The following is a 144,179-nucleotide window of genomic DNA, read 5'->3' on the forward strand; positions in this document are numbered from 1 at the left end:
ATCTTGTTAACACCGAAACTATGAATGTTTCAACAAAAACTCGGAAAAGTCTCAAGCATGCAAATGATTACTGAAAATCCTATAAATAGATTTTGTTTCTTCATTTGCGAGGTGCACTCTCAAATGATCTCTTTAGTTTTTAAATTACAATTTTTGAGGTGATCACTGACTTGAAATTTGGAAGGTTTCTTTCGAGCATCCCGACGTATATTTATTGATTCATGAGGGCATCCACAGTGGGAGCTTTTTAAAGCTTCCACTTTTCCCATGTGGCACAATCGCATCTTTCATTAAAAAAAAGATTGACTCCGAAGGGGACCCCATTCTACATGAGTCGGAGGCTCATTGGCTCATGCAAAGGTTAAACCGAGGGATGTGCACGAGCGACAGGGACCTGAAGGAGGAAGAAACATGGTCAACCCCCAGAGCATACCCCCATAATATTTCATCAGGGAATATGCTCCGCATGAGGATCGAACCCGCAACGTTGGGAAATCTTTTTCCACGTCACTTCAGGCCTTACCAACTGGCCTATGTTCCTGTGGGCACAATCGCATCTATCATGACCTAGCAAAAGGACGCTCTTGATTTCAAAAGTGTCATTTACCTTTTATTTTATTATTATTATTATTATTATTATTATTATTATTATTATTATTATTATTATTATTATTAAATATGATGTATTTTATCATTTGGAAATTTTTATTTTAATTTTTTTTAATTATTAAATATTATGTATGTTAGTTTGTTAGACCATTTCAATTTTTGTTTTTCTTTTTTTTTTTATTTTATAACTGTTAATTTTTTTAAAAATATATATTTCAAATAATAAAAGTTATATTTATTCTTTTTATTAAATATAATTAACGAATATTAAAAATACATCTATGATAAATTAAGTATACATAAATATATGAAATGTAAGAGTTGATAGTGTGAGTTAATAGTGTGTCTCATTAAATAATATTTTGGATATCTCTTCCATATTATTATGTTTGAGTCATAGATAGTAACTATTTTTGGTAGATTATTTCATATGATTTTTTGTCTCCAAAATACTCTTACCCATAACTACCATAATTCTTTTTAAATTAAATAAATAATAAAAAATTAATAACAAAAAAACATAATATTAAATATAAATTACTCAATTCTTATTATATTTTATTTACAAGTTTGTTATACAGAACACAAATTTAATTTATGTGCATGCATCGTGTGCATATATTTACTAATTTGAATAAAGTGTGAGGTTCATAAAAAAAATTGTTTAGGGTTTCTGTTATAGCGAAAATTTGAATTAGTTTTTTTTTGTTTTTGATGTGACGTGGAGTGGGAATCACAAAAGAGCGATTATATTTTGTGAGTTTTGCCACTGTGGATGGCCTAAGTGACAACCCCCAAAACTCACTTGTTGATTGTCCACCTGAATTGACTGATCACTCAAATCCACTTATTTCAAATAAAATTATTTGTTTACCACATGATTCATTTTAAAATTATAATTTAAGTCCATATTCAATATTTCCTATATCAAATATATTTTTATATCACAAAAACTCATGTGAGACGGTTCACAAGTTAATTTTGTGAAACATATTTTTTATTTGGGTCAACCATAAAAAATATTATTTTTTATACAAAAAATATTGTTTTTTATTGTAAATATGGACAAAATTAACCCGACTCACAATCCGTGACGTCGTCTCAAAATATTATACTCTTTGGTTGCGTTTACTTAATGAGATGAGATTACAATTGTTCAGGATATGTTATACGTCATGTAATTAAGGATGAGATATCTCATGAAATATGAATTGAATGACGGGCCTTGAGATTTAAGGAAAATAATTTTTTAAAAGTAAACAATAGATGAGATTTGATTAACAAGGTCATCCTATGATTATCAAGTCAACCAAACACACTCTTTGTTTTTTAAAGTGACCAAACCATATGCCACGTGTGTCTAAAAGGGTAGATGAGATCCTAGCATATGAGTAATACCCAAATCATGCATCCAACGGTTTGTATTTGTACACATAAGTGTAATTAATTATGTATTTTTGACGTGACAAATCGTAAGACATTAGATCTATCATTGTGATATTACTCATATGCTAGATTGAAATCTGCAAAAAAGAGAGGGGAACGTCAGCCGCAAATATACAGTTTGTTTCTATCAAATAAATAATAAATAAATAATAGAAAAAAGGCTTTCTGTGTATGATTGCTTGATTTGCTGTATCAACGAGGTCTCTTCTCCTCCGGCCGCAAACGTCGTCGTTTCACAGCCCCCTGTACAATCTCCATCGCCGACTAGCTCAGACTTCAATCAGGTATCTTCTCGATCTCGAATTTTCAATCTGCCGACCAGTTTTTATCGTAATTGTTGATTGGATTATTGAGAGAATCAATTCATCTGTTGCCACTTGCATGGATCATTTAGTTGATTGTGATGCTTATTTAAGCTGATTTTGTGGATCGTTTATCATCTCTGAATATATTTTAGCCCCAATTTACGAGCTCAGTCTATCAGAGACGGGTCAAACGGGGCGGGAAGTTGGTTTTCAGCTGAAAACACTTGCCGGTTTCATTATTATTAATTTATTTGGATATGGGAAATATTTTCATGACCTGGAGTCCTAGACAAAGTTTTAGGTTCCGTTCCTGTTAATTAGAAAGAGATACGACGATATATTTATTGCAACCGTTTTGTTTATTTATCTTTTTTTTATATATATACTGATTGTTCATACAACAGTTTTTTTCTTTCACAAATTTGTTTCAATCTCTATAAGATTGATTTTTTTGGTTGGAGTAAGGTATATTGTAGTTAATTCAGAGGGGGATTAAAAGGCCTGAGGATGGCATATTTTTAACATGGTGAGACAGAGAGTCACGTGGTTTATCATTTATGTTAAATTGGGTGGTCGTTGTCATTCCAAGTTTTCTGGATTGTTAAATTGAATCTAAACACCTAGCCAAATCATGAGTGTCTAGATTCGTCTGAGGTCTCAATGCTTTGGGGAATTAAATTATCAAGCCTATGAAGTTTAGTTCCTCCTATGATGTGCTTTGTTGGAATCTTTTCATGCTGCAATGTTTGGACTAAATTTTCCATAGCTATTCTAAGATTGTCGATCCTCAAAGTTCAGTCACCAAATCCATTTTCTGTTCTTCTATTTCGCAGTTGTGGGAACTCTAAGGTGATGGCAGACCTTAAAGAACGCCTACTCCTACCAAAACCTGCTTCTGCTTTTAATCTCAGAGATTCATCGTGTAGGCCGGCTGCCTCTGGCTGGCTAGGGGTGGAAGTGTCTGGCCTCAAAAAGCGAGGGCAAGGCCTTAGATCATGGATACGAGTAGATGCCAATGGGAATTCCCAAGTGATAGAGGTTGACAAGTTCACTATGATGCGTCGTTGTGATCTTCCTGCACGTGATCTAAGATTATTGGATCCGTTGTTTGTTTACCCCTCAACCATCCTCGGTCGAGAGAAGGCAATTGTTGTGAATCTTGAGCAGATTCGATGTATCATCACTGCAGATGAGGTTTTGTTGTTAAATTCTCTTGATAGCTATGTACTACAGTATGTGGTGGAGCTGCAGCGACGTCTACAAGCGGCGGATGTTGGTGAAGTTTGGCAGTCTGAAGGTCCAGAGTTAAGCAGAAGGAGAGGAAGTAGAAATTTTGACATTATGTTAGCGAACGCATCTCCTGATTACTTGCCCTTTGAATTCAGAGCTCTTGAAGTTGCCTTGGAGACCGCCTGTACTTTTTTGGACACTCAGGTATTCAATAAGAGCCTAGTTTCTCGATCATTTCCCTTACCTACATCTGTTTCCATATCTTTTCAGACATAAATAGTGCATCACAAATGGAATGATAAACATAACATTTCCTAATACTGAGAAACGCAAAAATTTCGGTTGTTGATGCTGTTAATGGCACTCTTGATGTACTCAGACATAATCATTTGATTCATTTCCTGTTGAAAGCACCATATAATAGTGGTCATTTTTCATCTGTGAATGTACATAATCTGTGAGTGTACTTACCTATATCTGTTTCCATATCATTTGAGACATAGATAGTCCTCTTTAGTACAGACATGAATCTGTTCTCCATTAAGTATAATGTCAAATGGCAAATCATTCATGAAGTCGTGTTTTTATGTTGACCATGTGGATAGTCTGCGAGATTCTGGTTTTTTACGAATATGACCAATAACTATACTCGGATTTGCAAAATCTTTAAAATGAAGGCAGCAGAACTAGAAATTGAGGCATATCCACTGTTGGATGAACTGACATCAAAGATCAGCACACTGAATCTGGAACGAGTTCGCCGATTAAAGAGCAGACTTGTTGCATTAACTCGGAGGGTTCAAAAGGTCTGAAATCGATCTGAAGGGCTCTCCGTCTTTCATGTCCCCTGGTGATTTGTATCTGATATATGCTTCCTACATATTTTTAATGTTATTTTCTAGGTTAGGGATGAGATAGAGCAGCTCATGGATGATGATGGAGACATGGCTGAAATGTATCTTACTGAGAAGAAAAGACGCATGGAATCATCTTTTTATGGGGATCAATCTTTGATGGGAGCCCGATCAGTTGACGTGTTGCTGTCTGTTTCTGCTCCCATTTCTCCTGTTTCTTCACCCCCTTGTGGCAGAAAGCTTGAAAAAAGCCTGAGTATTGCAAGGAGCAGACAGGAGAGTGTGAGGAGCTCAGAAAGTGTTAATAGAATAGAAGAGCTAGAAATGTTGTTGGAGGCATACTTTGTTGTCATTGATAGCACGCTCAACAAATTGACTTCGGTATCATCTACCACCATGTACGTGCATATGCTTATGTTTTTTCTCTCAAGTTGTAACCATTTCTTGTCTAATTTCAGCTGAAGGAGTATATTGATGATACTGAAGACTTCATCAACATTCAGCTGGTACCGTGTGACGCCCTTTTACCTACTCACTTCTTTCTTTATTCCTGAAGCAATGCATGTCTTCTGTTAAAAGCATGAGATGTGTTTCAAGTGGTGTGCACTATTTCTAAATGAGCTGTGGATTAAATGGTTAAAAATATTCTTTCATTACATGGACCCTTTTAACAATCTTGACCTGATAAACTAACTGTGAATGAAATTGTGTCTCTACCTGCTAAAAGGTTGGAATTCTTAACCGCTATAAAAAAGAACTGTGCGCGTTAATATAGAAATTTCCATCTGGACTGATTTACTAATCCGAGATTCAAGATAATGGGAGGTGCAATTATAAGTCCTGATGAACCTTAGAAGTCATACTTCTAATCTATTAAACCCTTCCAAAATCATTTTAAAAAGATAATGTTGAGATACCCTCAAGGTTCAGAGAACCTGTTGTGATAGTCTATGTTTTCTGCATTTCTTTCAACGTGCTTTGAATTTTTTGTTGCATGCTTTAGTTATCATAGTCAATTATCTGACGGAATTTCTAGATTATGGTGTCAAATTAAAGGAATTCAATCATAATTTTTATGCAGGATAATGTTCGAAACCAGCTTATACAGTTTGAGTTATTACTCACTACTGCAACTTTCGTTGTTGCCATATTTGGGGTTGTAGCCGGTATATTTGGAATGAACTTTCCTATTCCCTTGTTTGATGACCCGGATGCATTCAAATGGGTTATGATAATCACTGGAGTTTCTGGACTCATTATGTTTTGCCTATTTTTATGGTTTTACAAGTATAGAAGATTGATGCCGCTATAGAAAATGGATAAATCAGAAGAATCTCTGCTCTAGTAATTAAGGTGTTCACGATCTAGACTCGAGGTCGATGCTCTCGCTCATGTAATTTCACCTGCACTTCTCATTTCCGCGAATGAGGGAAAGGGATATGAGACCATGATACACTCTTCTCTTGGTCTTTGCCAATTGCCAGTGTTGCCATTCTCCCGACTGTCCGAGCAGTGTGCTGATTGTCCCTTGCTGCGGTTTTTCTTTTCTTGTCTATTTCCAGCAAGGAATGGAGCTGCGATCTACTTACCAAATTTATTGTCCGTGGACTGACATTTTGGGTTTCAGGTTCGTAATAATGTTCCAATGGGCTGTGCGCTATATATCCCTAGTGAATTGCGCATATTTATTCACGAGTCTAGATGAAAAAATGGAATAAAAAGATGGAATTTTAACATGCTAAGTACTAATTCTTACTAATAATTCACCTGTATAAATGAAAGTAGTCTATGGAAATATCAGTAAATATGGAATAAGAGTACTTGTCATTCAACGAGAGTCATCTATCAAAATTTTTGTGGCCGGTGGTGTTATGGCTCGTAACTCGTGTGATTGAGTTTGTTCAAGTATTTGTTCGGTAAACATAATTTTAATTTGCATATTTATTAGAAATAGTTGTCTGATTAAACAAATTAATAATTTTGATATAAATAAAGTTGTAGATAATAAAGTTTGAAATAAATGAGTTGGTGGTGATATAAAAAAGTGTATTTATTTTAATGTAGAGTCTGCCTATTGATTAGCAGAATTGGACTGAGATATATACATTTATGCTCGGTTTGGTTTGAATTATTTTTTTAAGTTGCGTTTAATGCATGGTTTTGGTCGGTTATGCGTTTTTATTAAAAATAAATAAATAAACAAATAAAAAAAATATGGAGCAATGAATTCAATTATTGAACATAAAAAAATAATATAGATGAATAGTAAATACGATACATGTTAGTTTTATCAAAAAATAATAGCATAAATGAAATAGTTAAAATGTCTATGATATAAGAAAATATATTAACATACTGCAATTTTAAAAAATATAAAAGGTGTGTAGCAGCACATGCTTGTGCGAGCATAGAAAACCCAATATCGTATTTTAGCCGAGTGAATTAATTCTACTTATATTTATAATAATAAGTAATATTTTTGACATAAAATGTAATACTTTTTAATTGATAACACATATAAAAAAACCCGTCTCAAAAAAATAATCTTTGAAATCGTCTCATAGAAGTTTTTATATTTTTTAATTTTTTTTAAAAAACACGGAACAGTATTTTTAGGTCCATACCCAACACACCTTCATGCGAGGTATCAGTCATATATGTCTACACACACACATACACACACATATATATATATATATATATATATATATATATATAAAACTAGCTATTGACATACACACAATACACGTGCAACATGATAAATAAAAATTATATAAATAAAAAATCGAGGAAGATACAGAATAAAGAAATATATTGATCAGTGTAAAGAGGTTAAAGCGGTTCTTTTAAATTTTACGTTGAAAATGATAATGGATTCTATAAAATAGAGAGAATGTGCAATTTTGATATTGATATATTGGTCCTTCACAAATATAAATGAACGAAGTATTAAATTCTTACTCACATTTCATGTTAATATATAACGATGAAATAAATGATATTTATCTTTGCTTAATGGAGTTAATATCCTAAATATATTTTGGAAAACATGAGAAGATTTGAGAATTTGAGAGTACGTAAGAAATGATGACCACCAAAAGAATTAGAAATAAGGTGAAAATGAGTTTGTTTTGCTAAGTCTTTTTAAACAATAGTAACTTAGATTTAGATTAAATATAAAATGAAATTATGTTACGTATATAAATGTGACTTTTGGTTCGGTTTAGTTCGATCGGTTAGAACGATTTTCGAGACAATTTGATCACCCTTACCTCTGCGACAGCTTGAACTCAACTTATAGATAGTGGTCATGAGTTGTCAAAATTTATGGATGATGCATATAGATAAACTTTGGACCAATAATGTGAAAAGATAGATAAAGATTTCACCCCTTTTAATTCATCATCTTTAATTGCTTAAAGTTAGTCGGAATCGCTTTCTTCAAAAGTCAATTATTATCTATAATGAAATGGATCGGTATGGTTCCTATACAGAATTTGAATTTTTTGGGTATTGTCCTTATGTTAGTATGAACTCAATCGTTATTTTGATGATATATATTATTAAGCCATATGCATAAAATAAGATATTGAAAATAAATAAATAAAAAAGCGAGATTAGTAAATGTATTGGAAAATTATGTACTTGGATCTGCTAGCAGCTAGCTCATGCGTGAATCACTAAAATAATATATAAATAATATTATATATTGTTTGCCCTCAATAAAAAATGATTTTTTGAATTTTTTTTAAAAATCAAATTTATCTATTTATTAAACCCAGATTTTGCATTAAATTATTTGAAATCTAAAAATAGGTTGAACATTGATATGTTTCTGCAATTTTGTTGGAAAATAACATTGGGTGTATCATATTTTGTATCGAATGTCCTACTTTACCAAATTCGATTATTTTATTCAAAATTTAACCAATTATTCAATAGTAGTAGTATGTATACACAAATTTTTTTTTTTAAAAAAGACCGTTATAATATACCATATATTAATTAATTAATGAAGATGAGTCACGAAGTACAAATTTTGAAATCCCAGAAGGTAGAACAAAGTTTACTCATTCGATACATAACGAAACAGAAATGACATGACAAGCTAGTAAATGTACAACTTCATTCTTCGAACGACTCATATGTGTCAACGATAAACAACATGGAGTATTGCATATCTAATAGTTATTCTTATCTTCATATATATTATTATTTATTGAACTTACACGTCTAGTTATTTTCAATATAAAATAATTAATTTACTTTATGCATAATAATGATATGTAACTAAAGTGGAATCGTGCTTGCGAACATTAAAAAAAAATGTAAAAGACTAAAAGGGTAAACTGCAAAGAGGAAAATATATCAAAGAAAAAACCAAAGTGGTCAAATAAAGCAGCCACGCCACTCACATTCCACGTGTAATGCACCATGCAAATTTAACTTTATGATGATCTGATTACTATTTAAATATTTTTTAATACAATTTTTTAGTTAATTATAAAAAAAAACCATTTCTAAACTTTGTAATTTTAATATCTCCAGATTTTTGTAAAAAATATTTCAATTTTCTCATTAAAAAACTAATTTATACCTGACATAAAAGATTAAACATACGGGCACGATTATTACATTATAAGTAATTTTAATCATTTAGATCAGTTCAAAAATATATTGGTTGTAGACATTTAGACACCGTTTGGTGTGAAGTATAACACATTGATTGATTAATAATCATTGTTTTGTTCATTGTTTGGCTCAAGTTCTTCCAAGGATTAGTGACATGCACCATTGTCTAATCCAAATATATTGATTTAAAATCCTTATATATTATTAATACATCATCATCCAATCCATGAACCAAACAATGTCTTAATGAAAAGAAATTTACCAGTTCCATTTACATAGATGTTTAATTTATTTATCTTTACTATTTAATAATGTCTAAGTCCTTTATAATAACTGTTGTGAACTTGTGATCAATTTAATATCTAGATTAATTTACTGTTCCTTAAATATTATAATTACATGCAGTTGTCATTTTTTATTTGAAAACACACGCCCTTAATTTCAATCCAAAACCACGGCTCACTTCAACAACTGAATCCCACATTTTTATCTTCCTCTCATTCTCATTTTTCAGATTTGGTTCTTCTCGTAACTTCTTTCCAAATTATTACAGGTAATACTCTCAATTTTTATTTTTGAATATATTGTCATTGTGTAGTTTTTGGCTACTTGACATTGTTATGTATGTGAATTATTTGACTTCATTGAACAACGTAACAAAAAAATAAGTATTTATATTTATGTAGTATATTACACACATAGCGTGTATGTGTTTCGGAGCTAGTATATGATTATGATGTGGATGCAATTATAATTAAAATTATAATTTATTAAATAATATGTTCAATTAGTTATAAATTTTTCCAGTTTACAAACTATTGAATAGTTATAGAAGATAAAAGTTATGTCCGTTAGTAATTCGAGCGAATTATTATTAATATCTATTGACACAACTAGAAATTTTTACGTTGATTATCAAATTTCAGTTATCTTTATTTTAATTACAATTAATATTTTTTAAACGGTGCAACTCAAATACTTTTAAATAATTTTAACTTTAAGTTTTGATTTAGTAAGCATGTCAATTATTGCAGTCTCATAATATTTATCTCAATAATTACACTCCTTACCATTAATGAAAATCAAATTATGATATTGGTTTTGATACCAATTATAAGTCCGGTCACATACTTAACAAAGACAATTATTATATTCCAACAACGAGACTAACTTGAAGTTGATGTTTGTGCTACATTGACACTCTTAGATAAAAAAAAAAAAAGACTAAAGCTATATATAAAAAAATTTAGAAGTACAATCATGAGTATAAACGAATCGAATTGTAGTAAAATATTTCGGCTTTGTGCTACATTGACACTCTTAGATAAAAAAAGACTAAAGCTATATACAAAAAAATTTAGAAGTACAAACATGAGTGTAAACGAATCAAATTGTAGTAAAATATTTCGGCTTGAATTAAGAATATTCGAGTTTGAGATAGTTCAAAGCTCGAAAATTATAATTTTGTTTTGGTTCTAACTCGATTCGAAATGAAGTTCGAATTCGAATATGTTTGAACCTATTTTTGAGCTATTTGAACTATTGCTGGAGCATTAATGTCAATAATGAAGCTTCCGAAGTTCAAAATGTATATATGTTTAATATATAATAATTATTAGCCATTGTGGCACACGCTTTTGCATGTATAAAGAAATGTATGTATGTATGTATATATATATATATATATATATATCATGTGCTCCATACGTATGTTTAATTTTTATTTTAAAATAATTTTTTAAAATAAATAAAATATATTAAATGAATGAGACATGAAATTTTTAAAAAATATGAAACAGACATATATAACAATATACTTAAAAACATGTTGGGGTAATTAAGTCTTAACACATAAAAGACCAAAACAGTTAGTCTAAGGGATTGAGCTATTATAATATAAAAAGATATTATATTAATATGCTACCTAAGCTCGCGAACTATCAAACAAAATAATTTTGGCTTGAGTTTGTGTTGGAATATCATAGGTTCGGTGTTGACAAACTATCCTTATGAGAACTAAACTTGTCCACGACTAAAACTGAAGCTCAACCGAACAAAAAGATGACTGAATTAGTTCACAAGCTTACTGAAACCACGACTGGACTAGTAAAGCATGCTCGACTGAATATATCAAGTAAACTAAATAAAAGCTCGACTGGAAGTAACACAATACGTTCAGTCAGTGGCTGAGCCACACATATTGCCACCCCGGCTTTAGCCTGGGTGGCAAATTTTTTTTTAAAATTTTTAATATATTAATTTTTAATAATTTTGGATTAATTTGATATTACCCCGGATAGCTCGATTCAAAAAATTAAAGTATTGAAGGGCTTAAAATTCTAGCTCGGGTAGATTGATATTTCTGGCTCCGACATTGCGTTCAGTCGATGAACTTCTCAGAAACCATCAGTCAAAGCCAATAATCTTTGAATAAAGTTTTTCGTACAAAAGAGCATATGAGTAGAATGCACATAACAAAGTACGGATGTTAGAAGCTAAAAGACAAAGCAACGACTATTTGTTTAAACGGATTTAATTCAAATGTGATTGTTGCAATTCAAATTTATAAATAGCATATGAAGATCAGTTTAGATATAGAATAAGTCTGGAACTCTCACACTACATATATTCTCGTATTATCAAAGCATTCATGCAGTTAACCAAAGATCTTCAAGAATAATTGAAGCAAATTGATCAAGCACACGTCTCAAGATATAGTTGATCAAGTATAAAATCAATTGTGCTAAGTCTATCGAATTGTAGTACTCTGTATAAAGATAAGTAAGTGTTGTACACACACATTCAATTATGAGTGATTTCAGTCGAGGACTGAACTTGTGTTAAGTTCAGGAGTTCTAAGATAGACAGTTGGGTGTAAGTCTTAGTCTTGGATTATGTTGTTGCAAAGTGATTGTAATAGTTAAAGTTTTATAGAGTGAATATTTTCGAGATGAAGAAGGGGTGACGTAGAAGTTTCAGTCTTCGAACATCATAAAACAAAAAAAATTCTTTGTCACTCTATTTTTCAATCAAGCACTCTCATGCACATATTCAGTCAAGCCATTTGACACTTGTTCAATTTGTTAGTTGATATCTTTTCGCACATAATCAATATGTTGATCAACTAATATCGATACATGAAAAACACTATAGTCAAGCTGCTAATCACAACTGAACTCACAATCGAATTACAGATCAGTCGACTAGTGACCGACCGAGGATCCATAGAGGTTCAATCGATCCTATCAGTTTGATTCGAAAAAGAGTTTATACATGTTAGAGACTCGAGTTCCACAATTTCAAATATAATTAAATATTTATCGAGTCAAATCAAAAAATGGGTAATTTTTTTAAACCTTGGTAAACTTTGTTTTTTTTTTTTTTTTAAATGACTCCCTGATGCAATTCATATCACTTGGGGAGGTCAATTTTTTTTAAAAAAATGTTGACCAAGGTCAATTCCCCAAATATCCCCTCAAAAAATGTAATCGATTAGTTTGCAACACTTGCACAAATTAAACTAAAATATTAAAATTTCCAATATATAAAACATGATTTTTCTCTTTCTTTTATGATAATTGATTTCACACTATCTTCTCTCGCCACCTTTCCGCATGTATAAAACTAACCCATCTCGCCACATGTAGTTCTTGGAGAATCGAGCTTCAGTACTAACAGAGCTATGGAGTTGGTGAAATACTTGTGCCCTGATTCTCCATATGTATGCCCACATTGTCGTCTTCTTCTATTTTCTGTGATTTGCAGGAAATTTTATTCACATGTGTAATTTTGGGGTTTCAAGTATTTATGCCAACAGGCATCCAGGATTACGTAAACCACTGAATTGTACGCTTGTCGATTGAATCTTGAAAAATTAATTTGGACCGGGATTAATCACTGAATGTGTGTCATCACCGAAACAATCAGTGAATGCCTGTAATTTGTAAATGAACTGCAGAATGCGTTCTTGTGCAATCATAAGAAAGTATTGGTCAAAAAGTTTTGGACTTTCTTTATTTTCGTGTGATTCCAAATGGAGCTCTTGATTTTACTTGCGTCGAGCAGGCATGTAATCAAAGTGCAGAAATTCTTCAGTGCGTGTCGTTGTGTATCAGAAAACAATGCATTTTGTATCCCAAATGAGGAATTTTATTTTACACGCGTTTGATTTTTGTATTTTGAACTATTTTTTTAGCTCAGTTACACTCTCTGTTTGGTAGTATTTTCCTTGAAATAGGCCAAAAATAATATAGAGATGTTAATTTATGACATTCTATTTGGTTTTGGTCTTTGTGAGATTACATAACGTATTCCATGGTGTGAAAAGTATTTATTCATTTTACTTTTGCAATATCAATAGGTTTGTAGAGTTGTACTCCTTTTGGCGGTTACGTTTTCCTCAGCACAACTGGTTTTGTTGTAAATTTTGTATGTCAACAATACTGACGGTCAGTGGCAGAGTATGAGAGGTGGACTGTGACGGACGAATCATTTTATTTCCTATTTTTATTTTTTAGTATACACATATATTTTATGTATTATATTTTCAGAAAAATATGATTTTGCCCCTCCCTCTACGATCTTTTGAGCTCGAGCTCTACTCTCCCCTGTACGAAAATCCTGGCTCCATCATTGGTTATGGTTTATTCAACTGGTAAATTTCTGGAATCTTGAAAGGTATAGGCTATTTAGCATTGTTTAATTATTGAATGTTCATAAAGGTTCAGAATAAAGTTGTGTGTTTTTCGGAGGAATGTGAAAGGAAGAGAATTTATCCCACGTAAAAGGTTTATTGCAGCATGTGGTTTATGATTCTTGTTCATGATACAATGCTATCAGGAAATAATTTCTTTTGTTGATTTTCTGGTGATTCTAACTTGAATCTTGATTTTACTTTTTGTTGATCAGGTGTGGAATAAAAATGGGATTTCTGAGTGTTTTAACAACTTATATCCTTTGATTTTTTTTTTTGATGCCATATTTAATCATATGACAAATAAGCTACACTCCATGTACGTATCCATTGTTTTTTCTTAGCAATATTCACAGTGTTAGGTTTTGGAGCAAATGTGGCTACTACTCTTATGGTTGCTGGGCTTGGAATTGCTAATAAACAGCAAAAAGATAGGAGAAGGGTATGCAATAAACTTTTATTGTTCAATTTTCCTTGAAATTTTATACGTGTAATTGAGCTACATATAGATAAGGAAAATTTAATGGGGTGATCCAGAAGAAGTTACAGAAGACTTTGTCCTATTCTTGAACTAATCTCGAGTTATGCCTCATATTATTGACTTGCTAACATTTTCGCATATCTGCAGTGATTACCGACATGCTCTGTTGATTTTGTATAAAAACCTTTTGCAGAAGACGCATTCATTTTCTGATTTTGTTTACCTGTTTGATACTCTCTATGAGCTTTTTGAAATTTTTCTGGTATGACGTCAAATTATGCAGATACATCTTTCAGCAAGAATTTTACTGTACATTCTAGCTGCTTTTGGAGCATGTGTTACAACTTTTGACATGGTTGTGCTTGTGAAGACGCGCACCCAATCCACTCCATACCATGAATGGCTATTTAGATGCTCACGATTCTCAGTCTGGGTAAATCCAAATTTATTTAATCCATAGAAAATCCAGGAGGGCAGCGTTCATGTTGTTTTCTTGAACTATTATTTGCTTTTTCGTGAATCTCAGGTGATCATTCTACTTGTATCAAGGTGTGGAAGTTGGTTGGATGTCTTATCCAATGGAATGTTGTGTTTTTGGTGGATGGCAAAACTTGCTTTCTTGATCCCTCAACTGCAAATTGTTCTTTCTTCACCTGGGGTAATCATCACATAAATTACATAATTATACCTTTTATCTCAGATATTATGAACTGTTCATCTTTTCATAAGCACTTGCCTTGTTGAATGAAAAACAACAAAAGTTTGATTTAAGTTATCTCTATTATATTTCACTTAGTTTCTGGTAATCATTTGAAATTCAAGATTGCCAATAATAACAAGAATAGATCACATGACTGCAGTAACAATGTGGAGAAATTTTTTTTAAAAAAATAATTAATTTAAAGCTTGAAATGCTGAACGACGTGTCATGGTGCGTAACTATGGAATCAGAGAACAATGTTACCTGATGCAATCGTTTAAGAAATGTTGCAGGCTTTTTATGCCTTCTATGTGCCATTACCTATTCCTTCAGTTATTCTCAAGTGCCTGTTCTTTTCTGCTTCACCTCATTTTGTACATGTTCTAAGAATTGTTAATTGATTAAAAGATAGGAATGGAGATTCAAGTATTTGCACAGAAAGTTCTAATAAAATTTCATTGTCCAAAATCTTATCTTGTCCTCTGTGTGATGCTTGATTGAAAAGATACATATTTAAGGATATAATGAACTCAAAAAGTTGACATATTAGTGTTTTGTACATCTTCGGTCACAGGTTGTGAAATGGACCATGGAAATCTGTGGGGCTGTCACAGACATCTTTTTTGGGATTTTGATAAACATAATCAGAGTGAAAGCCAGAACTCATGAAAGCAGGTAGCTCTAGTCTCATAAAGGTTTCAGGTTTAGCTTTTCAAATTCTTGGAAAATTATTTTAAAAATGTTTGGTGTGCCTGTTTATTGGCATCAAAATAATTAACGAAAATAATGGTTGACATCTAGTGTGTTAGATGTTGCATTGTTGCATTGTTGAATTACATGAAATTCGTGCTATCTTTGTGAACTACCTTTCTAAAAAGTATGTAACATGGTGAAGAAGTAAGGAAGTCGAAATGCTTGATATTTTTTCCTAGATGGCCCTGCCACCTTATCATGTAGTAAACTATATAAACCTTTGAATTTAATGTTGATATTGAAGGTGCAATCATCATAATTTAATATTAAAGGCTTTGAAAGAAATAAGGACTGTATTTCATCTCTTGGAATCAATGCTTTATTTTTCTGAAGTTTTTGTGAGCCCTGCTCTATTTATGAGGCACCAACATGGTTTTGTTTTCCTTCAAAATATGAAGAGGCCCACTTTTAGTTTGTCCAATGCTGCTTCATATTGTCTGAACAGAAAAAAATTATCACTACTCTTCTCCCGGTAGAGTTTCTTTTAGGATGTAAATTACTTTTGATATATATATGTGCAAATTCATGTGAGTATGTTTATATACTGATGTGGTATATCTGTCATGGGTTACCTTCAGTTTAATCGTGGAACCTCTCCTTCCTTACCAAAGGGCAATTGAAGAAGATACTTTCAGGGACTTGGTACGAATATTCTCCATCATCGTTCTATGCTTTTTGGATCTCCGATGTGGCATTAATGATGTACACAAGAGCTAATGGAGACCCTTTTTAACATCAATGTATCTGATAAATTAATTAATTTCTTTACTTGTTATTGCTAAATTCAATTGTCCATTGGATTTTCCCTGCTCTCAAAAGTTGTCATGCATCACAAATTTCTCTCTCCTTTGTTGCAACTTCATCAACTAAAAAATGTGATACGAATCAGCTGTACCATGATAATATGTCCTTTTCCTAGTAAAGTTTGAACAATTAGTTTCAACACCTTATCCAAGCTAAGAAACTTATGGTTTTTACTTTTGCAATAAACTTATTGTATTTCTTCAAAATGGAGCATTCAAAATTGAAGATTTTAAATTTATAATTGAATCCGTAAATCTTTACACACCATTACAATCTCTGTGCATGGTTGAAACAATAAAATAACTGTTTTAACGAGATTTAAGGTATTAACTGTGAACCGGATTTCAGTTATGCACCATGAACCAGATTTTGATTATGCACTCTTTTATGTTATTGTTGAAGGGAATCCTTCGTAAAGTTTGGCATTTCATGACATTCAAATCGGTTAATCCAGTAATGCAACATGGTGCAAATAGGCAGCTTGATTTTGAAGATTTACTGAAGCTACCAGTTGATATGGATCCATCGTTTTGCCATAATACGATACTGAGATTTTGGGAAGCTCAACTGAAAAGCAACTTTAGTCACCCCTCTTTGTTCAAGACAATTTGCTCGGCTTATGGATGGCCCTACATTTGCATAGGTCTGGTAAAGGTAATACATTGTATTCTACGTATCTCTTTAATTACTGCTGTTACTTGACTTGTAGTGTTATTCAAACTTTGAAATGAATTTGTGTTTATCACCTCATCTGAAGATATATTGAGAAATTTAATGTCTCTCACATTATCAAAGATTTGCTTCTTGGAATTATCACAAGACTCGCAACTCATTTTAATTATATTGCTTGTGTTCATGTTTTTCAAACTAGAAAGTTCTGGAGTTTCTCACTATTTCATAGGGAAACAAATGATTGGCAAGTTGTTGCTTATTATGTTTTCAAAAAGACAAAGTTGCTTTATGAATTTTGTGCGTCATGTTGTCTACAACTTGCATAAAGCTACAATCAAGGAGAATCATATATTAGGAAATAGACTAATCAAATCCCTACACTCTTGTTAAATTACAGCGTATATTGAGAAAGAATACATATCACTTGTATATTATTCATCTATCTCATACACATATATATATACAGAGTATCAGCCTATATTAGGAAATAGACTAATCAAATCCCTACAATCAAGGAGAATCATGTCATATAATTCCTACATATATATACAATCTGTAACACTCCCCCTCAAGCTGGAGCATAGATATTGATCATGCCCAGCTTGTTACAAAGGTAATTAACCCGAACTCCAGTTAAAGCTTTTGTGAAGATATCTCCCAGTTGTTCTCCCGTCTTTACATATCCTGTAGTGATCAAACCTAGTTGGATCTTTTCACGTACAAAATGACAATCAATTTCAATATGCTTAGTTCGCTCATGAAAGACAGGATTGGAAGCAATATGTAGAGCCGCTTGATTATCACACCACAATTTGGCTGGCATTGAGATTTTAAGGCCTACTTCAGACAAAAACTGATATATCCACATTATCTCACACATAGCCTTTGCCATGGCTCTATATTCTGATTCTGCACTCGATCGTGAGACGACATTTTGCTTCTTGCTTTTCCATGAAACTAGATTCCCTCCAACGAAGACACAATAACCAGATGTCGACTTTCGATCATCTTTGGATCCCGCCCAATCAGCATCTGAAAAACATTCAACCTTAGTATGACCATGGTTGCTGTACAGGATACCTCGTCCAGGAGCTTGTTTCAAATAGCACAAAATTTGTTCAACAGCTGCCCAATGATCAACGGTTGGAGAAGCCATATATTGACTTACAAAACTGACTGGATATGCAATATCTGGACGAGTTAAAGTGAGATAATTTAACTTTCCAACCAATCTTCTATACCTCTCAGGATTCTCAAATAATTCACCATCTTTTGTGAGCTGCTGATTAGGAATCATTGGAGTGCTACATGGTTTAGCCTCCAGTTTTCCTGTTTCAGTCAATAAATCAAGTACATATTTCCTTTGGGATAAGAAGATTCCTTTCTTACTTCTTGTTACCTCAACACTCAAGAAGTATTTTAAAACCCCTAAATCCTTTGTATGAAACTGGTTGTGAAGAAATGATTTAAGAGCAGAAATACCTTCAATGTCATCTCCAGTAATGACAATATCATCCACGTATACAACCAACAAAATGATGCCCACCACAGATTGTTTATAAAACACAGAATGATCAGACTTACTTTTCTTCATTCCAAACTTCTCAGTTGCCTCGCTAAATTTTCCAAACCAGGCTCGAGGGCTTTGTTTCAAACCATATAAGGCTTTTCGAAGGTGACAAACTTTCCCATACTCCCTCTGAGCAACAAAGCCAGGTGGTTGCTCCATATAAACTTCCTCTTGAAGGTCACCATGAAGAAAAGCGTTTTTGATGTCTAACTGATATAACGGCCAGTCATGAGTGGCTGCCATGGAAACAAATAATCTGACAGAAGTAAGTTTAGCAACAGGAGAAAAAGTATCAAAATAATCCACGCCATAAGTTTGGGCATAGCCTTTAGCTACAAGTCGGGCTTTTAGTCGAGCAACAGATCCATCTGGATGGACTTTAACGGTAAACACCCATTTGCATCCAATTACCTTTTTACCTGCAGGTAGATTGACTAAAGACCAAGTATGATTATCATCCAGTGCGTTCATCTCGTCAATCATAGCACTACGCCATCCAGAATGTGACAGAGCTTCATGAACAGTCTTAGGAACAGAAATAGCATCGAGAGAAGCAATAAAGGAGCATGAGGATGATGATAAGTGATTATAAGATACAAAAGATGACACTGGATAAGTACATTGACGTTTACCTTTACGAAGAGCAATTGGTATATCAACACTGGAAATTGGATCTACCGACGAAGAGGCTGGTGCAGGACATGGAGTAGGATGAAGACGTCTACGAGAATAAACCTGTTGTATGGGAGGCTTGATGGGGACAGATTCAGTAGGGTCAGAAATAGAAGATGTGACAGTATAGATTAACAGATCATCATCTTCTACCTGACCAGGACTGTCCACAGATGGAAAGAAAGGTGTATTTTCCAGAAAAGTGACATTAGACGACACCAAGTACTTGTTAAGATGAGGACAGTAACACCTGTATCCTTTCTGAACCCGAGAGTACCCAAGAAAAACACACTTCAAAGATTTTGGATCAAGTTTTGTAACATGAGGACGAATATCCCGAACAAAAAAAGTACAACCAAACGTTCGAGGGTCCATGGGAAACAGGGTCTTAGTCGGAAAGAGGACGTGGTAAGGAGACTCACCATGAAGGATGGATGATGGCATACGATTAATTAGAAAACAAGCTGTGGAAACTGCATCAGCCCAAAAACGTTTCGGAACATGCATTTGAAACAACAAAGCTCTAGCAGTTTCAAGAAGATGTCTATTTTTTCTCTCCGCAACCCCGTTTTGAGATGGTGTGTCGACACAAGAGGTCTGATGGAGAATGCCATGTTTAGTCATGTAAGTTCGAAAAGTTTTTGATAGGTATTCCTTAGCATTATCACTTCGCAATGTTTGAATAGGAACATTAAATTGAGTGTTAATCTCAGCAAAAAAGGCAGAGAAATGAGAAAATAATTCAGAACGACTTTTCATCAAATATAACCATGTCACACGAGAATAATCATCAACAAAAGTAACAAAATATTTGAAACCAGTTTGAGACAAAACAGGACAGGGTCCCCAAACATCTGAATGAACTAATTCAAAGGGAGCACTGGCTCGTTTATTGACTCTTGGACTTGAGCTAAGACGATGGTGTTTAGCAAACTGACATGACTCACAATCTAATGAGGATAGGTTATGAAATTGTGGACAAAGTTTCTTCAGAGCTGGTAGAGAAGGATGACCCAATTGACAATGAGCTTTGAAAGGGGCTGTTATTCCAGAGCATGCAATGGACTTCGGTAATTGCGTATCAAGAATGTAGAGGCCTCCTGACTCATGTCCTTTACCAATAATCTTCTTCGTCGTAAGATCCTGAAATAGACAGTAATTTGGAAAGAATGAGACAGAGCAGTTGAGGGTACGAGTAAGTTTGCTGACAGAAATTAGATTAAAAGTCAATTGGGGTAAGCTTAAGACAGAATGCAAAGAAATCGAAGGAGTGGGAGTGATTTTGCCAGATCCTAAAACATGAGAGGTTGATCCATCTGCTAAAGTAACTGTAGAATTGGAGCTATGTGACTAAAATGCAGAGAATAACTGAGAATTACCTGTCATATGATCTGTGGCACCAGAATCAATGACCCACTTCGTGGATGAAGAAACAAGACATGCATTTGGTTTACCTGACTCAGCAATGGCGGTAATTGGGGTGGATGAGGACTTTAATGACTCTTGGTACTGAGAGAATTTGACATATTCATGAGCAGGAACCGTGAAAAATTGCTCAGAAGTGCCATTTGTGGAAGCGATGTAGGCTGACTGTGGTTTCTTATTCTGCAATTTCCCGCAATCACGTTTCATATGTCCCGGCTTATGACAATAATGACAAACAATACCACGAAATTCCTGTCCTCGAGTGTCAAAATGTTTGTCATAGTTGCTTGACCCTACTCCTTTACCACCATTCTTGTGTTGATATCTTCCAGATTCAGATATGTTATTTCGACAAACAAGAGCACTATTAAGTCCAACAGGTGGAGAGTTCTCTGTGCGCAACACCCTACTAAAAGTATCCTGCAGAGATGAAATCTCAGAGCTGGAGAGAATCTGAGATTTAGCTGTCTCAAACTCATGTGGAAGCCCGGCCAAAAAACTCATTACGGCCATCTTCTCACGTTGATTTTGCTGTTCTTTTACATCAGCGCTGAATGGTAATAACATGTTGAGTTCTTCATAAGTTCTTTTAAAATCCATGAAATAGGTTGTAAGAGACCTATCTTGTTTTTCCGCACGATAAAAGGTTTTGCACACCTTATAAATACGAGAAATATTCCCTTTTCTAGAGTACAAGAAATCCAGATATTCCATTAGTTCCTTCACAAATTCACAGTGATTAATTAGACCAATTACCTCACTGTCGATGGAGTTTCGTATCTGTAAAAATAATCGAGCATCCTCTTTCAACCATGTCTGTTTTGACTCATTTGTAGGTGGGTTATCAACCATATGCTTATCCATATCAATGCTGCGCAGATAAAGACGAACTGTCTTACTCCAATCAAGATAATTAGAGCCATTTAGTTTATGTTCCGTGATTTTTGAGAACACAGGAACAACATCAGACACAACTACAGATTTCTTCTCAGCCATATATCCGAAAGGTAGCAAGAGTCAAAGGAAACTTTGAACCTTCTGCGTAAAAGGTCCCACACCTGAACTGATGCTGACCAAACCGAAAAGATTTCTGACAGCAGACGCACCGGTCTCGAATCTCTCAATCACGATTCACACGCAGGGATTCCGATGGCCGGAATCTAAGAACTGGCAGATCGGCAAGTGACTCTTCCTACAATTTGTATTAGTTCTCTGATACCATGTTAAATTACAGCGTATATTGAGAAAGAATACATATCACTTGTATATTATTCATCTATCTCATACACATATATATATACAGAGTATCAGCCTATATTAGGAAATAGACTAATCAAATCCCTACAATCAATCCCTACAATCAAGGAGAATCATATCATATAATTCCTACATATATATACAATCTGTAACACTTACTATGTTTTCAAAAAAACAAAGTTGCTTTATGAATTTTGTGCGTCATGTTGTCTACAACTTGCATAAAGCTATGTCAGAGAAATAATTACATAATGTATATTGTAGTCCGGATAATTTACCTCTTAAACAGTATGTGAAGCCATTTGGTCTTACATGATAGACTTTTTTGTCAAGTTGAAGTATTTAGATAATTTAGTTCATTTTCTCATTTCATTCATTGTTTTTTGCCGTGTCAATTGCCTGCTTTTTAGGTGCTTAATGACTGCATTGGCTTTGCTGGACCACTACTTCTCAATAAGCTAATCCGATTCCTTCAACAAGGTTTACATCCTTAAATAATTTTCCCTCTGTAGGTTTCTAAGTCTCGTTGTTGTTTGTTTGCTTTTTTTTCTTTTGTTGAAAACAGAAAATGATATTCAGAATTCATATTTGATATATCCATAAAGATTTAACTTTGAAATATTTTATTGTTATTTAATTAGAGAACGTAGGCTTTCAAGCTATGTTTTGTCTTACTATTATAATATTATTTCACTTTTCAATGTGGTAACTGAGTCATCCGTAACACACACACACACACACACACACACACACACACATATATATATATATATATATCTCAAATGATGCACACACAAAAAAAAAGCAGAAAGAAAGAAAGAAAAAAAATACAAGAAGGAACAATGTTGTCCTGGTTATTGTTCACAGTTCATACCTAGTCCTTGTTCTAGAACAATTTTTATGCTTTTGGCTATCTCATTTAATCTTATTGTTTGGTTGATCTTTGCTTTTCTACCCTCTAGTGGCTGAATCACATAATTTTGTGTTTTGTTGCTTTCTATTTGGACCCATCTTCCTACCGCTTCATATATATTTTATAAACGAGTAGATACGAAAGCACAAGAATCACCTCTATGGCCTGTATATTATTTTGAATAAACAAAATAGTGTTTATTAAAATTTTAATCAGGACCATGGATCCATCTATGGTCAAGCTTGGTGTTTATAGTGATATCCTATGACGCCTATATAGGCAAATTTAAGGATTTTTTTCTTGAATTAGAGTGCAACTCATTCCCTAGGCTAATTATAACATAGACTGGATTATGTGTTCTCCTAATCTTTGCTCCAGTCAACACCTCATAATATTCACTCACAATTAACTCACTATTTATTCAGCTATTGCAACTTGTTTTGTCAAGTGATATTGATTTGTTGTTCATTCAACAGGTTCCAAAAATGTTGATGGTTATGTCCTTGCAATATCATTGGGCTTAGTATCTGTTTTAAAGTAATCTTTCTTCGTTTCTCATAATTATATGATTTTTCTTACAATTTTTAGGGATACTCTTTCTTAAATATATTTATTTATTTGTGTAGATCATTCCTTGACACACAATATTCTTTTCATCTTTCACAACTGAGGCTGAAGTTAAGATCTAGCATTATGACTCTCATTTATCGGAAGGTAAATCTTTATAATAGCCCTGAACCTTTATTTTCTCAAAATGCAAATGTATTCTCTCATCGGTTTTTTCCTGTACAGGATGCATAATTATATCTTGCTGACTGTCCGCATATCTTCTCTCAGTGTCTTTGTGTTAGCTTAGCAGAGAGATCAAAATTTTCTGAAGGAGAAATTCAAACATTTATGTCTGTTGATGCTGACAGAATTGTAAACCTGTGCAACAGTGTGCATGATATGTGGAGGTTATAATTCTACTCTAAAACTATAGACATGTTTCCTCAGATTTTATTTTCAAGATATTACATATATTATGCTTTTTAGTGTTATTTACCTCACCCAACTGATCAATGAAGTTATATAATTCTCTTTCTGAAACATTATTTGTGTTGGCAAAACCAGATAAATGTGCCAAAGATACATCAACAAATTCTGTAACTATACTTTAACCCGTGCATGTTTTGTAATTGCATCAGCTTGCCTTTGCAAATTGGGATTGCTCTCTATCTTTTATATAAACAAGTCAACTTTGCCTTCTTGTCCGGGCTAGCGATTACTATTTTGCTAATTCCAGGTATCTCAACAAACTGATTTGTTTATCAAGTTGTTCACATCCAAATGACAATTGATTTGGACTATCCTTTGGCCATCAAGCTACAGTTACTTATTTCTTAATTGCTTTGAGTTGTTTTTTTTTTCCAAATCCTATGCTTTAGTAAGAGTTGAATTATATCCTATTTGTTCACAATTTAATTCACAGTTAACAAGTGGATTGCTAATTTGATTGCGAATGCCACCAAAAATATGATGGAGGAAAAGGATGAAAGGTATATACTTTCTTGAGACTCCGTGATAACCTAGAAAAACATGCCTCTGTCTATACCATTGTCTCATCTTCCCAAACATATCTTGTTAGTGTAACGCTGAGACAGGTTTAGGTGTTGGCTTTAGGACAGGTATAGAATCCATAAGGGATGACATGTTAGAATCTTTGTTCCCGTAAACAATTAAGAGAACAAAAAAAAAAAACAAGATGTTATTTGGAACCTTCATGGCAGCTGAATGGGGCTGTGAATAAATGGAATAAATATTCCTCTTGACTACTAATTTGAGATGGCGATGGTCTGTACAACATTGATATTTCATACAATGTAGAAACTCTGATACAAAAATGCCATTGAGCAGGATCCGAAAAACAGCTGAACTATTAACTTACATCCGCACTTTAAAAATGTGTGGTTGGGAACTTCTTTTTGCTGGCTGGTTAATGAAGACAAGGTCCTCCGAAGTTCGATATCTATCGGTAAGAAGATTTTTGTGAAGACATGCTTAGAATCAGTTGAATTTGTAATCATTCTGCATGTCAGGAAGTTGCTAAACTCTTGAGCTTATGTACTTCTCTTCTCTATGTCAGACAAGAAAATATTTGGATGCCTGGTGTGTGTTCTTTTGGGCAACAACTCCGACCCTATTTTCTCTTTTCACATTTGGACTATATACTCTAATGGGCCACAAGCTTGATGCTGCGACGGTATCGTCACTAATTCTTTACATACTATGCGAATACCAGATATTACTGAAGACGATCTCTTTTAACTTTGGTATCAATGAAGTCTTGTTACTTTCACTGGAATTGAGTTTCAGGTTTTCACTTGCCTTGCTCTATTTAACAATCTGATCTCTCCTCTGAACTCATTCCCATGGGTCATCAATGGGTTGATTGATGTGAGTTTTCATATTCTTCAGTTCCCGAAATATCTGACTGCAAAGATGACGGGATCAGAATAATAAGATCTATTATTACAGGCAGCTATATCAACTAGGCGATTGAGAAGGTACCTCTCTTGTTATGAAGGTGAGGATAGGGTTGAAACTACCTTCGACTGTGATAAGCATTTTAATGGTAAAGAAACTGCTGTTGCTGCCCATGACGCATCTTGTACATGGTCAAGCAACAACGAAAAGGAATTTGACTTGGTCTTGGAGCATGTTAATCTTTTTGTGCCCAAGGGTTCTATGGTAGCAGTGATTGGAGAGGTAAATATTCTTTGCATGATAAATATTCCATTATAGAGGGAAGTTTTTTTTTTATCTGTAATATTTCTAAACTTCTTATGGTGAATTTATTTATCATGAATGCGCAGTACTAACTTCCCCATGATTAAGAGTTTAGAAGTTCATTCTGTAACGAATATTGATTGTTTAGGTCCATCCAAGTGTAATGCTCACAGTATCTGTAATCTAAATTGAAGTAGGTGATGGACCAGTTACAAGTATTCAAGCAATATACCTTATTATTCTTAAAATTGTAAATTATTAAAAAAAGTTAGAACATTAGTTGAACTAGTGTCCTTGAGTTATTGGAGCTAAGAAGAATCAGACAGTGAACTTTCAAAAATAGATTAGAATAATTTGGATAATGTAATGGTAAAAAAAAATCTGAGTTCACACACATTTCCAAAAATGCTTCATAGATATATTTGGATATCTTAGCTCTGGTAAAGTATGTCAGCTCTGTATCTCCTCTAAAAATTCCAATTTTATCCTGAGTTTATGCAGACAGTACCTGATTTGCGTTCTTGCTTTCACTGAAACAAGCTCTTTTATTGAATTGATGGTATTGAGCTTTTCATAGTTCTAATCCTTCTTGTTTTCACAGCAAAACAGGTTTCCTCTTGAAGTAATATCCTTGATTTAAGATCGAGCTTTTCTTACGCTATGAAATCTAAAAAATTATTCTCGAATAAATCGCAAAATGCATGAGTCAAGTTATAACATAATGTATGAGTACGAGTATCGTTCACAAAGAGTCAGAGAATGTGTCCACAATTTCTATTCTTCGTAGAAAAACTCTTCAGCAAATTTAACAAAAGTGAGATTTAATTAATTCAATTGCCACAAAATAAAATTTCAAAGAAAGTGCAATTCACTGGCAGAAGAACAAATATAAAATAAATTTGGAAATCAAGTGTTTGATGAATTTGTTGGAATTTCAGTTCACCTACCCGTTGGTTAATTTAAATAATTAACTTCAACAATTAATTCATTCTTTTGTCGATACTCCCTGGTTTATTACCATCCTCTTTCAAGTAACGTTAAACTAAGGTGACACTATGAAATAATTAATTGTCTTCAGTTATTTACCATAGGTGATTGCATTAACGTTCCTTGGAATCCCTTAGCTTTCGACCTATTGTACTATCACTATCAACATGTGTCCAATTCCATATCTCTATGCAAAATGTAGATCTACGGATTATGTTACGCGTTCCTATTGTGAATTCTTCTTTCGATATCAATCATAATATAAAATAACAAAGAAGTTAGTTATGCTTCAACGATGCAAAGAAAATTAATAGCACAATCAAGCACATGTCAAAGTTGAAGAAGAATTATCTGAATTCCAAGTTTGGGTAGGATCCCCTAAATCCCAACAAAATGTGTTTAGCACTCATATAATCCATAATCTAATCACAAGTTTGATATCGAATAAGAATCAGATAAAAGATGACAAAAGTTCAAGAATAAACGCAGCACGCGTGGTTCCACGGTTGCGTGCTCTCATTTGCCTTTCATCCTCCCTCCAATAACGGTTGCTGAAAAAATCCTTTCCAAACCCTAGTCTTGAGTTATTCAAAAACCAGGCCAAAAAAACACTTTTTTTTAGTGCTTTTTTAAAAGCCAAAAATTGTAGCTTTTAAAAGCACTTATTTTAAAAAATCTCTACAAAATCCAAACGGGCTCTAAGAGTCCAACATACCTATATTTCCTTTTCCTTTCTGCACCAAAAGTTTCTTTTTTTACTTTGCGTGTCACGCCTGGACCACAGTTTTTTCCCACCTAGGCGCATGGTCTTTTGTTTTTTTCAAAGTGCTGGAATCTTGCCATGGCGGAAATTTCTATCTGCCTGAGTGGAATGCCTTCATCAATAAACTCATATATTCTCCCGCCAAGGTGGGATAATCTATCTGCTAGGGCACAAAACCTACTGTCGGCCCTTGATAAATCATTCTTCCGAGCTCTGATTTCGCCTTTTTTTTTCCTATAGTAATTTAGAACTAGTTGAGTAAGGACCATAATTCTCAAAAACTTGAATTTTAGACAAAAATATGGAAGACTAAAAAAAACTCACGCGCTTACTAGACTAAATTAGCTAGTTTAGTATGCAAATTTGCTCCTATCAACCCCCCATACAAACTTTTTGCTTGCCCTCAAGCGAAATAGGTTATAAACAGAAGAATGAAATAACTAAGACGAATATTTTTTTCTCGAGGGCCTCAGGGACTCAATAACGAGCTTCCCTTGAATCAAGACACATCATAGCATTACTTAAAATTTTCCACAGTATGCCCTTGAAAAGAAAGTAAACGTGTGTGTGTCATATTGTTTCTAGCGTCATGTGTTTCATACAATTTCAGTCGTTCTAGATGACTCAATAATACGTCGATACAAGTGTAGTTTTCACACACATCTTCTCCACAACTAGGACTTATTAAGCTTGTACATGGCTGGAGTGTGGGCTATCAAGAAATGGTAGTTGTATCACAAAGAAGAGAGCATATTTGAAACTCGGTTACTGAGAAAACATGAGCTTTTTCTTTCTTTTTTTTTTTCCGGCTTCACCACTTTCTCTTAAGCCTTACCCTTTGTTGGTTATTATTTAATCACAAGGTATTTCTGCCTTCTCTTTCGACTTTCCCAAGCTCATACTTCATGATAATTTCTTTCATGCATCGATTGCGATCCAATATGCTCTCTTTGACGAGACTCCCTGGTTTATTAACATTCTTTTTCAACTAATGCTAAACTAATTCGACACTACGAAATAATTAAAAGTCTTTAGTTATTTACTATAGGTGAATTCATTAACCTTCCTAGTTCCTTGGAATCCCCTAGGTTTCAACCTACTGGACTATCACTATCAACATGTATTCAATTCCATATTTCTATAAAACTATAGTTCCACGGATTATGTTACTCGTTCCTACCGTGAACTCTTCTTTCGATATCAATCACAATATAAAATAACGAAGAAGTTAGTTACGCTTCAACGATTCAAAGAAAATTAATAACACAATCAAGCACTTGTCAAAAGTTGAAGAAAAATTATCTTAGTTCAAAGTTTGGGGTAGGATCCCCTAAATCCCAACAAAATGAGTTTAGCTACGCACATAATCCATAACCTAATCACAAGTTTGATATTAAATTAGAAGAATCAAATAAAAGATGACAAAAGTTCAAGAATAAACACTGCACGTGTGGTTCCTCGGTTGCTTGCTCTCCTTCGCCTTGTTTTCGTCCTCCCTCCAATAGCGGCTGCTGAAAAAAATCTTTTCCAAACTAGTCTCTAGTTATTTATATCATCTAAAAGTCCAACCTTCCTATCTTTCGTTTTTCATTCCGCACCAAATGTATCCTTTTTTACTTCACGTGTTGCGCATGGGCCACAACCTTTTCCCGCCTAGGTGCGTGGTTTTCTGTTTTTGTTTCTTTCAAAGTGCTGTCATTGCGCCATGGCGGAAATTTCTGTGCTCCTGGGAGAAATACTTTCATCAATAAACTATATTCTCCCTCCCAGGTGGGATAATTTATCTGATAGGGCGCAAAGCCTACCGTCCGCCCTTGATAAATCGTCCTCCCCGAACTTCGATTTCGCTTTTTTTTTTTCCTACAGTAATTCATGATTATGCGAGTAAAGGCCATAATGCTCAAAAACTTGAATTTTAGAGAAAAATATGGAGGACTCGAAAAACTCACGCACTTACGGAACTAAAATGAGCTAGTGTAGCATGCGATTTTTTGACTCCTATCAATTTAAATAAATATTTTGAAGTTCTAATATGTGCTACAGGTTGGATCAGGTAAATCGTCCCTTTTAAATATGATTCTACGTGAAGCGAGACTCGTCAATGGATCAGTACATTTGAGTGGAACAAAAGCATATGTACCACAGGTTAATTAACTCTTCCTATCGTGATTTGCCTGCTTTCAAACTCAAATTTTCATTCACTTCTGCTTTAGGTTCCCTGGATGATGTCTGGAACTATCCGTGAAAATATTTTGCTAGGGAAGGACTACGATGGGAAAAGGTATTGTATTCCATGCACCTTTATGAATGACAACAAGTAATGGTTCTTTTTCCTGATATGTTCAATCAGGCGAGGGCCTTCAATTCTTAAATGGGACAGTGTTCTACGCTACTGGAGTCAATCTTTTCTCAGAAAATAATATTTCTAAAAAAAAGATCTCAAAATATAAAATTTCTAAGAAAATTTTCTTTTATCCTGTTACTTGAGCAGATATTTGGAAATATTAAGGGCATGTGCTTTGGATCTTGATGTTTCACTAATGTTAGGAGGTGATAGTGCTTGTGTTGGTGAGAAAGGAGTCAATTTATCTGGGGGACAGAAAGCTCGTCTTGCGCTTGCCAGGTGATAATCCACTGACAACGTCAAATTCGAATTGTTGCGCAATGGATCAATTATTTTCTCTTAAGTCCTTTTTGTTTTATCATGGCAATGAACAGAGCTCTTTACCATGAACCCGATGTATACCTGCTCGATGATGTTTTGAGTGCTGTGGATGCGCATGTAGCATTCTCAATTTTACAAAATGCATTTCTTAGCCATCTTATGAACCAGAAGACTCGCATTCTTTGTACTCATAACATCCAGGTTTTTTCTTATGGATAACATTCAGGTTTTAATATTATACGTTTCTCTAATCCATTTTTCTTTACTTAAACTGACAATAACTATTGAACAAGTATAAAACCATCAAATTGTAGTGATTCTTTTCTGGTATAAAACTTAATTCATACTAAGGCCACCTTCTGTCTAATTATAAGATGCTTGTGTCCTTGCATTGCAATATATTTTTTTGATCAGAAATGATAATATTATATAAATAAAGGGTGTGATAATTACAGGGGTCCATGCCAATAATCTAGAAGAAAAGCCACCAAGTAAGTTAACCCAAGACTAATCTCCACTCCCTATACAAATCTGAAACTTAATTAGATTGAAAATCTGTAATCTTATCCACGCCAAATATTGCATTGCAATATTACACACTTCTAGACATGTTTTTGATTTCCTATTGTGCATCTTGTGGGTAGCATAGACAATCATGTGAAAACTATACTCGATAAACAAATGATGTAAGAAACAAAAATATGTCCCTTGTCAATGTGCATATTAAGCAATTTAAGAAGTGGAAACAAGCTACTATAGCGATTTGCCTAATTTTGGAAATTAGTCAACATTTTTGTGATTAACTCTGCAACTTGAACCATACACACAGTATAGTTAAATGTTTGGATACAGAGATTTATGTAACTATATGAAGAACCTTTTACTTTAGCACTTGTATGGATGGAATTCTGGAACCATTAATGGAATTCTACAGGCAATACACGTGGCCGACATTGTTGTTGTGATGGATAAAGGACATATGAAGTGTGTGGGAAATCCAGCCGACTCATATGTTGCTTCCTATGTTTCATTAATATCATTAAATGATTACGACACATTTCCCAAAATAGGAAATAAAGGGAAAAAATGGAATAGTTTGACTGAATCCATTGAGAATACTCAAGAAGTTGAGTGCGCCAACACTTCAATTGAAGTTCAAGACATCATTGAAGTTGAAACAAGGAAGGAGGGAAGAGTAGAATTAAAAGTTTATCAGTGAGTTTTCACTTTGTCAATTGATATTCTGCCGAAACAACAGATTTAAATGACCTAGCTATTTTTAAATTCAATTTTAGCATCTAGTTTCATCTTCCACAGAACTTATGCTGCATTCTCTGGTTGGTTCATTGCTATTATCACATGCCTCTCAGCAATCTTAATGCAAGCTTCTCGTAATGGCAATGATCTGTGGCTGTCATTTTGGGTCGACACTACAGGAAGCGGCCAAAGAGAGTATTCCACCACCTTTTATCTGGTAAGCAATTTTTTTTTATTGAAAGTATGAATGATATCCTACGAGAAATTGCTTACCGGTTGTATATCCGTAAGGCCTAAGTTGACGATGTAATTTAAAATAAAATTTATTTTAGACCAATAAAAATGGTCTAATAAAATAATATGAACATTAAAAGAAATAAACAAGTTCTAGGTCTTAAATAGATGTAATTAGGCCCCCAACAAAAATTACAAAATAAGTAAATACATCCCGTAACTAAATTACATAATTTTGGACTTGAATTAAGCTGACCCTAAACTAATTTGAATTTTAAAAAATAACCTCAATCTATATCTATCTATATACCGTGGATGATAGTAAAGTTTTCTAATTGTGAACGGACATAAATACCCTTCATATGTTTACTTCTTCTAATTATCAAGTGACAAATGTGGTACCCTTCATTTTGAAATTTTGTGAAGAAAAAGCTGAGAAGTGCTTCCTAGAAGCTCTTCCAAACACTACCTAAATTAAATAAGTGAATATATTAAACAAGCACACGAGTAAATGCATTGATGAGGATAATCATAATTGATTTAATCTTATAATTGAGTTGTAAAGAAAATTATAGTTAATCAAAACTTTTAAAATTTCTTTCGTTAGTTTACTAATTTCTGAAAAATTCAATTGTGAATTTACATATTATTAATAAAAAAATTGCTAAATTTGAATCACAAGAGACCTATAAAAGTGGATGAAATGAACCCTTCATCCACATACATTATATGATAACTTCCATTTTAATTGAGTCTCTCCATACTTATATATTACCAAACAATATTTAATTAGAATAGGTCGATTACCATGAATGTCAAATTAAAAGCTAAAATTAATCACGATTTAAATTCTATAACAATTATTTCTCCCTTTAATTTCTTTGAATAGTCACAACTGCTCCACCTTATTGCAATTGTTGTTTGGTGTATTCGTTAATTGCTAATGGCTTAAAATTTAAAATTTTGAAATTTTCTGGAAAATTGCATTTGGGTTCATAGTTTTGGCCTTCAGTTTCCCTCAAAGAATTGCACATGGGTAAGTGCAAAACGAAGAGAGATTAGTTCTTTAATTTACTTGTTCGGTTGTCACTGTATCATCCATTTTTTTTTTCTTATTGTACTTACTATTTACTTCTAGGATATATATTTAGCAAGATGTTGCAATGATAGTAGACGCTTGGAGTCAAACTATAAATTTGAATTTACATCTGTTGTATTACACACACACACATTGCATGTCATTTCATCTCCATCTAAATTGATGAATTATTTTGGTTACTTTCCCTAATGTATGGTGTGTGGATGGGTAAACATTTTTTTGAGTTTGTTTCAATCAATATTGTTTTATATATGCTACGTTTATTATCATTTGCTAATAATATGTAAGTTTTAGAGATTACATTTTTAACTTTCTATATATATATTTTTTTAATTCATATTATATATAATTAGTGCCAACGTGCATTGCACGTATTCCATGCTAGTTTATTAAAATAGCATCGTGCAATGGGTTAATCATGTGTTTGTCGTAAAAGAAGATCTTTTTTTAAAAGAAAAATAAAAAAAAAGATGTGGAGGGAATGTCATAAACTTAAATATATGTAGAGGGGAGGTTACAGATCATTAGTTTGTGCATTTCATAATATCTTCACAAAGATATAAAGAACTTACTGTTTACTTGGAGTGAACTTTCAAAAAATATCTCCAGACCCACACGCATACGGATATCTATATATATATATATAATATCTATTCACCTATGAACTCAAGGTCAACCATTCTCCCAGCTTGGCTTGTTAAATGAACAATTCCAAGAATTCAAGCTCAAACTCTTTCTTTTTACGTAACGTAACATGTAGACGTGGAAGCTCTGGAAAACAACCAGAAAATCGGGTATTGCATAAAAGAGTTTTGTTTATAGTCTAGAGACAAATAAAGCAATCAGTAATGAAAGATATGATTCACACTCAAAACATTTCAAAAATTAAGTTATACTCTTTGCCTCTCTTGCTCCTTGATTTCAAAGTCGAACCAAATGAAGAGCATAGTTGACTTACGCCATTTGTAAAACCTGTTTAACATAACTGCTTAATTGATTTTTCAGGTCATACTCAGTGTATTCTGTTTGATTAATTCGTCTTTGACATTAGTGAGAGCATTTTTGTTCGCATTTGGTGGTTTACGGGCTGCTATTAGAGTACATGATCAGTTGCTGCGTAAACTTGTCGATGCACCAATCAGTTTCTTCGATCAGAACCCAAGTGGAAGAATATTAAACAGGTAGCATGGCATCCCACTAAAAATACTTTGTAGTTTGTCATATTCTTCCACTTCAGTACTAACTAAATGTATAGATTGTCTTCAGATCTTTATACCATTGATGATTCCCTTCCATTTATTCTCAACATTCTTTTGGCTAATTTTGTGGGCCTATTGGGAATTGCTATAGTGTTGTCATTTGTCCAGGTAATAGCCGGCCTTAGCAGTTCAGTTTATTAAATTTCTTTTATTGATTCCTTAAAAAACATGTAATATGACAAGTTTGTGTGTAATAGCTTAATGGGATTAACTTTGTTTGTGCAGGTCATGTTTTTGCTTCTGTTATTGCCCTTTTGGTTCGTGTACAGAAAATTGCAGGTTTGCATCATATCTTTTAGTAATATATACCAATATAGGGACAGCATTCCAATTACAGGTTTGCATCTTTCTGTATTTTTTTATTTTTTTGGACTACATACCAATATAGAGGCATTCCTTTAGAAAAATAAAGTGGACCAGGATAAATTAGAGCTAATATTGGCTAGTCATGATATAACAGCTTTCATATGGCATAATTATTAATTAACTAGGATTCTTGCTAGGAACTCCTTCACTCTATTTACACTCGATGGTTGATAAAACGAAATGTTCAGTCGTTTGCACTGGTTTAATCATTTTATTGCTCCCACCCTTTATATTTTGTAGGAAATGTCCTTGACTAATTTATTGTTATTGTAATAAGCTATGGAACTAACAATGGCTTGAAGAATTTAAATAGCAGATTTACTCATTTGACAACTTGCAGTTCTACTACAGATCAACCTCGCGGGAATTGAGAAGACTGGACAGTGTTTCTCGTTCGCCTATTTATACTTCATTTACCGAAACATTAGATGGTTCCTCAACAATTAGAGCTTTAAAATCTGTGGTAAGTTTATAACTCTTCAACCGCAGTTTTTATGCATATCTGAATCATCATTATTTTATACTGTTAACTGTTGAGAGAACATAACCAACTATCCTACTACAATGTCATCCTCTGGTTTATGGAAGTTCTAATTTTTTATTGGTCTCTGCTGCGACCAATATGGTAGCCATAAGTCGTGAATGAGCAGGTCTCACGGATTGTAAGTCATGAACATTTAATAAAATAGGATATTCATTTTGTATTTAGTTTACTGAAGCCTGTATTGATCTTCCTAGGGGAATTGTTCCTTGGTATCGAGTTTCTTTTCATTGAAAATCTTAGAAGCTTCATTTTCCTTTTTATTTCATTGATTGCTTCGAACAAAAAAACTGTCAAAATGGAGCATCACCCCTTTTATCGTGGGCCTGGTAGAATTAATACTCTGAAAACAAACTATTTTATTTAGAGTCTTTTGCGAAGCATGCACATTTTTATCATTCCTTATTTAATCAACAGATGCGCTACTTTACTGCGGTTTAATTCTTCTAGGCTGTGCTTTTGATGTTTTTGCGTTCAACTTCCATGTGATTTCTCAGAGAAGCCAATTAGTTAAACTTGTGTGCAGGATTTTTTCTTGTTCAGATTCTTACAGCATGTGCAGTTATATCAGCAGACTTCGTACACAGAGGTAGTCGCAAGTTTGTGGCTCTCTCTTCGTCTTCAGGTATGCCTCCAAAAGTTCTTCTTGATCATATTTGATTCTCTATAAGCCTGAAATTTAATAGTTCTCATACTTATGATGTTAAGTTCCATACTGTTACAAGTCATGATGGATGAATTTGTTTCTAGTTGGTGGCCGCTATTATTGTCTCATTTGTTGCTGTGATGGCTATAATTGGAACTCATGGATATCTCCCTGTCAGTTTGGGTACTCCAGGACTGGTAAATATTATTATTATATTTCTGAAAGCTTGTGCTATTGCTTTCTTAATTCGAACATCATCTATGAGTGAGGGAGCCTAATTGTTACAGGACAAAGTTGGTTTCTTGATCATTGAGTTCAAGGTCCCCTAAAGGGTGACCCCACACAGAGTTTATCGTTTATGGTTTTGTGCTATTCCCGAGTTGTCATCTGAAGGATAATGATAATAAAATAATCTTTCTATGCATAGGTTGGGCTGGCTCTTTCTTATGCTTCCCCTATAGTATCATTGTTGGGAAGTTTTTTGACAAGCTTCACTGAGACAGAGAAGGAGATGGTTTCAATTGAGAGAGTTCTTCAGGTGAGTTAGTTGAAGATTTTATGCACTTGATATGTTGAGATACATTTGTTTTTACTTTTTTAGTACATGGACATCCCTCAAGAAGAATTGAGTGGAAGAGGCCATTCATTAGATCCTACTTGGCCGTCTCAAGGGGAGATAGAGTTTCGAAATGTGATCCTCAGATACATGCCGTCCTTGCCCCCTGCATTATCTGATGTTTCTTTTATCATCTCTGGAGGAACATCGGTCAGTTGATTTTACTCCAATAGAGCAATCGAAATCTCTTATACTTAATTACTCATTAACTGAAAGGCTGGCGGCATTACATTGAATCAGGTGGGAATTGTGGGAAGGACAGGCGCCGGAAAATCAAGCATCTTGAATGTTTTATTCCGTCTCAACCCTATTTGTGGTGGATGCATTCTTTTGGATGGCATAGATATCGTCGGTATCCCAGTTAGAGATCTTCGGTCTAAATTAGCTATCGTTCCCCAGAGTTCCTTTCTGTTTGAAGGGTCCTTGAGGTAATAAGTTATGGTCAGAAAGTTCCATATCCGTAAAGAAAATACTTAGATTATGGTGGTCCACCTGAATTTTCAGGGTCAACCTCGATCCGTTCCAGACCAGCAGCGATGAGAAGATATGGGAAATACTTGAAAAATGCTGTCTGAAAGATGAAATTGAAGCAGCAGGAGGACTAGACATTCAGGTAAAAGAGTCGGGAACAACGTTCTCTGTTGGCCAACAACAGCTTCTTTGCCTTGCACGTAGTCTTCTCAAGCCTTCTAAGGTACAAAAACCGATGGAGTAACGAAGTTGCACTAGGAGTCGTGATTCTCGCTGTGAAGATCATGTCCAACTAAATATGATTTCAGGTACTCTGCTTGGATGAGTGCACGGCAAATGTGGATACTCAAACGGCTTCTAAGCTGCAAAAGGCTATCGCAAGTGAATGTAAAAGCAGGACCATTGTAACGATTGCTCATCGCATTTCCACTGTTGTGACCATGGACCACATCCTCGTCTTCGATCAAGGATTACTGGTAATTTCACACGAGATTTGATCTTAATTTTTTTGGCGCAAAAAGGTCATTCCTTCTTGTATTTTTCACAGGTCGAACAGGGAAATCCGCAGGTACTTCTTCTGGATGAATCATCTAGATTCTCCAGCTTTGCCAGAGCATCAGCCATGTAAAATTAAATTATATGCAGGTTTCTGTTCTTGTCACTACTATGGTCATTTATCGTAGTTTTCAAGATGCTGGTCAATCTGTTTCTTGTGTAATCTTGTAGGCTGGTAGTATGGTACATTAGTGGTAAACTAATTTTCATATGCAATTAGGAAAATTTTTCAATGTCAAGTATTGTATGCTTAGAAATTGTTGAGTAACCATTCGGTCATGTATTTCATTAGGAAATTTAATAATGGTGTTTGAAATGCAAGAAAAAAAAAATTTATGTATAAATGAAATATCATAGAAAAGAAACTCGAAGTAAGCTTCTTAAATTGAGTGGATTGAGACGAACTTTCGGGTTTGATCTCTAATTGTAATGAACCACTCCTTGATTGAAAATGTAAAACGCGCCGATTGAAGTTATACACTTATACTCACGCTGCCTTCTAATGAGTTCTATTTCTTGTCTTCTAAAATTGATCAAATTAGTATACAAGTATATACACATATTCGATTAGCAAATGCATCAAACGCCACTTGCTAGTAGGAGCGAAGTAAAGGGAGTAACTGTCATGGAACTTAAATCCTGATTATTTGATTTTGATTTGGCAATTAATGTCATAAATCTATGAATAAAAGTATAAATTAGAAAATTAAAATCATTATTAATAATAAACCAAAATTTATTTAAATATAATATATCTCAAACAATTAATTGTGGAAGAGAAGAAAAATTGGGAGTTATAGGAGTGAAAATGACAATTAATATTTTAAATTTATTGTTAGGATCGGTGAGTGCGTGTAGAGAGAATGATGATTTTCTTCAAGAATACAGCTTAGATTCAATCGTTTGGACAACTGGACCACTGATTACCTTCTTGATTGTCGATATCAATTGATCAACAAATAACTTATGCGAAAATAGTATCAAAAGACGTCCGTCAGTTTCTGTAGTCCGAAAGGGGCTTTGAACACCACAAGATCCTTAAAGAACGACCAAAGATAAGATAAGATTTCTAAAAGCCACAAAGTCATAAGATTCGACATTTAAAAATTTTCAATACCCAAAACACGTCCTTAAATTGAAAATCCCCAATTTGTAAACCCTAATTTTTTAATTACACTATATAGCTTATCACTAAACTCAATGCCGCCACCTCCTCCGATCGAATTGGTGGTCGCCGACTGCAGCCCATGGACCGTCGACCACCACCGCCCCTTCACCATGACCCACCGCCTATGAATGGCCGGAAACGATTGATAATTGGGAAGAATGGAGTTGAAGCGTACATACGAAAAGCGCGATTATCTAGCCAATCTGCCGCCTTCTTTCTCCGGCCAACGACGAAAGTAGGTCGCCCTGATATGGGTTCTTAGCCAGTGGTGTCAATTTCCAGAGATGGCGTCCGTACGGTGGCCAATTTGGTTGATTCCAAAGTTAGGGTTTTTTTATGAAGAATTCGAAAATTACATAAAAATATTTTAAGAAATTTTAAAAAAATTAATATCAATTCGGAGGTAAAACCTCTCTGATACCAACTGTAAGAATTAATTTAATCATGCATAACATAATTGCATGAAACCAAATGCGGAAAAATGAATGGGAATACCTCCATCCATTGAATCCTTTTGAAGAATTCTTTTGAATGCGAAGAATACCTTGATTCAACACTTCAATGCTTCAGAGTCTTCTAAGTACTCCAAACCTCACTCTAGATGATATGGTGCAACTTTTAGGTGTGTGTACTTAGGGACCCCAAATGTTACTATTTATAGGTAACTCGTAACCATAATCGAGTCAGTTTGAATTCATTGTGGCTTATCACGATCAGATATTTTGTTGTTCAAAAAGTGATAAACTTATCAAGATATTATTATGCACATCGAAATCTCTACAAATCAATGGCCAATAGATAAAGTTAGATTTGCGCATAAATAAATCTTAATAATTATCATGAGTCACTTTACAAGATAAAAATATTTGATATTATATATATTCGAATATTTCCAACAGTCTCTCACTTGGCTCATATAAATCTCATCATCCACTAAACGAGTAAACAAAATACATGAATCATGACGACCAGTCCCCTAAAGATGAGTATTATCTTCCATGTATCACGATGTATCATGCTTTTTGAAACTTAATGAATAAACCCTAAGCTTATTTAAGGTCTAACTTTAGTAATGTTTCTCAAATGAATGTGTACACAAATAACAAAATATGAGAAAATATCATAATAGAGTTCATTAATAACTAAATTTGCTCTTACAACAAAAATTACATAGAAGAACCAAGTGCCATAATTTCTTCATGATCCTTAAATTTTTGTGGTGGCATGCCTTTAGTTAAAGGATCAGCAATCATCAAGTGAAAATGTGTTCAATAACCACTGTCTTATCTTTAACACGGTCTCTTATGGCTAAATACTTGATGTTGATATGTGTGCTTCGACTCCCACTCTAATTGTTCTTAACCATAAAAAAACAGTTGAATTGTCACAAAACATCCTCAATGGCCTAGAAATGGAATCCACAACTCTAAGCCCTGAGATCAAACTCTTCATCCATACACCATGTGAGGTGGCCTAAAAAAAAGAGACGAAGTTAGCTTCCATAGTGGAAGTAGCAGTCACATATTGCTTTGCACTTTTCCAAGATACAGCTCCACCAGCTAGCAAGAAAATATATCCAGAAGTGGATTTTTTGAATTTGGATCCAGCGTAGTCTGAATCAGAGTAGCCAATCACTTCCAAATTTTCAGTTCGTCTAAACATAAGCATGTAGTCTTTGGTACCTTGAAGCTACCTCAGCACTTTCTTCACAACTTTTTAGTGGCTTAAACCTAGATTACTCTGATATCTCCCCAACATTCCAACTATATATGCAATGTCAAGTCTAGTGCAAACCTGAGCATAAACAACAGAAGCATAAGGAATGTGTTTCCTTTGCTCTCTTTCAAAGTTATTTTTAGGTAGAGCTATCAGACGGACCGACCCGTCCCGCCTCGGCATGACCCGTGGCCCGTTTAGGCCCGCCTTCAAACAGGCCATAAAAACCCCAACCCGCCCGCCCCACCGCGGGTTGCGGGCTAGGAGGGCTGACCCGCCAAAATTTTTAAAAAAATTAAAAAATATATTAAAAATTCAAAAAATAAAACTAGTATTTGAGATTGAAAAAAATATAACAATGTTAAACAATAACAAATAATAAATTTACAATCAAACAAATCATATAAAATTTTGATGTTAACTATTTTTGATAAAAAAAAAACGCATTTCCAAATAATATGAATAAAATAAATTGATATTTAAGCATAAAAAATAATGATGTAATATATTAAAAATATTTCAAATACTAGTTTTAAAATTTTAAAATTACATTATTTAAAAATAAGTATTTTTATACCCATAATTTAAAAAAACTATAAATTTTATTTTTTTCTAAAACTGGCGAGTCGGCTCGCCCCGCCCTGCCCCGCCTCGACCGCGGCCCATTTGGGTTGGCCGATTTATGCCCTCCTCTAAACGGACCAATAAAACCCCAATCCAAACCGCCAAATTTTCATGGCAAGGCAGGCTGGTCCGACAGCCCCGATCCGTTTTGAAGGCTCTATTTTTAGGACACTGATCCAAATTGAATTTGTCACCCTTCACAACAGGAGCCACACTAAGTGAACAATCCTTCATCCAAAATCTGTCTAAAACTTTGTTGATATAGGTTTCTTGAGATAATCCTAAAATCCTTCGAGATATATCTCTATGTATCTTAATGTCAATGACATAAGATGTGTCACCCATATCTTTCGTATCAAAGTTTGTAGACAGAAATTGTTTCACCTCATATAGAAAACCCTTATCATTAGTTGCAAATAAAATATCATCCACATATAGAATGAGGAAGCATATTTTGCTCCCACTAACCTTCTGGTATATACATTGGTCCATGATGTTCTCTACGAAACCAAATGAAGAGATGACGTCATGAAATTTCAAATATCATTGACGGAGAGCTTGTTTCAATCCATATATGGATTTCTTAAGCTTGCAAACCAAGTGCTCATCATCACTAGAGAAAAATCCTTCTGGTTGTTTCATATAAACCTATTTCTCTGGATCACCATTGATAAAACACAGTTTTCGCATCCATTTGTTGCAATTCTAAGTCAAAATGTGCAACTAATGCCATAAAATTTTTCGAAGAGAATCTTTCTTAAATACAAGAGAAAAGATCTCCTTGTAGTCGATTCCTTCCCTTTGAGCGAATCATTTAGCAACGAGTTTTGCTTTATATCTTTCAATGTTGCCTAATGAGTCTTTCTTGGTTTTTAAGATCCACTTACGTCCAATGTTTTTTCAACATCAGGCAACTGAACAAGATCCCATTCCTCATTTAATGCCATTGAATTCATGTCTTCATTCATAACATCATACCATAATTTTGATTCACTACAACTTATGGCTTGTGAAAATATTTCAGGATCATTTTCGACTCCAACATTAAAGTCCGATTCTTGAAGATACACAATATACTCACTAGATATTGCTGGTTTTCTAAGTATAGTAGATCGTCTTAAGTTTTCATCTCGAGGAACATGTTGTTCAGTCTCTTGATCAACATTTCTTCTTGTTCCTCATTAGCAGTTTGATCATCTAGATTTTCAACAGCAGATTGTGGATTTTCAATAGTTGGTTGTCCAACACCCATGGGGACTTGAGGGGTGTAAACGACAGCCAACGGATCACTTGGATAATATGGTATATCATTAATGTGATATTTCTCAAGAATTACTTCTTTTGAATTATCGCTCCCACTAACCAAGTGATCTTTAAGAAACTTTGCATTTTTTGATTCCACAATTCTACTGCTATGATATGGACAATAAAAACTGTACCCTTTGGATGTTTCAGTATACCCAATGAAATATCCACTTATGGTTCGTGGGTACAGTTTCTTTTCTTGTGGATTATAAAATATTATTTCATATGGGCATCCCCAAATGTGTATATGTTGTAAACTCGGTTTCCAACTTTTCCATAATTCAAATGGTGTCTTTGGGACAGCCTTGGTTGGAACTCGATTCAAGATATACACTGTCATTTTAAGAGCATCAGTTCACAAGGACTTAGGAAGTTTGGAGTTGCTCCGCATACTCCTAACCATATCCATTAAATTTCGGTTTCTTCTTTCAGTCACATTTTGGTCCGGAGAACAAGGCATGGTATATTGGAAAACAATCTCATTTTCTTGAAAAAACTTCGCAAATGACCCAAGTGCTTGTCCATTTTAAGTGTAACTACCATAGTATTCACCTCCTCTATCATTCCTCACGATCTTAATTTTTTTGTCACATTGTTTTTCTACTTCAGATTTAAAAATCTTAAAGGCATCCAAAGCTTCGTTCTTATTATGAAGCAAGTAGATATATATGTATCGTGAGTAATCATTAATGAAGGAGATGAAATATTTCGAATCATGCATATCCATTTTTGGACAACATATATCTGAATGTATGATCTCTAATAGTTTAGTACTCCTCTTGGCACCCTTTTAAGATTTGTTGGTCTTCTTCCCCTTAATGTAGTCCACACAAGTCTTAGAGTTGGTAAAATCTAAAGTTCTAATTACTCCATCTTTTACTAATCTCTTAATCTTTTCTATGAAGATGTGTCCCAATATCCGATGCCACAAAATAGAGGAATCCTCATTTATAACACATCTTTTAATACCCGCTTGAACATGCATAATGTTATTGTATCATTTTGTAAAGAATTTTAAAAAATATCATCAATCATTGTACTGTTCCCAACAATATTGGATTTATAAAATAAATTTAAATATTGATCCAAAAATTGAAACGAAAATCCAAAAGGTACAAGACTTGAAACGGAAATTAAATTTCTAGAAAAACTCGAAACATAAAATATTTTCTCCAGCTTTAAAATAAAACCACTATTCAAATTCAAAATGCAAGTCTCAATATCCTCCACATGCAAACACATCTTATTTCCCGAATAGATGCTCCACTCACTTTTCATTGGCTTTCTTAGCTTTTGCATACCCTGCAAGGTATTTGTGACATGGATTGTAGAACAGAGTCAATCCACCAAGTTTTATAAATCTTATTAACCATATTAGATTCATAAAAAAAACAAATGAAATAGGAATACCTTTTTTGTTAAGTCAATCCTTGAATTTTGTGCAATCCTTCTCAATGTGCCCCTTCTTTTTACAGAAGAAACACTTGGATTCTTTCTTAATGTCGGGTTGAGGTGGAATTTTTCCTTTTCCTTTTCCTTTTCCATTGAACTTGGCTGTTTTTGGAGAATTCCTTGTGCAGTTAGTGGGACATTCTTACTAAATTCCATCAGCAACCTTCCTTTCTCTTGAACACAGATGGTCAACAATTCATTGATTGACCACTTATCTTTATGTGTATTGTAGAAAATTTGGAAGGGCACATATTTATTTGGAACAGTGCACAGAATGAAATGCACGAGAAAGTTATCAAATATTTATACTTCAAGTTTTTTCAGTCGAGCCATTATATCTTTCATCTTCATGATGTGCTCTCGCACACCTTACACAGTCGTGAGCCTTAATAATGAGAACTCCATTATTAGGGTGCTAGCAAGGGCTTTATCCGAAGTCGCAAATTGTTCATCAATTGCCTTAAGTAGGTCTTCGACCCCTTCATGCATCTCAATCGAACCACGAATTTCAGATAGAATTTTGGTCTTTATGAACATAACGTAGTGGCGATTAGATCACTCCCACTTTTCATAAAGTTCCACCTCATCAGGTTCACTGGATTCCGTGATGGCAGGTGGTTCGTCTTTCCTTATGGCATAGTCAATATCCATGCATCCTAATTGAAGGAAAATTGTTTCCTTCCATACTTTGTAATTATCACCCTTGAGTTTGTGGATATCAAAATACATATCAGAGAAATTAACAGGTTGTACTTCATAAGATTAAATAAACATGTTTATAACTTAAATATTTTGAGAAAATATCATGTTTTACCAATGTAAATCATGTTATTAAAATATATCGACATAAAAATTTCATGTTGGATAAAGTTTTAATTCAATTAGATTTTATTTAACGTTATAATAAGACTATCAAAAATATTTCTCCTAACTCTTGTGGGTAAATTAAGAAAAATATAATTTTGAAATTTTATTCTAATTAATCATATAAATAAAATAAAGATCCCTCTGTGGTAAAATTTATTGTATTTATGAAATTAATTACAATTTATGTCCATTATATGAACTAAATCCACTTAATGTATAATTTTGCATAATTAAGGGTGTTGTGGCTAGACCTTAATTATTTAAAATTATACGGTACATTAGAAAATATTTTGGATTTACGTAATTTTTTATATGATAATTATTTATGAACATAATCAACATTTTCCAAGTGTGCTCCCAGGTGATAGGTAGGGCTAAGGCCTCTTTAAAAACCCATCTCCTAGACAAAACAACGTTCTCCAGAGAGACCAGTCGCTACAAGGCAATTTAAACTGGTCTTGTAAAGAACTCCCTCAATCATGATTTCATATGCCACATCATAATTATTATTTTATGGGATCGGTTTGGTTGTGGAAGAACTGCTTTCTTGATATCACTGTAGCATTTGACCCTTGAAACTTCAAGATTGTGTTCAGTTGAGGTTGGTCAACTGAACTGTTTTCTTCTCGCATGTCGATGATAATTGACAAACAAATATTATGTGCGGAATGATGTCAACTAACAGATTAGAACTTGTGATTAAATCCTTTTATCGGAGCTGTGAGTGAGTGAGTGAGAGTGCTCGACTGAAAGTAAGATAACTCAAATGTTTGTTTCTGGATGTTCGGAGATTTTAATACTCCTACGTCACCCCTTCTTCCACCTCGGAAGGATTCACTCTAAAAGACTTTGACTATTACAACACTTTACAACAACACACTCCAAGACTAGGACTTACACACAATCGCCTATACCAGAACTCCTAGGCTCAAGAACTCAGCCCTCGACTGATTCTTGTTACAACGAGGTTTGCAGTACCTCAACTGATAAATAAACTACAGTGCTTGTATTACAACTCAACACTTAAGCATGATTTGATCCTACTGATCTGATATGTTGATATGCTCGCTTGTGTTCTTCGGCTCTTGATTTCTTCTTTAAAATGAACTTTGAGTTTCTCGGCTTGAACGTTTGTGGGTAAACTAAAGGTGTTCAATTTACTTCTGATAAATTGAATATATGCGCGAGTATTTTTCTAAGGATTCGGATTCCTTTTCAAGCATCCCTTGATATGTATTTATACTTGGCGTGCGACAGATCTTTCAAATTCAAATAGTGGTCGTTAGCTTTTCTTTTCCTCGTACATTCTCTGACATGATAATACATTATTATGCTCGGCTTTTGCGACGTCAGATTTGTACAGATGATCTTATCCATAAGAGTTAAACTGATGTAGCGATCACACTTTCTTACGGATGGTTCAGTTTACTGGAGCAATTTAGCTTATGTAAAACTGATTCAGTTTAGTTCCCTAAACTGAATGCAGTTTACCTTATTTCTTCAGTTGAGCTTTAGTCAAAAGTCAATTTAGTTTAATCTTCAGTTTAACTCATAAACTTGTCCATTTTTCTTCTTTGGTTCTGCTCGTTGAGCGCGTGCAATTTACTTCTGGTTTATGTTTGTTTAGTTTCGTAAATATCACAAATATGTAATCTTCCAACATTATTCAACTTTAATTATCCATTTTATGGACCTTTATAAGCCAAAATATAATTTAACTTAATATGCTCATAATAATTATGGAGGCAAGATAACAATTTAATTATGAACAAATAATCTTAATTTGCATGTAGATAAAATCATGCAAAATATTAAATTGCATGCAAATAAATCATAATATTTAACATATCTTATCCATGCAACAAATTCATAATTTGGGAAGATAAGATATATAAAAGTCAAAAAGTCATAAAATTAAAAATTTTAAAAAAATTTAACAGCCAAAACATGCCCTTAAATTGAAAATCCCCAATTTGTAAACTCTAATTTTCAAATTACACTATAGCCCATGGACCGCTGATCACCACCGCCCCTTCGCTATGACCCGCCGCCTTCTGAATGTCCGGAAACGATCGAAAATTGGCGAGAATGGAGGAGAAGAACGCAGACCACGAGCGTGTTTATCCAGCCAATCTGCTTCCTTCTTTCTCCGACCAACGACGAAAACAGGTTGCCCCGATATGGGTTCTTGGCCGGCGGTGTCAATTGTCGGAGATGGCTTCCGTACGGCAGTTGATTTGGTTGATTTCAAAGTTAGTGTTTTTTTATGAAGAATTCAAAAATTACATAAAAAGATTTTTAGGATTTTCAAAAAAAAAATTAATATCAAGGCGGAGGTAAAACCGCTCTTATACCAACAGTCAGAATTAATTTAATCATGCGTAACATAATTGCATGAGACCGAATGCGAAAAAATGAATCGGAATACCTCCAGCCATTGAATCCTTTTGAATGCGAAAAACACCTTGAATCAACACTCCAATGCTTCAGAGTCTTCTAAGTACTCCAAACCTCGTTTTAGTTGATATGGTAAAACTTTTAGGTGTATGTACTTAGGTACACCCAATTGCCACTATTTACAGAAAACTCGTAACCATCATCAAGTCAGCTTAAATTGATTGTGACTTATCACGGTGAGATATTTTATTGTTCAAAAGGTGATAAACTTATCAAGATATTATTATGCGAATCAAAATCTCTAAAAAAAATCTATGGCCAGTAGATATATAAAAGTAGAGTTTCGCATAAATAAATCTTAATAATTATCGTATGAGCCAACTTACAAGATAAAAAATATATGATATTATTCAAATATTTCCAACGTAATATAATCTTCGGGAAGAATTCGGGGCATTTGCACTCGAAGGTTTCTGGATTAATAGCCTTAGTTCCCTACTAGACAGGACTCTAAACGTTGTTGCCCTAGATTTTTCATAGCCACTGGAATAACTACTTGACTACTGGTACTGGCCTGTTCGAATGGATCAGTTTGATGTTGCTCACTCGCCGAGCGATTTCCTGACTGCAGAAATCAAGAAGAACAAACGTATACTAAGATAGGAGGTAATTAAACCTAGAACAGAGTAGGAGAGACAAGTTATATATCCATGAATGTCCTTATCTTAACCTTAATTCACCATATTAATTCATTTGACCCAAATTGAGCTAGCTCCCCATAAGATATATCATTTTTTTTATTTAAATGGCCCCTTGCTAGTTTCTTTGCAGGAGGGGGAGTGTGCACGTAAAAGACGTGCAGAGTAACTTGCATTTTGGGTCTGTTTGGTGATGTTTAGGATTGGAAGTCAACGGGTGGTGGTATCTATCTATAATTAATACTTAATCAGAATGTAGGGAAATTAAATGGATCAAAGTAGTAGTAGTTTGGAGATATGGGCATGTATTGGAGTGTTGTTCCCCTTCCCATTTTACTTGTTTTTATGGGCCAAACCGCAGATATGGGTGGATCTGTGTGGAAGCTGGCGGCGCGACCCATGTAGAATCTTGGCGTTGGTGTCGCACTTTCTCAAGTTGATCCAGTTCGCCACGCTTTTTTCGGTCTCCACTTTTTCTTGGCCGCCGCCTCTCCAATTTTGGCTCTTTTTCATTTGTGGTCTGCTTGCCAACTTCAGGTATAATATTAATATATCCTGCTTTTCTTTCTATACCTCTAATATTGAATGAGGCATTCATTCAAACATATATACATAAAAACAGGTTCTATCTGCAACTGGGAGAATCTGGAATGTATTACGGCGAGCGGTTTGGGAAGCTCATTCCGTTGGCTACTGAAGCCCCATCCAGACTCGCAGTCCTTCGGAACGGTGCGATCTTTTTTATTCTTGCTGCTTTACTCTCTTGGGATCCATCCCCATACGTTGTCCTGTGGATTATAGGGATCGTATGTATGCGCCATTTGGAAGTATTGGAGGATCCAAAAACTCGAGCCAAGCCGCCAATCTCGAGTTAGGATCAAATATATATACCATTTATTCTTTTGGAAGCATTTCTGTTTATGCAGATTTTCTGAGTTCTTTCAAGTTTTTATATAAGTGATCATCTCTTCGGCCGTGGCCATGTATGTTATCAACTTCTATGTAAGTTTAAATTTGATTTGCAGGCCATGTAATTAAACTTTGTTGCTTTTATCATATGGCATTTAATTTAATGGTCATTCAACATTTAGCTGGATCAGTTCTACGCTATTACAGTTATAAATCATTATATCATATTTGTTTGATTTAATTATCATCTCCATATCTTATATATATCATTCGTTGTCACGTCACGTGAGCCAAATAGTATTTGATATAACTAAATAAATTGTTACTTGAATTAAGAAAATTCATGTGGGAATGTTGTTGGATCTTGGGGTGTAGACGTCGTTCTCGCGGACCTTAAGGAAAAAGTAGTGGATTATTAATTATAGGCTTCACAAACAGGATATTAGATACATCGAGGAATAATATCCAACGAAAATCCTACAACGCTACGTCTAATGAGAGTAAAAAAAAAAACTTTTTTAAAGTTAAAGAAACGGTAAATGAATGAAAAATCCCCAACTCCCGTCTGAAATTTAAGATCAGTCCATAGCTCAAAATATATTTGTTTTCACATCCTGACAATATGATTTTATATGTTTTAACTCCCTAGTTTATACCTAAATACTCAATTGCCCTTATTTTTAATTTAAATTCATTAATATTTACTTGTACAATTATTTTATTCTTTTAAAATCTTCATTATATTGTGTTCAAAAAAATCTTCATTATATTAGGGCAAAATGAGAAATTACTTTCTAAAATTATTTTATCAAACATTTTCTTAATATGTGTGAAATCACACACTTGCCTATTGATATGGGACGGAAGGAGTACAAACTTATCATTTTATCTCTATTTAATATATTCAAAAAATAGTTGTGCAATTTTTAAGATGTAGTTAATAAGGATATATCTATCTATCTATCTATTCTATCTATCTATATCTATATCTATCTTCTATCTACATATAAATATGTGAGTTTGATTTGTGAATGGTCTAAATTGTTCTTGTCTTAATTATTGTTTCATTTGTATGTGCCCTTAAAAGTCAAAGGGTAGTTTAAGTCATTTTCAAAATATTTAATAAAGCTAATTTAATTCTTCATTGTTGCATTGATTATGGTCTTAATATTACTATTATTACTAAAAATTACACATGTTTAAACCATATTATCGAATTAGATTGGATTAATAATAATCATTACTATTATTTAAAATATTATTATTCAAATAGGTCAAATTGTTCTTTTAAAATTGTTTAATATTTATAATTAATTATGTAGGAAGAAACATGATTTGCATATATGATTTCTAGAATGAATATGAAATCATATCAATACCGGATTTATTTGAAATTTAACTCATTTGATAACATGTTAATTTTAATTTTAATTTTAATTTTAACATATATAAATATGTGAGATTGATTTGTGAATGGTCTAAATTGTCCTTGTCTTAATTATTGTTTCATTTGTATGTGATGTGAAAAGTCAAGGGGTAGTTTAAGTCATTTTCAAAATATTTAATAAAGATAATTTAATTCTTCATTGTTACATTGATTATGATCTTAATATTACTATTATTACTAAAAATTACACGTGTATAAACCATATTATCAAATTAGATTGGATTAATAATAACCATTACTATTATTTAAAATATTATTATTCAAATATGTCAAATTGTTATTTTAAAATTGTTTAATATTTATAATTAATTATGTAGGAAGAAACATGATTTGCATAAATGATTTCTAGAATGAATATGAAATCATATCAATACCGAATTTATTTGAAATTTAACTCATTTGATAACATGTTAATTTTAATTAAATTAATGTTCATTAACAAATATTAATATAACCTAAATTTTAAAATTTTATTTTATTTTGTTTTTTACATTTTATTCAAACCCCTAAATTTATAATCTAATTTAGAATGGAATAATTCGAATGTCTTATAAATTGTCTTTTAAATGCAACAACATTTATTAAAAATTAGTCACACTATCTTATTTTGTAATATATTTTTTCCCGAAACTTCTTTGATAAAATTTTATCTCTTCTCTATATACAAATATGTGAGTTTGATTTGTGAATAGTCTAAATTATCCTTGTCTTAATTATTGTTTCATTTGTATGTGATGTGAAAAGTTAAGAGGTAGTTTAACTAATTTTAACATATATAAATATGTGAGTTTGATTTGTGAATGGTCTAAATTGTCCTTGTCTTAATTATTGTTTCATTTGTATGTGATATGAAAAGTCAAGGGGTAGTTTAAGTCATTTTCAAAATATTTAATAAAGATAATTTAATTCTTTATTGTTGCATTGATTATGGTCTTAATATTACTATTATTACTAAAAATTACACATGTATAAACCATATTATCAAATTAGATTGGATTAATAATAACCATTACTATTATTTAAAATATTATTATTCAAATATGTCAAATTGTTGTTTTAAAATTGTTTAATATTTATAATTAATTATGTAGGAAGAAACATGATTTGCATAAATGATTTCTAGAATGAATATGAAATCATATCAATTAATACCGAATTTATTTGAACTTTAACTCATTTGATAACATTTTAATTTTAATTAAATTAATGTTCATTAACAAATATTAATATAACCTAAATTTTAAAATTTTATTTTATTTTATTTTTTACGTTTTATTCAAACCCCTAAATTTATAATCTAATTTAGAATGGAATAATTCGGAATGTCTTATAAATTGTCTTTTAAATGCAACAACATTTATTAAAAATTAGTCACACTATCTTATTTTGTATTATATTTTTCCACGAAACTTCTTTGATAAAATTTTATCTCTTCTCTATATATAAATATGTGAGTTTGATTTGTGAATAGTCTAAATTATCGTTGTCTTAATTATTGTTTCATTTGTATGTGATGTGAAAAGTTAAGAGGTGGTTTAACTAATTTTAACATATATAAATATGTGAGTTTGATTTTGTGAATGGTCTAAATTGTCCTTGTCTTAATTATTATTTCATTTGTATGTGATATGAAAAGTCAAGGGGTAGTTTAAGTCATTTTTTCAAAATATTTAATAAAGATAATTTAACTCTTCATTGTTGCATTGATTATGGTCTTAATATTACTATTATTACTAAAAATTACACATGTATAAACCATATTATCAAATTAGATTGGATTAATAATAACCATTACTATTATTTAAAATATTATTATTAAAATATGTCAAATTGTTATTTTAAAATTGTTTAATATTTATAATTAATTATGTAGGAAGAAACATGATTTGCATAAAAATATGTGAGTTTGATTTGTAAATGGTCTAAATTGTCCTTGTCTTAATTATTGTTTCATTTGTATGTGATATGAAAAGACAAGGGGTAGTTTAAGTCATTTTCAAAATATTTAATAAAGATAATTTAATTCTTCATTGTTGCATTGATTATGGTCTTAATATTACTATTATTACTAAAAATTACACATGTATAAACCATATTATCAAATTAGATTGGATTAATAATAACCATTACTATTATTTAAAATATTATTATTCAAATATGTCAAATTGTTATTTTAAAATTGTTTAATATTTATAATTAATTATGTAGGAAGAAACATGAATTGCATAAATGATTTCTAGAATGAATATGAAATCATATCAATACCGAATTTATTTGAACTTTAACTCATTTGATAACATGTTAATTTTAATTAAATTAATGTTCATTAACAAATATTAATATAACCTAAATTTTAAAATTTTATTTTATTTTATTTTTTACGTTTTATTCAAACCCCTAAATTTATAATCTAATTTAGAATGGAATAATTCGAAATGTCTTATAAATTGTCTTTTAAATGCAACAACATTTATGAAAAATTAGTCACACTATCTTATTTTGTAATATATTTTTCCACGAAACTTTTTTGATAAAATCTTATCTCTTCTCTATATATAAATATGTGAGTTTGATTTGTGAATAGTCTAAATTGTCCTTGTCTTAATTATTGTTTCATTTGTATGTGATGTGAAAAGTTAAGAGGTAGTTTAACTAATTTTCACAAAATTTAATAAAGCTAATTTAATTCTTCATTGTTGCATTGATTATAATGGTCTTAATATTACTATTATTACTAAAAATTACACATGTTTAAACCATATTTTCAAGTTAGATTGGATTATAATAACCATTACTATTATTTAAAATATTATTATTCAAATATGTCAAATTGTTCTTTTAAAATTGTTTAATATTTATAATTAATTATGTAGGAAGAAACATGATTTGAATAAATGATTTCGAGAATGAATATGAAATCATATCAATACCGGATTTATTTGAAATTAAACTCATTTGATAACATGTTAATTTTAACTAAATTAATGTTCATTAACAAATATTAATATAACCTAAATTTTAAAATTTTAAAATTTTATTTTATTTTATTTTTTACATTTTATTCAAACCCATAAATTTATAATCTAATTTAGAATGGAATAATTCGGAATGTCTTATCAATTATCTTTTAAATGCAACAACATTTATTAAAAATTAGTCACACTATCTTATTTTGTAATATATTTTTCCCCGAAACTTCTTTTATAAAGTTTTAGTATAAATAATTTATTGAATTATGTTAACATATGCGTATTTATGATCTCATATAATATATCTAAATGTAGCTTTTTGAAAGAACTTTTGAATCATGAACATATGTATCATAATAAAATATTTTTAAATAAAAATACAGTTATTTTTTCTCGCATGACGATTGTTTCAAATATATTTTTTCTCTATCATCTAAAAATGTATTCATCCCTGATTACAAAGAGTTTGTGTTAATCTATTAACTTCTTTTGTACTGTCATATATGTTCACTTAATTAATTTTTATATCGAGTAATTATATTAATTTAAAAATTTTACATACATCTATTTTAATATTAATTAATCAATTTTGAACTGTCTTCTATTTAATTTTACTTCAAAATTGAAGAGCGCGGTCTCTCTTAAAAGTAAATTTTATGTACTGTTTATTATATTTGAGGAAATTGCATTTTTTATCCTGTGATTATGTCATTTTTGTAATTTTGGTCATTATGTTATCACATTTTACTTTTAGCTCTACAACTTTTATTTTTGGCATATTTTCATCTTATTTAATTGGTAGTGATAATGTAACATTGTACCCGCCAACACTTCATCAGCACTGTATTTGTTCAATTTCAGTACCAAGTCAGAAAAAAGACTAAAATTACCATTAAAAAAAAAAGATATCAGACTAAAATTGAAATTTTAATGCTCATAGGAAATTGAATATTAATTTACAAAATATTTGTTCCGAATCTTCCGATATAAAATTAACTATCCATAATATGTAATTCTATAAAGCAAAGCATGAAAGGTACACAAAATCCAGAATAAGTTAAAATTTGGCAAAAACATAATTAAATATCAAATTTAATGAATAATTTTTGTGGTTTTATTTTGCAGTACTAAGATAATTTTGTTACATAAGATAATTTTATTTGTTAATCATTTGTCATTATTTGTGTTTTATTTGAATCTATTGTGGTGGTTTGGGTATTGGTCAAATTTTTTATTTAATGTGAATTTATTTTATTGTTTTCTCCCGGATGGAGAAATGTACTTTGTGATTTTTAAACTATACATGTTCTAATATATATATGTATAAATATATATATATATATATATATATATATAAATGTATTTTGTGTGTATATGTTGGGGATCGGGTGTGTGTAAAGGAGGTGAATACACACTTTTAAAATATTTTGAGCTACAATATCTCGTTCTTGAAATGTTCAAAAATAAACTGAGCACCAAGAAATTATATCGAGTTTGGTTACAAATTACCAAGCGAAAAACACTCGAAATAAGCCCTCTAAAAACTGATTAAGCATTTGAGAAATCTTTTGAAAAGATTGCAAGAGTGGATAATAAAAACATTTTGGTTGAAGCATTTTATCAAACACTTTTGGATGCAATATTTTGGTATTTTAAAGAACACATAAAATGCTTCAACAAATGATCCAAAACAGCAACAAGTAAATGCGATAAAGTAAAGATACACGAATTTTTTTACGGATGCTCGGAGACTCAACGCTCTTACATCACCCATTCTTCCACATAGGGAAGGATACACTAGAAAACTTTGGATATTACAACGTCTTATAATACACCCACTCCAACCTTAGTACTTATCCCACTGCTTAAGTATGAACTCCAAAATTCTCAACTCTCTCCAATGACATAACACTGAAGATAAAAAGTTTAAACATCTTTAACGTATTTGTGCAAAGACTCTCACTTAACTAATCTATACAAATCATATAACAAATGTGTGTGAGTGAGTTGGGGTGTGAAAAACTTGACTGTGAAAGCTCAAGAAATCTGTCGTATTCTTCGCACCAAGGGAAAACTCTTGGCTTAGCTAAACAATCTGTTTTGACGCCCTCCATTGATGTGAAAAAGCTCTAACTAGTTGAATAATCTTATGTCGTTCCCTCTCTCTTCTTTTTAATCTCCAAATCTTATATTTATAGCATCCAAAAATGATATAGACGTTAGACACAAGAATATGACTATTGGAAATAATGAAACGGTAATATTTGCATTTCTGGAAAGTAGCTTTGATCGGTTGACTAGATCTGGATCTGGAGGAGTCAACTGGATAGAGCTGGTGACAAGCTTAGTGAGCAATCAAGTGAGAGCTGGTGACAAGCTTGGTGAGCGGTCGAGTGAGAGCAGGTGACAGTACCTCGACCGGTTGAGAGACCAAGTGAGAGCATCTCTACTGCTTGAATAAATGTTGTCTGTTCATGTACTTATAATTCTCGCTGCGTTGATTTCTCGGCAAAGTGTAAAACATAAAAGTTGCAGTCCATTGTTTTGGCTTTCCAACAGAACAAAAATCACTCATTTCGGAGTTCAAATGAGGGAGTAATGCTTGAAATATTAGAGCGGCTAAAAACGATTGAGGAGAGCTTGAGAAGTCGAGGGCTTATAGATCTTGATGCATTATTTTTCGCCAAAGCAATGAACATAAAAGTTGTAGCTCTTTGTCTTGGCTTTCCAACTCATCAAAAATCACTCCATTTGGATTTTATATGAGAGAGAATGCTCAAACTACCAAACCATGCATAGACTCGAGTTCTTTTATCAACCTGTGCAGAACCAAAAACTTCAATGTGATTTATCATCTCCTTAGGCTTCGATTCAGATTTTGACTTGTGAAGATGATTTGTAGATCGTCTTCTTATACTTCCGACGCATACTAAATCATTTCATTTGGATCACGGAGCTGAGAGATATGACCATTAAACCAAAACTAGTCTGTCATTCCATCTGATGCTACAAGTTCATCCAGCTCAATTTTGAGACGATGGTTTGGCCTATATATCATTCGAATTGGTCCACCTGACATGAGATATGACTTGTAGACTTTTGCGTTGGCTACGCGAAGGTTTTGGCGGCTGGTCATTTGGATCATTGAGCTATGAGATATGTTTGAGTCAAACAGCTACGTCAGAAACTAAGTTGAGCTAAGATTGTATTTCAACAACTTAGCACTTCCAATTTGTGATCTATAAGCTGCATACCTACTAAATTTGTTGGAAGCACAATAACAAGTTTTGTTATCATCAAAATCAAGATTGCTTGTATTTTTGGATCCAACGGTATATATATACTTAATTAGTTATTGAATTATGTAAATATATATGCATCTTTTGTCATGTATTTACTATTTTAAAGCTTAGATCTGAACGGTAATTTTTACTAACTTTAGAAATATTAATGTGTGCATGTAATGATTATGATGTGTCAAAGTAATTTTTTATTTTTTTATTTTTGAAAGGAGAAACTACGCTTATTTCATTGAACTTTCTCAATTATAAATTCTTTGAATATTTTTGTCTCCTCTCAAATAATGTATATATACTTCATTTTATCACATAGTTTTTTTTAAATATATTAATTAACTACTCTTGAATTGTCATTTAGATTTACCTAATTTTTATGTCAAGTACTTATATAAATATTTTTGAAAATATTATGTACATTTGTTTTAATTACTTCATTTTTGCAAGTGTTTTCATTCAAAAATAGAAAATTCTGGCATTATCTACGCTATATAATTAAAATGGAGCAAAACTTTAGACTAAAGGTTACATTTTTAAAAAATATATATTATATTTCTTATATAAGCATAATATATTCTAGGGGAAAATGTTATTTTCTTGTAAGTTGGATTGTTTTGATTTTTTTGCATATAAATTGTTAAAGTTTGGATTCCATCCTATAAGATGTTTGTTTTTGTTTTGGATTTTTTGGTTACCAAAAATCACTAAATACACTAGAGATTACTTATTTGACACCGATGCTCTTTTATGTCTCTAATGTTATAAAAATAAAGCTTACGTTTCACATTAAAAAATTTACCTAAAGTACATTAATTTGTTACTTTTTTATTTTGGTCATTCATGTTTTCACATTTCAGTTTTAGTCTCGTGTGCTTTGATTTTTAGCTATTTTAGTCTATTTTCGTTGAAAATATTGGTGTTACATTGTACACGCTAGCTCCACATCAGCACTACATTGATGATGCATTAGCATCACATTCGAGAAATGACTAAAATTGCAAAAAAAAAAAAAAAAAAAAGGAAAAGATAGAAAACTAAAACCGAAATCTTACAACATAAAAGACCGAAATCACAAATTGGCAAATTTAAGGGATTAAAAATGCTAATTTTCCAAACAAAAATAAGGGAAACAACAAACTTTTTCCCTTCTATTTAGATGTTTTGAGGATCATTTTGCTTTATTTTCCTCTTTTTTACCCAGATAATTTTTAATGTGTGTAATATAAACTTTATTTCAACACATGTGCTATGTAAGAAACCATCGGTTTCAAATAAACCATATTCTATAGATTTAAAGGTTTCAGAAAAAAAAAAAAAAAGACAAAAAACTAGAAGTTATTTTATAAAAGTCATATTTTGACAAGCCACATAACTAAAAGCCAAAATATGTTAACTTACAAGACTAAAATTATAAATTTTTTATATCTTCTGTTTTTGAGTTTATTTCCTTTATGTTTAATTTTGAAACTTAATAAAGTGCCTATAATAAATATTATAGTTTTTCAGTTATTGTTTTATATCTTTTTGTTTAGTTTGAAAATAATGTTTATCACCATTGTCGATTATATATCTGTAATATTTATTAGATGTTAATAAACATATATATAATTCTAGGTTCATCACGTGCATCGCACGTCCACTTTCCAAGTTAGTAAAAAAATATAAAAAATATTACTAAATATAGTGTAAGTCTATAAATTTTAGACTAAAAAAAGTGGCGTAAATAATCGGAGGACATAGGGATTAATACATGTTAGTCAATTTTTTTTAAAAATATAAAAAATATTACTAAATATAGTGTAAGTTTATATATTTGAGATTTAAAAAAATGGCGTAAATAATCATCGGACATCGGGATTCATACATGTTAGTCAACTTTTTTAAAAAATAATAATAAATAAATAAATAAAGAAGCTTCGACTGGTCAACGGGTGTTGATGTTAACGAAGTCAACGGGTGGTGCTATCTATAATCTCTCTGCGTATTGAGAATTGAGAGAAGGGGAACAAGATTCAGAATTAATGGATCAAAGAAGTGGTTTGGAGATATGGGCATGTATGGGAGTGCTGTCCCCATTCCCATTTTACTTGTTTTTATGGGCCAAACCGCAGACTTGGGTGGATCTCTGTGGAAGAGTAGAGCGCGACCCCTGTAGAATCTTGGCATTGGTGTCGCACTTTCTCAAGTTGATCCAGTTCGCCACACTTTTTTCGGTCTCCACTTTTTCTTGGCCGCCGCCTCTGGTTTTTTGGCCCATTTTCATTTTTGGTCAATTTGCCAACTTCAGGTGAGCTAGCTAGCTATATATATATCCCACTTCTCTAAAATTGATGAGACAATATTCATTGAAACATGCATATATAAAACAGGATCTATCAGCAGCTGGGAGAATCTGGAATGTATTACGGCGAGCGGTTTGGGAAGCTCAATATTCCTTGGGCTAATGAAGCCCCATCCAGACTCGCAAACGTTCGATACGGTGGGAGCATCATGAATCTTGTTGCTTTACTCACTTGGGTTCCATCCCCATACATTGTCCTGTTGATTATAGTAATCGGATTTATGTGCCAGTTGGAAGCATTGGAGGATCCAACAACTCGCGCGATGCCGCCACCCAATCTCGAGTTCATTTAATAGATCCATGTAATATATACGATCGAGCTGTAAGAACTAGCATTCTTGAAATATATTTGATATATCCAAGAATTTTAGATATTCTCGATTTAAAAAAAAAAAAAGGTGGGATTTACTCTTTGAAAAAATCCAATTAAAAAGGTTAATTTTGAATACCCTTGTTATGAACTGCGATAGATTGAATGGTTCAGTGATTCTCTGCGTCCAAAACACATATTGAATGATATTTCTTACGACATCATAATCGATGATTTTGTTTCAAAAAAAGCTAAAATAGATGGTTGAATAATTTATTTTGAAAAATTATGTTAAATTTTTTTTCTGAAGTGTAGTTTATTGACTTAGACTTAGATATTTTGATTTAATTTGATTGTGATATTCAATCTTTTTATAATATATTTAACTTTCAAACTAATGCAAGAGGACACATTAACATTTAATAACTTACATTAACTTGAAAATGGAATATGTGCCCTCTCCGTTCAAGGGTGGCTATTGAACAGGACTCATATTTTAAACTCATCCAAGACATCATTTTTCTCACCATCGCCACTGGTTTTGTGGGCTTAAGAGTTGATTGGCTTTAATAATGCTACTTAATAATTTTATGGGCATAAACCCAACTTAAAATTTATTGCTAAAAACAACAGTTTTATTTCATCTTAAAGTTTATTTTATTATTTTGTATCAAAAAACTCAAATTATCAATTTGTTTAAAGAAACAAATGGGATTTAATTCAAATCTGAATATAGTGATATTTTTTAAAAAATATTAATCAGGTAAATGATGAAATACATTTAAAAATATTTAACGTAAAAAATTTTATTTAGCTATCCAAAATTAATTTAAATTGTTTGAACGTCACCGCTATTTTATTGAATACTTCGAACAATTTAAGATAAGAATTTACAGGGAACTACTCTTCTTTTGTTATCGTCATCTGATTTAGAATTTTTTATTTTTTATTACTAAAACAAATTAAATTTGTGATTAAATCATGCAAAATAAAATCATCACCTCATATCTTACTATCTTATTAAAGTAGAGACTCTCTAATTAACAAACTTTCAATTAATTGGTGAAGCTTGATTTAAAATTATCATTATATTATAACTTAATTTTCAATAAAACCAAAATTATTGAGCAAAATAGTTATTTTATACGGTTTCCTCTTTTATAGTCATTAAAAGCTCACTTTGTGCCCTTTGATATTATTTTATTTACAAAAATGACACTCACTTTATAAGATATATATATATATATATATATATATTGTGAATATTTGTTTAGGAAAACGTTATATTTTTATTATTTTTTAATTTTACAATTTATTATTTATTTTTTTCGTTAAAAAAACGAAATGTATGCATCGAAATATTATTAATAAGAAATTTAAGAATAAAATGTATTAAGATTAAATTAAGACATGCCTTTTTACTTAATGTAAGGTAAAGGCATATTGAGAATAAAAATAAATTTATGAAATTCTGGTGTTTTGCTTGTAGATCTATATATTTCAATAAGAAAGAAAAATAATATTTTTTTTAAAAAAAAAATTATGAGTTCTTTTATGAAGTTTCAAGAAGGCCAAGAGCTGTGCTGCGTATCTCAAACGTGTCCATCTAAAACTTTCTATATAGAAATTGCTATTTTATAAATACAGCAAAAAAGTTATAAAAAAGTATTTTGACATATTTATCTTATATATATATTTTAAAATTTTATAACTGTAAATCCTATATAAATTCTCTATTTATTTTTATTTCATTTTGATTCACTAAGTTTTTAAATTTTAGTTTTTAGTACAGTAAATAACTTTGATTTTCTTTTTGAACTTTTATTCATATTTTTTCGATTACGAAATATTTCAAAATATTAAGATAAGGTTTGGAAGAGTTTATAGGAACTATTTTTTAACTTTTTCTTAACAAAAAAATTAAAAATTTGTGAAATTTTGTTAAAAAAAAATTAAAAAATGGTGTAAAAACTCTCCCAAAATTAACCTAAGCATTGAAATTTCTGCATGTTCACAGTTTGATCAAAATAATAATACAAAAAATATAAATGTATATACCCAAATCAAATTTCGAGAATTGAAGGACCAAAAGTGCAAGCAAAAATCTGATTTTTGTGATTTTTTTTTTAAATTCTCATTTAACTTCGTTCGGCGATGATGAACAGACAGTAGCGACCATCTACGGTGAATCGGAAGAGCGCTGCGTCACAGTCATTCAAGAATGGGCATATGGGCATGTATGGGAGTTTTGTCTCCATTCCCATTTTACTTCTTTCTCTGGAAGAATCCGCAGACATGGGTGGATCTCTGCGGGAGGCAGCGTGATCCTTGTACAATCATGGCTTTGCTGTCGCATTTTCTCAAGTTAGTCCAGTTCGCGTCGCTTTACTCCGTCTCCACTTTTTCTTGGCCGCCACCTCTCTACTTTTGGCCCCTTTTCATCGTTGGCCAATTTCTCAACTTCAGGTGACCAATCTACAACTCGCAGTGCCTTTATGTAAATGAAACTTTATTGGGATTTTGACAGCAAAGAATGTTTCTTTGTCCATTGCTTTTGGGTTCTTTCTTCTTTTGGTGTTATGTCGTTGCAAAGTAGTTAATTTCTTTTTGACCCTTTTAAAATAAATATGGAATATATACATGTTTCTAAATTCCATGTATCAGTAGATGTACTTGGTCTATCTATATATATGTTGTTATAATTCATTTACATCTTATGAATTGTTATGTTTTTTTTTTCTTTTGTCCAAATGCATAATTTTTTTTAGTGCAAGTTAATGTGGATTGGACTTTGATAGGTGAATTGGCTATTGCAGATGAGTAATTACCTTTTCTGCTTTCGTGTGATCAAACTGTGGTGTTCTTCATATGTTAATGTAATCACATGATAAATTCTTTATTATTGACGAGTGATTCCGCCCCTGGGAATACGATCGTAGAAAGAAAGTTGTGTTGTTCCTTCAGCTCACCCTCTTTGTAAAGAATAGTTCAAGAACTGAAAGGAGGCAGGTTTTGTAATTTGCTAACTAGGACAGTGACTGATAGGACATTGATAATTTGGCAAAGAAAGTATAATCCCAAAGGTGAATTTAGAGTTGCAATCTCTGTTGGAAATGATCTTCTGTTAGATGGTTCTGTTTGCTGCTAAGAAAGGCATATTTTGATAATGAACTAGCATTTTGATATGTGCCTTCCATCTCAAGAATATGATGCCTCGATATTTTGAGGTTTTTGGTTTTTGTTTGTTTTGTATTGTTTGTTCAGCTTTGGTTCTTTTCTTTTCTTTCTTGTGGCATGAAGTCTTGGTACCGGAAGAAAGACTTTCTATGATATTTCTCTCTTTGTGGAACATGGTAGGGGGTAAAAAGCCAGAATGGATGTGGAACAATTAGAAAATGAAAGGGTGTGAAAAATTCTTTGAAGTAGAAATGAGGCGCAATGGAAACCTGATATAAGTTGAAAGAAGATGGTTTTCTTCCTTTTCATAATCGGCTTGAGTTCCAATTGGGGATTACTAAATCATCTCCCATTTTTATTGTGCCTTATTTGAAATTGAATTTTTATTGATCTCCACGTCAAGTTAACTTCATTGTATCATGATTTTCACCGTTAAACCATCTCAAGCATTCGATCTTAGTATTATCTTGGAAGTCTGTACCTCTTCAACTAGTTTAAAACCGGAATGATCAAGTACAGGACTGAAGATGTATTTTACATTACATTTCAAGTGTAACTATGTTATCTCCGTTTCCTGCTTCAAATACAGGGTTTATCAGCTGCTGGGAGAATCCGGGACCTATTATGGCGTACGTTTTGGAAAGAGTATTCCATGGGTTACTGAATTCCCATTCGGAGTGATCAAAGATCCTCAGTATGTTGGGAGCATCGTGAGTCTTGTTGCTTGCCTCGCTTGGGTTCCATTCATGTACATTGTCCTGTGGATTATAGGATATGTATTTATGATCATCGTGGAATCGAAGGAGGATCCAGCAACTCGCGCAAAGCCTATCTTGAGTTAGTAGCAAACCTATGTGGCCACACCAACCACTCTAATTATCAGAAATACCATTCTCTCATCTGGTAGCAATTGTGTGTGTTTACACAAATTTTCCAAGTTTTGTAGTCTGGTGCCCGCTTATGTGGAGCATTTTTTGTTGAGTCGTTTTGCATGTCTTGCCATTAAGAATGACCATTTCCAGAAGTTTTCTTGTTAATAATTTTGTTATGGTCAGTGTTGATTTATCTGTACCTAATACTAAAGCAACAAGGACGCAAGGGCAAAGAGAATGATCCTTTCTAACCTCCAGCAACTAAGATTATGGCATCAAATCATAATCACCCTTCTGCACTCCAAAGTATGTCAGTTTCAAATAGCACGAAAGATTATCCTAGAATACAATGCATGGAGAATATGATTCAGGCCATGCAAGTACAAGTATGAACAAGAACAGTCCCAAAAAATGGGATCAAGGTCGCTCTGTCTAATTCGTTCTAGAAGTCATGCAAGTACAAGTATGAATAAAATTGATCCCAAAATGATATCAAGGTAATAATGGAGCGATGTTAAAGTTATCTTACGATCTCCACTTGGTTGCACAAAGTAATTTTCTCGTAATAAACATGGTTGATCAATCCATTTTATGTGTTGAGGATTCACTCCTTTGTTATGCCCGAGCTGTTGCCAAGAGTAGGTTGTATATCATCGTGCTGTCCATCCTCAACATGAGCAACTCGAGCTTTGATGCCTTTTTCACCTTTCAAACTGACAGAAAAAAGGCTTTAGCCACATGAAGGGAATGGAAACTTACTTGGAAGTTCGGCAACGCAAGCATGCATTGGAATGGAAACATAAATGACTTCAATTTGCAAATATTTTCACCCAAATCAACATTTTGAGTTTATTGATCAGAAAGCAAGACCAACCTTTTAGACAAGGACTTTTTCGGTTTCTTGAATAGACCTGGCTTCCCTTTTGCTGTCTTCGATTTTTTGGCCCTGCTCCAGTGCATAAAACTCAACTGAAACACTTGACTCAATGATATATCATGGCCGAGGATGATACGAGAAATTGAACACATTTTAGTAAGAAAATAAAGCATTTCATCACTCTTTTTCTCAATTTACTTTCGCCAGTATCCGACAAATGAAAAAAGATCTTGGGCTTCATTGGAAAAGAAGAATATGAAGATTATAAACCGGTACCATCCTGAATATAATCATAGATGGATATCGAGGTGGTTTATGTGTTGAAGAGTATTTCAAAGAATTGATGGAGACATCGCCGGAAGTCAAAAGTACACACATTATTTATGAGCATCTTACTCGACATGTTCTTCAACAGAAGCAGGAGGATCGATTTCCTCTTCGCTGCAATCCTGGGTTTGATGATCAAATGCATCCAGAAAGGTGAGACAAACTAAATTATCACGCAAACTGAAGACAATAGGATGATCATCCGATAATCGACAAATCTAACCTGTTCCCAAACTTCTTTATCCATGTTCAGAATTTCAGTATCACCATCATCATATAAGACCTGTAAAAAAATATAGCCAATTAAATTGCTTGCTTGGAGATGGTAGGTAACAGCACAGGAATGGATTCAAAGAAGTTCAGTAAACTTCAACCGAGAGAATGAAACCAACAAGAAGACATATGGAAGAATCTAATCACCTCGTGCTTCTTTTTTAAAGAATCAAAAGATATAATAGTGCCTGAGTAATACCTGCATAAGTAGAACTTTGAATATGAGACGAGTTGTCTTGTTGAAACGCACAAAATTGAAAAAACATCGGAGTGCCTCTCTAATTTCAAATTTTTTTGGAAAAAGCTTGAGCAACCCAATATATACACTACTCAAGCTCAAGTTCGAATTTTTAGATGCTCAATTGAACTTAAGTTCACGCAATACATTTTCTTTATCAAGCAGAGTTCATGTAATGATCTACTCAAGAACATCTCGGCTCTTTCCTATACTAACGACGTAATTCAAATAAGTTTCAACAGTAATTATCGTTTTATTCACATTACCAATTATATTATTCTCATAGTCAATTTAAAATAAAGCAAAATGAAACAATTTCATGAATAATAATTGAAGTAACACATGAAGACACGACAATGGCTTTCGCCTTAGAATTTTCTAAGCCCGAGATGCTTTAAACTTCTTATTTATCATTCTTATTCATTACAATTACTATTTATTATTTTTGTTTTCAAATATTTTGGAAGGGTGAAAGGTTTGAAGATCCATAAGAAAATAGTTGAATGCTTTGTGAAAATGCAGTCATGAATATCTTCAGTACTTACATTTTATCCCTCGGCCACCAAACTAATACCCTCGAATTAACCAGATTCTCCCCATTAGTAAGTCCAGAACTTCTTGACCTCTGGATGAAAAGTCACCAATGGAGACAGTAAGCTACAATAACAATAAACTAAAACCGATGTATATTTCAAATAGATCGCACCCCATCCAAAATAATGATCAGAGTAGACGTTTAAACACTAAGTCAAATTTACATGATATATTAGAATAGAACGATTTGCTTGTTTTTCTCATTTTCCAGAGCCAAAATCACCGGTGCATTGGCACTGTGATCTTAAAAGCAGATGCAGAAGCTACTATCTATAAAATTATCACATTAAATAAATAAAAATGGAAGAACTTACTGGAGCAAGAGTCATCGACTCATCAAACAACCACCTAAGAATTCAATTACCTTGCCTAAGTCAATTGATGAATCCAGATTATTTGTCTGATTTGTCATCCTCCCTTTTTTCTTTCTAATACTTCCTTCCTTAACAGAATGACAAGGATCCTTGTCTCTCGTTCTCCAAGGAAGTTCATAACCTTCCTCCGGCTTGTGCAAAGAAGGCTTTCGGACCCTTTTTCGAACAGATGTCGCCTCTGCTTCTGATTGCAATATTTCCATGTCATTGACTACTTCATTTGCAACAACAGATTTTGCCATATGACTTTTGTGCCGACGGACCTTTGATGTTCCCAGTGAACTTTCACCATCCAAAATTTTTCCATCACGATTCTTGACATGTGGAGTGCAATCTTCTGGATCAGCTTTGGCGAGCCCATTTAACTTGGATATCATAACAGTTGATGAAACTTCTTTTGCCACCTAAGTCACACAAGAAACATATTAGAGAAACTGAATAAATCTATCTTTTTCTGCATAGAAGTAGATTGAACAAGGAAAAATGAGCTCTAAAATCATTCAGCACAATAATGAGCTGATAAAGCTGAAACCAACCAGACAATCTAGAATGGTTAAAACATCATGCTACATACATTTTCTTCCACATTTATTAGATTTGGTTACTTCGATGGCAACATTTTTCCTTACCTGCGACGACCATCTACTACAAGATTAATTAACAGTCAACAGATACATGCAAATATCATGTTACCATGCATAGTAGATAGCACAAATCTCTTTTGCCTGACTATTTTAGGAATTGCATATAAACTAATAGCGTATGATTCAATTTCGAAAAACAATAGTCCTTTCTAGTTTCACTGAGAAGCATGGTTCGCTGCCGCAGCCATTCCAAAAGAGTCTCGACAGCTACCGATACAAAGATGCAGGTTGTTAAGAGTGAATCACTATGACCTGGTTTGACCGAAAATCATTGATTTTTAACCTAGAACACGTAAGTCTCTTTTGCCTGACTAGTTTATGAATTTCATTTGAACTGATAGTTGTATGATCAAACAATTGTCCTTTCTAGTTTCACAAAGAAGCATGTTTCATTGTAGCAGCTGCAAATCTATGGAAACGGTCGTTCTAGAAAGGTTTCGGCTCCTACTGATACAAAGTTCCATGTTGTGAACCAGTGAGCTACTATAATGGCATGTTTTACAGAGAAATCACTGGCTTTTCATCAATATGGAATGGGAATGGCCCTCTCGGTTATCGCAGAAGGGTTATTGAATTTTTTCCCAAAATTTTCCGATGTTTTACGTTAATGCTTTTCCAAAACAATAACAAACTTCCTATATATACATATACATTCTAGGAAAGAGCACGTGTGATGTACTTGAAAACTTTATAATTAAATATAAGTTTATTAATATCTAATACATAATAGAGAAAAGATGTTTGATTGACAATATTAATTAAAACAATATGATTAATTAACGGTGGGGTAATAAAGTAGAAATGAAGGGTACAAAAGAAAATTTACAATTCAAAGTGGTATATTTATATGTAAAAAAAATAAGTATGTTAGATATATATATATACTTAAACATCTGCACCAATCATCAAGATCATTTCATGAAATGCCGTTGGAATTGAAACAATAGCCTCCGTAAACCTTTTCGGCAAACCAAGCCAATGTGTCTTTTTGCTTTTGCGCCGGTCATCGAGATCATTTCATGAAATGTCGATAGAATTGAAACAGTAGCTTCCGTGACAGTTTCAGCAAACCATGCTAAGAAGACTTTTTTTTTCGAGCCGAATTGGAGCCCAAATTACATTCTTCGGTAGTTCGCAAGCCCTGATATTTTATTAATATAATATAAATATATAAAATACATAGATTTCGAGCCTTTCGAGTTTTTATTTTCGAGCATAGTTCAAATAGCTCACGAACATGTTCGAATATTTCGAGCCAAACTCGAACCCTAGTTCATATTCGAACCGAACTGGAATGAAAATTTTAAATTTTTTGAGTTTCAAATCGAGCTCGAGCTCAAATATATCTATTTCGAGCCTTAAATTTGTTATCATATTTGGCTCGATTAGATTCGTTTATCCCTTAATCTAGTACCTTGTCGTATCAATTTCCGTTTTATACTTGAAATCGATGAACAATACATGTAATTTGCTCATAAATGTATAAGCATTGGATTTTGTTAGTAAAGTGAAGGAACAAACTTACCTTTTCACTTGATTTAACCGATCCAAAATTGGGGTGTTCAATATATAGTTGCCACCACTCAAAACACTTATATGCCTTTCTCATTGTACCCTTGTAACACACTATATCAATAATATTGAAGATCAATTGAAAATTGATCTATATTTCATATATAAATTATTTGCATAAATTGCAATTGCCTTGATTATAGAGGTGTATGACTTAATTCGAGCTCAATCGAGTTTAAGATTTTTGAATGAGAGCTCGTGAGTTCAAGATTTTTAATGAGTTCGAACTCAAGCGCAACACTAACTATTCATGAGCTCATGAGACAACGCTCGGAATTAAATATTTTTTACACACATAATATAAGCAGTTGAGTTCAACCTATCCTTACGACATTGTCTTCAACGCACATCCAACAATCAACATTATTCTTACATGGGTCAATGAATTTTTTTGTAGACTTCACGTGTAAGAATGAACGGGCTTGGCAGAATCAGCGATACCGGCGTATTACCCCAAGACTAGCATCAACCAATTTTATCATAGACAATATTCCTAGGGGTGTGTTTGATGTGTAAGATTGGATTAATAATCCAATCTTATCTTATGTTTGGTTTGAATAATTATTTATCCTACATCAACCAAATCATTAATTATTTATCTCACATCAATCGTATCATTAATACAAAATTACAATATTACCCCCACATATCTTCTTTATTTATATTTATTAATCCTTAAAAAGGTTAAAAATGGAATTTACTATTTTATCTTAAATTTAATCATTCAAACCAAACATATTGTTATTTATCAATTACTATTCAACATCCAATTCAAACATACTAATAACCGTACAATTTTTATAATATCTATCTTATCTATCAAACCAAACGAACCCCTATTGATTGTTTAAGTGAAGCTTATGAATGAGCTTATCATATCAGGCTTGTGAACTAAACTTGTTATTCGACCATACACACATATATTTGAAAGATTTCGTAAGTTGAGATTGTGAGCCAGCTTACAAGCTCGAGCTCAAGCTTCTCTAATTTTGCGCTCGTTAAACTCAAGTTCAAGCTCGACTAATTTACACCCCAAATCTTGATCTTCTGTATTTGTATACTAGATAAAATTTGTCAATCAAAGAAGGTATTTCCCTACAGAGTTTTTAATTCTCGTAGGAATAAGTTATTTTGCACAACAAATTTATATATTATATTCTTTTTTCAAAAATAACATAAATAAAAGTTAACAAAAATATTATTTTAATAACTTTTATATTGATGTTTTGATATGCATACTGATAGACTGATCAGCACGAATTTTATAGAGATTTTAGGGATTTATTTTGCCGTACTCATGTTTACTTCTTGTTCTTATTCCGTATTTACACTTTTTCATTTCATTTCAATTCAATACCACATAGGAAAGACTTCGAAGAGTGTGGAAAGAGCAGACACCGCAATGAATCTCGCTATTTAAGTAAAGAATTGGTGAAGAGTATTAACTTATTTTCTAAGGTGATTTTGCCATTTTGCTATACTCCAAGGGCAACAAAAAAATTAAAAATAAGAAAATAAAATAAGGAGGAAAATTTTCTAAAACAACCTTGAACACTCACAAGTGGAGTTTTCAACTTTGAAAAAGAACTTAGAATTTTTGGCAACATTTTCAATCACTCTTTAGACAATGGCTAGGGTTTGAAGCTTTTCGAGAGGAGATTGCGAATTCGAGCAAGAAAGCGCGTCTAATCGCTGATATTTCTCTTATTTCTTGTTATTATGTTTCTGAATTTAAATATTAGAATTTTCTTTTGTTTTAAATTTATAGAATAGAATTTTGTAGATTAAGGACTCGATAGGGCCGTGACAAGTTATTTTTTTATGTTTGAGCTTCATTTGATTTTAGTGTTGATTCAATTCATTAACTGAGATGTCATTTATCATGTTTCTGTTTAATTTGGCCAACTAAATTGCATAACTTGTTTAATCTAAAACTGAGGTGAGAGATAAATTTTAGTTTCACTATATCAATCAACATATAGTAAAATTTACTATGAATGTATTCAATTTCTATATGCGACTTTAGGTTACAAAACTAAAATTTCATAGTGATTACGCGGTTAAATTCATTTAGGAATAATTGGATTGTTAGAGTTAATTATGTTCATTAATTCGAGAGATTGTTTAATAATAAATTTGGGAATTGCATCGTGAATTGGGTAATTAATTAATAAATTTAAATTTGACACGGATATACCTTGGCTCGGTATCGTTGAATGTCCCTCTAAGTATTCTCTTGTCGTTAGTTTTTGAGTTCTTGCATTAGTTTGCATTAGTTGATTTATTTTAGTTTGGTTCATTTAATTTTATTCTAAACAATAAGATCTCACCTTGCTTAAACAATATATATTCTAGTGCTCAGATATTGATCTCTATGGAAATGATACTTAGACTCACGTCCATTTACTATAACTTTACCTAAACCACTTCATAGTTTTCCCAACCGAGAACATCGAGCAAATATGTTGCGCTTATTTAATTTGCTAGTCATACAGAACGACCAAATCATCTAACAACCTTCTCTCATTCATTCTCATGCCTTTGTTTTCCTCCAATTTCCACCTCTTGATCATGAGATCCTCAGCCAACCTTTCCACAAATGAGCAAATGTTTGTTCCTTACAAATCCAAGTCTGCGTCACACTACACAACTTTACATGTGCTCTCGCTTTCCTCATCCCTAGTTATTCTGACAAAGGAGTATGTATACTTGATTATGTAGTTGAAGAACTTATATTCGAAGCAAAAACCCTAGGAGACAAATAAACAAGACATCAAAGTCCACTTTAAAGTTCAAGTTTAGTTGTTGTACGAAGCATTGCCCGCAGGACCCCTACCAGTGAACGGGAAGTTGTAACCTTCTCCTCCACCAAGCTCTGATACTAAATATATAAAGATCGCATTTTCTAACACTTATCTCTCAATTATCCTAAATTCTTTGCTTTTTACCTCTTGATGACCCAATCTCCGCAAATTGCCGCTAATGATTGTGCATTTATTTCCCACAAACCATCATCATATCCAGCTTTGTTGTCCAACAAAGGTACATGTGTGTCACATTTATGGAGTTTAGAAACTAATATTTAGAAGTAAAATTTCAGGAGACAAAGCAATGCGTAGAACCACCAAACTTTCTAATTAAATGTCCCAGTAAAATAGAAGTAGTCTAGAAAAATAAACTAAAAATGGTCATATATGAAATTATGACTTGAATCAAGTCATAATAAGCATGTCCAACTATCTCAAATTTCTCTACATCACTCAATCTGAAATGTGTTTCACCCAGCTTTATTTTCATTTGCCTAAGCATCTTCGACTTCAAAGTTGACTTGTCTCTCGCTTTTCCATGTCCTCAACTAGCACTTTACTCTTATGGCCCATGATTTAACTTTTAAGACCCCTAATCATGAGTAAACCTAGTTCAAGGAAAATGTTATCACCGCTCACATTGACAACAACCTTGTTATGTACTCGCTCTTTGCCTTCACTGACTGGAATGGCATGCTATTCCATTCAACTTAATAACTACTGCATCCACATGAAAGCGGTAATGACAGGATTTATATAGCTAACCAAGTTTGAATTCTGGTATGAGGCAGAGCAATCGGTATCTGTATCATAATAAATAGTGAGTACAGTCAAAATTTTAACAGTCTTGATGAGGTGGTTGAAGTGATTGTGGTCAATGACAGGGCGTGCCATTTCTTATCACAATCTTCACTAATGCATTTTAACCATCAAGAAATGTAAATCCATCCAAATCATCCACCAACAAGTTTCTGCTCATGGAAAGCCATCAGTCTATGGCCTTCATGAATTTCATTCCAAAGTTCAAAATTTTGCATTAGAGAAAGCGAGTAGCACCGGAGGTAAAACAGTAGATGATAAACCCATAAACATGGTCAAGGCAATGCAAGACTAGAACACTTGCAAGGTTATCGCAAATTGGTCAGGGCCAAAGAGAAAAAGAGGTAAGTGATGGGAGAATTTCCAGCAAATTATGACAGCGGAGATGACCGTAAACAACTCTGCAACTGAAAGACCTGAAGCTATAGCATTAGAAAATCGTATTGATTGTGCTCCCCATTACTTTCATTTCTCTTTAAACATTTTCTTTAGTATTTCCTTAAATGGGTCATTTGGTCTTGCCCCTAGAAACCTGCCCCCGTTCCAAAAAAAAAATAAACAGATTGTTCGCGTCTATACTAAAAACTACTGTTAGCATTTCGGGTAATTTATGGAGGAATATTTGGAAGTTGGAGAGATTTCCTCAACTGCGGTGTACACAAGGATGTTCCCTTGGGTACCATGACAACAGTGTCCGCTAATGTTGCCAAGAAAAAGTAAACAATTCAGAACACTTAACTGCTTACTTACTTGTCTTTGCAGCTCAAGGGAATGTGTTAGGTTATAAACTCATGAGGGGTCCATCCCAAAAGACTTGCCTATTGGGATTTGGGTGCAGTTACCTCAAGGGTTTATAACTCACTCTTTGTTAGTTTTATTATTCAATGTGGGATAATTGTAACATTGCCGAACCCTTGAGAAGCCGACGTCCGCGACGGCCTACTCTAGACGGCTTTCGCTCATCTTTCAGTATTCAGTGCATGCATCCATACACCTTCATCCGGCCTATAATTTTTCCAATTATCGACACTGATCCGATGATAGCCCTTTCCTAGATCGCCTCTTCCGCTACGCCGACTCTCAACGAGAGCACCAATGTTAGGTTATAAACCATTGAGGTGTTCATCCCAAAAGGCTCGCCTATTGGGTGGGGTTACCTCAAGGGTTTATAATTCACTCTTTGTTAGTTTTATTATTCAATGTGAGACAATTGTAACAGAATGAGTCGCTTCGACCTTGAAGGGCTAATACCTTAGGAGCTAGCGGACATTTCAATAACTGGGATAATGCTTTTAACCTCAGTCAAGCTTGTTTAACCCAATCACAACCATAATATAGAACATAGATAACTAATTCTCCAAAAATTTGATTAAAACTTGACAGCAAAGCATCTAAGTTTGAGACGAGAAACATTTAAGGCATCAAAGAAGATTCAAAAGCCACACATAGTATCTTTCATACAATAATGTGATTATATATCATGCAACAATATTTTAACAATCTATCATGCTAGTCCAATATCTATTCTCCAATGAATGGTATTCCCATGTAAATGCCAATGCAAAGGAACAAAGCACCATTTGAATGTCAGAATACCATTTAGAAGGAACGAACCATGTTTTCCGTACTGGAAGGATCCTTGCATATAGAAGCAACTATTTCAGCATAATCGGTAACATCCAGGTTCAATGACTTCACCATTTCTCTCAGAAAGGGCTGGAGTTTGGTCGAGCAATTTTTGAAGACTGTGTTTCCCAAATCCCAGGAAATTTGTGAAATATTCTGAACCAAGAAACCTCTATTTTATAATTGGTAAAAGGAATGATATCAACAAATTGCAGAGCAAAATAATTGCATTTAAATCATAGACAGAATCTTTACCTTATTATCCATTTTGACGCTGTCCAGAAGAGGCTTCAGGAGTTCAGATGAGATTTCATCACTTTCTTGTATCACCAAGGTCATTGTCGTTTCCATGTATTTGAAGATGTCAGTTGGGTGGTTAGGCCTTCAAGAAAATGAAACCCTCATTGATAGGCGTTAATACTGAATGCAGTTACAAAAGTGCAATGCAAACAAGCCTTAGGAAATCAGCCAGCATATTAGTAAAATGGATAAATTCCAATTCTTTTAAGCTATAGCAGAATGCAGACCATTCTTGCGGGCATACCTAATAGTATTGAAAAACAGTTGGAACATCTCAACAATAAGTTCATGGCATTCCATGTCCAGAAGAATCAGGCACGATCTCACTGTTGCCAGTGTTTCAAGAATATTCAGAGCTCTGAGATATTTGGTACCAGACCCAGAAGGCAAATGCTTCAAAGCATTCACACATAATTTAAAAAATTCCTGTCACAAGTAACCACACTCTAATGTATCAAGATACGTGAATTGTGTTTGTTAAAAAAGGAAAACGAAAGAGGAACATATGGCACATGTTCAAGATATTACAAAAGAGAAAAAATCAAGGATTTAACTACCTTCATGTAAAACTCACAGCAAGCAAATTTAGGAGCAGTGATTCTTGTAAACTCAATAAAACAAGAAGCAACTGCAACTTGGACATTTTCATCAGTGTGCCGCAATAGTTTATTGGAGACAAGTGCCTTCAGCAATGGTAACAGCGCCAATCTCATATATTCCTGAGGGTCTTGCCATATCTGGAGCAAAATGATCTCTGCTTTCTGAGGGAAATCCAAAAACCAAAAAGTGGTATTCACTATCGGCAAATGATTTCGAGACAACAATGGAGTTATGGTGAAACTATTAAAAACTGAAGGGAGAGGGGAAAAAAATCCAGAAAGGAAACAGTTGGGATTAGGAATCATGTGTTCCTCTTCCAGAAATGTGAAAGAATTACTTTAGCTGCATTCAAAATGACTTTGCATTCCGCAGAAATGATAGACCCAAAAATAAGTAGAAAGTCAACTTCATGACCTGTATAACAAGGTTTCATAAGCAAGTGTTCAGTTTCCCCACTCATCACATGTTGATGCAAGAAGAGTAGAGGAGGATAAAAGAATTTTGAGTTTTCAACAGATAGGCAGCTGAAAATTAAGAATACTCTATAAAAGGCCCAGTGACGATCAACTTGCAAAATTATTGTGCATACCAACAGACTCAAGTGTCCGCAAAACACCACATAGAACATAGACAAACACGGAATGACACATTAATTCCAGTTGTTGAGGTGCAATAATTGTATGTGCTGGTATAGCATTGAACCATGACACTTGGGTTGCTGTGCGGTTTAAAATATTTAAGTTGCACAGTCACCGCCACTTATAGCTTTTGGTAAAGCGACAAGCGCTCAGTCCTCTACCAGTCTTTCCATAAAAGATTGACAGAATTCCCCGAGTGCAGCAACTATATCATCTTAACCAAATGGAAAAGGATAGGACTATATGAACACAACAATTCCCTTCACAAGTTCTCATCAACAAGCCAAAAACCATGAGAAGGAACAGGAAAGCAAAAGGTTGACCACAAGTCATAACTTTGATAAAACCAATAACAATGCCAAGCTTAATGTCATGTAAATTTTAAGATATCAGTGGACTCAAAAATTTTCCACCCTTTCAAGTAAAACTTTGCGCGGATCACAGACAGAATTAAGTAGTTCAAGACTCACTCTGATCATAACATTGCATTATTGAATCAGGAAAAAAAATTAGCCGAAACTGATTATCCAATCAACATGTTGTTGATCTGTATAAAGCTGTCCAGCGACTCGATCTTGCACTGGGATGGATCTTAACAGAATTGACAGTCATTTGGCAGCATAGACATTCAACAGAAAAGGGTCTTCAGGCCACCGTATGAAATTTCTAAATCATGGAATCAAAGACAAATGCACCAACAGTTTGAGAGCATGTGAACAAGTATTAAGTTAACTTTTTTGCACATAAAAGACATTCAAGACACTGGCCCCCAGTTTAAGTCGGTAAAAATGGAATCTTTACAGATATTTACACGCACACAAATGAGAAATGCAAAAGGTTGAAGAATTTTTTACCATAAGAAGAGCGAGTTGCTCATCAATGGCGGAAGGCAGGGCAAGGAGCTTATTCCCCAGAACACGTATATCTTCCGCAAACTGTTTCTGCACAGCATCATCATAAGTAGAAGAACCCATTTTCCAATTCACCTGCTAGACAAAAAACAAAGAAGAAAAACACTCAACAATCCAAAGCAAAGCAAGTCCACCAGCACCAGCATCACATACAAAAAAAAAAAAAAAAAAAAAAAAAAAACCACCTCATAAACACTAAAGAAATCAAGAAAACACACCTCAATTCAGTTTCTAATGAAAAATGCAAACCCGGAAACAGCCAAAATGCTGATGATACACGAAGGGGTGGAGTAAAATAGGGATCTTTTGCAAAATGTCTTGCATGCAGACCCTCTACTCGGATTTTGCCCCATTTAATGAATTTCCACAATTCTACGAATTTGAAATCCGCTGACCGATACGCAGATTATGTTTCCTACTCGGCTGGATGATTATTTCCAACAGATTTTGTGAGATTAATGATGCAAAAATATACACTTGGAGTGTACTTTCCATTGACATTTCTCAACTTTTTGACGCTTTATGCTGACTGAGAAGAAACCTTGAACATACTTGTGTCCTACGAGGCTGAAATGACATTACTGCCCTTGAGGTTTTGCGAAAGAGTCCCTACTTGTGGGGGGTAATTTCGTACTTGTGATCAGGTTTTTTATGTTTAATTAATTTGCATGAATTAATATATGATTCTCAACATCTACCAGAAATAAATGAATATATAAATATAACAAGATTACAGATTATGTGGGACAGCAAATGCAATTTAATGCAACAAGATTATGGACTTTCTCAAATTTTGACTAATATTTCAAATTTGGTAGCAGAAATTATACAAAATTTATACATTTATTGTGTGTCAAAAATCACTAGTAGATTTCATAATTTCGTTCTTTAAAGAGGGCGGCATTTCTCAAAATATTTTTATACTCTTATTTTTCTAATAATAATAATAAATTAAAATTTTAAACTCTAAATTAGTTTTCAAAAAAATTTATTCCAATATATTTAGACTCTGCAGATAAATTTGTACCTTGTATTAAATTTTAAGTAAAATACTAATATATTCATTATTTTTTAAAAGAGAGATAGTAATTAATTTTAATGTGTAAAGAATACCAATATACTTCATTATTTCAAGGTGACCAATAAAATTTTTTAATTTCGAATATTCTCTCTCAATTTATTCCTAAATTTATTTTTTGTTATTCTGACCACACTGATCGGACTGATCTTCTTGTTTATCTTTACTTTTTTCATATTCTCTTTATTTAGCAACGGAACTTATATATCTACACTATATTATAAATTTCATTCCGTGTGCTTATTTGTAATTTTAGTATATCTCCCAATTTTTTTTTATTTTTTTCACTAACTAATTCTATAAGAGAAGATAGATAATTTTTATACTCCGTACTCTATCGTTTAATTTTAAAAAAAAATCATAGCTTTATCAAATTTGTAAAAATATATATTTTGTAAAAAAGCCATAAGCCTAACATAATCTTTCAATATATGTTAATTGGATGATGCTACATGTACACAAAAAATTACACGTTGGGTTACACGTTGCACTTAAAATTATATAAATATTTTTATTGTATTTTGGAAATAGTTTTTTCAATTAAAATAGAATGATAATTTTGTAATTTTATGTGTAATGTATAATCCAACTCAATGTATACATGTAGCATTTCTCATGTTTAATAACCCAATAATAATTATATATAAATATAGACAAAAGGAAAAGGTGTAGTTGGCGGGAAAAGTAGCATTTCCTCTCCAGGCTCTTCCCTCAAGTTTCCTACAATTTCAACTTAGCTTTAATTGGCTCCCACATTCAACTTGAAAGAAACAAGATCCCACATATCAAACACGCTTTATATTGCCACTTTAATCACACAACGGTTCTGATTAAACAATTCAAAATTTTATTTATCATCGTCATCTTTTCAAATCTTTATATATCAATTTTATTCTTTAATATTTTTAATCAACTATTTTTCATTGAAAAAATAATAAATTCGTCTTAACAGCTTCAGAAGCCTAATCAATAATCAACATTGAAATAAATACATATAGCACAAAATTTTCAAATATCAGGAGCAAAAAAGAATAGCCTTTTGAATTTTAAACCAACTGCTGTTTGTATTTAGAACCAATTATCTCAAGATTTCCCATGAACGGCCTCAACGACTCGGGTATAATGACAGACCCATCCTCTTGCTGGTAATTTTCGAGCAAGCATACGATCATTCTAGGAACTGCACATGCTGTGGCATTTAGTGTATGGACAAACTGTGTTGGACCCTTTTTCGAAGGAGTAGAAGAGTCAGGACGATAGCGAATGCCTAGTCGTCTGCTCTGGTAGTCTGTACAGTTGGAGGCACTTGATATCTGTTCAATGAGTAGAATATATTGATCAAGAAATGGTCAATATTCAGCTAAATAGGCAGGAGCAGTCCAAATATGGGATTGTACCTCGCCATACCGTCCCAATCCAGGCATCCAGGCTTCAATATCAAACTTACGATAAGCTGGTGCACCTAGATCCTCGGTTGACATGTCCATAGTTCTGGTAAAATAGCACCATTAGCAGAAAAGTCACTAATTTTGTAAAGAGGGAAAACAGCTACACAAGTTAAGCAAGAAACAAAACCAACAGTCGTTTGTTTTCGCTTTTTATTAGTGCCTTTTTCTTGTCAATGCATTTAAATGAAAGAAAGTTGGATACGCACTTAAAATGTAGTCCTAGTGACGAGAAGAGCTCTTCTTCAATTTGAATAAGCTGTTGATGAAAGGAATCACTATCCTCTGGCCTGCATAAGATGAACATCTCCACCTTGCTAAACTGGTGAACACGGTAAAGGCCCCTGAAACCCAATTGTCACCAAAAGATGCAAGGAGAAGAAGATAGTGATTACCCAGAACGTCCTGTCTGTATAGTTTTACAAGTGGCAAGAACTAAAGGATTTCAATTATGACTTAACTATGGCTGGCTGCAATTTCAGAGACTTTTAACGTGAAAAAAACATGTGATGAGAAAAGCAAATGCATGTACTAAAGTGTTGATTATCATGACCTCCTTCAAGTTCATCCGGTAGTATTTTTTATATTATTTCCAGATTAATTCAGGCACTTTGCTTAATTTGGCATAGCCCAACACTTCCATTTCCTCAAATTAATTCAAAAGGAATCCATCTAATATAGCACCGAGTCTCACAAAAGCAGGTTCACAGATTGGACAAATATTGAGCGTAGATAAATCTAATGCTTCAATCTAAGTTAAGAATAAAAACTAATTAAAACATGGACAGGAGAAAGCAAACAGTGATGAATATTTTCTATTAATGTACCAAATGACCATGAAAGCTAAAGCCTATGAAAAGAGGGAAGGACAGAGAAAAATCAAGATGGAAAAGAAACAAAGCTTAAAAAGATCAATACAGCACCACAGAATATATAATCAAATAACTTAAGCAAAAGCTTTACCTTGTTGCAGCACCTGCAGCACCAGCTTCTGTGCGAAAGCAATGAGAGAAAGCTACATACTTTAAAGGCAATGATACCTCTGAAAGAATGGAGTCCATATGGATTGCTCCCACTGGAATCTCTGCAGTACCTATGAGGCATTGATCACTACCCTCAATTGAATAAACCTGCAAGAGTTGGTCGCACATATCCATAAAAACCAAAACAATGTAGATCAATCTGAACTTTCGTATTTCAAACATCTTTTACATACTGATTAACTGAAAATCAACCAAAGATTAATTGAAAAAAGGGTCATCACATTTCAGCAATCTGGTTGAGAGTTCACACTCTCATGATTCCTGTGATGGCCATCAAACCATAAACGGGTATTATAATACAACACAGACGAGGCTTGTGAACTAACTTTAAGACCAAGTGAGAGCCTTTACATTATTAACTATATCAGCAAATTTGTAAAGGCCGTTGTGGTTCTCAAATATATTTTATTACATTAAAAGATGCTATGATATGCATGGCAGTAGATTGTACAATAGTTTTTGGGGGAAAAAAGATATCCGGACTATGTAAAGGTGGTGAAGACTCATATATTGCGCAATACGAAGACTAGAGTTCTATTGCAAGAATTGGCACCTGAGTGTTTGTTCCTCTGGGCTGGAAACCACATTTCTCTACAACAGAAGATCGGACAATTTCTGGTGTGGTGAGAGGTATAAAGCCTCTTTTCATGACTTCTGATACTGCCCAGTTCACAAGGCCCATCTCAAGCATAACTGCTTCATTCTTCAAGTAATAAAACTTTGAACCACTTACCTGTAAAAGATCCGACAATACACGAAGCATAGATGAACCACAAGCATAGGGTCATATTAACTTGAAAGTAGGAAAACCACCATGGAACCAGCAGATGTAGTCTGGATTTCAATGATTAAAACTAAAAGTTTCAAGTAAGACCTGAAGGTTCACAGAGAGCTATATTGAGCCATATGTATTAACAGATAGAGGCAGACTGACGCAGGACAAATCAAGGATGGATCTATTGAATGAGCAGGGGAATTTATTATTCAACCGAAGACTTCATACGACAGTTAAAAAAATATATTTTTATTTCATGTAACTCCTTACTAAGGCCTTTCATTTTAAACTTCTGTTACATAAGCATCTTTTAAGAGCTCATAGACCTCTAGTACCTTCCACGAGCAAACTCTTTACTCTAGGTTTAGATTATTTATCATTATTTTATTCACCAAGTAGTCCAGCATCTTGTGAGAAGTTAACCCACAAAATTAATAATTTAATGAAGGGAATCAGCTTTGAGATAATTAGCTGACACCCACCAACTTGGCACCTAAGCAACTAGCGAATCAGCTTCATATTTGAAATTTTGAACTACATAATTAAAGAGGTTACCTCCGCGGCAGCATCAAAATCAAATAAGTCCAAGTCTTTTCCAAGCTGGACATGATCCTTGACAGGGAAGCTAAACTCACGAGGTTGACTGACCTGCAAACATGAAATGATAAAGTTAGTAAATAGAGAGGAAGTGGAACAGGAGAGGTAGAGCTATTACTGCAGAAGAAATACCAAGCGCATGAAAAATTACCACTTTTCTCACAGTAGAGCAATCTTCTCCTCCTAATGGGACGTCTGGATGTGTCATATTTGGCACACATTGTGCTTCCTGCTGAAGCTCATCTGTAAGTTTAAGAAGGTCTTCTTCCAGGGAAACAAGCCCTTCCTTGAGATTCTTACCTGGATAAACATGCATAGAATGAATAAACGGAATCCTAGAACCCAGTATTTCAAATACAATAGCAATGTAACAGGTTTTGTTACCTTCTTCTATGAGTTTCTGACGTTCTGCAGGCTCCAGCTTTCCTTTCATCTTGTTTGCAACTGCATTTCTCTCAGCACGAAGTCTTTCGACTTCCTGCTATCTGTGAGCAACAATTAGCTAAAGAAACTAATCTATCACAATTCACAAGCTAATTATCCAGTTTTTTAAAATAGTTGTTTATTAAACCACATGTGGCATAGGTCATTCTAAAAGTCAAAAAAATTGGATTTTTTAATTATTTATCCACCATAGGCGTCAGAGAATAAGTGACATGCAATGACTTATGAAGAATGTGAAATCTATCATCATCTTCATATTGCAAGATATAGTTTATAAATTTCTGATTGGCGGTGAATGCATGAAAAATCGAACGCTTCATATTACTTTGACATTTAGCAGCCAATATAACAAAAAGAAAATCATTCAGGCACGCGTGGAACTGGACAGGATCATATATCAGTACTGCAATGACATTCACAGAGGAACAAGTAACAACACATAAAAGTTGTGGAAAATGCAGGTCTATGGAAAGAGTAGAGTATTTCAGCTAATTAAAAATTGATAGCATTTAAATACAAAAAACAACAGGTGCATGCATTTCTTAGGGTGTAAAAAGGAAAATTTAAACCAAATCTAAGCTTAAGAAAATCGACAATCATCATCACATTGCATATGATTACTGCTTAACATGTGTAAATTTGTAATCTTTGTACAGGTGAAAACACTGAAATATTTACTTTTTTGGGTTGTATCTATTTGCCATTCACATGAATCGGACAAGTTTCTGTGGCTATAAGTTCAAATGAAATTCAAATTTTATAAAGTTAAGTACATCCTCCAGAGCGTTCATTCTACGAATAAACACCTAGAAGCAAGTGGGGAAACATGAATAGCTGGCACAGATATTGTTAAGACAAAGTTAACAATTGAAATTTCCAGGAAGAATGAAAAATAGAAACTTGACCTTTTGAGCATTCAATAAACTATCATAAAGCTGAAGAACAAGATCAAGATTAGCTTTTGAGTTGCGATTCTTGATATTGGCCGCAACTGCCTCCTTGTTCTCCCGCATCCACTTGTAATCAATTGCCGCTTTCCATTGAGACGCCTTCACTTCTATTAATCGGGACGACCCAAGATCAAAAAATGCAAAAATAAATAGAAAACACCAGACATACAAATTGCTGTGAATACACATGAAACTCAAGAAAACTACAGTTCTGAGCTGAATAAGATCACTGGAACCCAGTATTCAATAAAAATCAAAATATAAAACAGGAAACTAGATATCTTTGAATATAACTAAAGAAACAACTAAAAGACAGCAGAATTAACAGAGAACAAACTAGTTGGCAGAGTTGGACGAAAGGAAATTCACCCTTGAAATCATCTGGGCTGGAGACATCGGATGCTTTAGCAGCTAGTTGAGGAGCGGCGGAGGCGGAGGCGGAGGCGGAGGCGGAGGCGGAGGCGGAGGCGTAGGCGTAGGCTCGTGGTATAGAGTGGAGCGGAAATGGACGCCGCCGGAAGCGGTGAGGGATCAAGAATTTGGCAATTTGGGGAGAATGAGAGAGGGAAAATGGATATAATTTGAACGCACAAGATTGCAGCCCCATTGATGCCTCTCCTTATTTCTCTGCCTTCATTTGTTTTCTTCTTCAAGAGGATCAACTATTAAGGCTGTGAAATCTTGATAAACCATCGTGTTTTCCCATATAAAATTTCAGATTTAAAAAGAAAAAAACATTTCTTACATTGATTGAAATAATATCTTCTAAAATAAAAAAATTTCTTCTAAAATTAATATTATATTATCACATAAAAGTGTGACTACATAAAAACAAAGTTGTATAAAAATAATTCATTTTACTAATGTTTAACAAGTTGGTATTTAACAAGTTGGTATTGATTATTAGTATCTTGTGTCTTGAAACGTTGTTATATAAATGACGATATTAGTTTAGGCAATTATTTCTAAGTTGTATGTGTCTCAATTTTCTTAGATCTTAACATTGTATTAGATACATGTTATTATATAAAAGTTGGGGGTGTTTTTAGTAACTTATAAAGCAAAAAAAAAATAGCATTGTATTCGATCGTTGTAAGTAGAATAATATATAGCGATATCTGTTACGACACTTGAAATTAAATATATTGTTAGAGTGTTAAAAGGATATGGGGATGAAGCTTTCATATTCAGCGACCTTGTTTTTTGACAACAAGACAACAAATCACATAATCGTGAATCAAATTTATCGTGAGTTCAAACATATTGAAATAGATTGTTATTTTGTTCAGGGAAAGATTCAAAAAAATGCTACTAAAGACATTGTGTGCTCATACAAATGAACAACTAGTGTACATATTCACAAAGGCTCTTGAGAAATCTAAACATGCTTATTTATCATCCAAACTTGGTATAAGGTTCAAAAAGTCCATTATCTTAATCACGATAAATTAATTAAATTATTTAATTTAATGCATGATATTTAAAATATTTAATTGTTATGTTTAATTATGTGATTTATTTGAATGCCTGAAATTTTATGTGATATGAAGATTTTTTAAGTTTCAGGTTGGTATTTAAGTTGGGTCGTAGGGACGAGTCTAGCCTTGAAACGAGTTAAGAAAATATTTTTTTATTTAAATTAAGTTTGGGTGGATGCATTGTATTTTTATTAATGTGGGGAGAGTTAAAGTTTTTAAAACTTTTAATTGTAATTAGTGGGGTTGGGAGCCCATTAGTCACAAAGCTTTCAAGCGTTCAAATTTTTATTCTTAATTCTCATTTAAACGCTCCATTTCTCCTCTCAAAAACGTCATGTTCCAACACTGCGATCCAAGGCTAGAGTTCTTCACTCTCAAGACTAGATCATCTCTTCATCCAGGTTAATTCCAATCAAATCAATCAGACAAGTATTTACTATTTTGAAACTCATTCAAATATATATATATATATATATATATATTAAGATAAAAACCTATGTGAATGATTGATGATCTATGCATAATTCTTGAAAATTCATGAGTATGTTGCTTAATTGCGATACGTGAAGCATTCATGATGTTTTCAGTTCAAGTTCATCAATGTTTATGTGATTTTGAAGCAAGAAATCAGAAGTTTCGGTTGAACAGATAAAAGGGATTCATGGTTCAAATCTTTTTATGGTTGAGCGTTTTTGGTTCAAATCTTTTGAAGTTTTTATGGTGTTGGATGGTATTTTAATGGGAATACGCTCCAAAATATTTAGGATTGAAAAAGGTCAGAAAAGAGAAGATTTAGAGGCGAAGTTGCAGCGCGCCCGCGCATAGGGCTGGGGATCCCCACCCCATTTTACGTGTTTTGGGTCCTAAAAATCATGTTTTGGTATTTTAATCATTTTTTTAGAATGTTCATGAATTTTTTTTAAGTTTTCAATGTTCGGGATGGACGGAATGCCTCACGTGGATCGGTTAAGTCATGTATTGCACGTGTGATTTTCTCACGAAAGTTACTTTCTTATGAAATGTTTTGAAGCTAGTAAGCATATTAGCATCACGAAAATTTGTATGAGCATGGTTTTAGATGATATGAGATGATATGATACAGTACATAGAAAATATTTTGATGATTTATTCGTCTTGTGGTGATTATACTGGGTATGCACTTCGGGATGAGCTCCGAAGCGGCTATCCAAACATGGCTCACAGGATGGTTATATGGGGTATGCACTTCGGGATGAGTTTCGAAGCGGATATCCAAAAAATGAAAGTTACGGACGTAATTCCATATGCTTGTTGTACAACAAGAACCTATAAATTACTCATTATGACGGTTACCACAATTCACATACTTCATCACCCCTTAAATGTTTTATGTTATGATTTTATCAAGATGCATTTATATTAAGTTTTGCATGAAAAACTATGATGATGTTTTTCTTCTATTAAGTTTCAAAAAATCGTTTTATGCATTTTCTTGCTGAGTTTTTAAACTCACTATATTTGAATGGCGTAGGTAACGATGATGTTGATGCATTCATTGATGATTACGTTGGTGGACATGAAGAGGAAGCAGAGGTCGGTCAAGCGGGCGATGCATGAGTGCGAGATTTATGAATGAAAGTTGTTCAAATAATTTTATGTTGATGAGAGGAAAAACAAGCTTTATTAATTCTTTTGTTGGCCAAATTGGCCAAGTCTTTTGAATGTTATTCCATTATTTCGTGCACATTTAAATTCGACTATTTAATAAAAAAGATGATGTTTTCGCAAAGTTTTTAGTTTCACCCTAATTATATTTTTAAGTATGTATGTTTGAGTAACACTCCAATAAGAAATTGAGACGTTATACTTGGAGTGTAAAGTTCGTACTAGTCTTGACAGAGAGTAATGAAAACTATTATTATGTGTCTTGAAATCGTGTTTTCGTAAATAACTATATTAATTATTTTTAGAAGGTTGTTTTGAAGATGCAAGTATAGCTTTTTTCTTGGTCATTGTAGTCTTTGTAGATAGAACTTTTGATTTAGAGAAATCAAGATTTAATTCTCATTATTTCTTAACATGCGATCCTTGAAGAAAAACAAGTCGTCTTAAAATCTGTAAAATAACTATTTAACTATGTGATTCTTCACTTTGTTATATATTATATATATATACTAGTATTCCCGTGCACTCATTGTATTCTTGTAAAATCAGTTTTTTAAAGAAAAAAAACAGAAAGAGAAAAAATAAGTTGTAAAATTAAAAAATATAAAAAATATATAGTGTTTCGTAAATAAATAGTCACTATGATGCACAAATACATTAATTTTACATGTATAAGTGATATTTTCGTAAATAAAATGAAACTAAATGTCACAAAATTAATGTCACTTTGATAAATAAAAAACATCTAAGGGCTAATAAAAGATGACACTACGAGAAAAACGACGAACGACAACGATCCGTTGTCGTATGAGGGTTTAAAACAGTTGTAATTGATGGTGTTGTTAAAAGCACGCCCAACAATAACAGTTTTAAATTTGTTGTCATTATGAGCCTACGGCAACGATTTTTCACGTTGTCGTTTGAATTAAAATTCCTTGCCTTTGAGCGTGTCTTTTAAACAACAGAGTCTTCAACAACAGTTTTACACTACATACGAAAACGGTGAAAATCCGTTGTCTTTGTTCAAATTTCAAATAAAAAACAAAAAAAATAAATTTAATATACAAATTATCAATATTATAAATCAATCAAATTTAAAATTTCGAAAATAAAATTTATTATACAATTTTCCAGTATTACAAATCACTCAAATTCGAATTCTAATTCAATACATACTAGAAAATAGAGCTATAAACTAATCTTGATAAACTTGGAACCCTCGTTTCACAATATTCAATCTTGCTGGACACACGTTTTTCCACCTCAAAAGTTGAATTCAGCATTGAAAAGATCAGCGAATATATATTCACAAATCAAGCTGTGCAGTTGGCATAGTTAAATTTTGTTTTCTAGTCTAGGTGAATAAATTTACCAGTTGAAGGAAAGCACTAGTGATTATCTAATTAAGCTTGATCTAAGGCAAGCTTTCCAGACAGCTCAAATGAAGGCTTTTGCTGCGCATGTAATTTAATTCATACGTATATAAATACATGCACAAGTCACGGATGCTCATATTTTTCTAAACTAAATACGTAGAGAATAATATTGAGCTCAATGTTTAAGCAAAAATAAGTAAGAAAGAAAACAGATTAAAAAAAACGTAGGCGACTGTGAATGAAATAACTATATGACAGATCAATTTTACAGTTTTCCAACTCGATCCTAACCATAACAACTTTTTATTTTTATGTCAAAAACATGTGTGCATCAAAGGAAATATCGAACCTAAAATAGGATTCCAAATTCATATAAATTATAAGTATTGAGTTCTGTTTTTTTAAATAAAATTTGTGATATTAAGTATAAATCGTCCCATTGGAATCACACTGAAACAAATTAAAGGCATCATAGATTTTTACAAAACTAGTCGCACCCACACACAATGCATGTGTTGTTAAAAATAAATAAACATTTATTTATTTATTATTATTTTGTTGTTGTTATATTTTTATTTCTAACATATTTAAATTTAAAATTAAATTAGACACAAAAAATTGAGAAATTCATGGACTCATAAAGTTTAAAATAGAGATAGAAATTTTGTTTTTTTAAAAGTATTTTAAATGTTTCGTCTTTGATTTCACCAAATCAATTTTAATTTGGTTACTAAGCGGTATTCTTATTTAATAATATAGTAAAATATCAAACACGATAACCACGTACATAATTATCAAGCATTAGTCAATCAATACCTCATTTTAGATATTTTGTCTTTGACTTTACCAAATCAAGTTTAATTAAGTTACTAAATGGTGTTCTTATTTAATAATATAGTAAGATATTAGACACGATAATAACTACATACATAATTATCTAGCATTAGCCAATCAATACCTCATTCCAACACAGATATTTTATATTATATTAAAATAATATAATAATAAATAATTCTTTATAAAATAGTAATATAATTATAATGATAATAGCAGACTCTCAAAAAAAAATAAAGAAATTTAGAGTTAAATTATTGTTGTAATAATCAAACATAGGTTCCTAAAAAAAGATATAAAAAGGAGAAAAAAATTGAAAATTGTTGTGAAAAGTAAAAATTTATGGTAAAAACTAAAAACTTTAAAACTCAAAATATATATCAAACCAAAAACTTATAAAATCTTTTCTCTAAACTTGTGTTATTTCTTCACAAATGTTGAGGTCTATTTATAGATCCTCAATTGAAAAATGTCCAAAAATAAATATGTCATCCATTACATAATCAAAAATTAAAATATCATCACATCACCATCACAATAATTTTCAATCTAATTTTAATATATAATTTTCAATACTCCTCCTTGTGATGATGATCGTGATATTACGTGTTTGTATACTGTCTCGTTAAAAACCTTACTAGGAAAAACCCAGTGGGATAAAAACCATAGCAAGGAAAAAAAAAGTGCAGCCACGTAAACTCCCCCTCATGTTAATACGATCGATTCTTCACATACGCTGTAGATTTCGCATCCCAATATTATATATATGCCTTCTGAATATTGCCGTAGGAAGCGCCTTTGTGAAGAGATCTGATGAGTTCTCACTTGATTGAATATAACAGATATCAATATCTTTATTCTTCTCAAGCTCTTGAGTGTAGGCAAAGAACTTTGGGGGGATATGTTTGGTTTATCACTTTGATGTATCCTTCTTTTATTTGAGCAATACATGCAACATTATCTTTATACAGTGTCACAGGATTCTTGTTTACTGATAATCCACAAGAAGTTTGGATATGTTGTGTCTTTGATTTTAGCCAAACACATTCACGACTTGCTTCATGTAGTGCAATAATCTCGGCGTGATTTGATGAAGTTGTTACTAGTTTTTGTTTCTTTGAACGTCAAGAAATTGATGTGCCTCCACGAGTAAATACATATCCGGTTTGGGAACGTGCCTTATGTGGATCAGATAAATATCCAGCATCAGCATAACCAATGATACTTTGATTGGTGTCTTTTGAGTACAAAAGTCCCAAATCTGTCGTTCCTCGTAGATATCGGAATATATGTTTAATTTCATTCCAGTGCCTTTTTGTTGGATATGAACTGAATCTTGCTAATAAATTTACAGCAAAAGATATATCAGGTCTAGTGCAATTTGCAAGATACATAAGGGCACCAATGGCACTTAGATATGGTACTTCTGGACCAAGAATAACTTCATCATCTTCACATGGACGGAATGGATCCTTTTCTATGTTTAATGATCTTACAATCATTGGAGTACTTAATGGATTTGATTTATCCATATTAAAACGTTTAAGGATATTTCTGTATAATTTGCCTGGTGAACAAAAATTTCACATTCTTTTTGTTCAATTTGCAAACCCAAGCAATACTTGGTTTTTCCAAGATCCTTCATTTCGAATTCTTCTTTCAAGTACATCATAACTTCTTGAATTTCTTTATTCGTTCCAATGATATTTAAATCATCAACATATACAGCAATAATTACACATCCGGATGTTGTTTTCTTGATGAAAACACAAGGGCATATTGGATCATTTACAAATCTCTTTTTCATCAAGTGCTCACTTAGCCGATTATACCACATTCGGCCGGATTGCTTCAACCCATATAATGATCTTTTCAATTTTACAGAATAAAATTCTCTGGGTTTTGAACTTTATGCTTCAGACATCTTAAATCCTTCAGGGATTTTCATGTATATATCACTATCAAGTGATCCGTATAAGTAAGCTATAACAACATTCATAAGACACATTTTCAAATTTTCAGACACGACCAAACTAATCAAATATCGAAACGTAATTGCATCCATAACAGGAGAATACGTTTCTTCATAATCAATTTCATGCTTTTGAGAAAAATCTTGTGCAACAAGTCTAGCTTTATATCTTGCTATTTCATTTTTCTCATTTCGCTTTCGAATAAAAACTCATCTGTATCCAACAGGTTTTACACCTTTAGGTGTGAGGACTATAAGTCCAAAAACATTACGTTTATTTAGCGAATCCAATTTAACCTGGATGACATCTTTCCATTTGGCCCAATCATGACGAGTTTTGCATTCACCAAAAGATTTTGGTTCATGATCCTCATTTTTATTTATGAGGTCACATGCCACATTATAAGAAAATATCTCATCAATATCTTCTATATCTTTTCGGTTCCATATTTTTCCAGTATTAATATAATTGATAGAGATTTCAAGATTCTCGTCAGTTTGTGGTTCTGACAGAATATTTTCATTATTAGGTGTTTCTTCTGGAACACTATTTTCTATTTTATGATCATCGTGTTTTTCTATGCCTTTTCTTTTCCAAGGATTTTTATCCTCGGAACCGACTGGCCTTCCACGCTTCAAGCGTTTTATAACATCATGAGTGTCTTCAATTTGTTTCTTTGAAATTTCAATTCGAGCAGGGGCATTTACAACATGTATATATGATTTTGTTACCCCTTTTGTGTCTGCAAATGCATCTGGCATTTTATTTGCAATTCTTTGCAAGTGCACAATTTGTTGTACATCTTTCTCACATTGTTTGGTCTTTGGATCCAAATGTAACAATGATGGTACATACCATGTGATTTTCTTTTCGATGTGTTTCTTTTCTCCCCCTAACATTGAAAAGATTTCTTCATTAAAATGACAATCAGCAAAGCGTGCTGTAAACACATCGCCTGTCTGAGGCTCAAGATATCGAATGATTGATGGACTATCATAACCGATATAAATACCTTTTTTTTATTTGAGGACCCATTTTTGATCGTTGAGGTGGTGCAATAAACACATCGTCTGTCTGAGGCTCAAGATATCGAATGATTGATGGGCTATCATAACCGATATAAATACCGATTTTTCTTTGAGGACCCATTTTTAATCGTTGAGATGGTGCAATAGGCACATACACCATACATCCAAAAATTCTCAGATGAGAAATATTTGGTTATTTACCAAATGCAAGTTGCAATGTGGAGAATTTATGATATGCACTTGGTCTGATGCGAATTAATATCGCAGCATGTAAAATTGCATGTCCCCATATAGAAATAGGGAGTTTTGTTCTCATAATCATTGGTCTAGCAATCAGTTGTAGACGTTTAATCAATGATTCAACTAATCCATTCTGTGTATGAACATGAGCAACATGATGTTCAACAATAATTCCCATTGACATACAATAGTCATTGAAAGTTTGAGAAGTAAATTCTCCAGCATTATCAAGTCTTATTTTCTTGATTGTATAATCGGGAAATTGATTTCATAATTTTATTATTTGAGCCATTAATCTTGCAAATGCCACATTCCGAGTTGACAATAAGCATACATGTGACCATCTGCTGGAGGCATCGATCAATACCATAAAATATTGAAATGGTCCACATGGTGTATGAATTGGCCCACAAATATCACCCTGAATACGTTCAAGAAATATGAGTGATTCTGTTTGGATTTTAGCTGGTGATGGTCTTATAATAAGTTTTTCAAGAGAACATGCTTTACACTGAAACTTATTATTCTGAAAGATCTTCTGGTCTTTCAATGGATGACCATGTGTATTTTCAATAATTCTTCGCATCATTATTGAACCAGGATGTTCCAATCGATCATGCCAATTGGTTAATATTAAAGAATTATTAACCACCATATATGATTCGATTGACCTTATATGTGTATAATGCAATCCAGTAGGGAGCATTGATAATTTTTCAATCACATATTTCTTTCCTGATTTATATGTGGTAAGACACATATATTTCTGATTTTCATCAGTTATCATCTCAGTATCATATCCATGAGAATATATGTCATTAAAACTCAACAAATTTCTTTTCGATTGTGGTGAATATAAAACATCATTTATCCAAAATTTTGTACCATTTGGTAACAAAAATTGTGTTTTACCACAACTTTCAATCAAGTCTACAGGACCTGATATGGTATTCACCATTGTTTTTGTTGGTTTTATTTCCATGAAATATTTTTCATCTCGCAGAATAGTGTACGTTGTACCACTATCCGGTATGCAAATTTCCATGATATTATTTCCATGTTTGCTCATAGCATTTTCCATATCAAACTTCACAAAAATGCAATAAAGAAAAATTAAGTACAATACAAATGCAAAATATAACATGCTTTATAATACAATAATGCATGAAAAATATAAATTTGTTACAATCTAGTTCCACCAATCTTTTAATCAATGTCTTTGAAATCATTCAAAAATCTGCATCATTGAAACTAGTTGAACCAATTAAATGGTCACTATTTTCAATAAAATTGGTCTCTTTTCCTTTCCCCTTTGTCGATTCTTTATAGAGCTTACATAGGTGCTCAGGGGTTCGACAAATATGTGACCAATGTCCTAGAGTGTCACATCTATAACAAACACTCTCAGATCTTTTTGAGTGATTTTCATTTTCACTCGTATTTTCATGCTGCCTTTTTGGTGGATGGTTCGTAACATTCTTTTTAGATGAGTTATTGAAATAATTATCTCGATTATTTTCATATCCACGGCCACGACCACGACCGCGATAATTTTTACGTCCACGTCCACGCCCACTTCCTCGACCTCGTCCACGACCAAAATATTGTCTATGCCTTTGATTTTGGTTTTCATTTTTAATTACGACATTTGCTTCTGAAAATGTCGTTGAACCAGTGGGTCGGGATTGATGATTTCTTACTAACAATTCGTTGTTCTTTTCTGCCACAAGAAGACATGCGATGAGTTCAGAATATCTCAAAAATCCACGCACTCTATACTGTTGTTGTAGAGTTATATTTGATGCGTGGAATGTGAAAAATATTTTTTCAATCATTTCTATCTCAGTAACAACATGCCCACAAAATTTCAATTGCGAGAATATTCGATACATCGCAGAATTATAATTACTGACTTTTTTAAAGTCTTGGAATCTCAACGTATTCCATTCATCACGGGCGGTCGGGAGTATAACTTCCCTTATATGCTCAAATCTTTTTTTCAGCCCTTTCCATAAAATCATTGGGTCTTTTTCTGTGAGATACTCACATTTCAATCCTTCATCAAGATGTCTACGTAAGAAAATCATAGACTTTGCCTTTTCTTGTGAGGATGATATATTATTTTCTTTGATGGTATCACTTAGACCCAATGACTCAAGATGCATCTCTACATCGAGAGTCCATGACATATAATTCTTTCCAGTGATATCGAGCGCAACAAATTCAATATTTACCAAATTTGACATGATGGTACTAGAAAAATAACAATGCATTTTATTAGTTAATTTCTATTAGTACGAAAATACAAAATAATGGAATAACGAAGATTACAAGTCCGTGTACAAATAGAGAAAAAGTATGTGGTGGAAAATCGCTGGTGAGTACAAGACTCGTGAGCATGATGATCATAGTCGTTATGAAAAATAGCCTTATAAATGCCATCATCTTCATCTTCGAAAAATCGAGGAGAAATTATTTTGAGAGAAAGAGTAAATTTGATGTTATTGAAAATGAGTTTGAGTGAACATATTTATTGGGCAAAAACTAGCCGTTTGTTACCGTTGGGGGTAAGAAAAAATCGAGTATGTGTTGAATAAAAATTTGTGATAATCATGTGATGCATATAATGATAATCATAATTAAATATACGCAATAAAATATATATCATATCACGTTATTATAAGGTCAGTGTCATAGAAAGCCTCTTATATAATAACATGAAATTATACAAATATAATTAGACAATAAAATTATATAAGCAGTAATGTATAATCATATCACGTTATTATAAAGTCGGTGTCATAGACAGCCTCTTATATAATAACATGGAATTATACAAATATAATTACACAATAAAATTTTATAAGCAGTAATGTATAATCATATCACGTTATTATTTATAAACCTTAGAAGCTTTTATACTTGTCGTATCCCTTACTGGGAGTGTGGGATGTCGTCTTAACATCCTCCCAGGATTTATAACAAGTTTTTTTAAAAAACTTATTTTTTTATCATGTTTGTTAATAATATGACAGCCTCTTATATAATAACATGGAATTATACAAATATAATTACACAATAAAATTTTATAAGCAGTAATGTATAATCATATCACGTTATTATTTATAAACCTTAGAAGCTTTTATACTTGTCGTATCCCTTACTGGGAGTGTGGGATGTCGTCTTAACATCCTCCCAGGATTTATAACAAGTTTTTTTAAAAAAGTTATTTTTTTATCATGTCTGTTAATAACATGATATTATATATTAAATATATACACAACAAATAAATAAACAATAAAATAAATATATTTACTTGTTAAATATTTTTGTCTTCTCTTTGTGTTTTGGAGAATCGAAAATTATAGAGAACCTTCGAGCAATCGTGCTGATAATGTGTTGTAAAAAAGTAAAAATTTATGGTAAAAACTAAAAAATCTAAAACTCAAAATATATATCAAACCAAACACTTATAAAATATTCTCTCTAAACTTGTGTTATTTATTCACAAATGTTGAGGTATATTTATAAATCCTCAATTGAGAAATGTTCAAAAATAAATATGTCATCCATTACATAATCAAAAATTAAAATATCATCACATCACCATCACAATAATTTTTAATCTAATTTTAATATATAATTTCCAATAAAAATCTATTTATAATTTATAACCACATATTTCGAAAGAAAATGCGAAACGAAAACGATCTTTTCAACGTTGGCCCACTCCATAGCCGCCTTACATTCATTATCATCTCCTCCTGTCCAAACCCTAACACCCTCTCCTATATATTTAATTCTTGTATAGTTGTATTAATAATTTACGCCGGAGAAATCAAAATCTATGCCGTGTATATGTATGTGTTATGAATACGGGGGATCGAATTTGAATTTAATATATTTCGTGGATCCTATTTTGTTGACGAGAAGGTAATTTTTTCTATCTGTATTGATCATTTTGTTGTTTTATTCAAATGGGTTTGGATTATTATGAGCAAACGTTATTTGGTTTGTGATTTCGAATTCATTTCGATATGGTTTGTATCTCCTTTAATTTGGGGCTGATTTATGCGTTTTGGGGGTTTTCTCGCAGATTTTGTTGCGAATTGGTGACTTTATAAGATATTCGTTTTGAGGGATATTCAAAAGAATCGATTTTGGGTGGCCCCTTGGATTCGAATAGTTGAATACCTCTTGTTGATTTTATGTGGGGATTTCTTTGATCTTCCTAGATGTCGCTTTTGCCCAAAAGCGATTCGATTCAAATCAGGGACGTTTGGGCCGACAATTTGGATGAAGAATTGGCATTGATTCGTGATATTGTCGATGATTATCCTTATATTGCCATGGACACCGAGTTCCCTGGAATTGTTCTTCGTCCCGTGGGGAACTTCAAGAACTCGGGTGACTACCACTACCAGACATTGAAAGACAACGTCGACCTGTTGAAGCTAATCCAGCTGGGCCTAACATTTTCGGACGACAAGGGAAATCTGCCCACTTGTAGTAGTGGCAAGTTTTGCATTTGGCAGTTCAATTTTCGTGAATTCAATCCCAATGAGGATGTCTTCGCAAACGATTCAATCGAACTGTTGCGACAAAGTGGTATTGACTTTGCGAAGAATAACGAAAAGGGTATAGATGCCAAGCTTTTTGGGGAGCATTTAATGTCATCTGGTATCGTATTGAACGACAACGTGTACTGGGTGACGTTTCACAGTGGGTATGATTTTGGGTACTTGATCAAGCTCTTGACATGCCAGAGCTTGCCTGATACGCAGGCTGGATTCTTTACCTTGATCAATGTGTACTTTCCCGTGCTTTACGATGTCAAACATTTGATGAAATTTTGTAACAGTTTACACGGTGGGTTGAATAAGTTGGCGGAGTTGTTGGAGGTGGACAGAGTCGGGGTCTGTCATCAGGCAGGTTCTGATAGCTTGCTTACCTGTTGTACATTCAAGAAGTTGAAAGAGAACTTCTTCAGCGGCTCGATGGAGAAGTATTCGGGTGTGTTGTATGGTTTAGGGGTTGAGAGTGGATAGAGTAAGTGAAATGTATTTTTTTTTTTATTTGAGTGCATTTCTTGGGCGGCATTCATGTTGCCGCGCACTTTTGTATACTTCTGAAGTGATGGTTGTTTATTAAAGAAAAATTTCATCCTTTTGGTTTCTTGAATTCTCTGTGTTTTCTTTATGTTACCAATGTCATGTTGATGAGTTCTTTGGGTTGTTTTGAAATAATTGATTCACCTAATTTTCCTTCGGAACGAACGCCAAGCAGTCGCTGGTGAAATTTGAAAAAATAAAATTTTCCCATTTGAGCTGTAGGAATAAAAAAACACGGGTTTCTACGTCGAAGCACATAAATCATCTTTTCTTGCCGACTTCTTGGAATCCGCCGCACAAAAGATGTTCATTTAATTTCATTATCGTCTCAACAGTGTGTAGCACTTTCGAACATGTTTTTGTGGTCTTAAGATAAGATGTAGAAAGTGATTGATGTTTGGAATGTACAAGCAAAAAAACACCCACTACTAATGCAGGTAGATAAACGAAGCCCTGCATTTCATGCCATTCTTGATACAATATCGTATTTAAATAAACACTTTGATGAACTCTTAGAATAAGGCCCAAAGGTATAGCTTACGGAAAGAAATCATGGGATGCAAAAGACAGCTTTAAAGTTCATATTTCGTTCTCTGTGGAAAGGGGTGAGATCAGAATAAGGCGTACTTCTGCAGCAGCACAACCACCAACATACAAAAAAATCACCCACCGGTTCAACATTACAAATACCATACTTAAGATTGATAAAATTAAGAGGTCATTCGTGCGGCAGAGAAGGAAGTACGGATCATAATGGACCTTCAGGCAAGGCAAAAGTAATAGTTAAGTGTATAGCACGTTACAAGATCTAATTTTCTTATTCTAATTTATCTTTCCAAGCAACTCGTTTATAAGGTCCCCACGATTTCCAGTGTCTCCTCCATCCGTAAATCGTTTCTTCCTACCGGTCAGTGCTTTATCTGGATTGTTCAACACAAAGGGACGAAGAAAATTGCTGACTGCCTTAAAATGTGTGCCAACATTGGCAATTTCAGCCACAATATCCTCAATGCATATGATGTTATGCTGACCCAATTCCTGTCAGAAGGAGAAAGAAATTACATTATGATCTAATAGGTAAAACCAACGGGAAAACATGCGTTGAATTTGCAAAGTAAGATCAATACCTGTTCAACTATGTTATTGTCCGTCAAAGGAATCCTCTGCTTGCCAACTTTTGCAACACCCTTTTTGTATATCAAGTCCTTCACACTCTTGAGATTTGGATAGCTGCAACCATGAGTCCATTAAATCGGAAATTCGGAACACAATCTATCAATAAGTATATTGTCAGATAATTCTCTGTTTTGTTATTCACATGTCTGAACCAAATCAGAACATACGAAAAAGTAAACGGCTGTTTGGATCCAAGTTTTGCGATTGGAACAGAACACAGATACAATTTCTAACCTTGAGAAGACAACTGGTCATCAACATAGCCAACTGCAAGCTAGCTGGAGAAACTTTTGCGCTTTTTTATAGGTTGAACTAGTTTTCATCCCCTAAAACTCCAGGTAAACTATGGGTAGGAAGTTGACTAGGTTGTCAACTGTCACTTTTTTAAGAAAATGACTTCATTTACTTATTCAATTCCAATAGATGAACAATCTCTCACAAAACATTGTTCCAATGCTCAAGTTTTTAATGCAACACTAGACTCAACCTAAATATGAACTCAAACAGAGAATTCAAGCCAGCCAAAATTATGATAATTTAGCCTCAGTTTGGAAAGTTCCAAGATAAGAAGAGCCAATCCATGGTATTATTATTAGATTACAAGCGTGTTTGAATAAAAAAATTTCTTAGAGCACATGCGTTGTTTTTAAAAGGCTTTATCAGAATTTTTTTTTTTAAAACAGAAAATCTGGCCCTTTCCTTTTCTAAAAGTTCAACATATAGGTATTCTTCACAACTCTATCCAAACAGGAAAGTGCTTGAAAAACAAGCACAAAAAAGCTTTGCTAAATAACCAGCCTTAAAGCAGTAAGAATTGATGTAAAGAAAAAAACATCACATACCCATAGGTCACATAAGGCTCAACCTTCTGTAAGATTTCCATTAGTCTTTCATTTGCCTTCACAAACACCCCGCTGAAGATTTTCCTTAATCTCAAAGAATGCAGGAGCTTACGAGTTTGTGGATGCATATCATTTTTCCTGAAAATAGTAAGTTAAAAATGCAAAGGATACAGCAAATGAAAAAAAATACGAGGCAAGAGCTAGACTATTTGAGCTCACCCCCCAATGCGTATGATGAATAAGAGCTTGGAATCAAATGTAGCCGGTGCCCGTCTCCTTTGCCTTCTTCCCCTACACTTCATTTGGATAAGGTCCAACTCCTGGATGCAAAGCAATGAATATGCAATTTTTGTCAATCTACCATTTGTTAAATACTTCAGGACAGGTAATCGGACTCCTATACACAAGCTTAAAACTTGACAAATGTAACTGTAGTACTTTCATGGATTTTACACCCATAAACAATAAAATAAAGTACTGAAGTACTTCTATAGCAAAATACCCACTTGATTTTGTTACTTGAAATATAAAAATGTAAAACAACATTAAAGCTCTAAAAGTTCTATAGGCCATCAATATTCACCTCTTGAAGGGTCACAGGTAATACCGAGAGAAAAATGAAGTACCAAGTCACTACAAGCCTGTGAGCATATGTTTCCAATACATGACAAATGCATCAGCACAATGGTTTGGAACTATAGTAAGTTCTATTTGTCAGGAAAATCGAAAAAACTAGTCCTATTCCACAAATAATTATCCATCCAAAAATAGATTCTCAGTGGTAATTGCCACCAGTAGGGCCAGGAGACAAAACAAGACATTCTGTTATATCACAGAAAATCACAATTTTCAAATCACAGTTATTCCAGCACATATACGTTCATATTTTTACACCAATAAGCTGTTTTCGTTTTGATTCTCACACTAAAAAACAATACATAAATCAAATCTTGTATAGTAGTATAGCATTCATCAGCCAAACACGCACAAAATCAAGTAAGAGCGACCACATAAATAAGCAAGTACCAGCAAACACAGACACACAAGCAAGCAAACCTACGTTTCTGGTCAAAATAGCTCGTAAAGTTATAAAATTTCGGAAACTAAATCACAAATCGAATATTGCAAGCATGATTACTTTATCACGAAATTCACGGATGAATTGCTCGGGCTTTTTGATAGCAAACTTGGCCGACTTGAGCCGCTTAACCCTCTCTTGTAACTGAAGCTTCCTTCTAATTGCCCAATTCTCATTGTTCTTCCTCTTCTTCAATACCACTTCCGGAATGTAATTCAGAGCCATCGGCGGCGCCTCCTCAGCTGCCATGGTTTCTGGATAAATTTTCAAACAATTATACTGCAGATCAAATCGAAACAAAATCCATTACTGATTGTACAAATACAATTAATCTTTGATCGGAAAAAAATAAATGAATAGCAACGTACTCCAACGCGGGAGGAAGCGACCAAAAGGGTGAAGTAAATTGAAGCTCAAAAACCCTAATACCACCCCTTTGATTTTTGGGTAGGGATGCCGGTCCCTCATAAAAACTCGTCCAATTTGGGCCGGGTCTAAAACCCATTCAAACGGGTCGAAGGTGTTACTAGATCAGTCCGTATCCATACATATCTATACCATCTTATCCCGTACCGTGTGGCTTATTTTTTCCTTTTTAATTTTTTTTTTACTATTTTGTTTTCTTAATTGTACAATCATCCTTTTTTTTTTTTTTTGAAAGAATTGTACAATCATCCTTATTTGTTTAGATATTTATCATTTGACCTTTTACCAATTTCAATTGCAGTATGACCCCTAATTATTTTTTATAATTATGAAGTTACCCCTATTTTAATATAAATCAAATTAATTTAAAAAAAACTGCAAAAGCACACAACGCGTGCGAATGTATGAATATTCTAATATATATACATATATTTGTATATACTTATATAAAAAATACTCAAATATTGAATAAGAAATGCTCAAATGTCTTAATTCTTAATTTTTTTTCCTTTTTCTCTCATGGTAGCGGGTCGATGGGTTGGACCTGTTGAGTTTAGATGCGAGCGAAGTGTGACATCTCGTATTTCTCATTCATGATTATGAAAATACGATGCGAAAAATGCAGAATACTTTTGAAATTTTATCAAAACATTGTCGTGCTCGCAAGCTTAATATACCTAGCATAAATTAAATTCCTTCAAGTGACTCAAAAATCTCATGACACAAAAATCACATAAAATTTCATTGAACCAAGATGATGCTAACATTAGATTAATACACAATTCTCATAGGGGACTCAAAAACTTCTTCATACATGCAAAAGTTGAAACTATAAAATATTCGATCTTAAAATAATATCTTAAAACATGAATTCGAATAAAACATGCATAACATCAATAGAATGCGTAAACTTTCAAAGACATGCTTGACATTAGGTTCTTGGACAACCGTGTCATTCAATCCTCTCACCTCCTAGACTACTAGCCTAATGACCATCATTTTAATTCAATAATTCGAATAAAACATGCATAACATCAATAGAATGCGTAAACTTTCAAAGACATGCTTGACATTAGGTTCTCGGACAACCGTGTCATTCAATCCTCTCGCCTCCTAGACTACTAGCCTAATGACCATCATTTTAATTCAATAACCTCTTCATTTTCATATGTACCATCAAAGCATAGTGAGTCTAAAGACTCAATAAACATATTCGTATAATAACAAGTACATAATAAAATCATAAGACATGTGTATGACATGATCATACCATAAAAATATCATGTCATTTTCTTTTGGGCGATGAATTACATGAAAATGTAGTAACCACCATTAAGTGCACATTCATTGAATTCTATGATCATGTAAATAGTTCAGTAACCTAGGTATATCATTTGGTACAACCATACAATATGTGTATCGTCATATACTAGTCGAAGCCCATATGCACATATTTCATTCTTTATTTAAAAAGGCCTCACCGGAGTTCATCTTGTAGCACCAATCCCATACTGGTATCATAAGTACACATAATACAATAATTTTCATCCTTCTTCATTTCATTATCATTCATTTCATCCATAACATACTCATAAAACTTTCATGCTTGAAAAAAATTTATGCTATTTAGAAAGAAAGTAACCTCGTTCTTTGATTTTTCATAAAATATCATGTTTTCATACTTAAAATAACATTTCATGAAAGAAATACTTAGACCATCATGCATTACGCATAGTTAGAGATCCACATAATCAACGATTACATCATGCCTAGCACACATGACCACAATCGGACTCTTACATACATGTTATAGGACCTAAACATAGGGAGAGAAGAGATCAAAGGCCAAAAAAAATTGGGCAACCCACGCGGGGGGCACGCACGCGTTCGCATGGGTTCCTCTTGGAACCTGGGCCCAGATCCACGCTAGGGGCATGCGCGCGCCTCCCCACGTGGGTTGGACATAAAATTATGCTCGCGATTTTCTTATTTTTTTTTGAAACTTTCGTACGCACACACGCTCGATCAAAATGCATACTCATGTTCGTCAATCGACATCTACCATGAATTATACCTTAAAAACACATCTTAAAACCCTTCTAACAACTCATTCTCAAGATTTGAATCCAAAATGCATCAAACACAATTCAACATCAAAACCAAGATTTTTGACTGTAGTGACCCAACCCTGATCACCTACTAATCAAAAACTTAAACATGCAATTTAACAATGAATAAACATAATCAGAGCAACCGCAAAAAATAATATAAAATCCAGAACCCGGTAGAATACAACCGATAAATAAATCCAAATTTATACAACCCAATTGAATTCAACTTAATACAAAAGAATTAAGAACCTAATGGTTAACCCCACAATCTTTTCATGGTCACCTTCTAACCTCTAGATCCTTAGGAGAATAACCTGCAACTGTCATGATGAATGGGGTGTCCAGGCAACAGAAAATAACTGGACGTGAGCGCTAAAGCTCAGTACACTAGTACGGGTAAACATACAAATATAATGCCTGCAATGTAATGATCGGGTATCATATCTGGTTGGACAAACCAGAATCTACTCAGACTGGCACCTAGTATATAAGCCGTAATCTCGGGGAATCAAACCACTGGATTCAACCACTCACTCCTAACTGGACGTGGACCAAGATGTCACTTAGATCACTAGAGTCCGCTCGACCCATCAGTCACTATGACTCTCAGTGTCAAAACGTCCTAACTAGGGCTGAGCTCCCTACAACTCTAGCTTGTCTCAAAGGAGATACATGCTCAATATGATATGCACGTGTATCATAATATCTTAAAGGAGTAACATGAATCATGTCAAATAATATGCAACACATAAGCATGAAAACCCGTTGACTATCTCAGTCAATACTTACGTACTTTACTAAGGCAGTCCTAGAAGCATCCATCTAAGTTCCAAGTCTACCATTTAACACTACAAAGCAAAGTAACCATGCATTATATTCTTGCTCTAAAAGCCTTAACTAAGCTATTGCATACTCCCTATTCTCTATTAGGAGCTAGAGCTATAAGTCGTCAGCCCAGTGATGTCGAATGCCCCAGAACTTGGGCTCAGCTCCACTACAACCCTGAAGACGCCTCGCCAAGGCCCTGGCCATGCCTATATAACTAGAAACTCCTAAAATAGCCTTAGATACAAGAGAAGAGCTTGTGAATTGGCAAGTCAAATGTGAGCCTCGGACCCCCTATTTATAGACCACGATCGGAAGCTCCGATCCCTGCATGTATGCCATGTTCGGAATGTCCACGATCGGAAGCTCCGATCTATACTTCAGAAGCTCCGATCTCCTGCATGCAGCTACGTTTTCAAGAATCAATTCCACGTTACAAGACACCACGATTGGAAGCTCCGATCCCTCTTCGGACGTTCTGATCATCCCGTTGCTTCTGAACTGCTTCGCTGGTTCCGATCCCTTTGATACCTCCGAATAGAGGTGTCAAAACGGGCCAACGGGACGGGGCGGCCTACAACCCATCGTAACCACCATTAGGCGGGGCGGGGCGGCCCACACTTTATGCGGGTTGGGAAAATACCAACCCAACCCAACCCAACCCACCTATTTTAGATGGCGGGATGGGCCAATCCGGCGGACTCACATGTAAATTGGAGGGTCTTTCCGGGCCAACCCGCAACCCACCACAACCCACCATTAGGCTGGGCGGTGTGGTCCGACCCATCTTTAGGCGGGTTGGGAAACTGCCAGCCCAACCCACCAATTCTGTATGGCGGTGCGGGCCAACCCGACGGGACTAGCCCATTTTGACACCTCTACCTCTGAACCCTCTAGGATATGTAGTTCGGACCTTCCGAACTACCAAAGCCCAATTGATCCCATTAACCATTCATGGGTATTCTAAATCCGATTTCTTGGTCCGTTTGATATAATAAAAATCTCTTAATGATAATTATTGATGTATGTGGATTCGATAATTGGAAACTGATCTTGCCATGCTGAATCAATGTTCATAGCACAAAATTGCAACATATCCTTTAAAAGTACGGATAGTGCACTCTGACTGCTCATCAATTTCTGTGTGGTATCTGTACTCAACTTAGTGTAGCACTTAAAGCACACTGAAATCTTTCCCAGAATTTGGAAATAAATCAGAGGTCTCAATCACTGAATATAGTTTCAGGCATTCCATGGAAACACACAATCCCACGAGTTTACTAAATAACCATACTATCCATGATATAATCTTGATTAGAAAGGAGCACACTGTCTTGGTGAGTCAATCCACTACAATCTAGATAGCATCACAATTCCTCGAGGATACCGGCAAATGAGTCACAAAATCCATCGTGATAAACTTCCATTTTCATTCAGAAATTAGGCAAACTGTGAACAATTATTTCAGGTGTTCAGTGTTCTGCCATAATCTGTTGACACACCAAGTATTTGGAAATATTTTGATACATATTTCATCAAACCAAGTACACAAACCCTTGTACATTGAAAGGATACTATTACCAATAGCGAAGAATGACTAACTCATGTGACAATGTCATTGTCCACAATTTCTGATTTTCTTGAACCTTTAAAATTCTCACCTTGGATAAACCAATATTATTCTGCTGACTCTAAATTCAATTAGTACTTTCTCTTGTACTAATAATCTGAGTTTGATAGTGACATCTATCTCATATCTTGAGAGAACAATAAACTGGTTATTCTTCCATGTATAATAATAAGTTCTTACTGGATCCTGATTTGTTTATACTTAGATGAATAAGAACTGGTTCACCCAAAATTGCAAAGTATTTAATTCAATATAATTTAGCAAACTCTTGACTTGATTCTATAAAATCAAATACATCAATGGCCTAACGCATCCAAAAAACATCCTGAGAAATTAATGACAACAATCCCGCTAAACCTGGTAACTATAGATCTCAGCTGCTATCCTTTCCCTCCGTCTAAACACTTTCTAGATCACAATATGATGATGACAACATCAGAATATTATATAAAATATCTGAACACAGTATCTGCTTTATCAGTTTAATTTCCAAAACTGATACTTCTAAGATTAATCTGAAATAACTGCTCAATTCAGTCTCCAAAACCGAGTTAATGATTTATAATCATCAAATAATACCCAAAAATTTAAGTTGTATTTTATATAAAATAGACATTTCACCTCCCCCTTACTGGGTTACATCATCTGTATCTACCAGAGACAATTTCAGAAATAATATTAAACTGGTTCCCAATGTCACAAGTGCTAATACTTACAAATCCTTTTAAAACCAAAGGAATCCAAAAATCTGAATTAACACATTCCAGGAATCCTTAAGTGAGAAATTTGAAGTACATTTCTCAGAATAAGTTTTAAGCATATTGGCTTACAGAACTGCATTAGTTATCTCTTAGATAACTGAACTCGACTTAATATTGATCAAACTTATCAATCGCATCTGATACCCCATGAAATTATTTTAACCCGAGCCCGTTCATTATGGGTTTATGAGGGTTGGCCCAATTGTGAGATTATTATTATTAGGTAAGGTCCAACCCAGTTTTTTGCCTGTTAGGTCTTGTCATGACCTGGGCTGCTATTAATGGGTCGACGCGAGTTGGGGCCCAATAGGATGGGCATGCTTTTCTAGTTCAAGTGGGACTCAGATGCACTGAATATAAGTTTGACCATCTCCAGATATTCATGAGATAGGGATAAACTTAAGAGTGGTCCAATGAATGAAGAGTCCTACTACAGGACATGTTATAGTTCGACTAGATAAATTACTCTATTTTTCTCTATAAATAAAGGTAATGTGATGGTTGTATTCATTCATCAACACTCATTACCACTTTTACATTCACACACTCATATTCTCCTATTTTCGCATTCATCATACTCTCTGCCTTCAAGACACTGACTTAGACATCGGAGGGGTCAAGTCGAAAACACCTTCGGCGCCCCCTGACCTAGCTGTTGCTTGTGCAGAGTTAGCATCAATTATACTTGATCTATTATAGCTTACACGGATCCACTGAGTCTAAGCTTGAAATGATCAATTAAGTCAATCCTCTTACCCATTATCGATTTATTAGACTCTCACTCTGTAGATCAACAACTATGATCTCTGTGGTTCTACTTATCGAGAAATTATCTGAAACCAAAACATTTGGAATAACCAAATTCTCATACTGATTTTACTCATCTTATATCTGACGGTGTCAGACAATAATAAAAAATAATCACTGTCACTAATTTTGTTACCAATATAGTTTTACTATCAAGTCTGTCCCAGTCCCATCAAGAATAGAAACCAAGTTGCAAATTCAATCCCTGACTAAGTCCCATCAAATCATCCACTATTCTGGGCAATCACTGTCAAAATATTATCTCTGACGTAGTTAGTCGATAACTAAAAGTAGTCATTGACGCGAATCCTGATCTACTATAAAACTGTTCTTTATCCAAGCTACATAGATACTAAAATCAATAATCCTTGGATTAATTTCAATCAAATGATCATCCTCTATTCTGAACAATCTATGTTACCAGAAGATCTCATTCCATATTTCTAATGAAATTAAACAATAATTCAATGATCTCTGATAAACAATCAATCAATCCATCTAGTGATATCTTCCAATATTGACTTCATACTTTATCTGCTCAGAATAATCACTAGTCAAGGAATACCCTTTCCAAGACTATCCTGACAACATAAAATCTTATTCTGTATGTCCGACGAAGTCAGAAGATAACTAATTCTCTTAGATACTAAATTTGGCATCAAACTCTATCTCTTACAATAGAATTAAAATGTCGCATAACTATACCCCTTCTGTGACTGTTGCAGAACCACTAGACTATGGTGGCCTTCCCTGAACACCCTCCCCCTGAAGCACGATAGGATTCCAGAGTAATATAGGTATAAGATCGCGCTTCCTCTAGTCATATATCTTAACAGTACACAGTACTTGGTATAATCCATTACTATGCCTCTGATGAAAACATATCATCTTTGGCAAAGTCAATGACTCAAAAGAATATTCTGGAGAATACATCTAGAATTACTCAATTGAAAACATGTATAATCTAACCCAATTGTACAAACGCCAACCAAATCACTGCAGTTGAATAACTGATCAACTAATCACTGGAATAAAATTAAGATAATCTCAAGGATTACAATACTTGAACCACAAATCCAGGTTCTAAATAATCTTTTATTACAATCCCATGTAATCGAAATATTCAACTATTACATTACACCAATAGATGTACAATGATATTAACTGATACATAAAAATGTCTGGAATCATTAATAAATCTAATTCAAATGCTTACAACTGAAATACTGTTTACAAAAAAACTTAAATACAATATTTAAAACTCAAATACTAGCGAAAATCTTTCATTCCGTCTTCTGATCTTGAACGTGAGTTTTCCGTCCATCTTCAGTCAAAGGTCTCCATGAACTGCTGTCGGACCCTCTTCCTCACAAGATCTAAAATATCTTACTAATCTACCAGATCCTTTCAATATTGTTGGATTCCTTATCTGGTAGATGAGACAAGATCCTTCTAACAATCTCTCTAAATACTAGTGAAGAATCTTTAGGGGTATCTATGAATCAAAGGGAATCTAGACGATCACGTCTTCCCACATTCCAATAGATCCCGAGAAAAAAAAAACTGGATTTTCTCTTTCAGTTCCATCTTGCTGGGAACTACATAAGGTGATTCTCCGATGCCAATCTTGGCAATGACGATCTTGGGAAAGCCTAGTTATCATGCTATCCCTGTTCTTGACAAATCTTTGTAAATCAAACCTGCGATGTTCATCATAAAGATGTCGACTTCAGGGATACCTATATACTCTATCTTCCCGACATCTATCGCCGCTATTGTCATTAAGTTCAATTTGTAATCTACAAGAATAACTCAAATGTCAACACTATGTACCAAAGAATCTTATTGCATGCTCTGATACCATAAATGTAGTGACCCAACCCGGATCATCTATTAATAAAAAAAACCTAGGAATGAAATTTAACAATGAATAAACATAATCAGAGTAACTGCGGAAAATAATATAAAATTCTAAACCCGGCAGAATACAACCGGTAAATAAATCCAAATTTATACAACCCAATTGAATTCAAATTAATACAAAAGTATTAAGAGCCTAATTTCTAACCTGTAAACTTGCCATGATCACCTTCTAACCTCCAGATCCTCAGGAGAACAACCTGCATCTGCCCCGCCGAATGGGGTATCCAGACAACAAAAAATAACTGGACGTGAGCGCTAAAGCTCAGTACGCTAGTATGTGTAAACATACAAATATTATGCATGCAATGTAATGACCGGGTATCATATCTAGGTGGACAAATCAGAATCTGCTCAGACTGGCACCTAGGATATGAGCTGCAATCTTGGGGAATCAAACAACTGGATTCAACCACTCACTCCTAACTGGACATGGACCAGGATGTCACTTAGATCACTAGAGTCCGCTCGACCCGTCAGTCACTGTGACTCTCAGTGTCAAAACATCCTAACTAGGGCTGAGCTCCCTACAACTCTAGATTATCTCAAAGGAGATACAGACTAAATATGATATCCACATGTAGCATAATATCTTAAAGCAGTAACATGCATCATGTCAAATAATATGCAACACATAAGCATGAAAATCGGCTGGCTATCTCAGTCAGTACTTACGTACCTTACTAAGACAATCCTATAAGCATCCATCTAGGTTCCAGCCTACTATTTAGAACTACAAAGCAAAGTAACCATGCATTATATTATTGCTCTAAAAGCCTTAAATAAGCTATTGCGTACTCCCTATTATCTATTAGGAGCTATAGTTATACCTTTATTTGTCGTTAGTCCACTGATGTTGAATGCCCCAGAACTTGGGCACAGCTCCGCTACAACCTTGGAGACGCCTCGCCAAGGCCCGGACCACGCCTATATAGCTAGAAATTCCTAAAATAGCCTAAGAGATGAAAGAATATCTTGTGAATTTGAAAGTCAAATGTGAGCCTCGGACCCCCTATTTATAGACCACGATCGGAGGCTCCGATCTCCTACATGAAGCTACGTGTTCAAGAATCAATGCCACGTTACAAGACACCACGATTGGAAGCTCCGATCTCTCTTCGAACATTCCGATCGTCCCGTTGCTTCCGAACTGCTTCGCTGGTTCCAATCCCTTTGGTACCTCCAAACCATCTAGGCTATGTATTTCGGACCTTCCGAACTACCAGAGCCCAACTGAGCCCATTAACCATTCTTGGGTATTCTGAATCCGATTTCTTGGTCCGTTTGATATAATAAAAATTTCTTAATCATGTTTTATTAATTCTAAAATTTTTTAACCATTTAATCTTGTAAAATGAAACTGGTTTACTACATTGAATCCTTTGAAACTCTTTACAAAATGCACACACACACACGAAACATGATATATCCATGAAATAAACCTCAAATACACATCAAAACATCATGCTAAAAATTCTGCCCATGAGCACGACAACAAAAACACATCAAAATCTCAAATCATCATAAAAAAATAGGTTTGTACTCTTTTTAAAAGCCCTTATACCCAAACCATGAACCTAACTCGTCGAGAACGACCTACAGTTCATGGATACACATCATCATGCATCGTTTCTTTCAAAAAATATTGTGGTTCCTTGTAATAAAACATCGTATATATTATAACACACACATAAATATCAAAATGGATAATATTGCTTGGATAAATGTTCAAAGATTGAATAAAATTTGTATTTTCTTGTTTGGTATGGAAATTATATGAACTCTATGAACATGATCCCAGTCGTCTCACGAACGAGCAACACAAAATCTTCTTGAACATAAAGTAGGATTTTCGAAAGTGAGGGGAAGGGAAGAGTGGCGCTGAACGTGAGGTAGGGGAAAGAGAATGAGAGTTTTAACGGTGTTTCACTTGGGCTCTAACTTTAATACAATACCGAGTGATATTTTTTTCAATATGTCGTGAACATCAATGTCCACTGATTTACTCCATATCAGCTTACTACTCCTAACAAATTCCTCAATATTATCACTAAATAGAGACAATAAATAAAATGATAATTATAAATTATAAGACAATAAAACAAGAAAAAACAATATAAAATAACCCAAAAAGATATCAAAAAATGAGAGTGCTGGTTCAGTCATTCGCTACTCACGAATGTGATGGATTGTGTCCGTCGGCTAGCAGTCTAGACGTCCAACTGTGGGGGATGCAAAGAGTGTGGAGAAAAAAATTATGGGATTCAAAATTTGAGTAACATTTGTTTCAGAATGTTGTGAACATCATTGTCGACTGATTCACTACATATCAGCTTACTACTCCTAACAAATTCCTCAATATTATCACTAAATACAGAAAATAATAAAGTGATAATTATAAGTTATAAACCAATAAAGCGATGTAAATTAAAGCAATAGAAATAACCCAAAAAAAGATCAAAACTCAAGAGTTCTAGTTCAGTTGTTGGTTTGCTACTAACAAAACTAAGAGATCTAACATTTACTTTGATTTTTATTTGTATTATGCACCGATTTATCTCTAACTCATGATATTAAAGAGTTATTTTTTAATTTTTTTTCCAATGTAATCGTTTATTTGATTACTTTTAGTTACAAGAATTTGAAATTTTGATTATTAGATAAAGTCATCGTACCTGATGGGTTAGAAGCCCAATTTTATTAATTATTAACTTGAGCCCAAGATAAAATGGCCCAAGCCCACTAAACACTCCTAAATTCTATGAATAGTGAAACATCTCCATATTCAAGGTACATTCTAATTTTTGCTCTCTAACTTTAGCTTTCTTATCTTTGGAGAATATCATTATACTATTTGCTGACTTGAGCGTCGGAGTGACTACGTTGGGTAACCAGGTTACCCGACGCCTCTGACGAGTGATTGTAATGAAGGTGACGATCCATACAATTACAGCTTACAAGTCCATGCTTACGAAGTTCTGACTTATGAATTTTCAGCTTACGCACCAGTTGGATTTCGCATTTTGATTTACGTAATTCGAGTACTTGTATTTTTTTGGCTACATCAGCATGGCGCCGTCCGTGTGAACACTAGTTTAACTCATCACTGAGAATGGATAATCAACCTCATATCTCTCAATATACTGAAAGCGATGTACTACCACCTCCCGTGACCCAACCAACAATGCAGATTACCCAAGCGGAATTGAGAACCATGTTAGAGGAGACCGCTGCCTGCACTGCGAGTAAAGCCTTGACACGGTTCTTGGAGTCCCAACAAAATGACAAGGTCGATAAAATGGCCGACAGAAATGGTTCATCCACAACTACCCCAAAAGAGGACACACGAAAGAAAACAACACATGAAACAAAAAATCCACCATCTAATTCCAAGAAGAAGACAACCCATAGAGAGGATGAGGCCCAGAGTCACGCACAGAGCTCCCCACTACGAGTCATAAAGCCTACACAACATGTTCCTAGCCATGACTCACACATAATGAATGTAGATGAAAATTACTTAGCAATATTACCTGCTCGACACAACCCATTCACTACAGCTATCCTAGCCGAGTCATTTCCCAAGGGAATAAAAATTGCCAATCTTCCAGAATATGAAGGAACAGACGATACACATGATCACCTTGACAGATTTTATGAGAAAGCCGATTTATATGACATAAGCTATGCTACTTAATGCAAGATATTCTGAACCACTCTGTCAGGGCGCGCACTGGCCTGGTTTAACAAACTACCTTCCGGAACCATTGGAAACCTGGAACAGTTAACCCAACGTTTTCTCCATCAATTTTCGATCAACAAAAAGTATCCAAAAACCACGGCATATCTGTTTACGATCATTCAAAAAGAAGGGAAAGGCCTGTGGGACTATGTACAACGGTTTACACAAGCTGTCCACAAAGTTCCTCATGTCAACCATGACTTGCTAGAAGGGATAATGCAGCAGAACCTCCGACATAGAAAGTTCAAAGAGTCAATAACAGGGAATCCCCCAAACACACTAGAAGAATTACTGAAAAGCGCAAAAAAATACATCCGCATAGAAGAGTATATCGAGCCCCGATACCTGGGGAAGAGAAAAAGGGAATAAGAGGAACCGAAAAGTAAGAGGAAAGATGATAGGTGACCGGATCAAAGCCCCCGACTCCAATTCACCCCCCTGAATGTACGTCTGATAAACGTAATGATAGTGGCTGAACAACAGGGGTTATTGCAGCCACCACGCCCGATGAAGGAGAACCCTAAACGACAACGGTCAGAGAAGTATCGTAGTTTCCATAAGGATAAATGGCACACCACTGAAAATTGTTTTAGCCTCCACGCTGAGATAGAAAACTTAATCAAGCGAGGATACTTGGGCGATAACGTGGATAAGTCTCGCAGTCAACAACGAGATAGCAAGAACCATGAAGAAAACCATCAATGCGAACAACGAAAAGAGCGAGGTGATACAAGCAAGAAACCGAACCAGAGGGTAGTGAACAAGCCCCCAGGAGGCACAATATCTGTTATAACTGGAGGACCCACTTGCGGTGATACAAATCATGCAGGGAAAATTTGGCACGTGCAGTCAAAGGAGATCATCCATCCTCATGCTCGGTCTCCACCCAAACAATAAATGAGATTTCAAGAAAAAGTGAAGAAATGTAATTTGGAAATGCAGACTTGAAAGCCTCTCGAGATGAACACAACGATGCCTTAATAATTTCCGCAACAATTTCTAAATTTTGGGTAAAAAAGATACTAGTGGACTCCATAATTTCAGTAGATATAATTTTTTACAAGGCATTCCAGAAAATGGGAATTAGTAACACGCAGGTAATGCAAGTGGAAACTCCTCTCATTGGTTTTACAGGAGAGATAGTTGAAGCAGTAGGGAAGCTCACGCTGCCACTTTTTCTAGGATAATATCCCTAACAAACCACCAAAATGGTGAAATTCTTAGTTGTTAAGGCCCCTTCGCCTTACAATGTAATACTTGGACATCCAAGTTTGAATCTGTTTCAAGCAGTAACATCCATGTATCACATGAAATTGGTGAGGCGATCGAAGATAGTCTGCTTGCGAGGGAATTCCATGCATATATCTTACGGAACTCTACGGGAATCAAGGGTGGAGGCACATTTAAATAGGCCACCCGGGCTTTAGCCCGAGTGGCCTATTTAAATTTTTTTAAAATATATTATATATATTTTTAAAAATAATTTTGTGTGTTATTTTTGGACCAATGTTATATTAGCCCAGGTAATTAAATTAAAAAAATTAAATTGCCCACATGTAGCTCAATAAAAAAAATTAAGTAGCCCATATGTCCCAAAATCGGGCTTTTCTGTCCTTGTCTTCTTGATAGATTTGATTTGATTCAATTTAATTTCATCTCTATCAATCTTTGTATTTTAATAATATTTTCATTTCTATAAGATAGATTTCTTCTTGTTGTTTTTTAATTTTTTCTGCTTTATGATATCTTATTTAAAATGTAACTGAATTGCAATGAAATAATTTTTTTATAATTGCAATTTTTGATTTCATAAAAAGTTTAATTGTTTGTTCCGTTCAAGTTCTATTTTTATTAGATTATGCATTGCTCTGATCATATGTTACTGATATTATGTCATATTGAAAACAAATTTGGATTGTGATATCAGTCAAATATTTTTAAATCTTACGAATGATTTCATACTTGAAGATCTTATTAATGAAAAGCATTGTAAGAGTAAAATTATCAAGTATCTTATTCATCGTTTTAATTTTTATGCATTACTTTTTGTTCCTCGTTAAAAATCATATCTCGGGTGGATTTCGGAACCTGGCTCCGCCATTGACATGAAGTTGTAGACAGCCAGGTCCCTGTGAAGACTCATTGAAAGGAAAGAAGCAAAAACTTGATTATTATACAGATGGAAACAAAATACACCTTACCGAGGGAGAATCAGAAGATCAAGAGAGAATGAAGGGCACAGAAACCTTTAAATACATAGAGATAGTGCCAAGAGATCCAAAGAAAATTATAAAGATCAGATCAGATTTGCCAGCCGAAGAGGAAAAGGCTTTGACAAACTTTTTGAACCATAATGTCGATGTATTTGCTTGGGGTGATGAGGCTTTACCAGGTATACCTCCAGAACTTGAACTTCCACTACAACAAATATGCTAATTAACAACACTAAAAAGACAACGGTTTTATACACAAACTGTTTTCTTTTGGCCTTTAACAACGGTTTTTACAAAAACCGTTGTCGTTGAGCGTATTTTTAATAAAAACGACGACGGTTTTTAAAAATTCGTTGTCTTATATGTGTCAAAGACAACGGTTTTTAAAACCGTTGTCAATGAGCGGGTTTTTTATGATCTACAACAACGGTTTTAATTAACCGTTGTCTATGAGATTTTTTTGAAGGTCTAAGACAACAGATTTTGTAATCTGTTGTCGTTGTTATTTATGTATTTTTTTTATTTTTAATATTTTAAAAAATATAATACTATTTTAAAAAATATAATACATATAATAACCCATATAATACTACACGCCTTCCTTAAGAAGAAACGAGAGAAACCCAATCCCTAGCCAAACCCTTCGCCCCCTTCAACCCAGCTCACCTTCGGCGCCGATCGATCACCGAAAAATGGTTGTTCGACCTCTTTGCATCTAGCCCAAGCCTTGGCAACGCCAATCGTTACTTCAATCGTGAGTTTAAAGCTTGGATCAGAGCTTCAGTGTCGCGACTTTCACTGTGTAAGTTTCGTTGCTTTCTTCTCTTGCTTCGGGCTCATGCTTCGTGGTATTTTTAGTAGATGTTGAGGGTCTAGATTTATTGTTGTTTGGGTTTTTGGTGAATGTCGAGAAAAGGGTGAAAAACGAGACTCTGTTTTGTGTTTTTTTTTTTCGGGTTCTTTCATTAGCTCATCTGTTTGGGCTTATTTTTTTTGGGTTCCTTCTTGTTTGGGCACCTCCGAATTTTTTTTATATATATATATATTTTTCCGCCATTAAAAGAATAGGCCGGGGAATGGTAATATTTTAGCAGTGGGAATTAAGTTGCTACGTATGCGATATATAATTTCATATTTGTATACATTTGTTTGAATACATGCCACTTGGAATCGGGATATGCTACGTATATTTTTATCGTGTATCGTGAATTGATATAATGTGCGGAGGGTGGTGCGCAGGCTGGGGGCTACGTCGGCTTGTCGTGGCTGGCCAAATCATTTATTAATTTCACATGGCATTTCACTGGAAGTATTCACCCCCCTTTCCCTTCTATATATATACATGTGTGGTACTCATTGTAAAAAGTATCCAATGTAAAGGGTTTGTTGAATGGTCGCGGAATCTTGATGGCCAAACTATGATACCTTTCTATTTTGAGCCTTATCTTCTGCTAAAAATAAAAATCCAGATTTCGATCTAGTATTTATATATATATATATATATATATATATATGCACTCCTTTGCCTAGCTAGCGATTTGGTTGGCAAGATGAGGTTAGAGACGTAGAGGGGTTGTTTTTTGGGCGTCCACATCGTGGCACCATCGATTATTTCTGACGGTGCCACGCTGTGTGCGACTAAAATCCACTCCTCCGATCCGATCCGATCCGTTCCGTTCCGTCGAGTACCAACCTTCGTGATATATATGTTTATAATTGTGTGTTTTTAGTTTTGAGCAAATTTTAAGGTGTATTTGCTAACTTCTTTGGTTAAAAACATTTTCGAGCTTTAACATAACCCGACTATATAATCCATTAACCTTACATGCAAATGTGTAGCTCTACAAATGGCAACCATTCTGTGACCTATGCCATAGCTTCTCAAGAGACGGATGAGGTCCATGTATCAGAATGTCCTTGATTTGTGATATCTGGAAATTCCAAAACGATAAATGCAAAAGATAATGTGGAATGAAATTAAAGAGGTGAGTTGGTTAATGGTTGATGCTTTATGCTTTATGCCATGATCCATTTAGTTGTTTATGTTGTATCTAATATCGACATTCATAAAATGCTCATTCTTTACTTACATCATAGGTCATTTGACGCCCTTAAACATGATGACAAGCCTCTGCCTTCAGAGCCAGGTTCATCTATAGGAGCTGCTATAGCCGCGTCTATTACCATTCCTTCTGGATCCACTCGCACCGTGACTTTTTCACTAGCTTGGGACAGTCCTGAAGTAAGATTTTACAGTGGGAAAACATACCACAGGTAAGTAAAGAAGTAAAGAACTATAGACTATATTCTCATATCTTCTATCAACATGCAGATAATGACTGTATATAACATGCATATCAATGAACTGGCAGGCGCTATACAAAATTTTATGGTACCCAAGGGAATGTTGCAGCAAGAATTGCACGCGATGCTATATTAGGTAGCATTATAAAATGGTTATATTAAAACAGTGACCTTTTTGGAATAGTAAATGATCTCTGTTATCAGATACTTGTTTTAAACATCTCTTTAAATGCTTGTGGTTGATATGCAACCAAAACACACAAACTGGGAGCTCAAGATTGAAGAATGGAAAAGGCCAATCCTTGAAGACGAAAGGCTTCCAGAATGGTAACAGTGAAACGAATTCAGTCTTCAGTGCAAATATGCTTGTTTGTCTTGATTTCTTGTTTATTCTGGAATGAACTGAATTTATTTAGGTACCCTTTACTACTTTTCAATGAGCTCTATTACCTTAATGCCGGAGAAACGATCTGGACAGGTAAACTAGAAACCCGAGTATCTTTCACTGATGTTTGTATTCATCAAGTCCATAATCAACTTTTATTGCTCACAGATGGATCCCTACCAATGCAAAGTATTGCAACTATTAGAGAGCAGAGATTACGGGTTTGATTCTTGTTTCCCCAGTATGCAAAGAACCATCTTGGACAGAGTGGTTGAATATGGTAGATTTTTCATACTACATTCTCAAAAGGAACTGTACTTGTTGCTTGTATTACTTTGTCAGTGACTTTTGTATTTATGAACTTTTTTAGGGACCTTTCTTTCAATAATTTAAGTGGTCCTTTGCCAAATATTTTTGCTCGAACATTTAAGTAGGTCATTTTTTTGTTTCTGTAACTGATCATCTCTTGCATTGTACTTGTCTCATTGCTGGAATTTCCCTTTCAAAGTAGCCGGAAATCCTTTGATTTGTGGGCTAAATTCTCAGAAGAATTGTGTTATTGGATCTGGGATTCTTGCTATTTAAGTAAAGGTATTTCCTTTTTTTGTGAGTTGGTGCTTTTTTGTGTATGCAAGTAATTGTGTATTTGTTGCATGTTGATGCATTTTTTCACTCTATTTTGGTGGGTTCGTGGTCACCCTTATAGTTTATTTTGGATGTTGTGTTGCTGTGATTCATTGTTTGACATTATTGAATCAATACACATGCTTGGGAACTAAGTTGAAGATGTGCTTATTCAGGTGACACTCCCACTGCATCATGTTTGGAGACTGTACAATCTCATTATTTTCACATCTGAAACATTGTTGTAGGTTTTCCATGCACGCATAGCCACACCAAAAGCACAACTTGGTCTGCCGAAAATAGCCTTGGAGTCATCACTGGATTTGGAGGTAGGACTACTAGATAATAGTTCATTTTTTGTATCAGGCTTGAGTGGGAAATGCTATATGTTCCAAATGATAATGAATATTTGCTGGTCCTGGCTATTTTATAAGGTATACAACGTCTCCCAAGGCTTATAGGCTTGGAAAAAACTATTGATATTATGCTGCTAGGTTCTCCCTTGTAGCTAAACTCTCGAAAAACATAATCCATTTGAGAACTTGGGTAAGATAGAATTTGGTGGGAAGAGTTGACATTGTCTTGAAAAATTATGATACTCTCACTCTGGAACTTGAGCTTACGAAGTTTATTTTTTGAGCAATCACTAGCGGTAAAATCGCAGATTACATAGGTCGCATATGGGTAATTTTGGTGAAATTGATAAAACAACACTATTATTTAGGAAACGTTGATTCATAACGATCCAACTTATCATGTGTGAAATTTTCTCAAAAATGTTTTTTACAGCAGGGTGGCTTTTCATTTACTTTGCTCAGGTATTTTTTTACTATAATTTACCATAATGAGTTGATTCAGGTCAAGCAGCTTAGGTAGCATTTGCAAGAGTGTATTTCAAGTGCTTACATACAATTTCTAGAGGTTTCGTTGGATAGAAGCTTGAAGCACTTAAGTTAACTACTGTTTTTTTACTGTATCTTCTACTAGTGAGCCTTAAACCAAAGTTGTGCAGGAGCCTATTCTACTGGATATTGGAAGATTAGCAACTAGACATGGAACGGGAGTATTCTCTTATCTGGTAAATAGATTGATGAACTAGCATATACATTTTTCTTTGTTGAATTGAATTGTTTTCAAAATTTTTGGTCCACAGGTACCCGTGTTCATAGTTGAAGTTGCGCCGAAGGGTCTATGTGGAATGTTTGCAACATTAAGCGAGATAGACACCGAGATTCTATCTATTTTCAACAGAAATGATTTTGTAAGCTTATTTTTTGAGCAAGAATAAGCCAGAAATACCTCGAGGTATTTCCTTTCATAATTTTCCCTGGATTGCATGCATTTACCGAGTGTAAAATATGGATGATGAAAATGTATTAAATAGAATGATAAAGGGAAGAAGCTCAACAAATTCAAGCTCTCAGCATTCCTATTGGGTCTTGTTGATCAACCTGGAATGCGTATGAACAGATCTTGATCGATAGCGTTACTGATGCTTCTTTTCTCGAGCTCAAGTTCTATCACCTATTTGCTTTGATACCTCAGTAGCAACTCAAAATTTGGAAATGTGTGTCAAGCAAGGCTGCAAGATGTGAAAAGAGGTACAAGCCCAAGCCTTTACCACTCTAATGGTGACTTGAATCTCGAGTTTACGGCTTGAATCTCGAAGTTGTCCTGTCGCGAGCAATCACTATACGTGTAAGTTTGTTGCTTCATTCTCTTGTTGCATAGTCTTTTAGTAGATGCTGAGGTTTAGGTGTACTGTTGTTTGGGATTTTGGTGAATGTTTAGATCTCCATTTGGTAGTCGCTCGTTTCTGATAAATTTCCAATTGATAATCTTATTTTTTTAAAATTGGTAAATTCTTGAATGTCGAAGAGATGTTTTCCTTCTTTTTCAGAAATTTGTGAGGACGGGAAGGGAGAAATTTTGTTTTGCTCTGTTTTTTCCTTGTCAAGTCGTGAACTGGGCTCCTCTTTTAGTGTTGTTTTCATTATTTGTGTGAAAATACATATACGAACCTAAATATATTAAATTAATGGGAAAAGTCTGGTTTGCTCTGTTTTTTTCCTTGGCATTTAATATGAATTGTTAATGATACATGAGTTTTTATTTGAGACTTGTTGTTTATTGTTTTCCGAATTGCTTGCAGTTATTGCTTGGTATGGGTATTTAGATGATTTGCACAAGTCTCGGACTTGGAACTTGGGTAATTTTCTAATGGGTTTTTGGATTTGATCTTGGATATTTGTTCATGAAGATATATCATTTTTCTTTGTTTGGCTTTGGTGGAAAATACCGTCTTTCTATTCAGTATATTATTCCATCAGTAGCCGCATTTTATTCTTTTTTGTTCGACTGAGTAACATATGCTCCAATTTCGATAGATTTGTTGAGATTGTTTTCCGAATTGCTTGGTGTGGGTATTTTGATTTGCACAAGTCTCGGACTTGGAATTGGGTAATTCCTAATGGGTTTTTGGATTTGATCTTGGATATTTGTTCATGAAGATATATCATTTTTCTTTGTTTGGATTTAGGTGGAAAGTACTTTTCATTTAATATTTTGGATATCTCTTAAGTCTTAATCTTTGCTTGACAATTGTCTTCTACTTGTATCAGGTTGGAAAGGAGAACATTGAAAAAGAAACGAGTTACGGGAAAAGAGATTGTTGAAGGGTGTTTCAAGTTTATCGAAATTAATGATTTAAATGAATCTTGTCCAAAGGATCTTTTCCTTATGCTCTCATAGACATCTTGGTCGATTCGACCGCAGGCTACGAGCTGCTTAGATTCCTTGATGCGTACTAAGGATACAATCAAATAGGCCTAACCCCCAATGATCATGAAAAATTAAGTTTTATCACTGATCGCGGAATCTATTCCTATGATGTAATGTCCTTTGGACTCAAGAATGCCGGAGCCACATATCAGCGATTGGTGAGTAAAATGTTTTCAAACTTAATTGGACGAAACATGGAGGTATACATAGATGACATGCTAGTTAAGAGCATCCAAGAAAACAACATGTGGAAGACCTTTCCGAGTGTTTTCAGATATTGAGAAGTATCAGATGAAGTTGAATCCAAAAAATGCTCTTTCGGCGTGCGAGGTGGAAATTTTTTGGGTTACATGGTTTCACAAAGAGGAATAGAGGCGAATCCCAAAAATATTAAAGCTTTTCTAGGTATGAAACCCCCACGAAGCGTTAAAGGAATATAGGAGCTGACTGGAAGAATAAAAACCTTAAATTGCTTCATTTCTCAATCTGCAGACAAAGGCTTGCCGTTCGTCAAGATATTACGACAAGAAAAGAGATTCCAATGGACCGAAGCATGTCAGCAAATGTTTGAAGATTTGAAGAGATATCTATCAACACCTCCACTCCTAACCAAAACTCACGAAGGAGATACTTTGCTACTTTATTTAGCAACATCATCCGAAGCAGTTAGTGTTGTATTGATGGTTGAAGAAGGAAGAGAGAACAAACCCGTGTATTATACAATTCGAGCATTGCAAGGGGGAGAACTTCGGTACACCAACATAGAAGATCTAGCATTAGCTTTAGTGACTGCAACAAGAAATTTACGTCCCTACTTCCAATCTCATCAAGTGGTGGTACTAACCAATCATCTGCTCAAGCAATGCTCGTCGGACCGGAGGCATCTGGTAGAATGGTTAAGTAGGCCGTCGAATTGATGAGTATGGAATTGAATTCCAACATCGCCCGACCATTAAAGCACAAATTCTTGCAGATTTTCTCGTTGAGATGACAATTAGTGATGCAAAATCCTCAGCCCCAACTTGGACAATGTATATAGATGGATCCTCCACATCGTATGGTAGTGGAGCTGGAATTGTGCTAGAAAGCCCTCAGCAGGACAAGTTCCAATACTCCATCAAATTTCAATTCCCCGCATCAAACAATAAAGCCGAATACGAAGCACTCATCGTTGGTATCAAGTTGGTCCTTTCGACAGGAGCAACAAAGTTGATAGTGCACAGTGATTCTCAGCTCATAGTGAATCAAATCATGGGATTTATTAAACAAAAGAAGAAAAATTGCGCACGTACTTGATCCGAGTTAACGAGCTACTCGCTCTACTAGAAAACTACGAGATACAACAAATTCCCAGGAATGAAAATGAAAAGGTCGATCGTCTGGCTAAGCTAGCCAGATCCTTAGCCGACATCGATAATCAAAAGATAACATTCCTCATGCACAGTAAGAAAGAGGCCAAGAAGGTTGGTTTTAAGGTTTTCAACACAGAAGAAAAAGAACCCAGTTGGAAAGATGAAATTGTTAACTACCTGACACGCGACAACCTCCCTTCAGACCCTACCACTGCACGGAAGCTAAAAGTGCGAGCCGCCAGATTCGCCATAATAGATGGAGAATTATACAAGAGAGGTTACTCCCAGCCATTCCTGAAATATCTCACTCCAAGTAAAGAAGATTACATTCTCCATGAGATCCACGAAGGAATATGTGAAAACCATTTAGGGGGAAATCACTGGCCGACAAAGCATTACGTCACGGATACTTTTGGCCCATCATAAAGAAAGATGCTTTGGAAATAGTTCGACATTGTCATTCATACCAAGAGAACGCCAATCTTCACCCCCAACCCGCAACAATGCTACAACCTTTGGATAGCCCACTACCTTTCGCCCAATGGGGAATGGACTTGGTAGGCCATTTTCCTCCTGCTACAGGGCAAATAAAATTTCTTATTGTTGCAGTGGATTATTTCACAAACTGGGTCGAGGCGGAGCCACTGGCAAAAATCACTGAGAAAGATGTCATCGATTTCTTTTGGAAAATCATAGTGTTCAGGTTCGGAATTCCCCGATCATTGATCTCAGATAATGGCACACAATTTTCTGGAGCAAAGATAAAAAAATGGTGCAAAGGCCTGTCTATCCATCAGTTTTTCACATAAGTCGGCAACCCACAAGCTAACGTACAAACAAAAGTTCTAACCAAACAATCTTGCAGCATCTTAAGACCCGCTTGGATAATGCTAAAGGAAAGTGGGTAGAAGAGTTATCTAGCGTACTATGGGCTTACCGAACGATACCCCGTGCATCAACAGGAGAATCACCATTCAATATATCTTACGACGTTGAGGCTGTAGCTCCAATAAAAATAAGAGAGACCTATTGGAGGGTCAAACAATATGCATCGTCCCATAATGATCAAGCACTTCGACTCTCTTTGGATTTAATTGATGAATTGCGAGAAGAAGCAACAGTCCGCACATAAAGTTATAGAGCTCGCATGGCTAAAGCTTACAATGATCGAGTGAAACATCGATATTTCCAAGTAGGAGATCTCGTTATGAGGAGAGACGGTGTTCTGAACCTGGTCGGAAAGCTCGATCCAAAGTGGAAAGTCCCATATATAAAGTGATTGAAATTGTCATGATGGACACTTATCGACTCCAACATACCGATGGAAGAATACTCCCCCGACCGTGGAATGTGGTGAATTTTGAAAAGATTTTATTCTTAGAACATGTTTTGTTAAGCGAGTCGCAACTTTGTTCTTATATTGCCAACTCCTCACTTTACATTGTGTAATTTCATCAATGCTAGTTTCAATAAAGTTAGCAGTTCTTTTATCAAGCACACTATAGTAGCCCGGTTCCATTTTACAAGATTAAGTTGATAATCATGTTTAGATTTAATAAATCAAGATTAAAGGATTTTAATAAGATCTAACAGACCAAATATTTGGGTCCAGAATGCCGAAAAAATGGTTAATGGGCTTATTGGGCTCGGGCAGTTCGGAGGATCCGAATTGGGTTTGGAAGGTCCGAACCAGGACAGTTCGGAGGCTCGAATGGTGTTCGGAGGAAAAGAGAGATCGGACGATCCAATCAAGGGACCGGACTGTCCGAACTCACCCAAGGACAGATGTAAAAATCTTGAGTAGACAATGACGCCATTGCTGACATCACCTTGCCGGATCGGACGATCCTAAGTATAGATCGGACCGTCCGATGTGTCACCAGGACAAGTGGCAAGGAGGATTTTACAAGCATCTCAAACGTGTAGGATCGGACGATCCAAAGAAGAGATCGGACAGTCCAAAGTTTCATACAGGTTACGTGTTAACCATGCATAGATCGGTTTGTCCGAACTGGCGATCGGACCGTCCGATCTTTGCCTTTAAATAGGGGTTGAGAGGGCCTCATTTTGACACATTCCACACCTCTCCTTGGCCCATGTTAGCTCAATTTTAAGAGCTTTTGGGTACTCTTATTTTAAGAGTTGGAGTAGGTAGTAGTTTTTATTATGGACAATGTTCGTAGTAGTGGCCAGGCGGCGAAGCTCTGGAAAGGTTTCCTTCGAGGTGGCCAGGCAGCGGAGCTCTGGCAAGGCATCCAGGGGTCGTAGCTAGGCTTTGCCCAAGTTTTGGGGCAAGCGTCATCAGCGGGCTGACGATGAATGAAGGTATGACTTTGGTTCCCTATAGTAAATAGGGAGTAGACAATAGTTTAATTAAGGTTTTTAGAGCCTAGTAGGTGATGTTTGGCATGCTAGGTAATACATGATTATTTTATGCATTGTAGTGCTGCATGGTAGACTTGGACCTAGAGGGGGAGCTTCTAGGATCTGCCTTAAAAGATACAGAAGTATTATTCGAGATATCCAGATTGAGTATGCATATATTATGTGTTTGCATGGATTATGTGATAGCATGTTTTATATACCTTTATATACAGCATGTCATGACTTTATGTTGCATACATGAGCATATTGAGCCTTTACCTTAGAGGTATCATGTAGTAGGGCGCTCACCCTATGAGTTTGTGGATGGTTGGATACGTAAGTCCTGTGTCAGGTCACCGTGATGGTTGGACACTTGTACTAGTATCAGGTCACCATTATCTACTGGGTATATGATCCACCTCCTGAAGCGACGGCGCAGAGTGCTATATACCCTGGGCCCGGTTTATGAGCTAGTTTCTTGACTTGAGTGTCTTGGTACCCAGTTCATTTGCATTCATGCGCATATAATAGTGTATACTCATACTCTTGTACTGAGCATGTTAGGCTCACTTCCGGTTGTTTTCTGTTGGCTGGATGACCTATTCCATAGGGCAGTTGCAGATAGTTCTCCTGGGATGGGGAGGTTAGGTGGTGACCATGGCTTGTTAGCAAGGTTGACCACTAGGTTTTTTCTTACTTGGTATTATTTTTATTTTTCAGTTACTCTGATTTAGATTATTGTTTAATTGCATGCTTAAGTTTATGATTAGTAGGTGATCACGGTTCGGGTCACTACACACACCTTGGTTTATTATGCGCTATAAAAATTTCTCTTATTCTCTATGTAGTGAACCGTATTCAGAATTAACGATTAAGTGGTACTTAATTAAGTAATCATGTTTAAGAAGTGTAAAACATGATTAAGGGATTTTCTATTGGATTTAAGGAGTTGAGAAATGAAATCAGTACGATCAAAATTGGTCTGGTAAGAGCTTGATCATTGAAAAAATCGGATGCTCCGAACAGGGTTCGGAAGGTCCGAACAAATGGGAGCTATTGTTCCAGTTCGGAAGCTCTTGGGAGTTCGGAAGCTCCGAAATACGATCGGAAGCTCCGATCATCAACTATGCCAATTGTCTGGAATAATGCGTAAGCAATGACGTTAGGGAGATCGAAAGCTCCGATCGGACTGTCGACAACCAGCTATTGATCGACACGTGGTTGGTGGAGAGAGATTGGAAGCAGGGGATCGGACGCTCCGATCGTGAGATCGGAGGTTTCGATCGATGTCTATATATAGGGATGCGAGGCTCATTTCTAACTCGCTCATTTCCCTCTTCTCTCTCTCGTTCCTAGCTTCTTTTAGGCATTTTAGGGGTTTCTAAGCGTCTCACTGGAAATTCGGGAGTGGCAAAGCGCTACAAGGATAGTAGCGCAGCTGTGCCCAAGTTTTGGGGGTTGTCACTATCAGCGGGCTGACGACGGCGCAGGTATAACTTTGGATCCCTAAAAATAATAGGTAGTATGTAATAGCTTAGATAAGGCTTTTAGAGCATAATAGACAATGCATGAGTATTTTGCATTGTAGTGTTGGATGGTAGGCTTGGAACCTAGATGGATGCTTCTAGGACTGCCTTAATAAGGTACGTAAGTACTGACTTAGATTGTCAGCGGGTATTCATGCTTATATGTTGCATTTATGTGCCATGATTGCATGTTTTTTTTATGCTACACATGCATACATCTTGATTTAGTCGGTATCGTTGGCTTACCCAGTATGGGGGATTTGCTCAGCCCTATTGCATGTGTGGATGAGAACCATAGTTTTGGGACCCGTACGTGTCCAAGATTTATGGTATGGGAGCCACCTCCTAATGCGACGTCCAGCGTGCTATATACCATGACACCTAGAATGAGCAGGATTTGATACTCGTATGATACCCGATATTTATTTGCATGCATCATGTTTGTATGTTTATCCGTACTAGCGTATTGAGCTTTAATGCTCACGTCCAGTGTTTTCTATTTTCTGGACACCCCATTCGACGATGCAGTTGTAGGAAGTTCTTCCAGGGATTTGGGAAGTGGTGACCAAAACGTGACAACAGGATTAACTGTTAGGTTATATTCCATTAAGTCTCATTCGATTGTGTTGTATTTATTGAATTTATTTAACTGATTGTATTCTGTCGATCCAGTATTTATTTGGGTTTCCGTAGCATATCTTTGATTATGTTAAATTGCATGTTTAATTAAGCTTTAATATTTGATTAGTAGTGGATTTGGGTTGGTAGCTACACTCCATGCTTAACAAACACGTCACCGACCCAGGTAGTTGTTAAAGTTAATCAACCCAAAAACGCCGACTCCGTAAGAGATCAACAATGAACATGAGTGTCGGGATACCTCACTACCTATAAGGTGGGTTTAGGACTTCCCCTTGAGACAAAATTTTGAGAGACCGATCTTCTCAAGTACACATCAGTTAAGCATTACAAAGCGCAACACACATCAACAAATACACATAAGATAATCATCACACGAATGTGAGTTTCACAAATATGTAAACAAACATTGAACTTCAAATTTCAACTAAGAAATAAAACAGTTTGCTCCATGAAATAAATCAATCCTAAATACTGAGATAAGCCATAAAAGATAATAAATGATAGTGTGGGATATTGATCAATCACGCAAGCTGGAACTACACTTCATCATCAACCGGTAGCGACTTCAAGACATTGATCATCTCTGCATATCCCAAGGGAATATCATCAATCGAGATTTCATTTACCTCTGCAACGTTGAGCTCAATTAGCATGACTATATCTTCAGACACGCCCTCTTTCCGCAACTGGTTACGACAGGCTAACACCAATTCATCATGGAAGGTTACAGATTGATCAAGGACCTCTTCATGAAAATTAGCTGATGTTTTTTTTTTTTGATATTGGGAGGTTGGGGGTATTACATGATCTTGAACCCAAGACCTCTCCCAATTATGGGAGATTTGTGCCACTAGGCTAACAAGCCTTGGGCAAAGTAGTTGATGCTTTGAAAGAACAAACACTCTTCTCCTCCACCCGCTTCACAAAAGCTTTGCATGCCTCTGAGTCAAGGAAGTGGCTACTAGTCTTTAACTCCACACGTGTTTCTCTTCAATAGCTGCAAAATCTTTCACCTTGCCTGCAAGACCTATCTGTGCCTGTAGACGCTCCACTTCTCCCTTCTTTTCTCCTCACTCAACCGCCGATTTTCATCTTTCAAAAGAAGAACTTCTTCACGCAACTTATCCTGCTCATACCTCAATTTCTCTCTCACTCGTACTGCACTTGCTAGCGACAGACCCTGCAAGCAACAAAAAAGAAGATTACTCAACTGACACAACCAACACAACATTAATATGACATACATAATACCTGACAAGAATTCAACAAAAGAGAATGGGAAAAGGAATCGGCAGGCAGCGCCAACAAGTGCAGCATATCGAAATCTCCCATGATACTCCGTTCTTTCTTCCATCCAATCTCTGGATCTTACAAGTCCCAACAAGAATCAGCTTTCTCTCTGTGGTTTACCCCGTCAAGGAAAGTATGCTTATCATGCACAGGCTTGGAAGATGCTCCAAGATCCTCTACACGATTCTTTTAGGCTCTCTTGGCTCTTCTTCTTCCAGTCTTTTCCGTCCTTCATTATGCGCTCTTTTCCTTGCCTCGCCTCCATCGCCTATCGTAGCTTTTGCACCCGAGTCCCTATGTAACACAGGGGAACTGCTTTCTTAAGAGCTTAAGGCTCTGAACCTTGCGCAGACTCTGGGCGTACTGACGTCACCTCCTTACAAATGACATCACGTGATGTTTGAGATGTGCAGTTGACAGAGGCTCTACTGTTACTCTCCACCGGAGAACATCTCCCTAGAGTTGCCTTACGAGCCCCGACAAAAGCTAAATCAATCCTGCCACCTGTAAACAAAGAAACAACAATGCGATGTCAAAAAATAGGATAAACAACATATATAGTCATAAATAAACAAAACACAAAGACATGACTAACAAAAAGAACGTGAAAATACCAAGAACAAGTAAAATCCTAGACAAGTCGACGAAGAGACCTAGGGCACGACAATGGAGTTGAAGGGTGCGATGATTCACTCTCACCACAATCACACGAAGTCCCGAAATCCAAACTACGGGTACCCCACACCCACAATCCTGAACGAAAAAGAACTAGGATCTCCAAAAAGTCTTAGGGGATGGAATTCTGGATAAGAATTTGCAGTCCTTATGAGGTTGAAAATAGACGTGCGAGTCAGGTTGACCTACGCTAAAAATAGGAAATGAAACAACTCTACAATCAAAGGCATTTGTATCTCGGTCATCTTATGACAGAAGGCCATAAATACTATGATGGAATTTGTAGTTAACTGATTGAAGCTCATTCCAAGATCTTTTACTAACTCCAATAAAAAGGCTGAGGGGGGAATAAACGTCCACTATTAAAATATTCAAAAAAAACATTGAAATATCCTGACGACGGATTATGACAATCTTCTCCCGGCTCCAGAATCCTAAGGTCACACTCAGGGGGTATGCCCAACACCTCACGCAGATACCCGAAATCATGCCAAGTCAAAGAACTGTTATCTCTACACTTAAACATTTCACTTGACTCAAGATCGTCTTTTACCGAGGGACTCTTAAGGTCAATATAATCATCAACATCACCACTACTAGAACCACTCGGTGAATTTTGATTAATTCTCCGATTGGCCATTAAAATATAATATTCTTTTCCTAGTGGAACGCTTCCTGCACAAAATATAATTTTTGACATTTTTTTCAAAAAAATGAAGCAAAAATATAAAATCACAAATAAACTGAAAATCCTTTTCAACACAAGGATTAAACGAATTTTCAAAATACAATGATAATACTCAGAATACTTAACATTAAATAAAATCACGAAAATACAAAAAAAAAAATCCAAATAAAACACCCAATTTATAATTTATCATAAATCAACAACCTAGATCGCACAAAACCCTCACCACCTTTCTCCTTGCCCCACACCTCATCACCAACCATGCACATGCCGTCGCCACTGGCAGCCAAAGATCACAACCTGTCACCACCGGCTGCAAGACCAGAGCCAGAGCGAAGCCGTACGCAGAACCGCAACTAGGCGCCGGTCCATATTTGTTTCAAACTAGGCGCCGGTCCATCTTTGCCGCAGGCGACCACATGGAACAGAAAAGCGTTCTTCAAAGCGATCTTGTTCTGAAACCACAGAGAGCTTTTTCTTTCTTTTCTTTTCACCACTTAGGCAACCAATATAGATTCAATTCTAAAACGTAACATGACATGACACTCAAACCGAGAAAGGAACATATAAATTCAATCCCAAAAATCTGCATTACGCGTGCAAACAGGTAAATCTTTCCTAAATAGACTACCCGAAATTTTTGTTGTTAGCTCCCTAAATAAGACCATAATACGTCAATCAGAAAATAATAAAATAACATAAAATCATTATTGTCAGGCACATTTATACTCTCGATCACTTCTGACTAATTGGAATTATTCGAGAGGGGGACCTATGATGGGTTAGAAACCCAATTTTATTAATTATTTACTTGAGCCTAAGATACAACGGCCCAAGCCCGCTAAGCGTACCCTTAAATTCTATAAATAAAGGAGCATCTCAGGTCATATTCAAGGTACATTTTGATTTTTGCTCTCTAACTTGAGCTCTCTTATCTTTGGAGATTATCATTGTGCTCTTTGCTGACTTGAGCGTCGGAGTGCCTATGTCGGGTAACCATCCAAACAGGTCTCTGACGAATGTTCATGACGCAGGTGACGATTCATACAGTTATATATTACAGGTCCACGCTTACGAAGTTTTGACTTACGAAGTTTCATCTTACACACATTACCCTTGCTAGGTGCAGTTTACGGATCCTACACATACGAGATTTTTGCTTACAAACCAGTTGGATTTCGTACTCTGATTTACGTAATTCGAGTACTTGTCGTTTTGGCTGCATCAATACCGATATTTAAGTAAAAAAATTTATATATGATATATTGAAAGAGCTTCATGGAAGAGTCTCTCTCATGAGATTTGGTTGACTATAAAAGTAGCCATATGCAGTGTGTGTATAAGAGTAAACAATAGTTTTTCTTCATCTTGATACGAATCTAGAAAAGAGAAAAATATTGAGTGAAGAGTTCAAGAGTGAACTTTCTTGTGAGAAAATAACGTCGAATTCCAGAGTGAATTCTTGAATATCTTGTATCTTTGAGTTTTATTGTAAACTCATCCTTATATTATAATGGACAATGTAGGTCAATCTCGACTGAACCATGTAAAATTCTGTGTTGATTTCTTTGATTAGGTTCTGTTGCTATAATCTGTTATTCAAAAGGCTTAAATAAATTCGCAGCTCAAGAGTGAGTTTCGGGAATTGGTGCGATATGCTTGCTTATTACGTGCATGATCAAATGATAAAACGAGCATATTCTGAAATCGAAACTGAAATAATATACAAGGAATCCAAATCCAAACCAGTAATTTGCGTATCATAATTAAATTCTTTAGACCCTTCTGACGCATAAATCGATATATATATATATGCATGAATTGCAATTTAATTTATATAAAGAAAACTACTCGAATCTATAATCAAGTTTAAGAGTTAATTAATTATTCTATACTTTTACACGTTCTACCTTAATTATTTTCTACACAACATCTGAACATCATCCATATTTATTATACACATGATATTTTAATCACCATGAAATGAAATAAGAGTTGACCGTCTCGAAAAAATGTTTGAGTTGGTGAAGTAGATAAACGTTTGACCAGAAGTTTAATTTCTCCTACCAACAATTTCTCAGATGATCAGAGTGTCGCACAATATTTGCGCAATATTACCATTTATTTGGCTAACGTAGAGTTTACCAAGTACACCCCAAAAAATAGTTTACCAAGTACATATGATCAAATGATAGTGATTGTGGATTAATTACAGTAAAAAAATAAATAAATAAGATCATTACTGTTCCCAAAAATGATAAAACCCATGAGCAAACAAAAAAAGGTAAAAATGACATATGCAAAAATGACAAAGAGAAGAGGTGGATATCACATTCAATTATAAATATCGAGGAAAAATGTAATTTTCTTCAAGGGAAAATGTAATTTTCTTCGTGGGTTTCTACTGAGATGTTAAGAAATGAGACTTGGACCTAACTCACCTCAAAAGCTAGCTCAAGAGGTGAGGGTTTCCCTTATCTATATTAAGAGCTCCCAAGAACTCTATCCTACCGATGTGGGACAATATTTCAACACACCCTCCACACATCCAAGAATGAAACATTTGGAGCATGGAGATATTAACGGGTGGCTTAACTATAGGCAACCCAATTATGGGCGGTCCAACACACACGGAAGGCCTGTGCTCTGATACCATGTTAAGAAATAAAACTTTGACCTAAGTCACCTCAAAAGCTAGCTCAAGAGGTGAGGGTTGCCCTTGTCTATATTAAAGGCTCTTAGGAGCTCAATCCTACCGATGTTGGACAATATTTCAACATAAAACTTAATTATTTGTAATTGTACAAGTATAACCTCATCAATATAGCTTATACGCAGGGCGCAGTCAGAATTTTTTTTTATCTTTGCCTGACCGATTCGATAAAAATAAAAATATAAAAATTAAATATTTTAGAATTAAAATTTAATAAAAGAATAATTAATTTATAATATTCAGTTAACACATGCAAAACGTTTAACAATTAACGGTAACTATAAATTTTATATATTGACACAAAAAATATAAACTACTAAAGATGTGATCGATGCTTCAAGTAAGCTGACTTCGAAAATATTAATTTGAAGGTCTTAAAAAAATAAGTTTGTTGAGAATTAAGTTTTGGTATTTATAAGAGATAAACTGATGCGAGCCAAACTAGTACGAGCTAAACTAAAGTGAGCTAAACTGAAAATAAATTATAGGGCTAAACTGTCTCGAAAAGTGAAGTGCGATTTTATGAGTAAAATCGCCTAACCGAGTCTTCAGGGAAAGAGCGACTTTACAAAGAAAAGCGCTAAACTGAAAATCACGATTTTAAGCTAGCTAAACTGATCCCTTCGAAGATCAACTAGACTGAAGACACTAAGCTGAGTCATCAACTGTTATCGCAAACACTTTACCAAGGTAGTAAACTGATCTTTTGAACGCCTCACACTATATCAGTCTACCATTGCGATCATCAGTTTACCATCGCGATTTGAATTGGATAAGGTTTTCCGTACTCTGACACCCTCTGCAACGTAGTGTCGCGATCCAAGAGCATGTCGACCTTAGAGTATGTCGGTCAAAGAGACGAAGCAATGGGTATATTTCAAATCCTATCATAGATATTTTAAATAATGATCGTTGAAATTCGAAGCCTATAAATAGGCATCTTGATCAGACGAAGAACAACTTTTGGCCAAACTCCTACTTCTGAGAATATTTTAACATTCAAGCCTTCAAGTCTGCGAAACTTTTTGATCAAGAAACTCAAAGCACAACACTTAAAATGTTACTCTGATCATTCAAGGATCATTTTTGTGCAAGATCAAATCGAGTTGTAACATTTGTATCTTATCAGTCTAGGACTGAAACTGAGTTGTAACTAGGAGTTTTGAGATAGGCAGTCGTGTGTAAGTCCTAGTCTTGGATCGAGCTTTTGCAAATTACTTGTAACAGTCAAAGTCTTCTAGTGATATCCTTCCAAAGAAAAAGAAAGGGTGACGTAGGAATGACTGAAATCTCCGAACATCAATAAATATCTCATTGTGTTTTTCATCAGTCTACCTGCATACTATCAATCTTGCATACACATTTACATCAAGTGTTTAGAATCTGCCTCTTGACATATTTCCGCACATATATTGTTTGTCAACTTGCATTAGATGCCAAGATAAATCTAGAATTCAATCACCAAACCGATTGAATTAGCTATCATCCCATTGGAACAATTTTTCAATGTATTTCACCCTCTCTACACTCTAAACCGATCCTAACAAGTGATATCAGAGCGGGGTTTTTATCTTGCCTCTGAACACTATCTCAAGATGTATTCATTCAGCAAAATTCCTATGTTCTCTAAAGAGGACTTTTATGACTGGAAGATACGTATGCAAGCACATATATCAGCTCTAGATGATGACATGTGGTTTTTTTTTTTTTTTTTTATCACTGATGGACCTCTCACCATCACCAAAGTAAACACTGTTATAGCTATCTTAAGTGGTGGACCACAATACATCGAGAGACCAAGGGTTGAATGGACTACTGAAGACAAGAAGAAAAAAAATCTTGACAATGTTGCTAAAGAGATTTTGTATAAGACTCTTGACAAAAATACATTTAGCAAGATCAAGATGTGTAAAACTGAAAAAGAAATTTGGGAAAAACTGATTCAGCTTTGTGAAGAAAATGAACAGACAAAAGAAAACAGGTTATCGGTGGCTACCCAAAAATTTGACAATATCAAAATGAAGCCAGGAGAATCTATGACAGAGTTTGATAAAAGAGTCAGCAACATTGTGATTGAACTCAACGCGTTGGGAAAACTTATCCCAATTGAGAAATCATTCGAAAGGTTATTTGAGGCTTTCCAAAGAGTGGGATGTCAAGACAATGGCCAAGAGAGAATCAAAGGATCCGAACAAACTTGAATTACATGACTTATTTGCTGATCTAAAAGTTTATGAGTTTGAACTGAAAACTAGAGAAGAAGATCAGTCTACTTCTCAACTGACCAAAGCTCTGGTAGCAGTAAAATTGGAATCTCCAGCCTCAATAGAAAGAACTGCTGAACAACTAAGTAGTGATGCTATGTCACTGTTTGTGAAGAAGTTTGGAAAGTTCATGAGAAAGAATCAAGAAGGATCCTACAGAAGAAATATTCAAAAGAAAGATTCAAATGAGAAACCAAGGGCCTGCTTCAATTGTGTCAAGCTAGGACACTTCATAGCAGATTGTCCTAAACCGAAGAAGGATAAGAAAAGATCAATAGAGAAAGGAAAGAAGAGGTTTGAAAGGAAGAAAAGTTCAAGAGATGCTAAATCCAGAAAGAAGCATGAAACACTTGTTGCTGAGGAGAGCAAAGCCAAATGGACAGAAACTGACAGTGAATCAGATGAATCAGACTTCTCTTCCAGTTCCAGTGATGATGAAGAAGAAGTAACATGCTTAATGACCAATGATCATGAACAAACATCTACAAGTGAACATGTATTCGAATTTTGCTCCGATGAATTTACCAGAGAAGATCTCATCACAGCACTTCATGAAATGACAAATGAGTATCAAAAACTGTCCATAGCATTTGATGAAGTCAAAGCAAAGCAAGAGAATCTGCAAGACACCTCAACTGAGCCCAACTGGGAACAGTCAGTTGAGAAAATCAATCTTGAAACAGAGATTGCTAAGCTCGACACTAAGAATGAGCAACTTAAATGTATTTCATGAATCTTATAATTGAAAATCAAAGATTAAATGATTTGATAAGTTCATGGAATAAATCTTCAAGCATGCTGACATAGATGCAAAGTTTACAAAAACCCACAAATGACAAAAGTGGTCTAGGGTTTCGTAAAACTGAGAACATCGGTGAACCGAGTACTCTACCCAAACTAAATATGTGAAAAGAAAAGTTTATACACTTTGTACGAGCATGTAGGAAAAGTGAACATGGAAAAATCTATGATAAACCTGTCCTAAAAAGTTGGAAGTAAATTGAGCAAATGAACAGGAATAGGTTTGGTATTGGTTTCACTCCTGAGGAAGTCAATGTTGAAACTGCTAAAAGCCCTGATCGGACTAAGGCCATTTTCAACCATAAATTCTATTTTAGTGCAAGTTTCGCACTATTTTAGTGTAAGTTTCGCACCAAATTTAACATCCATCTCCAACCCATTTGCACCAAATCTTGCACCAAAAAGAATATTCTCGTAATATTCCTTGTATTTGAATTATGTGTTCAAATATTTATAAGTTAAAATTGTATTGTTGAATTAATTATTTTCATTTGTTTTAAACTATTATATTATTTATAATAATTAAATCAAACCAATAATTAATTATTTATAATTAATATTAAAAAATAAATAATTACACATTTATTTATAAATTTAATTTACAAATTATAATTATAATTTTATGTTTAATATTTAATTATAAAATACATGTTATATTATTATCTAAACATTAATTATAATAATTAAAAATTAATAAAAGAATTTTAAAAAAAAGTAAATGGGCCTGCGCCAAATTTGGCTCAGACATTGGTGGAGCGCTATTTTGGGCCCCCGTTGGGGAAGTGCATACTGCACCAAAATGGGTTTTTGCACCATTTTGGTGCAGCATTGGAGATGACCTAATGTGGTTCAATCAAATCCTATGAGAAGAAATCGAAACAGTATCACAATTAACGTCCGGTTAAGAAGCGATATCGACAACTCAACAATTTGGAAAAGAGAAAACAACATTTTGTGTCACAAGCACATCACTTTCCACGACCTAGAGCACAAAATTTAGCACAAACTTATAGGAACACTGAAACTGGTAAACTGATGAAAGTAATCTAGATTTGGGTTCCTAAAGGATTAATCCCTCGTAGACCCAAATAGATATGGGTACCAAAATTATTCAACTCTGTGACTGCAGGTAACAGGTGTTGAAGAAAATATGGATGAATCATGGTATCTAGATAGCGGATGTTAAAGACATATGACGGGAAATGCCAAACTGCTGTTTGAACTCGCTAAATGCAATGGAACTACAATTACCTTCGGTGATAACTCACATGGTAGGACCGTGGGTAGGGTAAAATTATCCACGGTAACATCATTATTAAGAATGTCTTACTAGTTGAGAACTTGAAATATAATTTGATAAGTATCAGCCAACTATAATTATAAGCATTTAATTAAATTTCAAAAACACTCATGCCTTGTCAAAGATGTTTATGGTGATATTATATTAACATGAAACAAGTTTGGAAACACATATAAAGTATGTTGGAATGATCAGTATAGAAAACCAGTTTGTCTCGTAGCTTTCAATTCTAAGCGTAACTGGTTATGACACAAGAGATTGAATCACCTTAATTTCGAGGCTATTGCTAGTCTGAGTAAGCTAGAACTAGTAGCAGGACTGCCTAAAATAGATTTTTCAAAAGACAAAATTTGCTCAACTTGTCAGTTTTGGAAACAAGTTAGGCCATCTTTTAAAAACCAGGGTTATAACTCTTCCACCCGATGCTTGGAACTGTTACATATGGACTTGTTTGGTCCTATACCAGTGACAAGTTTAGGGGGATGAAGTATACTCTTATCATTATTGATGACTACTCACGTTTCACCTGGGTCATTTTCTTAAAATATAAAGACCAAATTGCTCCTCAACTGATCAAGATTTTCAAAAGACTTTTTAATGAAAAATCAATCAAGATTTACAGAATCAAGAGTGACAGGGGAACTGAATTTGTCAATCAAACTTTGTCTTCATTTTTAGAACATCATGGAATCAAACATGAATTCTCAGCAACTAGAACACCACAACAAAATGGTGTTGCAGAAAGGAGAAATCGAACTCTAAAAGAAACTTGGAGAACCATGTTAGCTGATTCTGGGGTGTCTCAAAGATTTTGGGCAGGAGCTGTGAATACTGCTTGCTATACTCAGAACAGATCGATGATATGTAAGAAATTTTTGAAAACTCCATATGAGATCTGGAATGGTAAACAACCTATTGTGTCCTACCTCAAAGTATTTGGTTGCAAATGCTACATTCACAACCATGGTAAAAATCATCTGACAACATTTGATGCAAAGTCGGATGAGGGCGTTTTCTTGGATACTCTTCTATTAGTAAAGCTTATAGAGTATTTAACCAAAGAACATTGAATGTTGAAGAATATGTTCCCATCATTTTTTATGAAACAGTATGTAAGGCCCGAGATTATTTAATTTTAATCCGAGAATATTTAATTTAAGAATTTTTGGAGTTTAGAATTAAATTCTAATATTCTTAAATTATTTAGGATTGAAATTGAATTAAAAAAAGTTTCAAGGGCTATTTTTCAAGTAATGAGGTTTTGAGGGATCAAAGTGCAAAATCCTTAATGTTAGTGGGACACTTGGCATATATTTATGTATTCACGTGTATATGCATATTTTCTTCAGAAGTTTGAGCAGCAAAAACCGAAAACTCCTATGTTTTTCATTTCCAAGAGATTTCATCATCTTTAATCCGTCATAACTTAAGATCCGTCCGACCGAATTCAATTTCGGATATAGCGTGGCAATCCTTTCTTCAAGAGCTTTGATTTGGTGTAAATATTTTTTTGTTTCCAACATATTTCAAAATGGGCATTTTGATGTTTCCAACATATTTTAGAAATGGGTTGTTGAAGAACTTAGATATTGATTATGAATATGTGTTCTAGAGCTTTCGATAGTTGATATATCGAAACCGGATCGAAGAACGGATGCTATATGAAATTGATATGATTTTCAAAAGCTATGTTCAAACTTATGCCTACTGATATAGTTGATTTATTGATGTATTCTTGCTGGTATGGGATGTATTTGAATTTTATATTTTTGATTGAGTTGATATATTTCAATTAGGGTTACAGATTTTGTATCGTTACGCCGCCGGTTCAAGATTTGTTAGAATTTGCATCCATTTGTTTGGGCTGTGATTGAAGTGAGTCCTTGATGATGTTTCTTAGATATACTGCTATGATTTTAGATTTGAATCAAAGGACATCGAGCTCGGGATTCTAGACTTTGAATCGGGAAATAAAGATCAAGGTTTGCAACTAGTTTTGCCTTGAAGATTGGATTGAGTCTTGAGCAGAATTTTGATAGAACTTGTGTTGTGTTGCTTGAAAGATTTGGAGCACATTTGAACCAAGATTGAAAAGTATAAGCAAGAATCAAAAGAGGACCATGTACTCAAGCTAGAGTAGTTGCTTGAGTAGTCCAAATACACATATTATTTGCTTGTGTGCTCATGTGATTATTAAAGATTGAGCTAGATGTGATTATTGATTATTTGCTAGACTATCATGTATATTTTGTTGGCTTTAAGTTGATGTTACTGGAGTATGTTGCATTCATATTGAGCCAACCCTTCTTTAAGAATTTGAGTGGCAGATTCGCCGAAATATTGAGGATGTTTGGACTTATATTGAGGACTTAGGAGATAGAGTTACTCCTATTGTAGAATCTCAATATAGTGGGCCAAAATCCGGGAATAAGAACTCAACGCCATCTCGAATAAGAGTGTAGGTGGGAGAGTTGTTGTGTTTCTTTTCCCAGGGATCCCAAGAACCGAAATAGAATTGTTAACCGAATTTTGAAAGCATGCATTGTATTAGCTTGATCTATAGAAGAGTTTCTATTGATTGGTTAATTGTTTGATTTGTTACAAGTTGATTTTCTTGTGTTACTATGCATGCATATGTTGTTTATACTGGGAATGTAATTCTCACTGGAGATTTCTGGCTATTGCTTTGTTGTATGTGTGCATGACAATAGGTGGGACAGAAACGAGTCAGGGACGCCCTTGAAAGAACGAGATCGAGTTAGATGTGGTGACTTTGGGTTTATGATGAAGAAATGATGTCAATATTTGTATTTTGACCTTGAATATGCCTTGAACTAGAACACTTGAACATATAGACTTGTATGTTTGTCAAGATTAAGAACAATGTAAGATCTTTTGAGTTATATATCAAGTATCATGTTAGTTGCTTGGTTAGCTCATTGAGTTGCTTGTTTCGCTTTAGATTTTGATGTTGGAATCATGTTATAAATGTTAGATGATGTTTAGGGATCAAGGAAAGGGCAAAAACTTCAATTTTTAGCTGGCCATGGAAGTACCTCGAGGTCGCGGCGCGCCCGCGCATAACCATGGCACCATGGGTGCCATGGCCCGAGAGGGGTGTGCGCCCGCGCCCCTATGATGCGCGCCCGCGCCCATCTTTAAAAAAAATAAATAAATTTTTGGTTGCTTCTTACCTTGTTGCCCCGATTTAGATTAACATAGATTATATGTTATGAATTGAGATTAGCATCCGAGGTCCCCACACAGTGTCCATAGAAACTAAAACTAATGTCAATAAACTCTCAGATCGATTCCAGGAGATACAACTGGAGGATGATGATGAAGATGACTTGTAACGCCCCAAAAAATTAGCTATCGAAGTAATTGACAATTGAAATAATTATTGAGCTGTTAAAATAATTATTATTGTCAAATGACTTATAAAGTATATTAATAAAATACACGTGTCAATTAGTCAATGAGTTTAACTATTTATGGACATCTGGAATATTGGAATTTTGAAATAATTATTGAGATATTGAAATACAAATAATTATTCATGCCAGATAATTTAATTTAGAAGAATTTTGACCGAGTTGATTGGTCATGGTCTAAGTTTGACTCAATAATTAATTTGAGAAATTATGAGTCTAATTGGCTGGTTAAAGTCAATAATTTCAGAAAATGGTGTTAATAGTTGTCGGGTGTGTGTACAAGAAAAATATCAGAATAGAAACTAATTTTACCAGTTGGATATCAAATAAATTAGTCCAGATCAGAAAATTATTCATTTGCTATAAATAGAAAAACACACTCTGAAACACACTCAAGAAAACACAAATCGGATCTTTTCACTGAAATTTCCCCTAAATTTTTGTGTGTACTGTAGCAGTCCATGATTTTCGTTCGCTGACCGTTCATCGGAGCTTGGATCGGAAATCCAAATAGTCATTGTGTAGCTAAGATCAAGACGATTCTATTGATACCAAGAAATCAAAGTTTCAACGGTTGGATCACCGGGAATCGTTGAAGTTTTAGGTCGTTACTATTCATTGTCACTTTCATTTGAAAATCGTGATTATAGGCTCGATTTTGTTGGATTTTGAAGTGTTATTAGATGCTAAATGTTGTGTAGAACATTTCCTTGTAGAAACTGATGGAATAATATTACTTTGATATATTTTCAAGAATTAATACAAGATATATTTATATACAACTAGAAAACCTAAGAGATAAAAGGAAAATACAAAATACTAAATATATAGAAAATAATATAAAATATATTCCAAGATATAGAATATATTCCAATAGGCCCCCTCAAGATGGTGAGCACTCGGAAGCGGCTTTGTCAGAGCATCAGCCAGCTGATCAGATAACGATACATGAGAAACTCGAATTTGTTTACTCTGAACCAACTCACGAACAAAGTGATAATCCAGGGCAATATGTTTCCTGCGAGAATGAAAAACTGGATTAGCACAGAGATAAGTGGCCCCAATGTTGTCACTGTAGATGGAGACTGGGGAGAGCCCAACAGCAACCCCAAGTTCTTCAATAAGTGATCGAACCCATGTATTTTAGCAACTGTAGATGCAATGGCACGATATTCTGCATCAGTAGACGAGCGAGCAACAGTCTCCTGCTTTTTGGAGCTCCACGAAATAGGAGTCGAACCCAAGAACACAATATAGGCACCAATGGAGGTGCGATCATCAGGATCACCAGCCCAATTCGCATCACAGTAGGCATGCAGGGTCGGAGAAGAATGCCGCCGAAGAAGAAGACCATAGGAGCGTGTACCATTTAAGTAGCACAGGAGACGTTTGACTGCACCCCCAGTGCAGGGAAGAAGCAGAGTGCATGAACTGAGATAATTTGTTAACAGCAAATGCAATGTCAAGCCGAGTAAAAGACAAATACTGCAGAATCCCCACCGTTTGACGATACAGGGTGGCATCAGCAGGGAAAAAGCCATCCAGCAAGTGCAGAGCTGAGGACGTGGCAAGCAGAGATTGAAATGGTTTGGAGTTAGACATGTTCGTCCGGGTGAGAACATCAAGAAGATATTTTTTCTGCGATAGACAAAGGCCCCCTGCATATGAAGAAACCTCAACACCTAAAAAATACGATAAGGAACCCAGATCCTTGACAGAAAAACGACTGCTTAGGCAACGATAAAGCCCTGGAGAGCACCAGAATTATTTCCTGTGAGAATGAGATCATCAACATAGACAAGGAGATACATAGTAATTTCGCCAGAACGATAAATAAATAGAGAAGTGTCAGCGAGAGAGCAAGTAAAGCCAACACTGATGACAAACTGACGAAGCGCTGTGTACCAAGCGCGCGGTGCCTGTTTGAGACCATAGATCGCCTTGTTCAGTTTACAGACATATGAGGGTAGCGAATCATCAACAAAACAGGGAGGTTGAGCCATATAGACATAATCGTCCAATTGACCTTGCAGGAAATCATTATTCACATCCATTTGATGAAGAGACCACCCATTAGAGACATCCAGAGACAACAAAATGCAAACAGTAGTGGGCTTCGCCACAAGACTGAAAGTATCAAAGTAATCAATACCTGGACGCTGATGAAAGCCCTTCGCAACAAGGCGAGCCTTGTAGCGATCAAAAAAGCCATCCAGTTTCCGTTTAAGCCGAAACACCCATTTTCAGCCAACCACATTATGAGAGAAGTCAGAGGGAACAAGATCCCATGTGTGATTATGAAGAAGAGCATCAAACTCCTCAGACATGGTTGCACGCCAGCGAGGGTCCTTGAGAGCGGAAGTATGTGTGGTTGGTTCAGATGTAGTGGAGTCAGGAATGACGATGAGGCCAAAGCGAGGTTTGGGTTTGAAGATATTGTTTTTGGAGCGGGTAAACATAGGATGGGTGCTGGATGGTTGGGTAGGGGGCTCGGCCGTTTGGTTGGGTGGAGGTGGAGGTGGTGGTTTGGTCGTGATAGGTGGCGGTTTCGGGGGTGGTGTAGCAGGGGTGCAGGTGTTTGGCACAGGGCACGACTCAAGTGGACAAGGTAGTGAAGGATCAGCAGCCAGTGAATCCTCCATCGGCACATCAGACGGCACTCCCAGAGATGAACCAGCACCAAAACCACCACTGGCAAAGGAAAATTCAGACTCGACGAAGACAACATGACGCAAGACAAAGATTTTGCCAGATGAGAACTCAAAAGACAGGTAGGCACTCTGTGTGAGAGTGTAACCAAAGAAGAAACAAGGTGATGAGAGTTGGGTAAGCTTGTGGGAAGAATATGGGCAAAGCCAGGGGTAGCAAAGACAACCAAAGATACGAAGTTTAGAGAGATTTGGGGGGACACCGAGCAGGCGTTCGAAGGACGATTTTAATGACAAATTGCGTTTAGGGAGTCTATTGATGAGGTAAACTGTTATGGAAAAGGCAAAAGGACAAAACTTGGTAGGGACAGACGCATGATGCAGAAGCGCTAGACCAGTCTCAACAACATGATGATGACGACGTTCAGCGAAGTCATTGTGTTCAGGAGTATGGGGAGGGGTGGTCAGATGAGAAATCCCATGCAGAATAAGAAAGTATTTGAGAGCAAGGAATTCACCACCATTATCAGTGTATAGGGTGAGAATGGGACGACCAAACATTTTTCCACAAGTGACTTGAAACACCGAAAAATAGGGAGAACGTCCGACTCATGTTTTAAAGGATAAAGCCAAATATATTTGCTGCAGTGATCAACAAAAATAACATAATATTTATAGCCATCAAAAGAGAGAACAGGGGAGGTCTAGACATCAGAAAAAATAAGTTCAAGAGGAAATTGGGAGGATAATGAAGAATCATGAAAATGTAATTTATGACTTTTATTGCACTGGCAAGAGTTACAATTAAAACGACGCAACGCAGAATTAAAGGATGAAAACGACTTAGACACTACTAATTGAAGTAGGACTCGATCAGATGGATGACCTAGACGATGATGCCAGACGGGTAGGGACACGAAAGAGGAAGTAAATTCCAGTGGTGAATACGGTGTGGGCGCAGACCAGGAGTAGACACCATCTTTAAGTGAACCCTGATGGAGAATTGCCCCGATACGACGGTCCTTCACCTAAAAAGCAGAGGAAGAGAAAACAACCAGGACATCATTAGATTTACACAATTGTGAAACTTATAAAAGATTCTTTTGAATTGAGGGCACACACAAGGCATGAGGAAATTGAAGAGAAGCAGGATTAATGGGTGGGGAGAGACAACATGTATGAGTGATGGGAAGACCAGTGCCGTCACCAACAATTACACCATCAAATTCCACGTGATAAGTGGCGCCGGAGTCAAGAATTCAGTCAGATGGAGAAGACGGTGCAAGCGAGTAAGCCGCTGGGGAAGCAGAAGGACTAGAGGCGGAATAAGACTGCCCATAAGGTGCCGCAGGCTGGCAGATACTGAAAATCCATGCAGCGTTTGGCAGAATGCCCCTGACAACCGCAGAGATGACAGCACCCAAGATAGGGTCGTGGGACATAGTGACCATTTTCTGACGGGGACAATTGCATTGGCTGCCGTGAATACCAGCCGCCAGGGTGGCGGATTGGTTGGTGGTTTGCGATGGACGACGGACGGCAAAAGCCCCCAGCCGATCTGGTAGATGGGTTGGCGGTGACCGGAAGTGTGATCTAGTTGTCCCTCCGAGCAGCTAGATGAGCTTCATGATTTAGGAGTTTATCATGCAACTCCTCAAACGAGATTGCAGAATCGCGGGCTTGAATAGCATGGGCAAGTTCTTCATAAATATCATCCAGACCATGAAGAACTTTGATGGTGAGATCCTCGATATCAACAGGTGCATTCATGAGAGTCACTTCATCAGCTTTGGATTTGATGAACTGCATGAATTCAGTGATGGACTGAGAGCCCTTGATTGGATTGCAAAGTTGCATCTTTAACTGGGTTATGCGGCCACGGGAGGGCTTGCCATAAGTGAGGGAAAGGGTGTCCCAAGCGTCTGCGGATGTGGTGGCAGTAGCAATAAACGGAATTAATGATGGAGATAGTGATCCAATGATAATATTTAATATCAGTTGATCCTGGCGGATCCAGGAGGTGTATGCAAGATTCAGCGTTGTAGTGGTATTAGTTGTGACAGAGATGAGAACCATCAAAAAATCCAAGCAGATCATGACCAGTAAGGAGGGTCATGAACTGCAGATGCCGTGAGAGAAAGTTGGAGGAGGTGAGCTTCAAAGGCGCATGAGCAGAAGCATTGAAGGAGATCGGAGTGACAGGGGCAGCAGCTGGAGTGGTGGCGGCGGCCATAAGAAATGACGGGGCAGCTCGGCAAAGAGGGAGGGCGGCGGCGACGGCTGCTTCGTGTATTAAGGTTAGGGATATTTTAGTGGCGTATTTCAGAGGCTCGTGATACCATGTAGAAACTGATGGAATAATATTACTTTGATATATTCCCAAGAATGAATACAAGACATATTTATATACAACTAGAAAACCTAAGAGATAAAAGGAAAATACAAAATACAAAATATACAGAAGATAATATAGAATATATTCCAAGATATAGAATATATTCCAATATTCCTAAGCTTATTGCATCTTTTTCTGGTCGGAATCAGGCAAATCGAAGCTCGGAATTCATTGCCGAAATCGCCCTGTTTTTCTCCGAAATACGGCGCGTCGGAGCTCCGATCCGGTCTTGGCCTAGTGCGTTAAAATATTCTCGTCGAGCTCTACAAGCATGCAAAATTTCAGAATTTTTGGAGTAGTTTTGCAGATCGCCTCCGCACCGCCGCCGTCGCCGCCGTCTTCTCCGGAGAGCCACCAGCCATCGACATGCTAACCATTTTTTATCGTCTCGACATGACAGATCCAAATATTCAAGTTTTGAGTTGAGATACAAATTCGTGAATCGGTAAGAACGCAATAAAGTTTGCAATTTATCGGTCAAAATTTGACTAAGGTTGACTTTTGACCATTATGTGATTTTTCGCAGATCGGAAGCCAGTTGAGGATATTTAGAAGCAGTAATCAGCATTTTAGGGATTTGAGTTTCCAGAATTAGAAAGTTATAAGATTCCCAAGTCATGATCTACAAATCTGGTTAAGTTTTCGTGCGTTAGAAACGCAAAGGCACGTTCGAATCCCTTTTTGGTCACCATTTAAGTCATATTACGCTGATTTATGCATGAAAGATCTAATTTTTCATATGTGTTTGGTTTTAGAATGAAAATGCATGGTCCATAAATATATATTTAATTCTTGCATGTATATTTTTATGTATGCATAAGTATAATTTTTATGAAATTTAATTAAATATATATTTATGGGCAAAATTTTATGAAAATGATATCATAAATTTTTTTTAAGTTCATGCATGACGAAAGAATATTTTTTATGAATGATTATGGACATGAAAAATATTTTAAGAAAGTTGAAGTGGGCGTGTGACAATCCACGGGATTGGGGATGGGATACCTAGGCCCGGAGCCCTTTCCATATGCTACGAGACTGTGGGTCTGGA

General features: G+C 34.6%; 7 protein-coding genes across 15 annotated transcripts; 4 read left to right on the plus strand and 3 right to left on the minus strand.

Moving 5' to 3' along the window:
* The first annotated feature begins 2,214 nt into the window (after positions 1 to 2,214).
* Positions 2,215 to 6,399, plus strand: LOC140880716 (magnesium transporter MRS2-1-like). Of its 2 annotated transcripts, XM_073285402.1 has the most exons (7): positions 2,215 to 2,339; positions 3,194 to 3,794; positions 4,268 to 4,396; positions 4,493 to 4,825; positions 4,903 to 4,950; positions 5,526 to 5,610; positions 5,738 to 6,399. In XM_073285402.1, exons 2-7 carry the CDS (start codon positions 3,213 to 3,215, stop codon positions 5,743 to 5,745), a joined length of 1,185 nt encoding a protein of 394 aa, XP_073141503.1. In that variant the 5' UTR covers positions 2,215 to 2,339; positions 3,194 to 3,212; the 3' UTR covers positions 5,746 to 6,399. The 2 variants fall into 2 exon arrangements, with proteins under 2 accessions (XP_073141503.1, XP_073141502.1); XM_073285401.1 differs by having other exon boundaries at positions 5,526 to 6,395.
* Positions 6,400 to 9,610: 3,211 nt separating this feature from the next.
* Positions 9,611 to 37,560, plus strand: LOC140884587 (ABC transporter C family member 13). 6 transcript variants are annotated; one of them, XM_073291380.1, is made up of 36 exons: positions 9,611 to 9,629; positions 13,985 to 14,025; positions 14,124 to 14,211; positions 14,534 to 14,683; positions 14,777 to 14,908; positions 15,525 to 15,625; positions 16,282 to 16,345; positions 16,910 to 17,161; positions 22,514 to 22,583; positions 23,493 to 23,553; positions 23,643 to 23,730; positions 23,854 to 23,972; positions 24,204 to 24,301; positions 24,488 to 24,554; positions 24,913 to 25,030; positions 25,142 to 25,258; positions 25,372 to 25,452; positions 25,534 to 25,764; positions 29,579 to 29,680; positions 29,749 to 29,816; positions 30,027 to 30,158; positions 30,254 to 30,401; positions 31,135 to 31,415; positions 31,518 to 31,674; positions 33,796 to 33,971; positions 34,046 to 34,157; positions 34,275 to 34,328; positions 34,756 to 34,878; positions 35,483 to 35,581; positions 35,707 to 35,799; positions 36,030 to 36,140; positions 36,204 to 36,368; positions 36,459 to 36,646; positions 36,723 to 36,912; positions 36,998 to 37,165; positions 37,237 to 37,560. In XM_073291380.1, the coding sequence occupies exons 3-36, from the start codon at positions 14,161 to 14,163 to the stop codon at positions 37,315 to 37,317; spliced, it is 4,248 nt and encodes a 1,415-aa protein (XP_073147481.1). In that variant the 5' UTR covers positions 9,611 to 9,629; positions 13,985 to 14,025; positions 14,124 to 14,160; the 3' UTR covers positions 37,318 to 37,560. The 6 variants fall into 6 exon arrangements, with proteins under 6 accessions (XP_073147481.1, XP_073147478.1, XP_073147479.1 ...); XM_073291377.1 differs by lacking the exon at positions 9,611 to 9,629 and adding an exon at positions 12,668 to 12,797; XM_073291378.1 differs by lacking the exon at positions 9,611 to 9,629 and adding an exon at positions 13,552 to 13,753.
* A 20,507-nt stretch (positions 37,561 to 58,067) lies between these two features.
* Positions 58,068 to 62,944, plus strand: LOC140883712 (uncharacterized). Its single transcript, XM_073290282.1, has 4 exons — positions 58,068 to 58,379; positions 58,462 to 58,701; positions 60,964 to 61,209; positions 62,510 to 62,944. Exons 1-4 carry the CDS (start codon positions 58,114 to 58,116, stop codon positions 62,760 to 62,762), a joined length of 1,005 nt encoding a protein of 334 aa, XP_073146383.1. The 5' UTR covers positions 58,068 to 58,113; the 3' UTR covers positions 62,763 to 62,944.
* Positions 62,945 to 63,077: 133 nt separating this feature from the next.
* Positions 63,078 to 75,879, minus strand: LOC140884635 (sister chromatid cohesion protein PDS5 homolog C-like). The gene is made up of 13 exons (XM_073291454.1): positions 75,611 to 75,879; positions 75,336 to 75,467; positions 73,801 to 74,004; positions 73,488 to 73,669; positions 73,199 to 73,325; positions 72,932 to 73,099; positions 65,466 to 65,879; positions 65,053 to 65,132; positions 64,417 to 64,468; positions 64,220 to 64,279; positions 64,066 to 64,118; positions 63,667 to 63,738; positions 63,078 to 63,505 (listed from the first exon to the last, which is right to left on the minus strand). The coding sequence occupies exons 2-13, from the start codon at positions 75,453 to 75,455 to the stop codon at positions 63,397 to 63,399; spliced, it is 1,641 nt and encodes a 546-aa protein (XP_073147555.1). The 5' UTR covers positions 75,456 to 75,467; positions 75,611 to 75,879; the 3' UTR covers positions 63,078 to 63,396.
* Positions 75,880 to 77,375: 1,496 nt separating this feature from the next.
* On the minus strand, positions 77,376 to 82,413 carry LOC140880599 (serine--tRNA ligase, chloroplastic/mitochondrial). 2 transcript variants are annotated; one of them, XM_073285175.1, is made up of 10 exons: positions 82,094 to 82,413; positions 81,680 to 81,831; positions 80,715 to 80,808; positions 80,482 to 80,630; positions 80,289 to 80,381; positions 79,512 to 79,691; positions 78,879 to 79,045; positions 78,125 to 78,259; positions 77,868 to 77,961; positions 77,377 to 77,783 (listed from the first exon to the last, which is right to left on the minus strand). In XM_073285175.1, exons 1-10 carry the CDS (start codon positions 82,329 to 82,331, stop codon positions 77,517 to 77,519), a joined length of 1,569 nt encoding a protein of 522 aa, XP_073141276.1. In that variant the 5' UTR covers positions 82,332 to 82,413; the 3' UTR covers positions 77,377 to 77,516. The 2 variants fall into 2 exon arrangements, with proteins under 2 accessions (XP_073141277.1, XP_073141276.1); XM_073285176.1 differs by lacking the exon at positions 82,094 to 82,413 and having other exon boundaries at positions 77,376 to 77,783; positions 80,715 to 80,815; positions 81,680 to 81,807.
* Positions 82,414 to 94,043: 11,630 nt separating this feature from the next.
* On the plus strand, positions 94,044 to 95,472 carry LOC140883072 (probable CCR4-associated factor 1 homolog 7). The gene is made up of 2 exons (XM_073289380.1): positions 94,044 to 94,230; positions 94,394 to 95,472. The coding sequence occupies exon 2, from the start codon at positions 94,533 to 94,535 to the stop codon at positions 95,343 to 95,345; it is 813 nt and encodes a 270-aa protein (XP_073145481.1). The 5' UTR covers positions 94,044 to 94,230; positions 94,394 to 94,532; the 3' UTR covers positions 95,346 to 95,472.
* A 491-nt stretch (positions 95,473 to 95,963) lies between these two features.
* LOC140882364 (large ribosomal subunit protein uL30z) lies at positions 95,964 to 99,009 on the minus strand. 2 transcript variants are annotated; one of them, XM_073288332.1, is made up of 6 exons: positions 98,873 to 99,009; positions 98,565 to 98,783; positions 97,646 to 97,746; positions 97,427 to 97,564; positions 96,536 to 96,638; positions 95,964 to 96,446 (listed from the first exon to the last, which is right to left on the minus strand). In XM_073288332.1, the coding sequence occupies exons 2-6, from the start codon at positions 98,751 to 98,753 to the stop codon at positions 96,231 to 96,233; spliced, it is 747 nt and encodes a 248-aa protein (XP_073144433.1). In that variant the 5' UTR covers positions 98,754 to 98,783; positions 98,873 to 99,009; the 3' UTR covers positions 95,964 to 96,230. The 2 variants fall into 2 exon arrangements, with proteins under 2 accessions (XP_073144433.1, XP_073144432.1); XM_073288331.1 differs by having other exon boundaries at positions 98,565 to 98,758; positions 98,873 to 98,976.
* Between the last annotated feature and the right edge of the window lie 45,170 nt (positions 99,010 to 144,179).

Source organism: Henckelia pumila, chromosome 2 (genome assembly GCF_033568475.1).
Source record: "Henckelia pumila isolate YLH828 chromosome 2, ASM3356847v2, whole genome shotgun sequence".
In the NCBI taxonomy this organism is placed as follows: Eukaryota; Viridiplantae; Streptophyta; class Magnoliopsida; order Lamiales; family Gesneriaceae; genus Henckelia; species Henckelia pumila.

Bases quoted from the DNA above. Each gene is read 5' to 3' on its own strand.
- LOC140882364 (XM_073288331.1), bottom strand. From the start codon at position 98,972: ATGAGGGACCGGCATCCCTACCCAAAAATCAAAGGGGTGGTATTAGGG. The intron at 98,759-98,872 runs GTACGTTGCTAT...AAATTTATCCAG, and splicing joins TCGCTTCCTCCCGCGTTGGA to AAACCATGGCAGCTGAGGAG. The intron at 96,639-97,426 runs GTATGTGATGTT...TCATGGTTGCAG, and splicing joins GAGCCTTATGTGACCTATGG to CTATCCAAATCTCAAGAGTG.
- LOC140880716 (XM_073285401.1), top strand. From the start codon at position 3,213: ATGGCAGACCTTAAAGAACGCCTACTCCTACCAAAACCTGCTTCTGCT. The intron at 4,826-4,902 runs GTATCATCTACC...GTCTAATTTCAG, and splicing joins CGCTCAACAAATTGACTTCG to CTGAAGGAGTATATTGATGA. The intron at 4,951-5,525 runs GTACCGTGTGAC...ATTTTTATGCAG, and splicing joins ACTTCATCAACATTCAGCTG to GATAATGTTCGAAACCAGCT.
- LOC140880599 (XM_073285175.1), bottom strand. From the start codon at position 82,331: ATGGGGCTGCAATCTTGTGCGTTCAAATTATATCCATTTTCCCTCTCT. The intron at 80,631-80,714 runs GTAACAAAACCT...ATGTTTATCCAG, and splicing joins TCAGAAACTCATAGAAGAAG to GTAAGAATCTCAAGGAAGGG. The intron at 79,692-80,288 runs GTAACCTCTTTA...GATCTTTTACAG, and splicing joins ATTTTGATGCTGCCGCGGAG to GTAAGTGGTTCAAAGTTTTA.
- LOC140884587 (XM_073291377.1), top strand. From the start codon at position 12,759: ATGGAGTTGGTGAAATACTTGTGCCCTGATTCTCCATAT. The intron at 24,302-24,487 runs GTATCTCAACAA...TTTAATTCACAG, and splicing joins TACTATTTTGCTAATTCCAG to TTAACAAGTGGATTGCTAAT. The intron at 29,681-29,748 runs GTTAATTAACTC...CTTCTGCTTTAG, and splicing joins CAAAAGCATATGTACCACAG to GTTCCCTGGATGATGTCTGG.
- LOC140884635 (XM_073291454.1), bottom strand. From the start codon at position 75,455: ATGGGTTCTTCTACTTATGATGATGCTGTGCAGAAACAGTTTGCGGAA. The intron at 73,670-73,800 runs GTAGTTAAATCC...TACTTGTGACAG, and splicing joins GCTGTGAGTTTTACATGAAG to GAATTTTTTAAATTATGTGT. The intron at 73,100-73,198 runs GTAAAGATTCTG...TTCTTGGTTCAG, and splicing joins GCGTCAAAATGGATAATAAG to AATATTTCACAAATTTCCTG.
- LOC140883072 (XM_073289380.1), top strand. From the start codon at position 94,533: ATGTCGCTTTTGCCCAAAAGCGATTCGATTCAAATCAGGGACGTTTGG.
- LOC140883712 (XM_073290282.1), top strand. From the start codon at position 58,114: ATGGATCAAAGAAGTGGTTTGGAGATATGGGCATGTATGGGAGTGCTG. The intron at 58,380-58,461 runs GTGAGCTAGCTA...TATATAAAACAG, and splicing joins GGTCAATTTGCCAACTTCAG to GATCTATCAGCAGCTGGGAG. The intron at 61,210-62,509 runs GTGACCAATCTA...CTTCAAATACAG, and splicing joins GGCCAATTTCTCAACTTCAG to GGTTTATCAGCTGCTGGGAG.